The sequence below is a fragment of the Molothrus aeneus genome, chromosome 4 (assembly GCF_037042795.1).
Source record: "Molothrus aeneus isolate 106 chromosome 4, BPBGC_Maene_1.0, whole genome shotgun sequence".
NCBI classification, from domain to species: Eukaryota; Metazoa; Chordata; class Aves; order Passeriformes; family Icteridae; genus Molothrus; species Molothrus aeneus.
This window is the reverse complement of record NC_089649.1, coordinates 30,759,241-30,903,419: the sequence shown is the minus strand read 5'-3', so window position 1 is coordinate 30,903,419 and position 144,179 is coordinate 30,759,241. Positions and strand designations below refer to the sequence as shown.

The 144,179-nt window shown below is 39.4% G+C and overlaps 7 protein-coding genes across 7 annotated transcripts in view; 3 read left to right on the top strand and 4 right to left on the bottom strand.

The window, feature by feature from the left end:
• Nucleotides 1-4,681: 4,681 nt before the first annotated feature.
• On the bottom strand, nt 4,682-24,258 carry RBM46 (RNA binding motif protein 46). Its single transcript, XM_066549038.1, has 6 exons — nt 24,021-24,258; nt 16,301-16,462; nt 12,215-12,682; nt 10,256-11,038; nt 7,587-7,646; nt 4,682-6,251 (listed from the first exon to the last, which is right to left on the bottom strand). The coding sequence occupies exons 2-6, from the start codon at nt 16,449-16,451 to the stop codon at nt 6,226-6,228; spliced, it is 1,488 nt and encodes a 495-aa protein (XP_066405135.1). The 5' UTR covers nt 16,452-16,462; nt 24,021-24,258; the 3' UTR covers nt 4,682-6,225.
• Nucleotides 24,259-32,635: 8,377 nt separating this feature from the next.
• Nucleotides 32,636-34,672, bottom strand: LRAT (lecithin retinol acyltransferase). The gene is made up of 2 exons (XM_066549037.1): nt 34,130-34,672; nt 32,636-33,663 (listed from the first exon to the last, which is right to left on the bottom strand). Exons 1-2 carry the CDS (start codon nt 34,670-34,672, stop codon nt 33,511-33,513), a joined length of 696 nt encoding a protein of 231 aa, XP_066405134.1. The 3' UTR covers nt 32,636-33,510.
• Nucleotides 34,673-38,802: 4,130 nt separating this feature from the next.
• Nucleotides 38,803-96,802, bottom strand: LOC136556084 (uncharacterized). The gene is made up of 20 exons (XM_066549138.1): nt 96,637-96,802; nt 96,307-96,407; nt 95,902-95,971; nt 94,721-94,851; nt 92,967-93,055; nt 91,716-91,815; nt 90,324-90,367; nt 88,560-88,637; nt 79,737-79,933; nt 77,452-77,516; nt 77,072-77,178; nt 73,861-73,972; nt 70,522-70,621; nt 59,685-59,724; nt 58,627-58,678; nt 53,034-53,145; nt 48,237-48,320; nt 46,567-46,690; nt 41,605-41,695; nt 38,803-40,665 (listed from the first exon to the last, which is right to left on the bottom strand). Exons 1-20 carry the CDS (start codon nt 96,800-96,802, stop codon nt 40,591-40,593), a joined length of 1,938 nt encoding a protein of 645 aa, XP_066405235.1. The 3' UTR covers nt 38,803-40,590.
• An 8,808-nt stretch (nt 96,803-105,610) lies between these two features.
• FGG (fibrinogen gamma chain) lies at nt 105,611-110,909 on the top strand. The gene is made up of 10 exons (XM_066549036.1): nt 105,611-105,738; nt 105,835-105,879; nt 106,276-106,459; nt 106,564-106,657; nt 107,614-107,744; nt 108,378-108,511; nt 108,646-108,830; nt 109,487-109,764; nt 110,102-110,271; nt 110,676-110,909. The coding sequence occupies exons 1-10, from the start codon at nt 105,667-105,669 to the stop codon at nt 110,688-110,690; spliced, it is 1,308 nt and encodes a 435-aa protein (XP_066405133.1). The 5' UTR covers nt 105,611-105,666; the 3' UTR covers nt 110,691-110,909.
• Nucleotides 110,910-115,430: 4,521 nt separating this feature from the next.
• Nucleotides 115,431-121,620, top strand: FGA (fibrinogen alpha chain). The gene is made up of 6 exons (XM_066549035.1): nt 115,431-115,481; nt 117,247-117,375; nt 118,219-118,402; nt 118,697-118,842; nt 119,511-120,549; nt 120,911-121,620. The coding sequence occupies exons 1-6, from the start codon at nt 115,431-115,433 to the stop codon at nt 121,618-121,620; spliced, it is 2,259 nt and encodes a 752-aa protein (XP_066405132.1).
• Nucleotides 121,621-123,601: 1,981 nt separating this feature from the next.
• On the bottom strand, nt 123,602-129,965 carry FGB (fibrinogen beta chain). The gene is made up of 8 exons (XM_066549034.1): nt 129,891-129,965; nt 128,150-128,353; nt 127,216-127,399; nt 126,408-126,635; nt 125,713-125,826; nt 125,057-125,179; nt 124,585-124,870; nt 123,602-124,023 (listed from the first exon to the last, which is right to left on the bottom strand). Exons 1-8 carry the CDS (start codon nt 129,963-129,965, stop codon nt 123,795-123,797), a joined length of 1,443 nt encoding a protein of 480 aa, XP_066405131.1. The 3' UTR covers nt 123,602-123,794.
• Nucleotides 129,966-135,507: 5,542 nt separating this feature from the next.
• The window catches only part of PLRG1 (pleiotropic regulator 1), a 15,534-nt gene continuing 6,862 nt past the window's right edge, over nt 135,508-144,179 (top strand). The window contains exons 1-12 of the mRNA XM_066548202.1: nt 135,508-135,603; nt 137,333-137,439; nt 137,667-137,809; nt 138,853-138,906; nt 140,117-140,210; nt 140,616-140,706; nt 140,901-141,002; nt 141,893-141,985; nt 142,334-142,483; nt 142,592-142,693; nt 143,053-143,155; nt 143,732-143,840. Coding sequence (XP_066404299.1) covers nt 135,595-135,603; nt 137,333-137,439; nt 137,667-137,809; nt 138,853-138,906; nt 140,117-140,210; nt 140,616-140,706; nt 140,901-141,002; nt 141,893-141,985; nt 142,334-142,483; nt 142,592-142,693; nt 143,053-143,155; nt 143,732-143,840 — 1,157 coding nt within the window. The 5' untranslated portion in view covers nt 135,508-135,594. The remainder of the gene's footprint in view (nt 135,604-137,332; nt 137,440-137,666; nt 137,810-138,852; nt 138,907-140,116; nt 140,211-140,615; nt 140,707-140,900; nt 141,003-141,892; nt 141,986-142,333; nt 142,484-142,591; nt 142,694-143,052; nt 143,156-143,731; nt 143,841-144,179) is intronic.

Below are 144,179 nucleotides of genomic sequence, written 5' to 3'. Positions count from 1 at the left end.
TTTTTCCTTGATTAGATGCCTCCCCTATCTCTTCTGATTCCTGTTTGACAAACAGTACACTAGGATGTGAACACATAAAAAAGAAATCTTTTCACTCTGACAAAAAAAAAAAGTTTTTAAATTACTGATGGTTAGCTTGTAATAATGAAATAATGAGGCTGTGAAAACCTTGTGGGGTGTCTGATTAGGTTGTCCTCTGTACTGAAGGCTTTCACTATCCAGAACTCTGACATCTCGCTATCTCAGTGGGTTTCTTGAAAACTTAAAGAATAGCTTAGAAAAAATGAAATCATACCTCATACAGGAGAGTGACTTCTTTTCATTACAAAATGGTGGTATATCAAGCAGTTGAAATGGATTTAACAAGCTCAAATTCAGCATGAAATGGAACAACATATTTTCTGGCAAAGAATTCTAGGGTAGGACAGAAAAATTCAGCAGGCTCTCTATTGCAGCAAAAATCTTCTGCTAGCCCTACACCAGCCCTAAAAGCAGCCATGCCTGCTTGATTTTATCAGGGTTTGTAATATGGGTGAAGAAAACTGGAAGCTGCGTTTCGAGAAGACTGCAGCACTAACCCATCAGCCAGCTGTGTACAGAGGCATTTGAGGGTTCACTAAATGCCTGCCCTAACTGGCACAGCATGCGCTGTACCTCCCTTACCCCCTAGCATTAGAAGAGCCTAAATAAGAATTGTTTGCACAAATTACAATATCTGAGCCCTTAAAGAATTCCTCTTCTGCATTAGGATGAAAATATTTAATGTTCTTAAATATTTTAAAACACTAATTTGTCCAGATGGCTTTCTCAGCCAGACAGACATATTGTCCTGTGAATGCCTGGTATCCACATTTATCCTGAACTCTCCAGTGAGAGCACCTGGCTTCACTCCTGCCAGAAACCTGAGACCAGTTTTTCCACCAGCAGCTCAGCCCCTGAGGCCCTGTAAATTGGAGGCCACATCCCTCCTTCAGGTGAGAGAAATCAAAATGAGGGGAGCAAGCTCTGCTAACACCCAGCTCTCACCAGGACCAGTTTATGAACTCTGCTGCACAGGTTCACCAGGGTTAAATAGAGTTGAACTCTGCTCCATGACTTGCTGGAGTCCCCCTGTAGTGCTATTAAGTTACTGACTAGTTACTTATCTAATATTTAAGAGCCACATGTAGTGGTGAAAGGAAAAGCAGGAAAATACAGCTGATAGCTATTACCAGTATGTAGAGCTACTGGTACTAGGAGGTGGTTTAGAAAATTTCTTAAGCTCAAAGCCAGAGTGCGTATCAAGAGCTTAGCAAATACCCTCTGAATGCTGGAGAAATCAAGTACTTTTGCAGTACAGTACAGTGCCTGTTTAAGTTAGGACACCCTGATCCAATTTATATTGGAAGATTCAACTCCTTGCGGACTTTGATGCACTTCTGGAAGCTGTGCTTTCATCAGCTGTTACTGAGCTTGCTCCCAGGCTGTATGGGAAATGGGACGGTGTGTTCAGAGTGCTGGACAAACTGGGTGATGTGACTGTTACCTCTGGCCTTACTCTACTGCTTCCATAGCTTAAATTCTTGACTAGGATGAATGGATAAAATAAATATGATTTCAAGGGAGCTGAAAAATATATGGATTTTTTAAGGAGATACATGGAGTGAAAGTTTCATCAAAATACATGGCTTAAAGAATGTTCAGGTAGCTTTCTCTCATGAATGTTGCTTTACATAGCTGAGGTGAGTTTTGTAGGATGTGGGGGTTGCCTTTTTTACATTTTTGTCTGCTTTAAAGAAAAAAACAAACCCTTTCATCAGTGCTCCTATGATCATTGTTTTCATCCTAAGACTTTGAAAGCTGCTCACCACCCCTCCTTACAAAGCTAATGCTACAAACCAGCTGTTAAACATTTTCTGACCTACCTCTATCTCTGGCATGAAAACAGCACATTAAAAATGAAACATTCTGGATTCTATGGACAATATGACCTTCCATTTTCTTCAAGAGTTTCCTGGAATTTGGCACTTAGACCTTTTTGTATGGTCTTCCAAATCTGCTGTCATCCTGTAGAAATCCTGAGATGGCTTGCTGTTTTTTCCTTGCACCCCAGGTCTTCTTTGCTATCGAAGTTTTTGAAGCATCTCCTCCTCAGTCAGAACTATTTAATTCCTGGAAGATTGATTGTGATATCTTCCTGCCCTCAGCCCAGATACACATTCCCAAGAGATGCTATTCTTCCTTAATTATGCTGAAGTTGCCAATGTTAAATTAGGTACATACAAACAACAGAATGTCTGAATCCACCCTCCTACTCTTGTCTTTCCTAGGAATGTGCTGCAAATAATAATACCTGTGAAAAGGTATTGGGAAATGGGAAGAATTGTTCTTTACCTCCCTTGCTGTCAAAGCTGTAGAGCAGAGACAGAAAGGCCTGGCCACTGCAGGGACCAGTATTTGCATGAATTTTGTTTTCATATACTAGTGAATACTTCCCTCTGCAGGAAGCTTTAAGCTGATAGCAGCCACAGCCTCTGGCAGTGTAGGAAAATATGCTCAAAGCCTGAAGCAGGATCTTATAGAAGATATTTGTGTTCTTATATTCTTGAAATTTCACCCACCTTCAAGCAATACCTAAGATTTTCTCTCCATTCCCATGAGCAGCTACTCGTAATCTAGAATTCTAAAAATTTGACCTTGTATGACAGTTGTTGCATTGTTAAATGCTTCTCCGTGGTAGTTGTGCAGCATCTGTATTTTTGGAAAAGGCTTGTCCCATCTGGGTCATTCCTGATAGCAGGTGCCATCCCAGTGGCTTGAGCACTCCTTTCATGGCAGCATGGGCCTGGCTCCTGAGGTTAAGGGTTACTGATGCAGTCTTTGATTAAGCCATTCCACTCTTTCTTTCTCTTAAATCTGCCACAAACAGCTTGGAATGACTTCTAGCCATGGGAGCTCCTTGTCAGTAAGGTGAACAAGTGGCTGGCAGAGAAAGGAGCTCTCAATGACTGCTTTAAGCCTTCCCTTTCCTGGCTGCTTGGGGCCTGTCCAGGCTCTATATGCAGGAAAGCTGTATTTGAGACTGCTGGATCATTACCCCTTTTCTTTCCTTTCATCCAGGTTGGACACTAAAGAGTGTAAAGAGATGGTAAACTGATCATTCTTTGTTATACATGGCAACTGCTGTCAAGAAATTTGCTGAGAGGACTTAGAACAACTGATTCTTGGGGATTGCTTTTACCTCAAGAGTGTGCATTAACCCAGTATCTTCCAGGTGACTTGCTCTTTAATGCTGTTTCATATTTAACGTTTTTTAATTTCCATTAATTAACTAACTCTTGTTGATTGGTTCCCCTATCCCAAACAAGGTAGTAATAATATTAGAGGGAGGAGGAAAAAAAAGGCAAATAGATGAAAATGGTAACTGTAAGAATAATGTCCTCCTTTTCTTATTTAGGGCAAGTTTTTGATGCAGTAGGTGTAGCTCAAAGTAACAGAAATTTGCTTCACCAAAGTCAGTGACCTCTACTTTCAAAGAGGGGCTTTTAGTTTCTACACCAGTTACAGAACAGGGTCATACACCAATTTACTTTTTACATTATACAAAAGTATGTTAAAGAAAAAAAAAAGGCAACACTGTGTTCTGTCACAACTTTTTTAGAAGAAATACATGGTGGTTTATTTTCCAAAGGTTAATAAGCTCCAGTGAGATTTTTATAAGCATGAAAAATATGTTTGCAATTTTGCACACTGATTAGAGATTTCTAATGATGTGTTCTAGATAAACTTCAAAAAGCCTGAATTATAGCAACTGTGTGCTACTGCTGCTTCAGCTGCTCATTCCTTTCACCACTGTTCTTAGCTGTAGAACAAAGACAAATTCTGCCTGAGGGTTGTTATTTGGCTGGCATCAACTTAGCACTCATTACACTCAAATGCTTGATAATGGTTTAATACTGTCACACATGTTGGCCATATTGAAAATAGTTGCCACAATAAATGCTCGCGTTTGTAATAATGGGATTTGCTAGTTTGTAGCAAAACTGGGGGTTTTTTTGCCTCAGTTGGAAATCTGATCAAGGAGGATGTTACACCCCCTGGCTTTCTACAGTACTGGGCATACCTCCTTTTGTTCACCGAGGAGACTTTAGTTTGCATCTCTTCTTCTGGCATTCACTGGTATTATGCAATCTTTGTGCACCTTGGGCCACAGCTCCCTTAATTAGCTAACAATAACAATTTTACCTTGGTTTGCTGGGTCCAGATTTCCATCAGAAATGCAAAAACCTAAGTCTTCATCAAGACACTTGAAAAATAAAATGAAGCTTATTTCAGCAGTCTGTAGACTAGAACTCTCAGGCTGCGAGGAAAATACTTTTAAATTACCAACCCTGTATCTTACCAGCCTTATACTGTATAATTCTATCTCAAACTGATTTTTTTCTTGGCCTTAGGAACCACTTGGTTTTAAACATAGATTAAACAAGTTCCCTGTTGCCTTTCCTCATGAATTTTTTAGGAAATCCTAACCTTTTAACAACATTCACATGCGATAAAAGCTAATCAACTAACTTGCCTTCCAATAATTACTTTTCTTTTTTAAGTCCTCACTCAGCCCCTTAATCACCCTTCCTTTTGTTCAGGAAAGCACTGGAGCTCTGGCCAAAGGTTTATTACAGAAAGCAAAGTAAGTTTGTGAAAGTACCATGTCTAAAATAATTTATTTTTCTTTTACACACACCAAGTATGAACAGCATAAATTTAATATAAATGTTAATTCGCATACAGAAGTCAAACACATTATTTCAACATTAGAAATTGCAACATGTAAAAGAATTATTAGGTAGCTAATATCAAATGCAAATGAAATGAAATTGCTGTAACTGCACCTAAATTAACAGCAAAAAGGACAATTTAATATGGTGATGAAATACACTGAACCAAAATACATAGTGGACCACAACAGTTGATTGCTTTTAAGAAAAATTATTCAACTTGAAATCTTTCCATTGCATTGTTTTCTGTCTACATAATATTCCTTTCTGACAAAATTTCCAGATACAACAGCTTACAAACAATACTTGCAGAGGTGAGGCCCTTAGACATTTTAACCACCTGGTCCAATCCTTGTCAATGAACTGAAACTAGGTATAAAATTCCAAAAATAAGAATGCCTACAGTATTAGTTTCAGATTTTTAAGAAGGTTAAAAAAAGGTTGTTTTATTTTGTCATTCAATAAATAAAGCACTTGACTGAGAAATGCCAAATAGTCACAATAAAAATAAAGATGGCTCACTCAAAATGAATTACATATATCTGATTTTAAAAATCAACAACTATTTTCAGTTTAATGCTAAACAATGTTTTTTAAGAAGAACACGGCCTGATTAGAAAGTGAGCAAGCTGCTGTTCCACATGGCTACCACAGGCAAGCACAGGTGCTGGTTTCAAGGGACAGCCTGGATTAAAGTAAGGCCTTTATGAATATGAAAGCACACGTTTGTCCCAACAGGGAGGTGCTAACAACAGGAAACACAACCTAGTGAGCTGTACATAAAAGCACATGTAATCTGTATCTGTCAAGATTTTTTTTTTGCCTGTTTTTGTCTCTAAGAATTAACTAAGGTATTGAACCTTAGTGCTACGACTACAGCAATGTAGCCTGATGGTACATTCATGTAAAGTCCTTCAAAATACCAGTTTTCCATCGATGTACTGCTAGATCAGAAGCAAAAATTTTATTAGTCATGTTCTTCCTATCAAATTTTGCATCAAGTTAATGGAAGCAAAATTGCAGATGGTGTGGAAGTCTCATATTATGGAGGTTTATGATTGCTAGAATGGTGTTCATTGTTTTGTTGGTGGGATTTTTTTAACATTTGTTTAAATTTTATTACATACAATAGAAGCTGAAAAATTCTGTGTGAAAATACAAGAATAGGAATTGTGGCAAATTGTTTCAACACTAAATATAAATTACTGCTGTATAGGCTATTACAGGTAATAAAAATCTTTTAAACAAATTATATTTCAAAACCCAAATTTAATCAAACTAACCAAAACAATTTAACATTCAATTTCACTAATCTTTAAATTGAAATACTTAATACACATGCTTTGAAGAATTATTCATCAATAAACATGGAATGTGAATTTCCAGTAATTACGTATCAGTGGGGTGTTCTTTTTCTTTTCATTACAAGATCCAAAGCAATAAATTCCAAACTCCTCTTCTTCAGGGATATTCAAACCAAGTAGGGTGTACAGTTGGCTGTGGAAAGAGAGGGGAGGGGGAGGAAAGCGGCTTTGATTTCAGCAAACATACTGCATTATCAGTTTCAAGATGGACTTAACGATTAAGATAATGGTATAACGAAAGCATTCAGAGTCTTATACCAATGCTGTGCTTTTCCCTCTCCTCTGCAGCACTAATACTAACTCAAAATAATTAAGAAACTTTATAGTCAAATGCTCAAAGGGTTTTTTTTCCTGAGAGCTTTATAGTTTTAAGAGACCCCATTCTTCAGTACTGAATGCATTTTCTCACCATATATACACACACCTTTGTTATATACACAAGCCTTTGTTTCACCTTCACTGAGTGCAAAATATCAATGCAGACAACCCTCAAGTGCATATTAGGTCATTGTTCTGAGCTATCTTAGCTACATACATTATACATACTATAGCAGCAGTCATTCATATTGCATATTTACCACCTTAGAGTCTACGCTCAACTAAGCACCAAGTTCTGCCTCATGTACTCTGCATAGACAAAACCCAAATTCATTGCGATCATCAGTGGAGTAGAAGAAAACATGTCAATTATATCCTGCTTTGAAGTGACTGACTCTACAAAAGGCAGATAAGTTATTCCACAGATAAAGTCAGTCCAACATTGTTGTGTCTGTCTAACTTACTCTTTTCCAAGTTCTCTTACACAGACCAAGATTTCCAAAATCTGTGTTCCCTGTCCATTAGCAGCAGCCGAAAAATAACTGAACCTTTGGGAAATGTTTTGTGTGCCTGGGATTGGAAACTTCCAGCAGTAAAGTTAACACACAGCATGGATTTAATGCCATTTTCAAACTGCCTTATAAGCTTTCAAAAACCATTCTCACAGCACTCCAAAAAAAAAAAAAAAGAGAGAGGTCTCAGAAGTGACAGATATACATACTTAAATTCATCCACAATAGCATATTCAAAAAAAAGTCAGAGGAGACAATAGTCTCTTTTACGTGAAACTGTGTACCACTTTTGTACATAAACTTATGTACCACTTTTGTACATAAATTTGAACCCAAGCTGGAAAGGCAAATAATTAAGACATGACTGAAAAAATAACTCAAGAGTCATTTTAGGAATAAAAGCCATAACCTTCTTTGTGCTGCACAACCAACAAGAACATCAGACTGCGTGATCCATCAGCAGGTATAGGAGAGGTATGGTCTCCTTTGGAAAAAGCAACAGAGAATCTCTACAAGCCACTTTAGAGCTGTGTCTGTGAGGAAAGTACAACTTCTCTAACAGTGCAAACAGTGCAGCTAAGACAATGTCTCTCAGAGGGTAAAAAGCCACAATGAACAATCCTGAGAGGCTTACTCACCTTTACTATCCCACCATGCTGCATTCAGGGACAGCAATGTTATATATGCTTGCTCAGGGGCTGTAAGAAAAACCATTATGTGTAAGTCATCTGATAAATATTTCAGACTTCTAAATTCATACTGTTAAAAAACTTCTTATACTACATTCTGAGCCTTTCTAAAGATCACAAAAAACCTCCAAACCATGAATTACCACTTATCATCTGTATTTGCTAAACAAAGCCAGCAACTTCTGTATTCTTTTCAAACATCCTACCATTTGTGGCTGTTGATTGTTCCCTGTCAGCATAGTTTTCTGCTGTCAGGGAACAATCATGTTTTCTAAAAACCATCTTTTTCAAAATATTCAGGTGACACCAAGTGGTTAGTTGTTATAGTGCTGTCTGCTCAGGTCTGCCGTGCACCAGTACTATATAATACTTGGTAAAAATCAAGTATTCTGTAATGTGTGAAAGGAAATACAGAAATACATACCACAAAAAGAAAAAATTTTAAAAAGCCAGAATGCCTTGAGATTATTAACCAAAGCAGCCCTTTCTCATTTACTTACCTTAGAACATCTATATTCTTTAAAAAGAAAAGTAACAGCAAAACCCAACCTCCTGTACACATTATCAAAAATTAAATGGCCAAAAAATTAGGTTCCTGTAAGAGAAGTTACTTACCAAAAAGAATTAGCCCCTATATCATCTTTGTACACTTATGTTTATAGTGAGTTGCTTCCAAGAAACACACTCAGACTTTTCTCAAATCACTGCTAGTTATCAAAAAAAACCACCCCAGACAAAACCCGCAAACCCCAAAGAAAAACCACAACCCATACATCCATCAGCAACATCAGCATCATTCAACACTTCCATGAGAAGGAAGGACTCTGTCACATCTAGCAAATCATCTTTACCTGTAGATATTTCTTTCAACACAGAATATATATTGAACTGAACAGAGACAACTTCTTTAGATTAGATTGGGAAAGGAAATTGTACTTTTAGACTCCCTAAGGCTATGTTTCAGCATCACAACAATGCCAAATCAAAAAGGGGGTTTTTAATCAACATGAAAGACGTGTATCTTTCAAAAGTCAGCCTTGTACACGTTTGCTTCAAATCAGGGCTCTGCATATTCTTTGCAGGCCCAAATTCTCACAAACCAGAATGCACAGAGGCCATCAAAAGAAAAAATAAGTGTTATTCAAAGACAGCAAGACGGCATTACTAGCACTAGGCCATTAGGCAGACAGCTGTAAAAAGCAAACCTGGTATTTGGGAACTCTGCTAAATACCAATTCACACTAACTGTGATTGTATGGCACATCAAGCAGAAAAAGTTTTAGAATTCTATTAATTTAAATCCACTTTAAAACATTTTCCCTACAGTTATAATTTGTAATTGTAACTCAGGAGATAAAAATCTCAACACATACTTTCTTATTTTTTTTTAAATAGTCTGCATCAGGATTTGCCCACAGCTGTGAATAATCACTCTTAATCTAACTTTAATTGTTCCCTTGATTCTTTCCCAGAGAAGTACAGGAGAGAAAATAGGTAATGAAAGAAGCAAACTGGGCAGGTACATGTGGTCAAACACAAAACCTGCAACTGTCCTTATTCTTCTTTTAAGAAGAGCTTCACAACACTATTTTGAGTTTAGTACCCTTTTTATCTTTGTGTTTAGGATTACATGGGTTATAATGGCATGGCCCTAATTTTCCTAGCTAGAAAAATATGGAAACAGACACTAGTCAAATGCTGTGTGTACAAAACCAGACACAGATATTTAGCCACTTATTATTCAAAATCACTTTGGCCATATGAAAGCATCACCTTCTAGAGGTGTCCCAATAATGTAAACCCAGCACACCACTGCTGAAGTGGACACAATGTATAAGGCTTTGAGCTTCAGAGGTTCTTCTTCCTCTAAGACCTTTTGGCCACACCAAGTCCAAACCCAAGGAGAAGAAAGAACGTAAGCAAGAAGCTTGTTTACATTTTAGTCATGCATTGCAAAAAAAAGGCATCACAGCCGAGCCTGAAATAAGTCTGCTATTATGAACTCATCCAAAGGAGAAACCTCACCACAGCCTACATACATCTCAAGAGACTTGAAGAACAAGTGCTAAGTAGCAGTATTAGGAAGAGAAGAATGGTAACACTATTTTAACAGTGTACTGCAATCACTTTTCCAATTCACCAAAATTAGAACAGGTGAGGGAATAAACCCAACCAAAGAAAAAAATCCCACCCCCCTGCTCAATTTTATAATAGAAAAACTTTCCTCTTCTAGTAGTTGCATTCTGATTTTTAAAAAAAGCAAAATATATAAATGAAGATGCTAGAACACAGACTTTCAAAAAAATTTTCAGCATTGTAATCATCTCACAGATGACCTTAAACCTAAGTTACTTACATGTCATCTAATTCTTCCTTATACATTCCTGTAGATGAATGTAAGCAAAAATTACCCTGGCACTGGACTGTTTAGATACTTAGAGTGCTTTCTTGGTGCTCTCATCTAATGGTCCAGACTCAAATGACACAAGAACCAAGCCTTCTGCAGACTACTTTTTACAAAACATACATGTGCACCAAGATACATATACCAAGAACCATTTAAAAGTAACTTTTCTAGCTCCAGTTCTTCATACATAATCAAAAATGTTTATGCTTACCTAGATGTAAAAGTGTGAACTGTGCTGCCAATTCCTTTGCATCTTCTACTGTTGTACAGAGTTTTTCTGGCATGAAATAACTCTGAGAATCATCGGCAATACTAGAAATAAGCACCTTGTACACCAAGAGTATTTTCCCATCCTGACTTGTGGTTGAATACAAGCAGTATTCTGGTGGTGCCCAGCTATTTTTATGGCAAAAATAATCCAGATGCATTACTGCAGAACTGAAGTGACTGAGCTTTAAAGAATACATGCTAATTGGAGTAAGCTTTATTCCTGGAAAAATGGGATATGTACTTCTTTCAACTTCAGGAGGGCTTGGACTGTGCTGACCATTCAGACGAACTGAAAGACCTGCTGGTTTCCCCAAGGATTTTTGAGTACCATCATCTTTGTTAGGAAACCCTAAGAGGTTTTCAGAACTGGGACTTATCTGACCATTAAAATGCTGCTTCCAAGGACTTTCTTTGTTAACTGGCTTCGCCAGTGTTACCTCAATGCTAGCTCCATCAATGCACTTTCCATTCATTATAGACATAGCAGCAACTGCATCCTCACGGTGGAAAAAATGAACAAAAGCATAGTCCCTCAACTTCTTCACACGTTCAACTACTCCTGGCTTGAACTTGTTGAATTCAGCTTTGATTTTGTCCTCTGTAGTAGATATCATTAGATTTCTCACATACAATACTTTGACTCTCTGCATAGTTTCTTCATCAACTACTTTCTCAGGATCTGCCCAGTCTACTTGAATAGTATGACCCCAGGGCTGGAACGTTCCTACAGCAAAGAAGTATTATATAAATAAGAAACATGCAAAGGAAAGCAGAATCATTCTTATCGCCTATGTCTACAAAAAGAAAACACGATGCATACCACTAGAAACTGGGTTTTGTTGCCTATATCTGCTAAATTTATCTGAAATTGTTAAAGTAAATAAGACTCTGCAAAAATGACAAGTGCTCTGTTACCTTTGGGTTCATTAAGCACCATAAGCTGTCAAAGACTTTGTGACATGCACATAGAGACACACAAAAGAAGACCAAAAGTAATGGATTTAAAAAGCTACTAAACACAGCCTCTTCAATAATACTACCACTTTAGAAAGCATGGGCAACACCTGGAAATAGTTATCTAAATGTACAGCTTCAGCACAACCCTTACTCTATGTCGCAGCAGATGCCAGAACCCAAACTAAAAGAAAAAACCAAAACCAAATCTGCTTTGTTATTCATGTCAACCCATGATTTCGTGTATCATAGTGGTTTATTTCTACATTCAGTGATCTGGAGGTATTTCACCCACCACTTTGCATATATATATTTATATTTTTTTTTTACATATATACACCAATTACATTTTGACTATATTACATATTATTACAATTATTATATTGATACTTATTATATATTTTATATTTTGTACATTGTATATACTTTTGCATATTTATTCTTTTTCTTTCAAAATTATTTTCTAGTAGAATATTAAAGACCTACCTTTTTTTAAAATATGAAACATTCATGTATTTCATAGTAATGAAAATAACATTACTCATGACAACCCACAGAAAATACGAGGCATATTCAAGGCATTATCCTTTCTAAGCTCACTTTTAAGAGAATTTTAGTGCAGAGCCTTGTGCACATAAATGAAAACTGAATGCGTGCCCATGCAAATACATATTGGCATAAACACCTAAATTACATAAAACTGATTTCTATCTTTTAATTGTCAGAACCACCTAAATTACAGCTTCTTAAAAAAAATAAGTTAAAAAAAACCCCACAACTACAAAACATAAAAAATAAAATCATCCTTAGCCAAAAGGCAATACTGCAGTTTTGTAACTCTCAAAACACCTTAAAGCATGGAAAACAGAAATGATCCACCATCTCATCCCCCAAGAATATGGAAATAGATACTCTCCATAAAAACTCCGTTTAATTACAGATTTACCTGGGATTAGTCGTCTTCTAGCCATTGCAGCTGCTCTGTGAGATTCATATTCTACAAAGGCAAAGCCACGATTTTTAGTTTTGTCGGTGGCATTTGGATAAACAATAACATCCACCACTCCTTCTGTAACTTTTTTCATTTCATTCAGTATTTCTTCTTTCTTCTTATCTTTAGGAATCGCTCCAATAAACAGTCTGCAGTTGTCCAAGCTCACGCAGACACCAATAAACTTCCCTGGACGAATTTCATAATTATTAAGAATCTTGATGGCCAGCTGGGCTTCCTCTTTAGTGGTGTACATGACAAAAGCATAGCCTCGGTTCTCACCACTGAATTCCATCATCAGTCTGAGCTCATAGATCTTCCCGGCTCTCTCAAAAACAGGAACCAGTTCATCTTCATACATATCACGAGGAATCTTACCCACAAAAACTTCACAGCCACGAGGTGGTGGAGGACCTTCCCAACCTTAAAATAAATCGTCCAACAGCAATCTTAGTACAAATACTGCACATTTGTACAGTACATTTCCCCCATATCCACTTTGAATGTGGAAGTTATTTATTTTTGGTCTCAGCTGAAAACTAGTACATTCTATTATGTCTTATTTCTTTTATGTTTAAATTTTTAAAAATGCGAGAAACCTAAAGTTTGCATTTCTTTAAATTCCATCTTCTAGGCTTTTTTCCAATGTAATCTGTATGATAACACACTGAACGTGTTTATCAAAAACACCGACAGGTTTACCAAGAGTCTCTATTTCAATAATTTTATGCCCCTTACAATTTTATTTCAGTTATTAATAAAACTGATATACCTAAGAAAGATACCTAGGTAAGGTATCAGTTTTATTTTCTACTACAATGCTTTAAAGTTACAAAATGTTTCTCTGCACTTCTTGCCCCCATATTTTTATAAATTTCACTAAGGTCCCCATCGCATCACTTTTTTTTCTTCCTTGACATCATTCAAAAACTCCAAATATTTTTCTCCCACCTTCATTCATCCAATAAAATGAGACTCCCTAAGAAAAGCAGGATACAGAGCCAAACTTTTTGCAACAGCCAAAAATATGGAACACTTTTACTCTAAAAAACACAGTTTTCACAGGCAGTAGTGGATAATAGGAAAAAAAGAAGCAAAAAAAATTTCCACAGAACAACTCAGTCTTTGGTTGACACCCAAAAGCTGCAGAACATCTATGCTTCTCTCCTTAAGCCAAGGACATTTAAATATTCTTTCATATCTCTGCCGTACATACCGAAAGATATGTTCAGGAGATAATGTAAAGGTGTCTTTATGCATTTAAGATTATGGAGTTACGGTCTTCAAATACAGCACTCCATTTTCCCAAAATAATAATAAAAAAATTTTAAAAGTTTGTTCAGCTTTGTTTCTTTTTTAAAATTAGACAAACAACTCAGGTAGAAGGTTCAAAGGCAGACGGTCAAATCATGATTAAAAGCTTTTTCTAAAAGTTTGATGAGGAAGGTTTTCTACAGGAGAAAAAGCAAGGAGTACAAAGATGGTAGAAAAAACTATACTAGTATGAAATGACAAAGCATAATGAGGCAAGGTGAAAAAATAATTACTCTCGACAAGCTAAGACAAGAAGATAATTAAATAATGTACTTTGGTTTGAAGTTCAGAATAAATGATATTTAGATTATTTTGTAAGTAACACTTTTTCCTTAATGTATTGTCAGAGAGCCTGTAATTTACTTTTGAAAAAAATGAACAGAATTGAAAGATTTTTGCCCTCTCACAGAATCATTTTTTATCCATAAACTGTACAGAAAGAACTACATGGCACACAGGGAAGCTACCAAGGCATCAGAATTGACATGCATTTTTGGAGTCACATTGCCATGACTTATCTAGGAAAAAGCTTGGCTCTGTTCCACACAGCATTTTCACCTTTATAAATATCTCTGACCACCTGAGCTGAGGTCTGACTGGACATGGCAGCTAACACCATTTGCAGGCTAGTACTGCCATCACTCACATCATGCCAGTCCCTTCCCACATAAAAAGAAAACACCAACTGTACACCATTTTAGGAGCTCCAAAGACAATGGCAACTGCACACCTCAGTAGAGCAAAAAAATGTGCAGGAGTAATGAAATTAAATAACAATCTTTATTTATTTATTAACTAGATAAATTTTTACCATCCTTTTCAGCCCAGTAACTGATTGAACAGTGATTCTCAATAAGCAAAAGCCACTTACCACACAAAAATCCCCCTTTAATTTTAAAGCTGCATACTAACCCAGCAGTACAGCACATTACTGCCAACTGGAATTAGCCTCTGACTCCTGACTTAAAAAAAACTGGTCTGTGCCACATTTGCCATGAGGGACATGTACTTAGCAGAGCACACGTGGAAAGTTAGTCAAAAGCATTCCACAAGTAGCTGACAGAGCTTCCTTGACCAGGTACCTGATTCATCACTGGACCACAGAAAATGGGACACCTATTTTTGCAGCAGCTCCATCAACATTAGACATAATCCTCCTACCATTAGTGTCTGTGTCATCTTAAACTTCCATGTAATTCTAATGACTCACATGCCTAGTGACATCACTGGGTCCACTGCTTAGATGGCAGCAGACATAAAACTATGAAAATTCACTTTCAGCTTTTTTCTTAAAACACTGTAGAGATACATTTTTCATAAGTGGCATACACTAAACAAGAACTGTATCAGGTAAAAACCTGTACATTTTTAAGGCAATTTTCAGCCACATCTGCTTAGAACAGAGCTGACAGCGAGACTATCCTTTGACAGCAACACAAGCTTATAGAAATCACATCTTAAACAAGGAAAATACATAGTGAAACCCTTCATTTATAAAGATACTGCCATTTTCTACAAGCCATCTCAAACATTTAAGCCTCACCTGGCCTACAGCCATTTATAGTAACTGAGAGTAATTCCCAACTTAAAAAAAATGCATTTTCAATGTCCTATGAAAAGACATGAAGATTTGAAGAAAAGATATATGCCTATATATGCCTAAAGTCAATGAACAGATTGATGGAAGAGGTACCTTGTCAAACCCATCTAGTTTCAGAATTTATTAATAAAATTAACTTTGCTAAACAAACACACTTAACACCATCTAATGCTCTAATTAAAAGACATTATTAAGTAAAAGATGTATAATAATTTAAGAACAGGCTGAAGTTAGTGATGTCCTGCAATTCTTTTTCCAGTGCCATTTTCAAAAGAGTTTCACAGGGCTTCCTTTTGCTATTTTATATGGGCTTAGTAAAAGTACAGACAAAATGTAAAACAGAAAAACCCAGAGAAATAATTTTGAATTAATTTCAAATGTTAATGCAGCTCTAACTTAAACTCCATACAGCAATGAGTAAATAAAGTCCATGCTTATGAGCATAACTTATAAAGACATGGGATCACAGGCCACAAGTGAGAATGAACTGAAAGAGCAGCACAAAAATTTTCCTTCTTTCTGCTTGTCTAAGTGCATAATCTGATTCAGAAAGAAGAGTTACTGTAGTCCATGCCATACAACCAGGCTTACTAGCAAAATTATTGTACACTGCTGATGTCAGCAACACTGGAAAAATTATTCAAAATAAAAGAAATATTTTATCGTCCACTCTGAAACAAAATGAGTTAATCTTCACTGGTGCTCTCTCAGAGAACAAAAGTTCAAAAAAATATTCTTTGGCCAATGCAAGTGGTGAGGCGTAAGAAAAGACAGTAAGTGGGTTAGGACTCCGTCACCAACGTATTTTTCCCTTCTATGTCCCTAAATGTTTTGAAGCATGTTCTCAGCCATATGGAACACACTTGGCTTTGTGAACTCCACATCTGTTGTGCTACCTGCCAATTTCAGGTAGTTTTAAAGGTGTGATTTTTAAGTCTACCAAAAGCAAATGTTCCACACAGTCTAGCTCAAGAGATCTTAAATTACTGGAAATTGTAAAACACATCAGGACTCTCCCCATATGTGTGATGTTTCTTAGACTGCTTCCTTAAGCTTCTACTACTGGTCACTGTCAAGATACACAACATGAGGCTACACCAATTTTCAGTCTCAAAAGAAGTGCTTACCTGGTGGAGGACCACCAAATTTTCTTTGCCCATTTTGCTGAACCATGCTGTATCCAGTCTTCTCCATCAGGGCAAGTAAAGCTGCCCCATTTTGACCACCGCTTCGGATCTTGCCACATCCATTTGCTGCAGCTTTATTCTCCTCATGCATATCTGCAACAGCTTCAACAGAATACCACAAATATTCCAATTCAGCAAACTCTAAGTTGTTATGTGCATACAGAAGCTACCAAAATACAGAAAACCACTCAGGCTATACTTGCCTATTTACTGCAACTTTGTTTAGCATGAAGCTTCAATCCTATACCCAGCCACTATCAGCTGTGTACTTGCTTTCAGACCATTGTTCTGTAGCTGAGATAATCTGGAACTTTACCCAGCTACAGAAATATGTAACATAATAGATTATTACATGAGCCATACTCAAACTCTCTTAAGTGCTATCACAGCTAGCACAACATAAGTAGCACAACTATTTTTAAGAATGCTGCCCTTCAAGTAGAAGAATGAATTCTTTCATTAACCGTGTCATCACAGTTGTGTAAAGGACCAAAGAGCTACTCGAGGTGACAAGTTCCAATTTCTTATTACTTCATTTTATAAGAACACCAACTATTTCAAATTTGTATTTTAGTACTAAAACACTGGAGGAGCACTGCAAGTCCATGCCCAGTCACTATAAAGAATTCAAAAAACTCATGAACATAAATAATTTTGTTAATACCAACATAAAATAAAATTAGGCAGAACAGTCTGGCAAAACTAAAGATTTGTAATAATCCTGCCTCTGGGATCCCTGCTTTCATGGCTTTATCCATTTTCACAATTTCAAAAACTAAACCTTATCACTATGGTTGCTGCTGCCCTATCTCCTGTTTCTCTGGCATGCCTAGATCTCACCCAACATCTTTAGGTTTCTGTCACCCAGGTGATGAAAAACATCACACCACTTGGCAATTACCGATTTTACTAGCCAAGCCAATAAAAAGATCTCAAGTCAGATGTTTCTTTCATTGCCTCTTTTAACTTCCGTAATTTATTTACTCTTTTCCCAAAATTATCTGCCCTAAGGTCTGCTTAGGCAAGCAATCTTTTTCATCACTTCAATCCTTTGTCCAAATGCCATTTCCAAGTGCTATGCCACTTCTTGAGAAATGATGCCCCAAAAAAATCATCACCAGAAAAATAAAGGTACCACTGTTTGTTCTTCAGTGCCCCTTACATTTTCAGCTTTCTTCATCTTCAGGCTCAGGCTCCAAAAGACAATATCCTGAGACATCAGCAGTTTAGTTTTTATAAGAAAAACATTTAAAACCAGCTTAAAGCTCACACAAACATTTCTTAACAACCCACTACTATTTACTCAACAAAACTGAAGTTTTTAAATATACTGCAGACCAAATTTATGGAGTGATGAAGTGCCTGTTCCCCTACTACACTTATGGATATTATGCAATGATATTACTACTGAGAGGTGGAGCTGCAGCTTATTCTCCCACTCATGCCCCAGCTTTATCATTTCAAATGTGCTTTAAATCAATGTCATTACTAATTCTAAGTGCATTTTTTCACAACAGTCTTCACATGACAGACCCCACATATCCTTCAATTAGAACAGTGTTAACAGTTATTTTTCTCACTCTAGGAAAAAAAGACTTTTGGTGGGGATATATTTTTTGTCTTTTCACCAAGCCCGTATTCACTTTGAGGCAGGAGTCCATGCAAGCAACCATTCTCAAGAAGTTTAAATTGTATCTGTCACAGGGCACTAAAACCCCCAAATTTTAAACAAAACTCCTGGCTTCATCAAAAGGAGATTCAAAAAACCGGCAGAGCAGAAAAAAAAAAAAAAATCCCCCACAGGCACAAGCAAAACCAGCATGGCTCCCACCTGCTAGAAATGGTGTAATAGTGTCCCACCTCCTTTCAGCAAGTGAATTACACTTACTGTGTTTCACAGCCTACAGGCTACACAGTGATTCCGTAATTAGGAAACCTTTCGGCAGCTTCAGGCCTAACAAGGCATGGAGATGACAACGAAGCCGGAGCGAGGGGGAAGCAAACTGATTTACTGATTTTCCCTTTGTCGTCGTTATCTGCAAGGGCAGCACCGCGGGAGCTCAAAGGGGCCAAGTGGCCCTGAGGAGCAGCAAGAGGCCCATGCAGAAGCAAACCAACCTCGGGCACGCCTGGGGCACAAACGCCACGGACGCGAGGAGGCACGGCTGCATGTGGGACAGTAAGGGAAGACAATAAACTCAACACACAAACACACCCCACACACCCCACACTCCTCCCCGGAATCTCTACGCTACTCCCGCCGATTCGCACTTTCTCTACACCGCTTCATCCCTCATCGTGCTACCTCCGCCTTTCCCCACGGCACGGCAAGGACCCGAACCCACCACTATCGCCAGACAGACGAGGCCAGGGCATGACTCCCCGCTGTCCCGTCGGGAGCCGAACGCCACAAAGCGCTGTCCGGCTGCCGGCGCTGTCAGCGCCTCATGCGCCCAGCCCCGCGGGCATGCATGGGGTTTCCCTCGCTCTCAACCCACCCGGCCAATCAGCGGGCGCGGAGGGCGGGCACGGACACAATTGACAGGCGGCGCCAGCCAATAGCAGCGGGGCAAACGTGCCCGGCACGCGAGAGCTCTTTAAAGCGGGCGACGGTTGGGCGAAGGGGGAACGTGTCCGGCGCGCGCGCGCCGCAGCCGCCGCTGGAGCCGTTGGGACGGCGCGCGCCGCTCCCGCCCTCAGGGCGGGCACGCGGTGCCGCCTCACGGCCCGGCGTTCCATTCCCGCTCCGTGGCAAATGGGGGCCGGGTCGTGAGCGCGCCCTTAACGTTTTCAGAACCTGGCTCATGTATCTTTTTTTGCGTCCTGAGGCTTTTATCTCCTCCGAAGCGGCATATTTGGGCCTTTTGGATGTGATCTGGGATGCACTCGTTGTTTAGTGGGAGTGTTTAGTCTTGTTCAGGTCCGTGTTGACAAGTAATACCAAAGTGAAGTATCACTGAATCAAAAACGGAAAAGACCTCTGGAAAAGCCAAATCTAGCCTATGAACCAACACCATCATGTCCACTTGACCATGGCACTAAGTGCTGCATCCCATCTTGCACAGGGATGGTGTTGATGACCTCCCTGGACATTCTATTCCATTCCAATATTTGATCACCCCTTCTGTGAAGAAATCCTTCCTAATGTCCAACCTAAACCTCCCCTGGGTGCAGCTCAAGGCTGCGTTCTCTTGTCCTGTCTCTGGTTGCCTGGGAGAAGACAGGTCTGGTTTCAATCCCTGTTGGCTCAGTTAATGTTTCAGTGTCTTGGAAATGAGCCCCATGAGCCTCACAAAACCTGCAGCCACTCCAAGCCAGTTGGGTTGGAGGCCCTGCAGTTCTGGCCCTGCTCTTGAACTCCCATCACAACTCCTTAGGGCTCACGTAGCAAGGCACACATCAAATGTACCAGGGTTAATATGGTTTGTGGGATTAGCTTGCAAATTCTTCAAGTTGTTATCATAATGTTGTGGCCTGTTTCCCCCATTTAAGAAATTAAAGTCTTTAAAAACAAATATGCTTTCACCAAAAACTTCTCCCCCTCCCTTTTCCTAAGGTTTACATGCTCAACTGCACTTAGTAATAAGGCAGAGAATCCCTGAAGTTTTACCTTCAGGACATGCAAATTCATCTTTATTATGAATATTTTCCAGCGCTTTTAGCAATCTCACTTTAAATCTGTACTTCCACAGAATTGCCACATTGTCATATTTGACATTTAGTCACTTGAGTTTGCTTATTTTTCAAAGAGAATGCATATTGTGCTTTTATTAATAATGGCATGTTACACTCATTGTGTAATTTACAGATGGTATGTCTCCATTTAAAAGTTCTGAATGGCCAACATACCAAAGCTATTGCTTTCAAGATTAAATTTCACCACCTTTTCATTTGAGGTGCCTGTTTGGTTATTTTTTCCCCCTACATCTAAATCAGCCACAAAGCCTCTCTTAGGAATCAGTTTGGGGTATATTAAGTCAAATGTCAAATTTGTGACATTTTGACTGCAGCTGTGTGTCCCTGTTACCTTAGAGACTGCTCAATCCCTGGCTGAAAACTCCATGTGTCTCAGCTGTTATTGGTGGTGGGAAATACTGAAGGAATGCAGGCAATCTCTTTTAAATGGAAAAAAAAAAAAAAAAACCAACCCACCCCAACCCACAATTCCTCAGCATTTTCTTTGTATTTCATATAAGTGACATCTTACAGAATAGGTTGCCATGTACAGCCATTTCTGGAGTACAGCAGAAGGTCTCAAGGAAAACACAAATTTGCAATCAGGTTTTTCACTTTATGGCATTAATAAAAGAGAATGTAAAAATCACTGAAAAGTATTCCATGTTTATAATCTCTTATTAAACATCGAAGGTGAACATAGGAGCTGAAGACCCCTGCCTTTCTGAAAGAAATTTATGATATTTTCTTCCTCTGTTCCCCATGTGCTAGTTGGGTATCAGAGTTCTCAGTGCACCCTTGCCCACAGGTGTGAGCTGCTTTTCTTTGATGATCTGACTGTTCACTATAATTAGGCTTTACTAAGAACAATTGTTTATAACCTGTACTTTTCTTGGATTTTGCTGTGACTCATAATAAAATCTGAGCTGAATATTCGAACTCTTTTTCCTAGTAAGACATAATTTACAGGGGATGTAATATTTTTTATTAAATTAAGAACAATATCGGATAAGTTCAGGTCGTCAGAAGAGATTTTACACATCTGAAAGTTTTATTCACTTGTTTTTCCTGAACTTTTATGAAAGGATGGGAAAAAAGAGCCAGGCCCAAAACATGTTTTGGTATTTATCACAGCATTTTTTTTTATTGCTCTATTGAATCAGTACCTTAGGACATAGCTGTTTAACTTTCAAACCTGAGAAATAGAAACTTATTGTGGGATTATTGTACAAGAATTACAGCATAATTTACCAAAAAGCATTTGGCACCAATTCTGGTTCAAAAATTACCTTAAATTGCAAATAATATACTGTTTGCCCCAAAGCTTTATACAGTTCCTTTTAACACTGAGTTCGTTTCCTCACTAATGTGTAGCTGAAACTCTCACAAATCTGATGGGTGAGGAATAAGGGCAGAGTCTTGCCAAGATTATGACATAGATTCCTTTGGCTAGGTTTGAAAATGTAAAAGAGGTCTTTTTCTTACACATTTTATTTTATAGCACTGCACCAGACAGTGCTTTTCCTTCTAAGTTATTTTAGGTAGCTGTAACACAGAAGTCCTTGATATTTAACTTCTGTTTTATTGGAATGCTAGCAAGTCCCACTGTATATATTCCTGGAGTGGGCTATTACTGCAGTTGTAATATACTTTAATAGAAGCATTAGATTTTTTTTTAGTCAGAGTAAATTTTACTATGGCCTGGAGCAGAAAAAGAGGGTATGTAGTATTTCTCTGCACTCTGACAGGTTTGATATGTAGGTAGGAGAAATACTTTAAAAGGAACCAGACATCCTTTGAAGTTTAGACAAAGGTCTCTGTAGAAAACCTAGACATAATATGATTGTAAATCTAATTATAGTAAGCTGTCTGGAAAGACTTCATTTCAGTCAATCAGTCCATTTTATTTTGGGTTTCACTTTATCAAGCACTGCAGTGCTTGTTTATTAGGATCCTCCTAACAAGGCATCCTAGTGCCTAAAGGGTCTTTTTTTCTTGAAAAGCACGGTTTGTTCTCATTCAGCTTTCTGCCTTAAAAAGTTGGAATAATTTTTAATTAAATAATTTATAAAATTACAAGATCTAATATTGCTGAAATGAGCATTTGAGGGGGAACAGAATATCAATTGTAGAAAAAAAGTAATACAGATTTCCTTTTTTGGTAAACCAGTTCAAGACACATGCCACAAGATTTTAACATGCAATGTTAAAAGATATATAATGAAGATGAAAAAATGGATCCTGGAGCAAGCTCTGTCTTCACTTTGATGAGTACAAATGTCAACAATTGCCCTGATATAAACTGAATTAAATGATCTTTAACCAATATTGCTGAGTGTGGAGTGATGTAAAATGCGCATTAACAAAGTGTATAAAATCTCTTGTCTTGTTTTTCCCCTCATTACATCCAGAACCATTGCCTTCTGTTTTCTCTAAAAACTTGGGCCCTTCACAATAAAAGCCATGCCTTTATCACTGAGCAAAATGGCAGTTTTCTGGCAATACAGCTAAGCCTGAGAGGGAAGGAGCAGAAGGGAACTGCTGAAAAAGTAACACCACAAAGGGTTGGTGGAAAAAGTGGTGAATGTCAGGAAAGTTAAGTGAGGAAAGGACAGGAAGCAGGGAAGGGCCAAGGGAGACACAGAAAATCCTGCCCTACAGCACTGTGGTCTTTTGATGTTCCACCATCATAGAATGCTTTCCAGTCTGCTTTTTAAGCAGATGTTTCAAAAGCATTCTGAAACAGAGATATATAGGCAGATGTTTCAAAAGCACTCTGAAACAAAGATATATCCTCTTCACCTCTGTGGAGGAGGAATTGAAGAGGATTGTCAAGGAAATGGCTACTGCCTCAACAAGCTTGAAACCAGAGTTTTCTTCAGAGAAAGATATGAAACACAAAGAACTACAAAGCAGGCTTCCTTCCTCACACTACTGGTGTCTCAGTCCTCACTGAAGGGATTGGAAAGTTCAGACACAGTCCCTGCTCAGTATTTTATTTCTCTGAAAATATTGCCCAAAAAATACTTGAATTCATGGCAGTTTCTGTGAAAATCTCAGAGCATATCTCAGCACTGAAATTAAATAGGTGTTAAACTGTAAAGTCTTTGGTCATACTGGATCTAACCTAGACATTAGGTGGAAGTCTATCAGGGAGTCTGAAGACTTTTATATCACATTAGCTTTTGAATATTAAATAATTATGGAAATAAATTACATTGAGTGCAACAGTGGACAACAAGATTTCATTGTACTTTTTCTAAATTTAAATATTTAAAATATCTCATGAGTAATTTGAAAAGTGGAAAGAGTTCAGTGTTTCTTTAGGTTGCTCATACTTGGCTTTGAATTCCTGCTTATACTGAGAATCCTAAAAGGCATTGATATATCCAGTTCACATCCTCTAAATTTGCAGTCCAGCTGCTGTGAGCAGCTAACTAGTTTTTAACTCAGGAAACTCTGGACTGTCAATACCAATTGTAGTTGAACAACTTACAGTGCTTCTGTGTAATTTTCTTTATTAGGGATATTGTGGTCTGCTTGGAGACACAATTAAGAAAGCCTGAAGCAAAGTTACCTGTCATTTTGGGTGTTTCTTTCATTTATATATATACACATTTTTATATATTCATCTCTTACACACACACACAGAATACCACAATTTCTCTTTAAGGTTTCTTATGGTATTGAGTACAGCTAACAGAATGATTTTTAAATGCTTTTCTGTATCTAGCTATTGCCTGTCCTATAAAACCTAATGACACAACCAGAACTGCGGTGAAAAACCCTAAGAATCACTAACTACATCGTGGGCTACTATATACTATAGTAATAACTATAGTACTAACTGTAAAATCAGTGTTATGCAGCTTAACTGTTCCTTCCTAATTTCTGGTTAGATGGTACAGCAGTGAAATAGGAATTCAAAACCAACTTTTCTAGACCTACTGCGAAGTTATATCGACTTAGTAAATATCTCACTTACTTGTTCTTTAAATGCGGGTTCCACAGTTTAACGTCTCAATTTGCTGGAGACGATGCATTTTCCTGACCCTTAAGAGAGCCACTAGGTGGGAGTATGTTATCTTAAAAGGCGCTTGGTCAGCCACGGCAGTTGTCCTTTTGGAGAAGCTCCACTCCTCTTTTCCTGGCAGCCGGGAGATGCTGCAACTCTCTTCACACCTCTTCAAGTTGGTGGTGATCACTTTGCCATTTTTCAACGCTCGTCTCCACACTGGACGCTGGCGAGACGCTGCCTGCCTCACTGCACCTCTGGCCCGGCAAAGGCAGGCAAGGCAATGAGCTGGGGAAAGCAAAGGCAAAGACTTTATAGAATCACAGAGAATCCTGAGTAGGAAGGGACCCATGAGGATCATTGATTTCAACTCCTGGCTCTGCACAGGACACCCCAAGAGTCACACCCTGGGCCTGAGAGCATTGTCCAAACGCTTCTTGAATTCTGCCAGGTTTGGTGCTATGACCACTCCTCTGGGGAGCTGTTCCGGTGCCCAAACACCCTCTGGGTGAAGAGCCTTTTCCTAATACCCAACCCAAACCTCCCCTGACACAGCTTCAGGCCATTCCCTCAGAGGTCACCTCACTGGTCACCAGAGAGGAGAGATCAGTGTCTGCCCCACCTTGACCACTCACAATGAAGCTGTAGATCACAATGAGGTCTCCCCTCAGTCTCTTCTCTAGGCCAGCCTAAGTGACCTCAGCCGCTCCTTATATGACTTCCCCTTCAGATCCTTCACCATCTTCCTGGCTCTTCTTTGGACACTCTCTAATAATACTACAAGTGCCATGCTTCAAAAAGTCTGTCTCATAGCCAGACAAAGAACACAAGCTAATTATGTAGAAAACCCCAAGGACACCGGTGAAAATAGATTCAGAGGATCACCTCGCTAACATAAAAGCTAATAGTAACAATTTTTTTAAAAAACTTTTAAAAAATATATTAAAAGCTAGGCATTTGACAGAGATGGAACTGAAAGGTAAAGAAAAGGTCTTTTGAGGAACTAGGCTATGGGAAAAAAAAAGGTTGTAGCAATATTCAACACAAAAGTGATAGAGCAGTTTTCAAAGTAGGCTAGTTCTTTTTTTAAAAGAACAGAGCCTCCCATTAGTTCTAAACTGAGAATACAATAAAAGGTACTTTAGCACAGATGAGTAAATTCCAAGTAATGACTGAAGGATGTGTGTGTTCAACTCTAAAGATCCAGGATGATACTGTTGGACTAAGAAGTGTAATGGGTAGTAAATTTTGGAGGGCAGCCATGGTACTAGAAAGATGGTGCCAAAAGAGCTGTTTCCCAAAGTACAACTTTATGGAAACAGGAAAAACTCTGATTTTCACATCAGGAATATCTGAGCTGTAAGACTGTAAGTGGAAAAAAAGTACTGCAAATGATTATTTATTGTTCCCTGTAGTACAAGAAGAGGAGGGACAACAAATTTTTTTAAAAAGTGCTTTTTCATATATCATAATTTGTCATACCATAGAGCCTTTCAAAGGTCAGGCTGATAAACTAAAAATGAAGTAAGGTACATTCACACAGGGTAAGAGTATTAAACACGATGAAATGAATGCAAGCTCTAAAGCTGGAAGTTTGTGAATTGTACTTCTGAGAAAATATCAAGAATCCATCTGTACCTGTACTCTGTCCTCAAGTGTTCACTGTTACTCATCCGTGGAGAATGATACTTTGCTGAACTGACTTCCACATGTTGCCAAGATCATTCCCAGTTTCCTCTGAGGGTAAAAATCTGACCCTCATCTATAAGCTCAAGGTGCTCAAAGGTAGTAAAGTTGTTAATAGTGTCTGCTTGTCTTGCTGCAGCTCTGGATTGAAAGTCCAGTTTTCCTAAATAATAATGGGAGTAGATTTGCTCACAGAAAAAAAAAAATCTCAGGAGCCACATGAAGGGTGCATTGCCTAGACCAACAGAAAATTTGGTTGAAACAATGGTGACAGTGCAAAATCATCTGTAGACAGCTGCCTGTAAAGATTTGAAAACCTACAAAGAAAAAAAACAAACCTGCAAAGTTTTGATGTGTAGGATTCTTCGAATCATAATTCTATGTAAAGTTCATTATTACTAGGGCTTCATTTCTGACCATCAATATTAAATTTTCACAGATTTTGAAGAAGTCAGGGAATTGGTGGCAATATTTCATATTAAATTTTGCTCTCTATGAAGAGAGTAACAAAGCTCCTATTGGTTTTAGCTGGAGGAAATATAACCCAGTGATGCTGTTGTAGTAAGCCTGTAGTACTACTTAATTATAAATGTAATGCTATAACTTTTAACTGTGCAGTCCTAATTATGCAACTTTTTTTAAAGAAATTTCTCTCATGATTTTTTTAATTAGGGTCAAATATTTTTTGTATAAATAGATATATTGCTCACACCCTATGTTCCCTTCCTGCTCAGTTATATACTGAGCTCACAATTAATGTCACAAATCCACTGTCTTTCCCATAAGAACAGACTGTTGCAAGCACAGATTTATATTTAATTGCAGCATTAAGTACTGTCTGTTAGAGAACTTTCAATGCAAACATTCCACAAAATGAAAAATGCAAACTAGAAAATTACTGAGGGAAAGTAACTTCTATAACTGGTTTGGGTGGATATTTTCAGCTTGCTAGTAAAAATCTCTTTGCAAGTCATAAAAACCTCATTATAATTTTGAAACACATTTCATGACTATGCATCAGTTCTATTGCCTGTGCAGTTCTCAATGCTTTGACAGTATTAGTTACTGGAATTGCTCAAAGACATCAGAAATAGAAATGCTCTGTTCCTTGCTGGAATTTCAGTTTATCAGCCAAGCAGAATTACTGCTTTCTCCAGGCAAATTTTTGAAAAGACATTATACCGTGTCTACACCCTGTCTGTCAATACATGATGAAACTGTCATTCTAAAATAGTTACTTGTACACTGGAGTGGCTCTTTCTTGCATACAGTGCAACCAAACCTACTTGCTGCCAGAAACTGGGAGTAGTAACTAAAAGAACACAAACACCTGTCTTTACCATGCAGTCATCCCTGATAAATGACTGATGTACTGGATGAAGAAATGTTATTTTTACCTATTTGTCAAGGTCATGTCCTAGTTTATTACACATTTGGATTTCCAGAGGAGCTGAGGTTTGTCTGCATCTCAAGGTTGATGAAAAGATGAGTAATGGGATGTAGTAACATGACTATGGGTATCACAGGCTACATCTTCATGTATACTTCAGGCCATTTCAACCTTACATACTTAATAGTCTGAGATGATCTGCAGCCCTAAGTGAGACCTTCAGGCTCCTCTTCCAAAATCTGAAATACTTTGAAAGGGACTCCTGAGATACTGTCAGAGCTGCAACCTGTTTTCATCCAGGAATAAAATGAGGCTTGGGATGGAATTGAAACAGTCTGAAGTGTATCTGCATGATTCAGATCTCTTGCTTCAGGTGAGCAGGTATGACTGCAATACAGGACAGGGTCATGAAACATTATCTGCTCAGGCTCCAAAAGAGACAGAAGGGGAATAGATGGTGCTGTACTGAACAGTTGCCTCCCCCTAGGGCTAAATGCACTGTTCCTTTTTTCACAGCCATGCTGTTTCTGGTTCTGGAGGCAACCAAGTCATCCTTGGCTCCAGGGTATGTACACAGTGCATTATCATTTAGACACTAAATGAAGCAGTTGAAACCAGGTGCCTCCCTTCTCCTTAATATTTACTTGGAGCTACCTACAATCCAGTCTGCAAATATAAATGGCAAGTTACTCTGTTTAATACCTAACCCTAATATTTCCAGCAGGAGTCTGGGAAACTCCTCATTATCTTCACATCCACATTTCTTCACTTTGGGTTAGAACTAATTACTAATTTTTTCCTTCCATGTAGTAGTAGCAGACCCACCCCTCCCTCTGTTTATGTGCAGTACTAAATGGCATCGTGCAGGTACTTTCTGCAAAACTACAAGAAACATGGGTGCAAATCTCAGCCTATGCACAAGCAGAAGGTGGCTTGGCAAGTTAAGCAGAGCATTACCTTTCATTTGAATGTATTCTTAATTCCATACTATAGTATGCCTTCTTAGCCTCACAGAACTCTGGTTTCACAAGCAGAGAAAATGCCTTGTGGGGATGAACCATGTATTTTATTTATTAGGTATGTCCAATGCAAAAAAACCTTCAACTTTATGCAAATATCAACCAGGTCCTGGAAGCAGTCAGACATCAGAGAGATGATTATTTTTGTGGTTATAGAAATAGGAAAGGGTTAAAAAAGAGGCACTGTAGCCAATAGTTTGGGAGATACAGCAGGTTACCTGCTTTAATTAAGAGGATTTGTTACAATGAAAGTAAAGAAGCAGACCTCTGATCTAACATAATAGTCTCTCCCTTATTTTTACCTGAAAATTTTATGAATGACTTCCAGAAATGTCCCAATCTTAGCAGTTTCTGACTGCATCTAGAGATCTGTTTCCCATTCTGAATGTCACGGGGGCCAATAGAGAAGTGACACCCTCCTTTGGAGATCCCAAAGGAGCCTGTTCCAACACAGAGTGGACAAAGAACCATTTTGCCCTTCTAACTCAAAGTCACAGGTGTTGCCTGAGTTGATTAAAAAAAGAAAAAAAAATCAGTAATCACTGTTCTAACAATAAGACCGAAAATTTAAAAAAGTGAAGGGTAGCCACCCCATAGCCGTATCCAAAGTCTTGTGAACTCCTGAAGGATGGACTGAGAAGGTCCTAGGAACAAGTCTCCCAAATCCCCAGAAATGCTGTAACCATCACATTTTTTTCCACTCTTTGTAAATTGGTATTGCTGTTTGCATTCAAAGTGCTGCTCAGTCAGGAAAGGGCTAAAGGTTTAGGGTAGCAAATGGGGATGCCTACCTTAAAATTCTGGCCAGGGTTATCAGCTAAACAAGGTTGCAAAATAGGTTTGCACATTTGTACATGGTCATCCATGTTTGCATGATTCCAGTTGCAGCACTTGGCAGCTGGTGCTTTCTTGGGGCATGCCTTAGGTCAAGGCAGGCCAGGGAGGGCCACTCACAGCCAGTAGAGGTGAAACAGTGGAGTAGTTCAGCTACACACACGAGTCACAGTGCACCACCACATAGTCAGAAGATGGACTACCACCCATTTTATTTACTAGGTTAGATTACAGCCTGTGGCATTGATGGCATACTTCAATTTAAGGGAAGGTAAATTAATCCCTTCAATCTCTGTTCTACCATGCAACCCCCGTGCAAACCTTCTAAACTCCAGCTGAGTACAAGAAGGCAGACACAACACTGTTTCCTGCATCTGAGTCTTCAGGCACACACTTCTGCATTCACCACACTTAATATGGCCTGCCCTTGCAAGTAAAATAAATGTGCATTATCTGCCTGTCACATTCCCACTGCTTTGATCAGACCAAGCACCAAGTTGTAGGTGTTGTGATATAGTTGTAGGGGACTGTGCAGCTGATTTGCTCCGAATCACACTAGCACAGAGCAGTCACCAACAGTTTTGCAGTTTACAGACATACAATACAGAAGAGGCAACTTCTGAAACAAAGCTACACAGCTAAACAAAGTTCTCTTATTTAAAGGGAAAACTTAAAAACTACAGAAAGTCTAACAGAAAGTTTTCTACCCTGTGAGACACAGAAACAGTAACTCCAAATCCCCAGTTTTGTGGCAGACAGAACTGTGGTACTGGAATCAATGTAATTCTGACTTAAGCCTCCTTAGGGTCTCCCAACTTGCCCCCCTTCTCCCACAGTCTCTGAGCTCAAGACCATATCCTAAATGTTTTCTTGACTTCAGAACTGAAGCTAAATCACAGAACACACCAGAATAATTTTTTAAAAGAAATTATGCCTTTAAAAGCTTTCAAATACTTCTAGTGTTCCATTCCTGCAGGAGAGGAGATTGTTTATTCTACCAGCACAATGCTCTGAAAGATTTTTGTAAGGCTGACAAGAAACTGGAATGCACTACAGCAAAGAGCTTCAAAACTTCTAAGCGTTTCTATCTTCACTTCTCATTGGAAAACTCATTCATGACAGTTAAGTACTCAGGTGAATCAAGTCCAAAGCTATTACAAAGCATAATGAGGAAATGCTCCCAGTAATACAGCACCATATAATTTCTAGATCACAGTTCTGATGTTTCTTGTTGCTGCATTTTGCATTCTAAAACCTGTCTGGATGATGTCAGGTCACACACAAGTTTAATTCCCTCTTCCCTACCCCCTCAGCCTTTAACAAGTATTACTATGATTTTGTTTTCATTAAAAGCCTCAACGGTATTTATATGTAGCATTCTCCTTCAGCACAGGAGAATGCAGAGTGAAATCAAGCAGCAGATGACTGTCCACCACAGAATGAGTAATCATTTATGTTCCAAACTAAAATAAATGAAACAGAAAACCAGAAAGCACAATGTTCTAATGTAACTTAGTAACTTACCTTTTCGTTAATTTCTTTTAAACAAGGGTTTTCTAAAAACATTTTGAACCTTACTCATTTTGTTTTCCTTGAAAAGCCTGAAGTGAAACATCTATCCTTTAACCCTGATGTCTTCACTACTTGCCTTTTCCAGTGGCACAGAAATACTCCTTCACTCCTTACACTCCTTCATTACGCATTCTGGTTTAACCACACAGCTTTTCAAAACAGTCTCCACTATAATGAGCTGTGGCTCTGGATTTACACTCCCCATCACCATCACTTACAGTTACCAATGAACAATTTCACTTCTAAGCACACACATTTCCCCAGCAGCTGAACTGCTCCACAGTTTCCTGTGTTTTTCTTATTATAACTAGCTCCTTCATTTCAATGGCATCACAGTTGAGCTCAAGTCTGAAATGCAATGCTCCAGCTAGTGCTTATTTTTACTCAAGTAATTACAGAAAAAAAAGTTGACACTGACATTTACCAAAATATTTCAGAGCACAAACACCACCCGCTGAGCTGAACACAAAAATTCATGCCTGCTAGTCTTGTTTTTCTCCTCAGAGTATGACTGATTTGACTCGTGCCTGACTTTAACAAAATTTCCAGATCTTTTCTAGAACTACAGTTGGTAGGAAAGATGCCTAAACATGCAGCTGAATTTCTGCTCCTATGCCATTATTACTTGTCTTTGATGAAAGGATGCAGCAAGTCATTCTAGACCATTTCATAAGTTTAAAACTTTATATGCTGAAGGAAAATTCTCTACTAATACACTTGAGAGCCTGCAAGGAACTGCTTTCATTTCTTTTGTAGACACCTATGAAAATCCCAATTTAGTCAATCTGGATGCTTTTTGCTCCACAGTGTTAGCAGTGCAGCTGCACAGGTCCTTTGATACCGAAGCTAGAGCAGGAACATTTCTCTGCCTTCCAAGAGTCCCACGGTGTGATTCGGTTACTGGTCATGACCCTGTTGTTTATTGTATATGTGGATCGTAAGAATTACTGGAATTCTTATAAATCCCAATTAAATAAAAGGTAAAAGAAAAGCCCACCTGTAATCAGACACCATGTAACTGCATGTTAATGGCTTGTTGAGTGCCCTACTGGGATACCTTAGAGTAATGCTACAGCATTATACTCAATTTCAAGAGGTCAGTAGACATTTTTAAATGAATAAAATTTATATAATTACAGTTATGACTACAGCTCATGCCTTATTCACAGCAAGTAAAAAAAACACATTGGAGTTTATGTAAATATTACTAATGCATGTGCTATGAAAAAGTAACTCATGTTAATTAAAAAACACCTTAATTTCAAAAGTTTACCAGAAACAGTTACACTGAGCATTGCAATCTTTCAAAGCAGAATAGAAGTTGTTTACAAGGATCCAGCAGTAATTGATATCCAGCTGCTCGGAGCTGGGCTGCCGACTGAACATGCGAAAGCTGGGCTGAAATCCCCTATTTGATGGCAGCAGGAGTCATGCTGCTCTTTCCTATGAGCTGGAATTTCACCCCAGTCTTTACATTCTTCGTGGGTTATGGTGGGGCAGAAGATGACAATTGGAGAGTAGCTAAGTAGACTCAGTTCTAAAAATCCAACCTTCAAGCTTCTGTAAGGTCTAGGGGAAGGAGGAGGGGGTTTATAGGACAGTTAAAAAGAATCTCTCTAAAAATGGGCAAGTGGCCATTTCAGCAACAGAGCTGATGGCAGGACACTGCACACCATTAGTAGAAGTAAATCTGAGGTTGAGTCTTTAGTGAAGACACCATCATATTGGCCTTTAACTAGGAAGGAAGGCAATCACAGCATGTGAACAAGTAAATACACATATGCACACCAGGCATTCCAGGAGCTGAACAATTTCTCCGCATACATAAAAGACCTTACTAAGAAAAAAATAGCAAAAGTTTTTAGCATTTAAATAATTGCCTACATGAACTTGATTTCAAATCAAACTTTACACATTCTTGACAAACTGAAAGGCCTCAGCATTGAAGATAAAATGTTTCTAGCACCAGCTACTGGCTTGAAAGTGAATACTTACAAGAGATGAGTATAGGAAGACATGTTGTCTTTCACTGAGAAAGTGTTTTAAGGCAATATCCAAAATGACAATAGAGCCACCATAGAAACTGCTCCAAATGATCCCTGATACTTTACAGCACCTACATAGGTTCCACTGCTGAGGAATGGTAGGAACTAAATTGGTGCCTGTCCTCCTCCTCTCCACCATGTGCCCTAGAATGCTGGAAATGTCCCAACATCTGTACATCACTAGTTGACATAAAGCAAGCAGATTTCTTCCTATAGCTCCTGTAGCTATTTATATTAGCCACAAGGAAACTGGTGAGGAATTGCCATCTTTCCTTATCACTAACCCAATTAAAGAGTTGCTCAATAAGGTAGCAAGTGTTTACACAATTAATGCAAATGACAGATTTCTGAACATTTCTCAAAAGGGAAACTGGCCAAATGTGCTCCCGCAGCACCCAGCTCAGGGTTGGTTTTTCTTCTTTGCTCTCAGAAAAGAGTCAATTTACTTGCATTTCCACCAAGGAGTATTTTAGGAATGGAGACAGTAATTTCTGTATATACACTATATCTATAAAAGGAAGAGGTAAGCAGTTTGTTCTCCATTTCCATCACTTTGTGGAACTCCATCATCCATTTTTATTAATAGTTATGGCACCCAGCTAAACAACTGAAGAACATGAAGGATGTTATTAGAATAATTTTTGGCTAATGATAAGGAGCAGAACTGCATCGCAACCCTACTTTTTCCATGATTTAAAGATGTGTTAAAATATACCAAGATTTTCAGGAAATCTGTTATTTGGCTTACACAGTAAGCTATGCCTTGTGCACTGTGTTCTAGACAAAGTTGCATTTTAAAATGGTGCACAAAGTTAAGAAACTTTACATGATGCCAGTGAGTAATGTGTGCTTTCATAAATACAGTAGTATACATCCTATATACAGACGCTGGATGGAAGACTCCAGGAAGGCTCTTAGCCAGCCATCCACAGAAAGAAGGGAATGAAGATGGTGGGGAGTGTGGTGGACGGTGCCACACCTAGGCAGACTATTGACGCTAGTCCCACAAGCACCGACGCGAGGACGCTCCTCTGGTCCCGAATAATCATCTTCACAGTCTCACAGAACTGGAAAAAAAAAAATTGCAAAAGATGAGATTTAAAGAGGAAAGCTTTGGCTGCAGAGCTGGCGATGCCCACTCTCTCGGGAGAGAACAGCGGTTGCTGCCTCAGCTCTCACACAGGCTCCCCGGTGGGAGGGGAAGAGCTGGACTGGCACCGCATCACCCCCAGCATCACCCCCGGTACTGCCTGTGGCTCTGGCTAGAGGCTGTAGCTTCAGAGCATTTTAGAAGCGTATTGATTGTTCTACTAATTCAGCTTCACTTTCCTCGCCGCTTGAAGCCAGGCTCGCCGCCGTCCCGAGCAGCTCGGCGCCGGCGGCACTGCCCGCTGCGGGAACAGCGGCATCAGCGGCGGCCGGGCCGGCGGGCGGTACCGGCACCCCCGCCCGGGGCCCGCGGCAGCGGCCGGGCCGGCTGCGGGGAGCCGGGCCGCCGGGGGAAGGGCAGCGCCGCCGCTGGCCGGGCCGTACCTTGTCGGTCTGGAAGCTGACGGGGGCTCCGTATCGACAGTAGGTGACGAAGTGCTCGCAGTTGTTCCAGAGCAGGCTGTAGGCCGTGGCTCCCACCAGCTTCTCCGCCCGGCGGGCCGCCTCCTCGCTGCCCAGCACCTGGTCCTCGAAGAGCCGGTCCATGTGGTTGACCAGGATGCTGCCGCCGTAGGCGAAGTCCTCCACCGTGTCCACCCGGACGCTGGCCGTCCTGGCGATGACGCCCAGGATAAGCCGCTTGTTGGTCACCACCTGCTGGATCTGCCGACGGTCGCCGGTGATGGAGGGCAGGATGTCGGGCATCAAGTGGGCGACGCGGTTCTCGCCCAGGTAAATGCCGAAGTGGATGAAGAGGGTGCGGGGCACCTCCAGCAGGTCTCCTCGCTTGAAGCAGCTGGTGTCGTAGTAGCCGGGTGCAGGCGGTGGCGTTTCCCCGCCGGAGCCCGCGGGCAATGGCCGGATGTGGACGAGGAGCATCAGCTTCTCCAGCAGCAGCGAGGCCGCCTGTGGCACGGGGTTCTTCATGGTCGGCGGGGAAACGCTCGGTGTCTCCGAGCAGCTCCTGGCCCCCGGCCTCGCTTTTCTAGGCTACCGGCGGGGCGGGGCGGGCACCCGGGCCGGCCCACCGGGTGAGGGGCGTGTGGGGAGCGCCCGCCCCGAGGACCGGCCGGGCTTTACTGGGGGGCGCGGCGGGCACCCTCAGCCGGCCCGGCCTCCCTCGGTCCGGCCGCGGCGGCGGCTCGGCCCTGAGGATGGCGCGGTGCCCGCAGCCTGGAGCCACCCGCAGCTCCGCCCCGTCTACGGCCGGCGCTGCCCAGGTAGAAGTGCACGGAAAAGTGCGGTTAAAGCCCTTCTCCCGCCCCGGGGAGAGCAGCGAGGGGCTCCCGGGGCCACAGCCGCTCCGTGCACCTTCCCCCGCCGGCGGGACCTGAGGGGCTCCGGGTGCCCGCCCCGGCCGTCGCGGGGGGCAAGCGGCGACCGGATCGGATCGGGGGGGGGCGTGTGGGCTGCCGCGGTGCTCGCACGGTGGCGGGACAGGGGAGGGAGCGTCTGTCTTCCCTGAAAGGAAACAGGTCTCCGAGGAATAGCGGCAAGTCACATTTATAAATGAACTCGCCCCAAAGGTCCGCCAGCTAAGGAAGAGTGGGAAACGGCGGAGCGGCATTCCCGTGCGTTCAGTTTCATGCTAATCCATTATGCAAATGGCTAAATCCTGGCAACGGAGCGCACAAAGGAGCAGCCCTGTCAGGTCAACAATGCCGCCCGATCGGGGCTCGGAAGTTTCAGTGACCAAGCAGGTTCCCGCCCCTTCGGGGATGGCGGGATGATGGATGGGACAGACATTCATTTTACCTGGAAGATGACAGGCCGCGGAGAGTGGCAGGGGAGGCGGCCGTGGCTGCAGCCTTTCACCGAGTCCCCGCCGCCGCGGCCCGGCCCGCTGCCATGGATCTTTGTTCGTGCCGCTGTCGCTCCGGCTGCAGTGGGGAGCTTTCGCCTCTGAGAAACGCGGAACGGGTGGAGGGAGAGGGAAAGAGGATATGTGTGTAAGAACGCTGGAGAAGTCTGGTGGAGCACCTTCCTTTAAACTCGGGCAAACACTGCAACCTTAGGATGCCAAATACGAAACGGGGAAGCGGGAAGAGGAGCGATGGTGTGTAACAGCTTGGCAGCTCTCCACAGGCAAACCGCGTTGAAACAGTAGGTTATTTTTCTCTCCTCAGTCACTTCAAACTCTGTGGAACACGAATGAGACCTCTAGACCACCCCAGAGCTGTAGAATCCCTTTGGTCACACCAGCAAAAAAGAGAACATGTTCACTATCCCTTTTCTTTCCATTAGCAAACAACTCTGGTATGATTTGGAAGGCAAAGGGGATACAAAGGACCCAGCAGGTGAGAGCCTTCTACCCTCACAGATTCTGAACCCAGGTTCAGGATCTTGTAAACATAAAAGTTTATTGATGAACCAAAAGCAAGTTTTCCCACTTCCTCAGTAAAGAAAATATTTCAGGGGAGGGGGTTACCACACTACTTGTCAACAAAAGACAATGGCTGGTACCCTTCTGTTTCCTCCTGCTTGGAGCAGAGAGCAGCTTCTTGGGAAGCTAAGACTATCCTCACCTTGCTGTATCTGCAAAGAAAGAGCCTCCCCACAAGCTCTTGTTCACTTGCTGATTACAGGCCAGCCACAGCACTACTAACAGAATGATCAGGCCTTTGGGATTTTCTCTGGAGTCTCAGCCAAATTTTTATGCAACAGAGGCTTACCCCTCTCAAGTCCCCTACTTCAAATCACATCACTTACGAAAGAGAAAATACCTTTTAGATGTAGCTTATGATGCTTGTACAGGAACCCTGCAGATTAGCCACCAGACACACAATTATATAATTAACCCAGAGTATTTTCAAATCCAGCTGTTGAAAAACATTATTTTGAAGGTTTGAGGCTTTTGCTCCTAGTAAAGAAAAGTGGGGGGAGGAGAAGGAGGAACTTCTCATTTTTAACTAGTGCATTTTAATGGATGAGGGGAAAAGAAATTTAAACACCTCATTTTCATAAAGAGTCTCACCGATTTGGTGATGGTCACAGCAGGTGGCCCAGAGCTGGAGGTACAGAAGGTTGTCAGACTCCACAAAAAGTCCTGGCACAGAAATGTTGCTGTTTCCCTCCTGTGTGGATAAGCACCATTCCTGCCCTGCACTGCTGTCTCAAGACTCCCCCTCTCCCCTTCCCTTAAGCTGTCTAGGGAGTGTCTGAATGGTCTTTACTGAAATAGGCAGTAGAGATGCTTCAGTCCTACAGCTCAGGTCCTGTCCTCTTCCCTGTCCAAAGGTAGGTAGAGGAATTCAGTGAACTCCCTGGCAGATACAGACACTTCCCAATGGGATCTTTCACACGGAGGCAACCTTTGTTTGTTTTCTTCTTGCCAGTTAGCTTTAATCCCAAAATCACCAGGGTCCATTTCAAGTAAATCCAGAAAGGAAAGCAGGATGAAACCGAAGAAGAGGAATTGCCATGAGAAGGAGACTCAAAGCCTTACTACTGCATGGGAGGGCTTCAAAGTAGTAAGGTGAAAGGTGTGACACTTCTGCTGTGCAATTTCCTCATACCTCAGGGACTGAAGAGCTTCCTCTCTCCCTCCCCCCCAGCCACTCACTCCACTCACTCTGAAGCCCAGAAACCCCAGTGAATAAGCCCAAAAGGCATTACAGAACAGACGGGTCTGTGGAATCCACTCGGGTAATGAATACTTCACCACTACCTCACAACTGTTGTGAGCATTACTGTGTGCAAAGCACTAAGTACAACACATCAAAGTAATTCCTGAATAAAACCATTCAGATTCTTGAAAAGTAACCTGCAACCCAACATTTTCTGCTTTCAAACCCAAGGGGTTGCACTTCTATTACTGTCAAACTTCTACAGTGCAATGTAAGGTATACTTACCATAATTTTGCATCTGAAGGAAGAAAACAAGAAAACATACTTTAATGGAAAAACACCTCTACTAGACATGGCAAAACTAAAAATATACACTGTGCATCAAACACTGGCATATCTTCTTGGGTGACTTTTGTATAATAGCTTTTGTACCTTTAGTACACAAATTTAAGTGGGAAAATCTCTCTGGAATATTAAATATAAACCCAGAAACACTGAGGAAGTATTTGTTTGTTGAATGTCATGGAATAATTTAATGATAAAGCTCATGCTTTATTTTTGAGAGTTAGGCTGAGATGCAGTAAGGGAGCTGTGAGAGGTAAGAATGCAGCCTTTGTTTAGTAGTTCAGATGAGCCAAATTACAAAAACTTAAGTAAGCGGTGTAAGCCAGTTTCCATTACACTGAAACTCCTGTATTAGAAGGAACCTTATTTTATGCACTAGACATTACTATTTCCATCCTGCTCTCACAGCTAACACAGTAGGGAAAAGGCAGGAAAGGCAGGGAGTTGGAAGGGTATGTTCTTGCCTATATGAGGAACAGACCTGGTTTAACGAGCAGGCAAATGAATTTTTTAACTGAATGAAGTTAACCAATGCTGACTGCATACATGCTCACCTTTGTGTGTATTTTACCAAACCTCTGTCAATTAGTCAAGCTTTACTTTCAGATCATCTGGGACTGCTGAAATAAGCACAGTTTCATGAATTCAAAACATGTTAAGATATTCAAGGAGAGTAACTTCTCTGGATAGGGATTTTTGGAGGATATAATTTGCAAGAAAAGTATCTGAAAAGCAAAGCCATTTGGTTTAAGCTGGTGTGCTGAAAGAAATAATGGACAGAAAACATGTTTGTGAAGGATAGTTTAACAGCATCCAAAAGAACTACTCCAGAGATAAAAAAAAATAACACCTTTGTATTCCCATATCCAAATCCATTTGAACACTGTACCATTCCTTTCAGCAAATTACAGCTTCCATTACAGAGCTGTAAGTGACCAGCTCTCCAGCAAACGGTATAATTTACTTTTTTGGTTTTTGTATTTAACAAAGACTAGGGACAGAATAGAAAAAAATCTGAACAAAGAAGGGAACCAGCAAGACAATGCATGAAATTGCAGGCAAGTGAAACAACTCCAAAGAAAGAACCCCTGAACTAAATATTACTCTCTTCCAGAAGAAGAAACCACATAAACAACTAAAACAAATTTATACTTTATAAATGTTGACTTTTATTCAGAAACTTATTGCATACACATTTCCAGAGTCACTTAAGCAGCATATTGAGTGAACTGCAAAAATTTACTGTAGCCTTTTTATCCTTGTAGGTTTGCTACTGAGGTCTATCACTTTTTATTTTTTACTTCTCTCAGTACGCTTCCAAATTATTAAGGAGAGTTTTCTAACAAACAATGACTGTAAACATAATAAAACCTCCGTGCCATTTTCCCTTTGAAGTTATTAACTTGGCTATTTTTCTGCAATGAAGTAATGACTTATTTTTTACAACCTGACAATCATGTACACATGGATAGTACCTATGACTTGCTCAGGCAATAATTCTTTAGATGTATAAAGCATTCATTTATGATGCCTTCAATTCAAATGAACAAAACCACAGAAAACGTGGGAACAATTCACTGCATAGTCCTCATTAGCAAGCAAGAGGCTAGGAAATTAGTAACAGCGATAGACAGCACTGGAAATTTAGGAACTAACAGATAGGTTTGGTGACAATTTAAAAAGTCACCAATAATTTTGTCTGCTATTAGTAATGCCTCGTTTTTTCAGCACTAAACAATTAATAAAATCTCCCCAAAATAAACAAAAAGATTAATTTCTGAATATAAAATGCCTGAACACATGAAGTAATATTTTTACAGCTTCTGCAGAGAAAATACAGTTATCAGAATTTCCACCTTGCTATTGTCCCAGGAAATTTGATACAGATTTTTAAATCTTTTCTTAATGAGATGAAGAAGCTCAGAAGTATCCCAATTTGAAAATGCTAATCATATTGTGCATGAAGGGAGATGGAGAGGTCATAACTGGGAGTCAGAAGAAAGAGTACATTGCATTTAACATGATTTTTTCTTCACGGCAGAAGACACCTTTTTGTGGGAAGGGCAATGCAAATGACAGTCAAATAAACTTAATCCATGCATGACTCTGCTGCACAAATCAAGGATTTAATAGCCGTGGAACAAACCACCCAGCCCTGCTTCACCCCTGCCAGGATTGCACCACCACAAGAAGGAGTGAGCAGGCAGACTCTCCTTTCCTCATCTTCAAATTTATTACCACACTAAGATCTGCAATTTACTACTATTCAGTGCTTTCAACTTAAGGATTAATTAGTAAAAGATATTGGAAAATGCAATAAAAAAGTCTATCATTAACCAGACAAAGTGCTGGAAGTTTGGTGGATCACCACCAAAGGTCAGCATTTATGACCAGTCACTGTATAACAGTACCAATTATTACTTTTCTTTATTGCCCAGCAGGGAGAACTGTTCCCCAGTACCAGACACTGCTGCCTTCCCAGCAGTACAGAGCAGGCTACCCAGCCTCACTCACTGCACAGGACACACACAGCTGACAGGACAGCAGTCCCAGTGGTTTCCAAATAAAGGATGGGAGAAGGAAAAGAGAGACAGATGGAACAGGAAGTAATTTCCATCTTGAAAGAAAGATTATCTTGTCTCATAATTAAATGTTATGTTGCCATTTGATTAATTCTATTTTTCAGGAAATAAATTGATTCTTCATCCACTGTATTATCTAGACAGGAAATGTTATCAGGCACAGACAACGCTATTAGTCTGATATTACTCAAAACATTTGCCAATCTGTGCCATATAGCTAAACCTGTGAGAAATAATTGTCAAATTTCTACTCTTTAACCTTAAAAAAAAAATCTCATTCAAGAAGCCAGTTCTTGTTTATAAACTGTTTTTATACCACTAAGTGTTAAAAGCATATATATTAAACACCTGTTATTCTATCAGTGATTTTAAATCAGGAACATTTTTAATCTGGAAATCCAACAGCATCTGTCCAAGTGCTTTACCCTGGAAGAAAAAGAACCAAAACAACATTTTATTTTACTATCTAAACATACCATCTTTTTAAAGGAAGTTTTTTTTAAATGGCTTCATATGAGTGGTTTTCCTATAATCAGGGTGAGAATTCATTCCAAGCTCCTTGAGTTTTCAAGCATCCAAATCTGAACAGACTGAACAGTTTCTTCCATTTATTTGGTACCTAGTGCTAAAATCAATTAATTTGGGGTTCAATTCTATCTATTCATACATAGCATCACCTCACTCTGTGAGCAGTCTTCTTGACTACACTGAGATTATATACACATGAGCATTTCTGAGCCTATGAGCACAGTTGTGTAAGCCATAGCATGGCTCAGGATCTCCTCTTCAGGTTTAGATATTTTAAGTATTTAATACTCATTGTGCATTTGCAAAAAAATTTCTTACTTCCACATTCACATGAAATCATCAACACAAAAGAACTCATATCCATCTGCTTTTCATGTTTATATACAGTATTTATCAGTTTTTTAACTATAGAAGGCATAGGCTAAACGAGGAGTTGTCCTACAGCATGGTTCCTGTATATACTTGGAAACAATCAGAACTGTCTAGTAAATCTGCATTTTTCAAAATGAGGAAAAAGTTTCTGATATTAATTCTGAAATTAGTTTCTGATAAATTAATTTTGCTGGTGCATCAAAAATCTGGTAGTCTTCAAATCAGTAATGCTCTTTATGATGTGCTATCTTATTAGTGCACATCTTTTTCACCAAATATTCCAAATCCACTTTCGACTTTCCTATGTTGTTTTCAAACCTTACAAAATTAAATAGACAGTATCTATTAACAGGAAATTAAAAGGAAGTGGAGTCAAACCCCAAATCTCACAGTTCCAGCCCAAAAGCTGGTTATAAAGAGACCCATAAAAGATGACTACATTAAAATTATTTCTTTGATACATGCCTGAGGGTCACTTCTTAGGGATGCTATACCACCACCACCAAGGGAATTCTTCAGAACAAAATTTAATCCGTGGATTCCTGGTAACTCGTATCTGTAAAATAAAAACTGCACATTATTTTCCAGCAGATTTTGGAAGAAACACATGTAGAGAACATCAGACAAAAATCAGCATGCAAAATTTTTATGCTTCTGATCACAGCCCACTGCTGAGTCAAGTCCAAAAGGTAACAAGATTAACACAAGGCCTTACTTGCCTTGTTCCTTCCTCTTACTCCAAATTACCAGCCCTTAATAGTTTTAAAGCTGGACCATAAGGTAATCATTCTCCTCTATTCAAAAATCACCAATTTCTAATAGGGCTGTTTCTAGAGTTCTTTCTTTCTGTGAGTTAAAGTTGGTATCTGAAAGCCAGAGGTTGAAGATCCAATATGAACTTGGACAACATGAGGGGCAAAAGAAAATATTTGTATTAGCTCCTAGTTCTGATACTGAAAAGTACAATCACTTAATTCCTGGAACTCACTTTTGCTAACAAATGCTGCCAGCTAATTGGAAAGACACCCTCTTCATTACTGAGAAACCTCTGTGAGTCACTACATCAGCTCTTACGACAAACAGATAACTTCATGGCAAATTCAATTCAGAGCTTTCCTGGAGCCATATACTTTGTTCAGATAAAACTTTATTTTAGTGTGACAGACCTATGTTTCTGTTCCATCGCCACTGTAAGCATTTTTCCATCCTTGCTTTTGACTGGTGCAGTTCCAATTTGGAAACTTCTGTAGCAGTTTGGCAAATGGCTCTGTGGTTTCCTATTGTTTCAAATTCCATAAATAGGTCTACAGTATATTTCCATTTGCCTCCCCTTGCAGTGTTTTGCCATCTTCTTTCTATTGTTGGTTTTCTTTGGTTTTGCTTTCCTTCAATATTTTCTTCATCTAAGTACCTGATAGCTTTACTTTAATTCCATAGGAAAGAATTTAAATCAGAACATCATCAAGCCATGAGGAATTAACAAAGATGATATCCAATTTAAATCCTGCTTCCTCCAAGATCACTTATTTTGCTTTAGTCATCTACCTGATCTTCATTTGTTTGGGACAGATTTTTTATATCTTTCCCCTAAAGAAGTGCAATTTCTTGCAGTGCTCTTACACAGCTGATTTTATCACTTTGAGGTTTATCTCTTTCAGCTCCTTTTGAGCACTCTGAAAACCATGGCTGCTGCTGGTGCTCACAGCCCTGTCTGCCCTTTTATCTTGGGCATATGACCTAAACCTCTTGTAGAAAGAGATGATTCTGCTGAGCAGCCTGGCAATCACTTCAGTTCTTGTTCTAGAAAGCAAGAAGTCATCGGAGTGTCCATGTCTGTCTCCCAGGCAAAAAGTGCCAATGAGTCCCTTCAACTTTTTCATTACCCCACTCTTCTTCAGTGTTAGTATTATTAGTTATAATTAAGAAAAAAATTTGGTGTTGGTGTTCTGTTACCCTTTCTCAAAAACTAGTTGACAGGCACCATTATCATGCTTAAAGACAAATCCACTGGGAAGGCAGGAAAGTAGATTAATCTATCAGTGCTCAATTAGACAACAAGAATATGAAGAATAAAGCAATTCTACAATAAGTTACCTACCTAATTTACTAAATTTAATACCATAATCAACTATATGGCACAACCCCACCAAATTTTCTGAAAAACTAAATAAAAATTTCCAATCACCACATACCACGAAAGCCAGAAATATACCAAAGCAAAGCACTACACTATGAATTTTACTCTGAAAAGCTGGCAAAGATTTCCAGGCAGCAAAGAATTTCACAACAGGAAGAGGTCTTCTCAAGAACTAGACTGATGGAATTTTGATTCCTAATATCTCATCTCTCAAAAGAAGTGTCATGAAAATCAATCAGGAAAAACAAATCAGGAGAGAAACTGAAGAGCATATAAATGCAGAAACATATAAGTGGAAGAATTTCATTTCACTTTCTGCAGTAATTTTGGCAGAGGAAATATGCAATACAAGCAACAAAACTTAATTTGGAACACTATTACATGGCATATTAATTCTATTTACTTTAAGAAAATATTTACAGTGGAGTAATGTAGCTAAAATGAGAATTACAAAATAATATATGATGGCCAACATCTTCACTATTTTAAGGCTTGTCTGTAGCATCTGAGCATCCAAAATATTTCCAGAAAGAATATAAACTTGCACAATAAAAGGAAGAAAAACCACTATAAGAATTATAATAGTCTTAAGCAGCAACAATACATTGAACAAAATGCTGGCAGGCATTTACTCAACATAATTAAACAACTTAAGCTTAATTAACTGAGATCTAAAGGAAAAAATATCTAATTGTACAACTTAATTAAATGTTTTAAGAGCTGCATTTAAAAACACAGAAAACAAATAAACCTTTCAAAGAATACTGTATCTGTGACAAAAACCAGTAACAAGGAGTATTCACTGTTCTAGCTGAATTCCCAAGCTTATGCACAATGGAGTGCCTGCTTAACTACTTTCTTTAAAGTGCTGTCCATAGTATTCAGAGAAGTAAGGTCTTTGGGTCAATCTCCCATTAAAAAGCATGGAAATAATAATGATATAAAATTATTTAATGCATTTAAATCAAGGAAAAGACATGATTCTTTTCATCACCGGAAAGCAGGAGCCAAGTCCATAGGCTTAAACAAGTGTTTGCATATGAGAGATACTGTAGAGAAATACTTATTTTTCCTAACAAATGTATGTAAGAAAAAGCCATCTAGAAGGATCAGCATCCACATTTCTTGTTCTTCAGCTCTTGGTGAAAACATCGCATAGGAAGAAATCAGCTGTCAATTTATAATATTTCTGAGTATTGAAATGTTTTCAAAACATTGCATATACCACATTTCAGAAGATGAAAATAGAAAAATCTTACAGGATAGTTTTACTGTCCTTCTTAAATGACTGACCTAGTACCACTGCATAGAAAGTTTCTTGTTCTGCATCTCAAGATACAAAGTATCTGTTAAGAATGTACTCCAGCACTCTACCGTGGGAAGCAATCACCTGAGGATGGAAAGACCATCTTTTTCTATTATTTTACCTGCAGATCTGGAAATTCATGAGTTTTCAGTGTCCTCTACCAAAATAATCCCATCTTTTCTCTTTTTAGTACACCTATTTAATGCCTCTAGTGAGAAAGCATAAAAGGCAGCTGGTTAACAGACTGTTCTGTAGTGATCAAGAGCCACGGTTGGTATGTTTATAGTAGCAAAACTAATACATAGTTTTTAACTACTCACTATTTAAATAAAGGAAATGAAGGAAAATCAGATAGTAAGACAACTCTTTTTTTAATGACAGTTAAAACTAAAAAATAAACAAGTAATTAAAAAACAAACTACACAATCTGAAGCACATGAGCGTAATCCTTATAATCCTAAATATTTACACAAAAGGTTTTATTCTTTTTCCCCAGTAGCTTTCCAATTTACTCACAGAGCTCCATTATCACATCATTAAAGGAAGCCAAAACCACAAACAGATAATCTAATTAATTTGGCTACATCCAAAGAGAGCGAATTTCTGCTTCTATTTATGAACATAAACAGCATTAAGGAATGACAATGAATCCATTTCTAGAACTATCATTAGGAGGAATGACATTGTTTATTTCTTCTTGTCTCTGCTCTGTTTCCGAGGAAATTCAATTACAATTCTTAGTATCACAATTTATTAGATACATAGATTTGTTAGCACTTATGAAACAGTGGGTGAGATCTGCACTGAGCTGCTTATGAAGACAAAACCAGCACTTACAATTCAAAGATCAGGGGTTAAAATAACTCCAAGCTCTCTCTAAGCTTTGAGCTGTACCTTTCTGACTCAAGCTTTCTGAACAAACAAAAAGACAGCCAACAGTTTATCCACTACCCATGGAAATACATAAAGGATTTTGCTAAAAATCTCCTTATATGCAGCATAACTGACTTTGTATCAAAACATGTTTTAGAAGACTGAATGTTTTGTGGCAGTATTCAGCTTTTACTTGTTTTCAAAGAGATAAAAAGGTTTAGAATCTCTTGACTATTTTACTGGACATCCTTAGGAGAGCAAGCTTCATTACCTCATGCTACAGCAAGAGCAGTGTATGTTTCATTCAGTCCCCAGGAAGGGGCCTGAGCATCAACCATAACACAAAAATAAGAATGTTATCTGCTGGCAGAGAATATTCTTTAGTAGGTGAGTATCACATATGTGTCCTGTTTAGGATGTATTCTCTTTCAGATTTTAAGAGAAATCAGCTATGTTTTTTCTTTAAATTCTGGCTTGGTATAGATGGCACAAAAGTGGGTGAGAGTGAACTACTAGAAGGAATACTTTACCTAAAGTGAGTGAACTTCATCAATATTAAAATGCTTTGCAGAAACAGGGACAGTATGAGGCCCATTTCTGATGGATCATCAGGTAAGTTTGGGCTTCAGACTACAGTAGCTGTGTGAATGTCTTTCAGGTAGTGTTTTACAAATTTCTAACTCTCAGTTCAGCATTGGCTCAGAGGCTTGGGAAGCTTCAGTTACTAAGGCTCCTGCAGTTCCCAAATGGTGCAAAACCAGTGGAAAGATAAATTTCTCAAAGGGCATTGGAAGCTATTTCTAGTTGGTAAAGACATTCTGTACTGGCACAAAACAAAGGAACAGCCCCAACAGTACTATGCTAATTCTGAGAATTTAAATGCCTTCACTAAACAGATTCACGGCCTTTGTCCAGCTTCAAGAGAGGCCCAACTTCATGCTCTCAGTGACTATGCTCATGTTGTTATTTAAAAAGTCAAAGGAAGATACATTAAAAACCCCAAAGAAAATACATATAAACTCACAATATTTATATTAACATATTTTAAGATAACTTCTGATACCATCATGTATCTACCATACAACTGTGGGCTGCACAGCAAGCTACTCACCTTGTTACTAGTTCTTCTTCTGGTTTCTCATGCTCTAAAAGGTGTTGAAAGTAATTCTCCAGGGCTTGAGCAGTTAAAGTTTTCTTTAGGTATGGATAGTAGAGAGGATGCCGTGCTATCACACCTGTTAGGCATTAACTGGCATTAGATGAAATAGGAACTGTTAAAACCAATTTGTATTTATCCTTTCAAAATCAATTTGAGGTCCTCCGCTTAACCGAAACTGTACATATGGATCCCCTTTAATGAGCTCCTGAATAAAAAACACAACAGTATGACAGCTCTCCCTCTGTCAATAGAGATGTAGGGTGGAGCATGACACCAAAGAATGTAAGTCACCACTGAGTGAACACTGAATTTTTTTCTGCTGCAAGTAGTCCCTGCCACTGAAAAGACACCTAAAGAACAACAACATCACAACAAACAACCCACAGGCAATTCTCTTCCCTTAAATGGTTTGCAAGACTTAGATGTTTAAGTAATCACAATTAATCACAACAAGGAATGATCAGTGACCAAAGGTTTGGTCCTTGCCTCCTTGCCCCACCTCTTGCCCGGGATCCTGATGTAAGTATGACAAATTGCAATTACATTTTTACTGCTGTAAACATGCTTTATAAGCTTCAGCTAATTTTATGCTGAAGCTGAGGTTCCAGAGCAGGATCAGGAAAACAGCTTTGTATCACTGGGACCTTTTTATCTGGACTTAAATTAGAGGTTAAGTTTGTTGTTGTTAGTGTTGTTCCTTAGAAAACCTGCAGTGTCCTTGTATCTGAAGCAGTCTATTATATATACATCATTCATGACTTGGCAATGCTACACTGCAACAGTGGTCAATCATGAAGAAAAAAGAAAAAATAGGAAAAAGAAAAAAAAAAATCAACATTGCTTCATTCTTCAACCCAAAAAAACTAGTTTCACAAACAAGGACAAGAAAACTATATTCCTGAATACAAATGAACAAAATTCATCAGTTTTAGCACAACAGCTAATAGCAAATCAAATCCCAAACGCACCTTTAATTCATACTGAGCTTTGAACACCACACGCTCTCATCTTCCAACAAGTAAGAGAGCCAATTGTTGCATGCAGAAGTAAGGAATAGAAGGAATTATTAAACAATGCAAGAAGCAGCACAATCAATGCAAAGAGACTGCACACTGAAATATACCATTTGCATTAGCAATATAATAAAAACATTCTTGTACGTATGAGAACACCTTAGTATTTCCTACTAATGTCAATGTTTTAGCCATAGACATGTTACAAAATTAATATATGAAAATATTATACATGATCAGACAACCAAGAAATTATATTATGTAACATACATACATGAAGGACTAGCAAGTGATGTGTAAAAGAAACCTTAAAAAGGCATTTCTTAACTTCTGGGAGCTCAACTTTCCAACCCAAAACAAAAACCTTTTCTTTTTAGTATGACATGCTAGTATTTTTTCTTAGTACCTCAGATTAGAACAGCGGCTAATCAGAAGACTACAGATATTTCATTAGTAAATCCATATTCAATACATATTCTCATTTGTTTCAGCACAATTATAAAAAAGGTCAGGTGATGTTTAAACAAATTAAGACTAGCATTTGGTAGTCTTTTCACTCTTAATGTGAAAATGTTTCATCACTTCAGAAAGCAAAAGAAAGAAAAATACCTATGTTTGCAGAATTGCCTTTGTCTCCACTTCTAGTATAGGCAAGATCTTCTAAGCGGTAAGTGTGTGGACCACTTGGCAGATCTGTACAACAAAAAAATTAATTCCTTTTAATGGTGCTACAAATAATTGCACATTTTGAAGGAGTAACTGTCAGCTTAGGTGCATGTTTTTTGCATTGTTTGCACTGAAAACATTTCTAGTCCTTCTTCTCACAGGAGCACCTAGAGAAAAAGACTGGGGGGGCCAACATTAGGAAGCTGATCCCTCCTGCTCCATCTCCCAAATCCCTTTTACTTTTTTTACAGCCAAATGCATCCTCTTCTCCATGACCCATCAATATGACTTCCATCTTGGCCTTAGCAATGCAGGACCTATGAAAGAGGGATAAGCAGTCTTTTCTTGGCTAGCCAGTAGCTTTTGTCCCCTTAAGACACAGATCTCTGCCTCCAGTGCAGGTGGAAAATACCTGCAGCTGCTCCTGTCCTGATTGAACAGATGTTACAGAATTATCTGCTAATACCTGTAGAAAAGAGTAAAAATTCCTTTTTAAGACATCTCTCATTTGCATTTGCAATATACAGCTTCTTATCCAGCTGTATAGAAGAAACCTAAGATTTCTTTTTCAAGTTACTACTTTTGTAAATATCTTAGTATTATATAAGAAAATGTATGCTTTCTAGGAAGCCAGTCTCAATTTTCTAACTTGTCAATGTTTGAGTATTGCATGTTCAAGGAACATGGAGGTTGTTGCACTTTCCTGAATGAAGTTGATACAAAATATATTATCCATCTATGTATCAAAAAGTGAACCCAGTCCTGTCCAAATCCAGAATTTAATATTGTGGGATTCTCAAAGTACATACCTGAGGTTTGACGGTTAAGTTACACAGCACAGACCTCCTGCAATTGTTGATTATGAGTAGTAGGCTGTCACCATCTACCTCCTGTTCTCTAAAGTGAGAGATGAAGCACCCACTCTGCTAATGAGTTTGAGCTATTCATTGATCACAGCATAACACCGCAACTTGAAGCACGGGCTGTATCCAAGCTTTAGGCAGCAAGAATCGAGTAATTTTCAGTCAGTTCTGCTTCTGATCCAACCTTCCTATGGCCATATGAACTCTCCTGGACTCCTTGGCTTTTCAACCTCACCATCAAATAACAGACTGACCTCCACTCCTGACTCGCAGTAAACATCTCATCCCTCAGTCCTTCTCTCCTCTGTCCCCTTCCTGTCTTTTTTTCTATCCTTCTGGACACAAGTAGCAGTTCTCCCCCCCTCTCTGCTCCTTGGACACCAGCAGGGGGAATATGCAGGGCAGGGAAGTGACAGCCTTCCTGCTTTGTGGCAGCTTTCGTGCAACTGCTGCTGATGGCAGCCAGAGGCAGCAAGTCACAAACGTCCTGAATTTAAAGGAATTGATACAAGGTCTTGTAAATCAATTATGCTGGACTAACTTCATGTTGCAAGGCACAATGCAATGTGAAAATACATCTGTCTGTCCCTTTTGTACTATATTGCTTCTGCTGAGAATACCAAACTATTTGGGTTGATTTTTTTTTTCCTTTTTAAATTTTGTTTTAATTTTAGGGAGTAGGAGACCCAGTATTAAAGATCTTATGCTCCAAATGCTGGCCTGAGGGATTACTTAGTGCACCTACCATGCAGGCACGAGTAGATATGTATTCTGTGAACTGCATCAGGTGATCAGGTAAACCCCGCCCTAGCCTAATCATCCTAACCTTCAACTCCTTCCCGCTCACAGGAAATTGCTGAGAAAGACTGAACCAGGTGAGCCAGGCTGACCTGGGTAAGAGAGAAACTATGTCCAAATCCTACTGGCTGCAGTTTTCACTGACCCTGTCTGTGGCAGTGGCAGCTGGACAGATCCCCCAAGTCCATTTGGGTATGGGGGTAGGAGATATATTGGATAACAAAAATAGCTCAGTAGGGCATGACACATAATTTGTACAGTGTATCTGTGTTTGGTTGAAGGAGATCAGTCAACACTCACAGGAGGAGTTCTGCTGGCACATGTGAGTGGCAATAACAAGGAAAACATAATGAAGAACTAGGGGCTCACCACAGCAACCTCTTCTACTGGCACACTTGGATCAGAAAATCTTCCCACAATCTGCCCAAACAACTTATCAGCACTGAACTGCTTTAATTAAGATCTAGAGTTTTATAATATATATTGCGTCACTGTGAAAGGTGAGCTGAAAGAGTGATTACAGTTCAGTCTGCACATCAGCTCCTCAGTGGTAGAAACTCACAGTAACATGAAATTTGAAGTTAAAGCATACAGTGAGAAAGAGGAACACAGCAGGTTTGTTTTGAGCTTGAAGCTCACAATCTTTTCCACATTCACTTGCAAGCAAAAATGTACCATGAAATGTGGCAGAAAATATTTAAGGGTGTATTTATTTAATTGGGGAATATTATTTTTGATTAAACATCTCCATTGAGAGTGGATCTGAAAGTTCACCTAAAGCTCATTGCTCATTTTGGACAAGACTACCACATTTCATACACTAGAGAAATCACATTAATTTTAATAATTCCATTCAATATACCATTCAAGACAAAATGTGGTGCTTTATCAAAGGCTGAAATTTGACAATATCTAAATTGCATAAGCTACAGAAATCTTTTCTCCATCAGATGTTTTACACAGTCAGCCTCTGACAATCTCCCTTTAAACAAAACCAGTTTAAGTCCGTGTTTCTGGTATTCTCATTTATTATTACCCTAATTGATTTATCTTTCATGACCTGTTTATCAGGAAATTGTTTTCATTTAATAAACATCTTAAATCTACAAAAGAATTCCCTTCAAAGCTAGGGAAAATGGTAAATACAAATTCCACCCTCCCAGAAGCACATCTAGCACATATTTTAAATCCATTTTCACATATTTCTCTTATCTATTCAACAACAACTAACAGTCCCTCACCCTTGAGATAACCATGAAACTAAGAAAAATACTTTCCTCTCTAAATGCTTACAGAAAATGCTTTAGCAGAGGCTATTCCTTTTACAGTCTAACCCATTTGTCTTTCTCATCCATGCTGTCCTACATTAAGCCACAGAAGTAGGTAAGTATTTAGTCATATGCAGAAAACATTTATATTTACAACCAAGGGCAAAAGTTTAGAGATGCTTCTCAGGGGAAACAACCAGAGAAATTCTGCTGTCTCTCAAAAGTGGGATTTTGCCTGAAAAAAGGCCTGAAGAATTCAGTAGCTAACTGCTGGTGTCAGGCACCTCTGAGAGTTTTCTCAAGTTATAAAAAGGCAGTAGGGAGTCCAGCAGCTTTTGGCTTCTCCCATATTTAGCACTGGAGTCACCTTGAAAAAAAACCCAAACCCAGGACTTTTACTAACCCTTTCATTAAGCCAAACAATTACTTCCTATTCCTTAACTTGCCCAGTCTGATGGTGCAAATACCACTCTGCCCTCCTGAGAACTCCCAGGGAGCTGAGAGATGCTGGTAAGACATTAGATTTCCAACAGACATAAGAGCTGAAACCTACTTAAGACTTTAAATTGTTTCCACACAGCACAAATCATTCTATTGAAGAGATTGTTTGAATAGATGGGGAAAATAAATACACACATGGCAATCAGGCATCCACTATCAGTGGCTTTCAAATGGCAATAAACACAAAGTCACGTATGTATTTCAAAATTTCTCTGTGTGATACAAATATTCCTTACTAACTCATAGTAATTGTTACACTGTTCTACTGCTAGCTTTGAGAAAATACTGCTCACCTTTATCTGGAATCCAGAGTAAACCTTAACATATAAATGCCTTAATAGCATTAATTTTTTAAGTATACAGAGACTTTAATACCTGAATTACTCTTTCACCATCAGTATTATTTTCAGAAATTTTTCCAACTTCTAATTTTTAGGCAGAGTCAGCTGATTGAGATTTTCAAATACCTAGCCACAGCTTTAAACTAATTCTCCCAGTTCTCTGGTAAGCAGAAATAAGATAATGAAGACTGTTTGGGCCAAAAGGGAATGATGGAGCATGCTATACTTTAAGAAATACTGTATATAGTTCAGCCATTAGCAATAACAAACATTTTCAGGTGTCCAGCACTTTCAATAATTGCTTGTATGAGCAACTCTGATGTAACATTTCCTTTTCATTGCAGACATCCTGATCTGCTCCATTCAGCTCACTGGTTAGCAATTCTCAAGGTTTTTTTCCTTCTCAGAGAATTTGGTTAGACAAGTCTAGCAGCAGCACAGCAACTACACAATCACTATAATCACTATAATAATACTGGATTATTACCCCAGTATAGTTTCTTTTAAATTCACCAGTTCCAGGTTGATCCCATTCTTGTTGATTTTGTGAAGGCTGCCATATGGAACAGGAGGGAATTTTAATTATCTAAGTCCTGTGAGTCCATAAATCATTCTGTTTGTCTGTCCTCTATTCTGAACACTATTTTGATGTAAGACAACTCCAACTATTCCCAGGATTCACAAAAGCTAACATTACAGTATACTTTGAAATCACATTTCAATTTCAAGCCAGCTTTACATGATCTTCGGTTATGTTAAAGGCTTAGAGGTTTTTAATAAAAATGTACTTCCATACTTCTTATAGTCTGAAACACTACACGACACTTCCAAGAAAACAGTTTGTGTTTGCAACAGCCATAAAAATGTATCACATAAGGAGGCAAAATGTATTTCAGAGACAAAATCCAACACAATTTACCAGGATGAAGATAGCAGATGATAAATTTACAAGTACAAAGATGAACATACCTTTCAATTCACTGCTAATCTTGGGTAGATCAAATGAAACCACCTCATCTGAAGTAAATGTGAGATCCTCCTCAAATATCTCAACATGCTGCCCATTTAAAAATAGGTTGATCTGTACAAAGAACACAGATTTTCAAACAGTCAAATCAGAAATCCATTACAATGTGAATAAATAAAACACATTCCTAATTAAGTACTGATCTAGTAGACTTCCAGTAAGAGCTTCACATATAAGGCTCTGTTGCTCCCTTTTAAAAGGTCACAATACAATAATAATTCATTATAAACCTAAAAGAAATCTTTGTTTAGGGAAAGAAATGGTATAAAAAACCCCAAAGGAATTCTTTGTCCAGTTTGGTATTTTTTAAAGGAAGACAAATCTCCTTCCATCTCACTCTATATACTGCAACATTGCATGTCACAACTCTTGACAGCTGAATCCCAAAACTTGAACATTTCCACCTTTTCCATGATGCAACCCCCTTTTCTTCTTAATATTGCTGTCTGTATTATAGACAAACTTCTTGCTGCATTCTGTGTTTATCTTCAAATATATTTTGTGAAAGCTGCTAAAAAAATACATCAATACAGGAATTTTGGGCTTGGTTGTTGCTCAGTGGCAACACTTAGTAGACTAAGTCAAGGACTTTTCAGTTTCCCATGCTCTGCCAGCAAGCAGGTGCACAGAGAGCTGGGCGGGAGCATGGCCAGGACAGCTGACCTGAACTGGCCAGAGGGATATTCCACACCAAAGGGCATCATGACCTTTACATAAATGGGGAGAGTGGGGAGTTGGCTGGGAGCTACTGATTACTGCTGGGGGACAGGCTGGGCATTGGTCAGTGGGTGGAGGGACACTCTACAGGTGTGTCCCTTTCTTGGGTTTTGTTCCCCTCTTACTTTTTTGTCATGTCCCTTTTTTAATAATACCAACAACTACTACTTTGTTTTAATTATTAAACTGTTCCTATCCCAACTTGTGTAGCTTAATTTTTACCATTTTTCCAATTCTTCTCCCTATTACACGGGGGAGGGGGGAGGTGAGAGAGTGGCTGAGTGGCACTTAATTGCCAGCTGGAAATAAACCCTGACAGACTTTTTTCATGCCCAGCACGGGAGTTAATGGGCTGAGATAACAACAGATCTGACTAGAATATGTTAGAACAAATTTCTTACAAGCATTTGTTGTATTAGTTTAATAGCCACTGGCCACAATGACTTATTTGCTCACCAAGCTGATGTGTTTGTTCCTTAAGTTCAATTATGTACCGCCTTACTTGCAGTATGTGTTCTCTATTACAATGTTTATCACCCATGGAAACTGGGTTGAGGTTATCAAGCTGTACTTTGTAATGCTGGCTAATGATATGATATAATTGCTGGTTGTGAAACTAATCTGGTATTTGCACTCAGCATTGCTGTCATCCCTGTACTTGGGAGTCATCTATCAGCAACCATTGATAATTACACCTTTTACCTTTTCTCTTTGGAAACTCAGACCATGGAGGGGACACACTTCCCTTCCTCTTCTCCTTATCCTCCAGCCTAATTACAATAGATCTTGAGAATTTTAAATATCCTGGGATGTTCAAAGTAGCATGTCTCATCATTATGTCTCCACAAAATCAATTAGATTGGGAAAGATCTCCGAGATCATCGAGTCCAACCTATGATCCAACACCACCATGTCAACTTGACCTAAGTGCCACATCAAGTCTTTCCTAAACATCTCCAGGTAGGGTGACTCCACCTCCTCTCAGGTAGCTGTAGTGTGTGATAAGGTCTGCCCTGAACCTCCTATTCCCCAGGCTAAACAACCACAGCTCCCTCAGCTGGCTCCTTGTGAGACTTGTGCTCCAGATCCTTCACTAGCTTTGCCAGCTTCTCTGGATGTGCTCCAGCACCTCGAAGTCCCTCCTAAATTGAGGGGCCCATAACTGGACACATGACTCAAGATGTGGCCTCACCAGAGCTGAGTACAGGGGACAACCACTGCCCTGGTCCTGCTGGCCACACTATTGCTGACACAGGCCAGGATGCCATTGGCCTTCCTGGCCACACTGTTGGCTCATGTCTTGTGAGTGTGTTCCAGGTCTTGTTTAAAAGTTTAAACAGCTATTTAAGACTATTTCTCAGAGATCAGCTCTGCAGAGAAAGACTTGGGGGTGATGGCTGATGGAAAACTCAACCCGTCAGTGTACGCTCACAGCCCAGAAAGTCAACCCAATACTGAGCTGCATCAAAAGGAGTGTGGCCAGTCAGCTGCAGGAGGTGATTCTCCCCCTCTACTCTGCTCTTGTGACACCCCACCTGGAGGATTGTGTACAGTGCTGGTGTCCCCAAAATACAAAGGACACAGATCTGCTGGAGCAAGTCCAGAGGAGACCATGAAGGTCATAAAAGGACTGGAGCAGCTTCCCTACAAAGACAGACTGAGGGAGCCTGGAGAAGAGAAGGTTGTGTGGAGACCTCACAGCAGCCTACCAGTATCTGAAGGGGCCTACATGGAAGCTGGAGAACAGCTCTTTGTCAAGAACAGTGGTGACAGGACAAAGGTAATGGGTACAAATTGAAAAAGGGGAAATTTAGTTTAGATATTAGGAGGAAATTTTTCACTGTGAGGGTGGTGAAACATTGGAACAATCTGCCCAGGGAAGTTAGGGATGTTCCATCCCTGAGGTATTCAAAGCCAGGTTGGTTAAGGCCTTGAACAACCTGGTCAAGTGGGAGGTATCCCTGCCCTTGGCAGTGAAGGTTGGGACTAGATGATCTGAAGGAAAGCTATCTCTTCAAGGAAAATGCTGTATGTCACCCAGATAAGAGCACAATGCAGGGAAGCATCCAGTTCTTGAAAGAAGAAGAATTAGCCATGCTAGAAATGGTTTATTGTGACCTAACTAATGTGCAGATTAGTCAGGTCAGATCCAGATGAAGCCCAATTCCCATGACCCACAGGACAGCAATTTGTGTGCAGCACATCATCACTGTATCCCAAGTGACTGGCAGCAATGCCCTGGAGAGACACAGAGGCAGCAGCCAAGGATCAAGTGGCTCAACACCTCCAACAACATGGGGAAAAAAAAGTCTTGCTCCCTGATATATATATGGACCAGTATCTCAGCTTTTAACAGTAACCATCCTTTTGATCAAGAGGAAGAATGTAGAAAGTACACACGCAGCAGGCTACCCTTCAGTTTTACCTGACAGACCACATACAGGACATGAAGAAGTGAGATGGAAATGAATAATGGCATTCATTTCATCTGTATTGGAGGACTCCCAGTATGAAAGATTCAGACACAATCAGGTTAAACTTCCAGAGCAAAACAATATAAATGAACTTAGCTGCAGCAGTTATTAGTGCTCAGTTGATAGAAAATGCAAAATAACTCCACTCAGCACTCTTTCTTAAGATTGTCCTTAGAGAATAACTAATAACAACTTGCCTTCAGTAGGTTTGCTGCAGTTTCTCCCTGTGTAAAAGTTTTAGGTTACCTTCAAAGCACACATGGAAAACAACTACTATTTGAACTGGGTACAAAAATCAGTACAATTGCATAAAAGGAGTGGAAACAACAAACAAGACATTGAATCCAAACTGACACCCAGAAAGCTGTTACCTAACACAAAAGAAAAGAACCCACTGTGGCAATGTTAACATAACTCATAATCTGCTTATGGAATTTTTTTTAGTTTTAGGTCAAATGCTGATCTAAACTAACTAGACTCTTTGTAACTGAACTTCTAATTTAGAAAATCAGTTAAATCATACCATACTCACTCTGTAATCTCTTACTGAACAATATTTTTTAAAATACAGCTAGAATTTTGAATCAAGGACTTGAATCACACCCCGTTTTTACCCTCAATATTACTGCAGGACAACAGTGATAGGACACACTGCATTTTGCTGACAGCATAGCAGTGCCTCTATCAGATTAGTTACACAGAGCAAGGACTTTGATTTTCTGTATTGAGAAGAGTAAATGAGACAAGAGTAAATGAGTAAATGTTAAATTAGGTTACTGTTTAATCTCAACAGCATTTTACCAAGTCTGGAACACAGTGCTAATTAAGTTAGTTAATACTGAATTTGAACAACACATTGGTAGACTAAACTTCCATAAAGATAATAATTTCACACTAAACTTGCCAAAGACAAGCCATTTGTATAAGGCAACATGTAAGTGATGATCAAAGTAAGTAATTCAACTTTACACAACAAGAAAGGTGGGGGTTTCTTTGATGTTATTCCACTGTGAAGACTTTGTAATTAACTTAGATTTAATAACTAAATGGCATCTTCTGTATAAAGCTATGAAATGAAAATATTTTCCTTTAATGAAGAATACAACTTAAAGAATAGGGCTGGTTGTGCTAAGCACTGTATGAATGTTAAAGAATGAAAACAAAACAGTCCCTTTCTGATCATGTTGTTTTGTTTGCTCCCCCTTGCCCACTTTTTCACTTGCTGCCTGTGCTCCCAAAGCTTCCCAGAGCCACCCTAAGCAGAAGCCTGCTGACTGACCTGTGACCTGTTAGGTCACAATACCTGTGGCCTAGCACAGACCAACATTCCAGCCTTGGGCCACTTTCTCGACAGAGGATGGGTGAGAAGGCTTTTACTAGGATGCCTTGGCATGAGAGGGATGCAGTAGGTACAAGCTACTTGAAAAAGAAGGGCATATATTCAGTTTTGTCTGCAGTTTCCAAATGATAAATTCAATACCTGACAGCACTCAGAAGATCAGAGACAATGTTTATAAATCCAAGCACTTTATGGTTTCAGCAAAAGCAATTTCTTCCAGTTTATCTTGAAATTTTTGAACTAGACAGGGGCATCTGCATCACAGAAAAGAAGCAGGCTCTAGATGAACATGTCATCTTACACTGTAATGTCTCACCTAGGCTACCTAGACATCTGAACTGTAAATTCTTGGACTGAAAGAAACTATTGCTAAGAACTAAACAGGGGCACAGAGTCACAGGCTCCTCCATGACATCACAATAGTAGCACTGGCTTTCATAATTTGACAGTTTTTGTAATATAGGCAAGAATAGAAATTACTACTTTTATTTTTATAGACCTGTTATAAACCTGTTCAATCAGAGGAATTGCAATGATTTTAGTATTTATTTCCAGTAGTATACACAAAATACATCACGACCCAAAAACTCCCAAGAAGTATTCAAGTTCACAAGATTAATGTTCCACTCTCTGAACACCCAACTACCTACTCTTTAAAGACACTCCATTAACCACCAAAAAAGTCTACAATTTTCTTAAGCACTCTTTGCAAATGCAGTAAAAATAAGTCAAACCTACAATTCCAGGAACCTGAAAAGAGAAGCTCAGTTTTGATGTAAGCTATTTCAAAATTTGCCAACCTTCCATTTTAATTAGTGCAAGTTCAACTGTTGCAAAACATTCTGTGTGAGTAACATTAGTCTCTCAGGAAATATTTTTTCATCAAAGTCACCAGGCTACTTTGCAGTTTTATTACTGAAAGTCATCAAAAAATGTCAGAATCAGCAGGATTTTTCAAATTACTTCCAAGAAAACAGAACTCAGACTTTAGGCAGTAGGTCTTACCTGAACATTGCTTTTGGGATAATGGAAGAAAAATGGCTTCAAAACTGGAGACCTAGACACACAAAACAACAAGCATAAATGCATTTACCTAGAAATTAATGAAACTTACAGATCATACACCTTTGGACTATTCATACACCAAACACACGGGAAATTAAATCCATTCAACCATGTCTAGTAATGGTTTTTCAACCAACTTTGGAAAGCCTGAGAAGTGTAAAAACTCCTTAAATTCCATTATTAAGAATGTAAGATTTTGTTTAAAAAACTGAAGAAAATTTTACTGAGGGAAAGTAGCCAAAACAGCAAAAATATTTTCTTGACAAAGGATGTACTTCCTGACATTGAAGTCTACTACACTGTCAGTAGCCCCACACTGATACCTAGGCCAGCTACACAGGGCTACTGGAAATACAGCCACAGGTTCTTCTCCCACCTTCCTGTGCAGTATTTGCTAAATGACAGGAAAGTTTTAGATGAATAAGCATCGAAAGGTGAGGCTATAAATCACCACAACGTTTTAGCCGTATCTAGAAAGAAAGTGAATCAAGCCAATTTTTCTAAACATGCTCAATATTGCTATGTTCAGCTCAGTCATGAAATGGTTTCATGCTAAAATTTTGTGGGATGTTCTCGCATTTGACCTTACATTTCTAGGTGAAGTGAACTCATACAAATATGACTTTGGTGGGCCCATATTCCAAACTACCAACTACAAGAGAAAACTGGTCCAGAAATTTGCATGTATTCATGTGGTTGAGCTACTGCCTTGCCACAAAGTCACATTTCAAGCTTTCCATACAGCTCATTAAGCCAAGGCATTGCTATGAGCTGATCAGAAACCTAAATAACTCACATTTAATTCAATAAAGAATTTTATTATTTGCATGCATATCATATAGCACTATTATCCTGTTATCAGTTATTAAGTACAGTGACACAGGAAGATTTAGTTGCTTCTGTGGCTGCTGTCCCAAGCTGGGGAAGCTTGTGATGGTGACTGGTAGGAACATTACAATCACACACTACAACAAGTTAATGGTCAGGAGTTAACTTACACTCTGGGGCGCCCTCCAACAATTGCAGTGAGGCCAGGGGCTGGAAAAGGAAATTAAATGGTTAAAGCCTTCTTCAAAACATCAGAGCTTGCAGCTTACCATAGCTTGAATTGATCCATTTTTAATAAATGCAGGGAAATCTCTAGAAAATTACATTCCCATAAATTGACAAAACTGAACATTTTATACAAGTTAGAAGGCAAAACACATAACTGTGAATTTTAACAAAAAAAATTTAAATGTGCAAAGTGTGAACTAAATCTTTAGAATCTTCTTCCAAATACTTTGTATACGAATGCGAGGGAGGCAACACATCTGATAAAAAAGAACTTCGCCTTAGTTTTTTTGTCATTCTTGTTTTATTTACTTTCAAAGACAGCAGAGAAAAAATTCTGATGAACCATGGTTTCTTTTAGTATTCAATGACTTTGCTTGCGTAGACTGTTAAATTTGAATCACTCTCTCTAGCCTTTAAACTAACTTTGCTTTTTTAAGGTGCTGGGTAGTGCAGATCCCATTCTCTCTCTGTGGTACAGAGGCAATTCAGGAGTTTAAGGCACGAGCCCAGACCTGTGCTAAGTCAGCACTGTATTATCAGGTTGCCAGGCTCTGTCATTAAACCCATCTGCCCAGCTCAGTATTTCTGAAAGAAACAGTTCTGCTCTCCTCATCCTTGAGTACAGCTTCTCACCCTTCTGTCTGGCATGGACAGCAGGAACACATGATGCATCAGAGCTCCAAACAAGAGGGGAAAGGAACAGTAAAATGCATACATTACATGAGCCTAGGAATTAATTAGCAACTATGTTAAGCAGTCCCTTTAAAAGAAGTGCTGTGGAAAGCTGCCCACATGGTATATTTGGCCAAATTAATTCTGGCTAAAAAGGGCTTCAGACTTTCTGCAGGTATGAATGCTCTCAGTTAGTGCTCCAAGCAAGCTAAAAGCCAGGTAACTGTGCTGCTGTTATACTAGAGCTAACAGTGATGAGCTCTACTCCACAGCAGGCTGCTTTAGCTTGGATTCAGTGCCTTGTCAATGTGGACACATACCAGTGGCAGCAGAGATTACACAGCCTTGCCATACTCATGCTCATCAGAAGCGACTTCCCCAAAAAAGTCTATAATGTTTTATAGTACACTGAAAAAAAAACCTTCACAAGAAACAGCATCACAAATAACCACCTCCTGCTCACTATGTACTGCTAAAAAGAAATGTGGTGGTGGACAGAAAACAAAAGAATCCCTTACGCAAGTATTACACAATTTTAAATAATCCAGTGAGGTTTCAGCCCTATATATCTTACCTGTGCAATCATTCAAGGAGAACTGCCACTCAGCAACAAAACCAGCTGCAGAGATTTTATTGAATTATGTGCCTGGTTTGTTTATTTATGTTGCTGGGGAAGGAGGGTGGATGTGGTAAGGTCAAGTTGAAAATACAGGTCCATAAAGCTAGTTAAATTATCTGTGGATGTCATATGGGTCACTTCCTGCTAGGCAGCTGAACTGCTCATTAGGGATACCAGAGTTTGCTCCAACATCAATTTCAACTTCCTGAAAGCTTTTAAAGAAAGTTCTTCATTTGCTTGCTTTCACACAAGGGATCTTGACTCCTACAACAAAGTAGTTCTCAACAAAGACAAGAAAACAGTCCAAGTAAGAGCAACAATTGCTCACACCTTGAGGCTAGGATAACCTTCTTCTGTTGGTCTTTCTGAAGTTCAGGAGCACAAGCTACTGTAACAGCATATCTGTCTTTGGAGCTACTACAGCTATCCCTACAACTGCAGAGCAAAGCTATACCTTTGTGCACAACTATAATAGTGTTGTGCACCAACATCCCAAGTGCAACATTATTAAGTTCTATACTATGATTATTGTTTATGTAAATATAAATATGATGGAAGCAATATAAAGTCAAATTTAATTTTTATCTATCTGAAATTCCTAGTTAGGTCTCAAGCAGAGAAGACAAAGCAAATCTTCAATTACTGTAAACCACAACCAGTTTGTTAATTCTGTAAACAGCACATGAGCACTACACTTCACCTCAACCTAGGTCTCAGATTCCTATTACATTCCTCCAGTAGACCAAAAGAAGGCAATGGAAGGTGTAGTACAACCAAGAAATAGTGAACCTTGTCACTGTGTTTAGACCTACCTTCTGCTAATTAAATTATGATTGCCTTGGATGTCCCAAGCAAACTCATAAAAATATCTCTTCATGCTGTAATTTATGCTTATGTTGCATTGCCTGTTTAAATATCTGTAGAGATGCTCTCCCTCCTTTCTGGACGGCTTATCTTTATCTACAATAACACAAACAATTTGTCCTACTTGTAGAGAATATCAATCAGTCTCAAATGCAGTCTCAAATCCCTAAGATTCTCAGCTAAATTGAAGCTCTTGATCTATTTTCCCAGAAACTTCACATGACCACTTTTTGTCATCAGAGCTCCATTCCTTAGTGCCTCAAGGAAGATAAAAGTATTGTGTCCTCTGCTACCACTGAACCTCTTGAACATGTTGCTTCACTTCAAGCCAATGAACTCACCACCACTGCCAGCTTCTGTGCCTCAGAATGGCATAAAAACTGATGGACCGCAGAATGGAGGGATTACCTCTAGATAGGAGACCTTCCTTCCAATGCATCCATATCCTGTTCATCTGTAGGTACAGTGTTTGTTTGGTGTCAAACTGAGTATCATGACACTTATTTTGATCCAAAAGCCTGGGGACCAAGCCTAAGAACTACAAATTCTCCAGGTGGCTGGGCATTTTAAACCAATGAGTACTGGGAATCACACCACTGGGATTCCACTGTTTTTATTAACTCCCAAATATATTGCATGGTTGGAAAACCTTAAGGCAGTAAGAATGGTAAATCTACTTCTTTCTAGGTGACTAAGCTCTGGTATGGGATTCTTCCTTCAGATTCTGTGTTTAAAGGTTTAAATCTACACTGAATCTATTAAATAAATATATTATTAGTTAGAAAGTGCTTTTCTTTTATTAATCTGCACTTTTTTTATACAGTCTTATCCTGTCTTCTCATTTTATGACTCCTTCCTCTAGTCTGTTTTATGTCTTACTCATTTTCAGCCCAAGTATCTTACAAAAACTAAACCATTATCCTCTGTGTATACACGTCCATATAATTAATTATTTGTCAGGTTTTCTTCCTTTCTCCTTTGTTCATGATTGTTTCAGCACACCTGCAGACTCCCACATTTTGGGCCCAATAGCAAATCTGATCCAAATATGAAGGATGGAGAAGAATCTCAAGAATACCAAAGCACACTAACATCCCATGACTGGCACTCCCCTGTGAGCAGAGATATAGGAACAGATATCCATGTAAATAATACAAGGTGAAGCCCAATCAGGACACAGTCCTTGCTACAAAAGCTTGACAATTTCTGGTTTCCCATGTATGTTTTATCTCTCCAGCTGTCTCTTAATCTTTTTTATTTTCTCACCCTGTAAAACCCTTCTGTGGATGGACTTGCAAATACAAATTCTTCTAAAAATCCCATATGATGTGCTGGAAAAGAAAACATGATAAATTTCATGAGCAGAGGTAGCAAGCAAACTAAAGAGTACTTGGGAAAACCAATGTTGCTCTCAGTTGGGGAAATTCAGGGGCATGGATCCACTGATAATCAGCCCTGACAAAAGATGCATAAAATTAGCCCAAATAAGTACCTATTTCAATATGCAGAACTACCATCTTCTAATACATTATAATCTATATCATATATACCACACCCTGTAAAATGCCCTACAGCAGAAAACACCCTGATTGGAACTTGTAATCAACCTATCAACCTATGAGATGCAAATTTCCAGCAAAACAAGCCTCATTCCTTCCAACTCTCATTTATTCACCACTAGATTTACAAATGGCAAAAAACCCAGATGTTTTGCCTCCTTAGTATTCCCTCTATCCTATTCCAATCCTACTTGAATGGTCACACGTAATTTTGGATAATTACTGCTTATTCTTTAATCTACTTCTGTCAAAAAAAAAAAACCCTTCTGTAGAATTCCATATATTTTTCCACAGAATAAAACATTATGCAATATACAAAGGATGCTAGACTGCATGAAGCATTTTGTAAAATGTTTTGGAGTAAAAAAGCATGAAAATTCTCCAACTACTTGTAATCTAAAAAGCTTTAAGCACTTTAAGTTTAATAAAACTTAAGAGCTTTTTTTTGAAGTTTCACAGAATTTCAAGATACAGCAATGTCTCTTGCTGAACAGCTTTCAGCTTTTGACCCTTACACTTCCAGTGATTGAATCAGCTCAACCAATAGGTTATTAATGTATTTATGACACATTCTAAGGAACAAAATAGGTTTTTATATATAAAGCCAGACAAAGAAGTCCACTTGTCAAGCATTATTTTTTTAAGTGATCACACTGGAGAAATCTGAAGTCTCAGGTTTTATACTCAGCAGTTCTTACAATATGGTTGAGCACCAGTATAAAATGCATACAAACTTTTTTTTACAGGGGTCAATTGTATGTTCTTAATTATTCTATCTATGTCCTCTGAAAACAGCAGATAGTTCATCTTCTGCACTATTATTCTCAAAAAAACCAGGGACTGCAGTAAACTGCTACAACAAGGACATTTCTAAAAGTATCTTCCAACACACTCAGGACATCAGTCAAAATATTTACATATACTCAAGCACTTTAAAATTTCAAGTTGTATTAACCAGCTGTCATCTTAGTGTCAAACTCCGGTCATTTTAATGTGAAATAAGGGTCAGCACATGATTTCAGCTATTAGTAAAACATTTCTTAGCTACTGAACCCCCGTTAAACTATGAACGCCAGATTCCCACAGTAAGGCTCTTCTTGAGCCTCTTCAATACTGCATTTCACTCAGAATAAAGTATCTGAATTAAAGAAGACAACATAAAAACATTGAATCAACAGAAATTATTTAAATTCTAACCATTTGGCTGACTGGACTGTACATAATGGAGAGATTTTCACTGAGTAATACAAACCAGGTCTGTGTTTGCTAGCTCTCATGAAGAGAGGGTGAACTTCTATGGACAATGTTGTAGAACTGCACTGAACTCCCACAGGTTACTACAGATTAAAAATCTGAGTCCATGTGGTCTAGAATTCTCCAGTGCCAAGCACAGGAATCTCACTTAACAGAACACCTGTGAAGACCCCACTATTAGGACAGAACCATACAGACAGATTGAAAGGTATTATTTTTTTTAAGGAGACCAACATGCATAAAGCCAACTAAACCTGCTGCTTGCTGATAAAAAAAAACTGGCCATTATCAACTTTCAGACTATTGAGGACTAAACAAAGAATAATTTTATCAATTAAAAGGTTAAACTCAAGTATTAACTGCAAAAAAATATTGAAAGATGGGATAAGGTGTGTTTAGCCTTTTTTTTAAATAGTATGTATCCCTTTAAGTTCATCAGAGCAGCATAATCCAAATGAAAACTGATTAAGCATTTGAACTTGTGAACTAAATACCACACTCAACAGAAGTTTACAGTAAATGTCTTCCACTCCAAACAGAAAATAAACAACAAATCATTCTCCAACATGACATGTCTATATACAGTAACTTCAAATTCTTCTCTGGGCTTAAGTGTCTCATCTGCAGTTTTAATAATACTTAAAAACAATTTCTGTGGAAGTATGCCAATGTGTCCTGCTGGGCTTTACATCGGGAATTTAAAAAGAATTAGGGAAAAAAAGTCAGAGAATAACTATGAAAATCTCAGTCGTTCATTGTTGACTATAGAAGCTTCTTAAAAAATGCAACATCTCAAAATTCCCTCTTGCAGGTCTCACTCCTTGCATATATTGCAGAGCACAAACACACAGGCTTCAGCCCATTTCAACATATAGACACCATTCCTTCTTTTTATGCAGAGGATGCAATTTCATGAGAAATTGGGAATTTCAGATTGGCATAATGCCTTTAGATGGTTCTACTAGTGTGGAGGGGAGAGGGGAGGAATCACAATTTAAGCACTCTTAAATTGATCAGAAGCTATGCAATGCTCTCCTTTTATGAGATCTGAGTTTTATTATCCCTGACACACACCAATTCCCAAAAATTTTATTATATCCAAAAGTCATAGGCTGCAAAGTAAGTCAGAAGTTATTAAATACTGACATTAAGACTAAATTTACTAAAAAGCACATCTGATACTCAAGACCTAACATGCAGTTTTAAGTCTCTGAAGTGAAGCATTCTGAAGATCACTCAACAAAATTATTATGATGCGATTTTTAATTACAAGAAAGAAAAGAAGTCAAGCAAATAGGTTAAGTGACTCAAGTGATTTAAATTCAGCTGAAGTGAAAAACACCAGAAGTAGGCTTTTAGTACTGATTATTAAAGAAATCAACACCTATTTTACATAAAAATTGTAATTTTCATATTAAGATATTGTCAAAATAAAACTACCAACTAACTCCAGCTGACAGCTCCACAAGTAGTGACTAGCAGGCTTAAACCACCTGATGAAACACCAGAAGCGACAGTGCTTCTGGATTTCACTACAAAAGATGCAGCAGGAGTTCTTGTGACTCTCCACACTTATTCTGAACCATCAAATCTCATTTCTCAATGTCTCTTCTCCTCTACTCCCCATTCTTAAATTTTAGCCAACTTAAATTTTGGTCCCCTTAAATATTGGTGGAGTTGCTTTCCAGCATTTCTTACAGGGAAAGCAGAACCAAGGACTCTTGATTCACATTCTTCCGTGCTTACGCTTTCTTTCACTATCTCAGGAAACCTTCTGTAAAGCAGACAGAATACTTTCCAATGCTACTAAGATGTTAGAAAGCTTAGCTGATCATCTTCACACAGCTTGCTAAAGGTTCTTGGATGAAAGGTGCTATATATGAAGATTATTATCTGTACAACCACCTACGCAGCACTTCAGAGTAATAAGCACCAAACTGCTACTGTTGGGAAAGAAGAATATAGTTAGAAACAGTACTCTTCAACCACTATATACACTCCAAGCAGAAGAGAAAATATTTCCTTTTTTCCCTTTTTTTCCAGTACAGATCTAAAAGTGAGCTTAGTTTTTTAAAGGTCACACTTAAATGTCCAAAAATAACGGAACAAAGTGTTTCAGTTCAGGTGACATCACTTTACAAGTCATCAACTTCTCCTTCCTCCCTGGTGTCCATTATAAAAGATTTGTAATTTGTTTCTGCTTTTCCTCTGTTCTTCATTAAAAGGATATGCACAAAAAGAAAGAAGGATTATTTGCAATGATTCTCATAGTCACTATCTCACCTCCTGGAAGTGAACTAACATGGGAGAGTTGGGAGGGGTATGACAAAGCTGGCCACCTTTGAAACACAGGACTTCACTGTTTAAAGGATTTTCATATGGAAAAGCCACTCATGCTTAAAATCTCACTCGCTGTGTATCCTCAGAGCTGCCACCATTTTGGCAGAACAAAGCCACATGCAGTTACATCACACAGATCCATGTGCAGAGCACAAAGCCACATTTGACAGACATGCTCTATCCATGTAAGAGACAGCAGCCACAGCTATTTTTATTCAATGTCCAGTGAGAAAAAGTGGTGCAGCACTGCACAGAATGGGACCTCAGGTGCTCACTGCCCAGAGTACTTGCACAGGGCATGCAAGGCTCAAGTTCTGGGCTCTCTGCCTGTGGAAAATCTGACCTTCTCATGAAGAAACAGCATCACAGTGACCATACTGCCATGGGGCATGCTCTGCCCCTCCCTGAAGCTGTGCCACTCCAGAGAATTGTAATAATTTCCAAAAATGTCCTAGTCAAATAGAAGGGAGGGAAAAAGCTCAGGGAAAAGGGGAAGGGAAACGAACACCAGGTGCTGTTACTGGAGAATTCACCTAGGACAACAACAATCTCAACAGTCTTAGTTCTGGCTTCTGTTCCCAAGATCACTCACCCATCCCTACAAATCTTGTCTGTGGACCTGCCCATTTTAAGACAATTAAGTATCAAGAGTTCCTTGTTCTGCTCTTCACAGCAAGGTCTGGAATTCCACACTTCTGTCAGAAATTAAGCATCATTAAGCTGATGCAGTTATTAGTACACCACTAATTACTGTTTGGCAGTGTTGCAAAATTCTAAATCTCACTGAAGAAAGAAAATTAAAAACATTCTTCTTAATTACTGCTTTAAACATACTCCACACCAACAAGTAGCTAACTAAGCATTCAGATCCCAAATCTGACCCTTCTCTGCTTACATAAGAGTTTATGGGCACAGGTAATACAGAAATTTACCACACAACAGCAACTGAAACAAGTAACTGTATGAAGCAGTTCCAGTATATCTTCCACAAATGAAAAAAAAAAGAACGACTATGCACTTGGAAGCATATCAGTAAACAGCCCTGGCAGCCTTTGATAGTAGTCATTTTTGTCATGGAGCCCTTTTTGCAGTCCTGTACCTGGCAAGGAAAAGTGCTATTTATCACCAGATGCCTCAGATGATTCCAGAAATAGTCTCTTTCCCATTGCTGTTCATTAGTAGCAGCTCTAAGAATTGAAACAGATTTTTTTTTTTCTGAGAAAAACTTCTACAGGATGTTCTAGAAAGCTTAAACTGTTCCTTTTGGAAACAAACTCAGCACTCCAACCATCATCCACACAGACTGCCTAACCCTATTCCACACAGGAATGCATTTGTTTCATCACTGAAAGCCCTGATAACAAGAACTGAAAGTTTGCCAGTCACCTCAAGGCACAGATGTTCACATGTTACAGTAACTCAGTTTCAATTCTGCATATTTCACCCAACCCACATAGGCAGATTTTTCACTTTTTCATTCTAGAAAGATCAGTGGTAAAAGGAAAAAACTGAACCCTTAATGAAACCAACACTTGCAGACTTCAATCAAGGTTTAAATACACAGCAATTGCTTTATACAAGAAGCACAGATTAAGAATGGAGAGACAAGTACAGGTCCATTAGTTTTGGACCTTACAAATAAGCAATGATTTTAAAATCCACACAGCTTTCTTTAATTCAAAAAGATGTTTTCTAGGGCACTGTCTATGCATGCATAGAATAAATAATAAGAATATATTTTTACTTTCTTGGTCTGCTATGGAGAAATCACTATGAAAAAGGAGAAACTACTTCAGTTATGATTTCCTAACTAGTTACAGAAATGATAGTTTGGTCCAACTGAAAATACTATCCTTCATTCATAAGGAAAACTCCAAGTCTTTATAAGCAACTTACATCTATGGTAAATGCTGACCTTCTGATCAGCCTTCAGAACTGCAACATTTTAAACTATTATTGCAATGAGTATTTACAGTTAATTCTACATGATCATCTCTTTATCGTAGACACAAAAAAAACAAGAAAAAGGACCATGATGTGCTGACCTTGTCTCCATAAATACAGCTTTAAAGAAAACCCCAACCTGCATTAAACTGTTCTCTGCAAATACTATAAAGACTATAAACACAGAATGTTAGAATGTGCACACTTCTGTACAATTTTTAACCAACTGGCAAAAAATTCGTTCCTTAATTGCAAGGCAACACTTAACTATTCCTACATTAATCAGTATTTTAGATTTGCTATGGAACTTCAGAGTTTCAGGTGAAGCCCATGGAATTTAATTTTGAAGATCTATGTAAATCCAAGATATAGTCTTCATTAAGATATGCAGAAGCCACTGCAAAATATCTAAACTCTGGTCCTCAAATTAGGCTGTCAAAACTTAAATTCATTTAGAATGGATAATAGAAGTGGGATGACTACTCATGATTTATGCACAAAACACATGAAAAAGCTTAGAATTCAGATAGTTATAGTGGTGACACCTAAGGACTTGGGAGTAGAAAAGAAAAAAATTTGCTCAAAATAATCACACAGTAGGTCACCCCAGAAAATTTAGAGAAACCAATGACATTTACAAAAAACAAATGTGCCTTCTTTTGGAACAAACATTTGGCAAGTGATAGAAGCACAGATCATTTCACATTACATGACCTTCAAGCAAATACTTAAAAATATACCCTCAAAACTAAGATGGACTTAATCAAATTCTAGTGGTTTGATTTTACCTCACACATCAATTCAAAAATAAATCTTGCAATATATCACAAAATCAAATTCTGAGGACAGAATAATTTGAAGTTAGACTTAATACTGCAGGATGAGAATTTAAGTTGGGTATTTAATACGCAATGGGAATTAAGATGCAGATTGTCAGCACCATCACTGTAGTATTAAATTTTTTAAATTACACCTGAATGTTATTACTTACACAAGCAGCTATACATTAAACAGTTGAAAGTACAGTAGCATCAATAAAAATCCTTTGTAGCAACACCAGATAATGAAGTATGAAGAGAACCTTCAGAACTCTCAAATGGCACATCTCTTCCTAAACTGCAGTGTTATAGCTGGACACTGAGTATATTTTTGCCAGTTGAGTAACACTCAGCAAAGTCTAATACCATTACTAAGTTTTAGGAACATGGTAAAAAAGTAAATCACTATTGCACATCGGCACAGTCACATGTAGGAAAACAGATGGATGAGGAAAAGGAAAAAAATAGGATGGAACAGTAGCAGCATGGGAATAATAAAGAATCTAAAAGGAATACAAAGGTGAACTTCGAGGACTTTATCATTCTGCTAATGTCTGTTGAATTTCTACACCAAGCTTATATACCTTTAAAAATTACTATTTCACTATGAACAACATAAGGAAGCCTAATATGACCAAGTTTTTGGGTGTTAGTCATGCTCAGAGAATAAAAAGTAACTTGAAAATTCTTAGATTATATGAATAATTACCCATGCCAGTTCCAGCTGGTGCAATCTCTTTGGAGAAGATTTCTACAGCTTCTCTTTGTTTATGGTGTACAGCAAGCCAAAGAACAGCTTCCCGAGGTCCCTGCTTCAAAAAGGTTGAAATTAGATTAGCTTAGATGCAGAACATTGGTTAAATTTACAAAACTGAAAAATAACTGTAGCTCAGTATTTGAGTTAAATCATTTGGTGACTTTTTAACCACCATCAGTATCCTTTGCCGCCAGCTTTTCATTATCTTTATTTTGGAATACCATGGAATCAACTGTTGGGTATTTCAAGTCACTAGGGCACTGTGCCTGTTCTCCAGCATTCTCCAAGAATCAAGTACTGTAACTAACAATACCAAATACTTGGCTTCACTGTCAGTGGAACTGGCAAACAAAGTTTGTTCTTATTCTAAGAGCACTGAGAGTACTCTGGGGACAAGTTAGAGAGCCAGGTTCACTTCTCTTAGCATCAAGAAGGAAGCAGATCTGTCCACAGAAAAGAATTCAAACCTAATCCTTGGGAGATAAATGTGAGAACAGAACTTGCAAAAACCACCATGTTTTCAGAGAGAAGAGCAGATGCTCCCTCTAAAGATAAACCAAATGTGCTCCCTACTCTAGTCAAAACACCTGTCCTTGCAGATAAGCACTGTCTCTCATTTCAAATTTTACTTCTCAAAAAAATTCTACTTTCAGCCACTGAAGGATCTACCATTGGAATCAATATACAAAAAATATACAGCCATACAACCCAACAAGCGCAGAATTTTAACATTCAGTGTTCCTAAAGCTATCAAAAGATTTATTAAATTACTACAAATAATAATCAACTGGAAACATTCTTGTAAAAAAACATCCTCACACATTCACATCTGCTTTCTGGTTCTAAACTGTTCCATATAATCAACATTCCATTTAAAGTTCCATTTTACCTCCTTGCCTGTGAAGGCAAGATACAAAGGTCTACAAAAATCAGCTGAATTCTTTTGGAGTGGATGAACCCAGTATTAAAACTGGTATATATATATGAGCTGAAGCAATTAATCTTACAGTATCAGAATTAAAACAAAAAAACAGCAAAACAAAGTCCGAACAATATCTTGGAAATCAATTAATAAAGGGTTAGCAGAAAACTAACAGAGCACATACAGTTTTTATGCCGCAAACTCTAATGCCTGATGCGCTATTAAAAAACAGCTTACATGAAACATATCCCAGATTTCCAAACCACAAACTCACTGTCACAACTCCTTTCTCCTCAACAGAACAGAGGATACTAAAAATCAAACATCACTAAAATTACTCAGTGCTGATTCAGGTCCCTTTCTAGCTTAGGCTGGGCAGGTGCTGACAAAGTGCTATCAAGAGTGACAGGCAGCAAAGTCTGAGACAAAGAAGTGCTTGCCATTCTTTCCTATTTCTCAAGGGTATTTTGTGTTGTCAGGAACAGTCAATCCTCCACACAGCAGCTCAGACTAGAGGCTTACCTAAGGCTGGGAGACACAGTGATTTCACAGCTGCAAAGGCTAACCACCACACCAGTATGACAGATGTGCTTGGGAAGTAGTCTAGCCACACCACATATCAACACTGAGCTCCAAATATTGTTCAGCTTACCCTGTTGTGGTATTCACGTACATATTTGCTTCTTTGCTTCAAATTTAGGTAGCAGAACTTTCAAAGCAAGAACTATTTTCCTTATGTGTGAATATACTGCCTAGCACAGTATGGCTCTGGTTTTGAGTACTGTGATTTGTAACCCAAATAACCAGGTCTAAATTTGCATGGAAAGACACTGTAAGAAAGAGTGTTTAAGTGACTGCATTATCCCTACCTGAAGCCCCAATGAGTAAATGTTCTCCTTGGGATTCTATGACTTTGTATTTTAAATGGAAAAGCAAACTCCACTCCCAAGTCCTTTTTCTCAAACGACCATGGCTGCTTTCCAGATGAAAGCTACCCTGGCTAGTTTCTTCTAAAATGCTGGAGGAGGCAAGAAAGGCAATAGAGTCTGATTTCCTGTATTTCAGCCTTAGCTCTCACATCTTGTTTCAGGCATGGATAGAAGCACATACAATGGTGATAACACTCTGTTTACTTTTAATATAAGACCTGGGAACTGAGGCTGGAAATACAGAAAGTACTACAAATAGTCTTTCATTGAAAAAATTTCTTTAATGTACTATAAGCAAGGCAAACTGAACAATCAGGAGGGAGAAACTGCTCAACTTCAACTCATTATTCACTTTGTACAGAACTTCCTATACAACAATTCAATTAAAGAATACATTACAATGCGTAATGATCAGGAGTTGGTACAAACATCTGGAACATCTGTTCCTCTGTTTCAAAATTTTGATTCCGCACTCTTAGTAAGACACTTAAAATTGCAGGTTTTATGGTCCTCTCTGTGAAAGAGACCACATTATAAAGCTCAGTCTTCAGGAGGCAACTCTTGCTGCTTTGCTGAAGGAAATTGAAACTCAAGCACTGAAATAAATAGCTGCAGATATAACTTGATCAATTTCTAAGAACACTCAATTTCACTAGTAAGAAGTCCACTGTCCTTCGCTACACCACATTCACATTTCCTTTAGATACAAACTGTTGGATAAAATGTCAGCACTAGTAAGAACAAACTCAGAGTTGAGTTTTGCCACGTGTACCTTAAGAGTTTTGCAAGGCTGTCACTGACAAAGAAGAATTAAATGCTACTGTTTTGGAACAAACTAAACTGTCTAAATATTTAAACTGTGTCTAAGTGAGGACATGATTTACAGTCTTCTTTCTTTAGAAAGGACTTTCATTCTCTAGATTAGGAAAACAGACCATGGATATCACAGCTGCAGTGGCTATGGCCATCATTCATATTCTTACATATGCACTCACAGTGCAGAATTACATAGCTGAAGATTATTTCTTCAGTACTATATCTAGTACTCACAGAAAATTTTGAAGTTGTGCAGGCAACATAAATGCTGAGATTTCCTGACTGCAGTATTTATAATGTGGTCTTTTTGCATTACATCTAATGCAATTTAAGTCTATGCCACAGAAGTTATTATAATATGGTATTTCTTTAGGAGACCATCAGAACAAAGTACAACAACATTTTTGTAAGATTTTGTATCAGTGTTTCTGGAACACCCAATACTGCAAAGACCTTGTCACTGTTAATTTTCTACATTACGTAGTGACAGTGAATTCTTTGCAACATGAAGGGGTGAAATTCCCAAGATGATAATGACTTCCTTTAAAGTTGTGGAAAAGATAACAATATGGAAAGATTAAAAGAGGTCAGTAAAAGTTTAAGAACACTCCACTGCATACTTACACCTTCTATACTCTTTCTAGCATGAGGTCCATATGTATCTTCAGACCCTAAAACTTGTATGTTAACTGCACTGTAATCTTCATACCCAAGCTGACTGAAAATAAGACGAGTCCTGCAACAAATGATTTGTTTTATTAGTAAACGGTCTCAAAATAATTATCTGAAGTAGCCCTGTGTGGACCACAGAAGTTAACTCTGTCAAACAGCTGTATAAGAGATTTTATCAGTTGAAATATTGGAATTTTTAAGGATATATACTTTGCTTGGTGAAACAAGTAACATTTTTTGCTTTGGTGGAACATTTTGAACACGCTGCTAATCTATCACTGTTGTCATAAATATAACCACAGCACCTGAAATAGTGAAGCAATATACAGGACATTAATACAAGATACAATTTTTTAATTGCTGTAAAGAGACAGAAATGTGTTCACACAAGAGAAATAAGTCCACCTTTATTTTTGATGAGATAAAAATAAGACAATCTCATTTAAGGCAACTGAATTTGCAACTGTGTCTGTACCAAGTTATTTTAAATTATTTATCTACAAACATTACAGTTACAGATACTACAACTGAAAATACATTCTGTGGGTCATTTTTAGCCCTTTCATGTGTTAATAATACAACAAAGAATCATGAAAATAGAAGGACACCAGAGATATTTCAAAAAGACTTCTTCACACACATATTGCCAAATCCCTTTTGCTTTCAATAATGAATAAACAAGTAAAAAGAGAAGTACACATGAAAGGAGCAAAGGAAGTCACCTTACAAACTGCCAAAGCTGTTCAATGTCTTAGGTTAACAACTAATTTGACCTGTATAAATGAAGCACATTAAATTTGTGCACCTTTTTCTCTACTTGCTGCCACTCAACTACTGCACAGAACTTAACCTAGAACAGACTGGAAGCTGGGTAGTTGAAAGATCACATCCTTAGAACATTCTCTTGAAACAGAGACCCAGATAGGCTCGATCAATGGCCTAAAGACAACTGCATGAAGTTCACTGAAAGTGCTGTGTCATGCACTTGGGTCACAGCAAGCACAGTCAGCACCACAGTCTGGGCCAGGGTGGCCTGAGAGCTGTTTGGCAGAATGAGACTCTCACATGCTGGCTGACAGGCAGCTGAACACAAGCCAGAGTGTGCCCAGGTGGCCAAGAAGGCCAGTGGCATCCTGGTCTGTATCAGCAATAGTGTGGCCAGCAGGACCAGGGCAGCAACTGTCCCTCTGTACTCAGCACTGGTGAGGCCTCACCTCAAATCCTGCATCCAAGTTTCAGGCCCCTCACTTTAGAAAGAACACTGAGGTGCTGGAGCATGGCCATAGAAGGGCAACAAGGGCTGTAAAAGGTCTAGAAAACATGTCTTGCAAGGAATGGCTGAGGGAGCTGCGGGTGTTCAGCCTGGAAAAAGGCTACACATAAAAGGAGGATGTACTGAGGACGAAGCCAGCTCCTTCTACTGTGCTTGTAGTGAGAGGACCAGAGGAAATGGCCTTAAGCTGAGACAGGGGAGATCCAGATTAGGTATCAGAAAAAAAATTTCCACTGTTCAAGTTGTCAGGCACTGGAGTAGGTTCCCCAAGGAGGTGGTGAAGTAACCACTCCTGGAGGTGTTTAAGAGATGTCTGGATCTGGTGCAAGGGTGATGTGATTTAGGGATTATAGTGATGGAGCTGAGTTGATAGTCGGACTTGCTGATCTTAAAGGTCTCTTCCAACCCTGGCAATTCTATGACTTTATGAACAGAAACCATTAAAAAAACCTGATGTTAACATTTCTGAAACAGTTATAGTTGCTGACAGAGCATCCTTTGAGAGGGATCAGAACAGCTTAATTCTTAATCTCTATCTGGGCTGACATACACCAATCTTTTGATGTGTCAAAGAAACCATTCCACATATTAAGCTGTTTAAGACTACATTTGAGATGCAGGAGGTGTATATTGTAATTTTCAAAACAGAGAAGTAGCCCACAAGCATGCCTAATGGGCTAGAGGCCACTTTTCACACCAATTAATCAGCCCTCAAGTGCCTCACTTCAGCTTTCCTCTGATGATTACTAAAGAGAGCACAGTATACAGGCTGAATTAATTTTCTAGATGTCAGAGATGGCAGCAGCAGCACTACAATCTGTTTCATTCAGACAAAGATACACATAGTCCAGTCTGAAATAATGTCCAAAAGCAAATATGAAATAGAAAACACAACATTCTACTTTTCTCCTAAAATAAACATCTAGGTTCCAGAAAGATGGCTTTCCAGAGGTTCTGAGTCTCTTGACTCTTTGTATTTGCCACTTCCTGATGGGTTTTTTTTATAGTTTGATTTTCTCAATAGCTCTTGGACAGGAGCTCTTAGCATTTGCAATTACACAGTCCCTATCAGCCTGCTCTTATCTGCCATATCTCTTGAGGGAAGTCAGACAACTCCTCCTTCACCACAGTGCTGCACACAGGCACATGAATAATCACTCCAAGTTCACAGTAAACCTTGGATTTCTGACTTTCCAAGTGTAGTTTCTGCATAAGTCTACAACAGGATGGGGAGGAAGCTTTATATAAAACATGGCACAAGGAAATAGATTTCTTAACTAGAAAGACTGGAGCTACTGGAATAAGCACTGAGAGATTCCGGATATGGAATTATATTTAAGAGGAATTCCTCCATGCCCAAATATACTGGCATGACAATACAACTGAAAGTTTATCACTCTGTCTTGGAATTGTAACTCTGTCCTAAGAAAAAACCAAAAATCACTGGGTCACATTTTAGAAAGCATGTTTTAAACACAAACTCAGTAAACTTCCTATATTTCATATCAGTAAGGCTTTTCATAAAAAACTTCTGCAAAAGCTGCTGAAAACTAGTTTCACATGGGTTTATCTCTGTATCTAATAAAATTTAATCTCAATCACAGCTTGTTCCTCACTAAATTGGGTTTTTCTCCAGCCACCTATTTTCAAATGTATTTGACACTTTTCTCACTCTGTCCAACCTAACTGAAGTGCAGCTACATATTGAAAACAGGTCTCTTGAAAAGGCTACTTAAGTCTTGAAATGTCATCCCAATAGGAAAACTATCATCTTCTAGGATTCTTACAAGGTTAGTAATGTTGCCATCATGTGTCACTGTTCTATTTTCATCACATCTGGAAAAAAAAAAAGGAGCAAACCAGATCCCCTTCCAAGACTCAAATACCAACCTTTGCAGAATAGCTTCTGCAGTGCGTTTTGCTTTTTGAACTGCCTTTGGGCCTCCCACTGGACAGACAGCAGTAGCTCTGAAGCCATCAAGATAAGTGGCATTTACCTAATGATAAAGGGATTATGAAGTTACATGGAATTCAGCACTGATAGGCTATAAACGCTCTCTGGCAATCATTATCTATACAAATACACACTTTTTAAATAAAGTAACAGCTTTTTGCATATAAAATAAGGCTTGCCTTTTCAAATTTTCCACCTCTTTCTTTTACTCCTGGGGCAGAGAAGATGAGGATAGTGCTAAGTTTTAGCAGTGTCTCCAAAATGTAAGATTTTGTAAATCAAAATATACCTTTCACATCAAAAAATGAGGTAATACCTTATAAAATGTTGAAGGAGGCAATCCTTTTGCTCCACAAACTTTCACTGCTCCACCATCAAAGCCTATAGTGGTTAAAAATCAGTATTTCAGCTTCTTCAATATAACTGCAAAGACATTCTTTTTTGATACTTATTAATCAAATGCACTTAATTAAAAAGCAAATCATTGATAGCTGTACTGCCAGAGAAGAGAGAACCTTTCAGAAAACAGTCCTTGCCTTAGAAAGCACAGCAGCAAACTGGTGACTGAATTTATGTCTGCCATGAGCCTTTTAAAAGGGCGATTGAAATGTTTATTCATGCACTTAAAAAATACTTAACAAAGAAAGCAGCCTTAGGACATTAGACTCAACAGTTACATTCTTCTTAATAGCCAGTTATTGGACACACACACACAGAGCATACAATTTTACTGCAGCTGGCTGGAGCAGACTGCAATCCCTCACTTGGTAAAGACGAGAAACCAGCGAGAGCTATTGGCTGAGAGCTTAGTAAGGGAAGGGTAACTTAATGTTAGCTTTCTTATCAATAACAGAAACAGTCTGAATATATTTTCCAGGGCAACAACCATGTTCAGTATTAGGAATATTAATGCAAAAAAAAAGAAAAGCAGAAAATTGCTGGGACGCCATCAGGTTCAACTTGAGCTGGAGAAAATCAGGAGGTGCTACTCCTTGAAAATCAGCAGTGCAGGATTGGCACCTCATGTTTTAGAGCCAGAATTATCGTGTAGTTCACCTGTTACTAACCTGTGTTTGCAAATATTTAAGCAGCAGTTCAAAGCCTTATATAAATACTCTGAAAAGATCAGATCAGAGCCTATCTAAAAAAGTATATGTCACTAGTACAAATTTTACTCAAATAACATCATCACTGTCTCTCAAGACTGACATGAGGTTAATTTAACTCTCTAAATATATAGCTGCATCCCTCCATTCAGGGTGAAGATCTGGAAGAGTTTTATGTCCCAGGTGAAAGCATAATACAAGAAAACAAATACCACAAAACCACATGCATAGCATCCATTGACAAAAAGAAAAACAAGCACCTCTCAGCTCAAACCCTGCAAGTAATCTAGCAGGACAATAAAACTAGCAATATAAACAGCAAAATTAGATAGCTTGCCTCTTTTTACTGGTGTACGTGTCAAAGCACTTCAAACTAAAATATTTAAGCAATCTGCCCATTTTCCATCTGTTATATTTCTAAGAGGACTAACTGAAAGTTCATGTGAAAGTTCATTTTAAGTTCAAACATGTCATATCAGGTCATTTGCAAGCTAAAAGTTCATAGGAAGGTTAGGGATTCTTTTTATAAAAAGAGAAAGACTAGAGGCTAAGAGCAGCAAGCTGGCCTTATCAGACTGCCGTTTGTTGCATGAGCTGAAGATTGTACCATGTTATGTACTTTTTTACTCAAGCAAAATATTCTTTATATTACCACATTTTCAGTTTTATCCCAGTAAGTTTTGGAGATTTTGATTGTTCTAAGCTTTAGAAAGACACTTGTGGCATTCTGTCACAAGTAAGTTCCATTAAAAGGAAAAAATATAATATAGAGCCAATAAAAGGCAAACTCTAGATGACTGTAGATAAAATTTTTTTCAAGCTGTCTTACTCAAATTACAGCTCTCTGAATCTGTTAAGCCTGGCGTTTTTTTGTTTTCGTTTTGAAGCTAAATTTTGAACATACCTTATATCCATCTTTGGTCTACTGGCTGTTAAGTGTTTTGAGGATTACAAATGGACTTTTTAAAAAAAGATTCTCTGGTGGAAATCCTGTACCTAATCATTCTTCTACCATGATCCACCTAAATGCCTAAGAAAAACACCATTACCAAGTAGTGCTTTGAAAGACACAGCCTTTCATTGCTACCAACACTTCAAATGCCCTAAGTAAAACCATGTACAAAACGTTTTTTTGAGAAAATAAATTGAACTGCAGTTTAAAAAAAAATACTGAAATCATAATGAAGCTATCTTGATGTTGTTCTCACTGAATAAATAGTTTAAGAACTTGACAGGTGCAAGGCAGGCATTAAAAGGTAAAGTAAAAGGAGCAGTGATCAAAAATATAATAGTCAGCCAGCAAGATAAATAAGATTACATTTAAAATTTCTAAAGGAATTTCTAGCAGCCTTGAAAGTATCAGTTTAATACAACATGACTCTAAGGAACTGATTTAACAAGAAATATGTAGAGACTAAATGGAAATAAAAGCAGCTGCTTTTGTTTGATAACACACTCATGTAACAATATCTGTGTCAATGAAAAGAGGACTAACCTGGAATTTCAGTGATGGAAACCTGGGAAAAGTCACATGTAACATCTGGTAAAAGATAGCACCGAGGATTGCCCAATTCATACACCAGCTGCTCAGCTACAGTGCCAAAAGAAATTAGTCCCCCTGTGTCTGGTGGTTTGGAAAGAATAAAGTCTCCTTCAGAGGAACATTCTACAATGGGAAAGCCTATGTTGTGCCTAGAATATGAAAAACATTAAGAAAAAAGCCTTATAAATACAAAGGGAAAGTGAAAAGAAATATGAACAACACACCAAAATTTCATAGTAACGGCCAATCAAGTAAAACCTGTCAAGAGTTACAATTTATCTGGTTGTATCTACAGAAACATAGACTAAAAAACAAGCCCTGAACAAACTGTTCAACTGAAATAATATGAGGATGTAGCCTATTGTCTGGCAAAGAAACATAAATATAACAGGAGAGTCCACCTGCAAACATGGGTGTAAGGAAGGGAATGGAGAAGGACACCAACAGAAACAGTTCAAGTAAAAAGCTGAAAGAATTAGAGGACTCTGATTAAAGATGTAAATTTAGAGTAAAATAAACCATGGTTAATTCTAGCCCCATTTGGCTACAGCAGCACACACAGCATGATGGTAAAGACATCTAAATACACCTTGCACTCTGATTTGTAAAAAGCCAGTCAAAGCAGGAAGAACAAACTGCTGGGAACCTCAGAGATAAAGAGAAGTAGGAAACAGGAATAATTCCACCTACAAAGGATAACTTCACACGTTAATAATAAATTATACACAGGAAAGTAATAATCTAAAAACAGGAAGACATATGAAAGGAAAGATCTTCAGCACATAGAAGACAGAACTAACAGAAAATTACAAGGCACAGCAAAAAGAAAAGCAGTGAAATTACAGACATGTTCATAAATGAAAATATTCTTCTTCCTCACATTCTCACAAGCAAAATATACAAAAAGTGATCAAATAACTCATAATAAGAGGCACATACTGGTCATTACAGTATCAGGGTAGAGTTTTCAGGATTACGTGGACAAGATCCAGACATCTGCTTTCCTAGCTAAAAGGCTTTCATTTTTTACAGAGAATTTGAGCAAAATTAAGAACTTCAAACTTTTCAGAAGTACCTGAGAATTTAAATTAAGAATGCAAAGATTCTTCTGAAAAGTCTACCTGGCTCCCTTCCCTCTCACAGGAAGCCTGAAATTTGTACAAGTGTCCCACAACATAAAATAAATACCAAAAGAGGAGTTAAGGAGATACAGTCCCTTGCAAAAGCTAAACCATTCTAAAAAGGTCCTAATAATGAAAGGTGGTGAACTTTACCATGCTCGTTAAAGCCAATGACCTTCAGGTCTTCCATACAAACTTAAAACCAGTTAATCCCTCAATTGAATTATTTTTGGGTGGTAGTGGTAACAATGTGCTGAACATACAACTGAATTGGTTATCAGCAAAGGTTACATGAACATAGTTTGTATAACATAAATCCACAAAGTCTGAAAGAAAGTAAGCAAAAATACCAGTGAATTCTTAAGGGACATATGTAAAAGTTCATGGGAGGTTGAGCAGATTCCTTATCATCAAGAATATTCAAACATAACTCCATTATTTTAAAGAAAGGATTAAGACAGAAGATCTGTTACTGGAGATCAACAACTTTTAATACATAGCAGACAAAATTGAAAAGTATGGTAGCTGGTGGACACCACATCAAATCAGTTAAGGTAATACTCCATTTGACTGGTCTTTGAAACTATTTACACCACTAAAAAGATATAGGAAACAAAAACAGCCTGCCCTGGTGAATGCAAATAATTGAATGGAATCAACAATTTCATATACAGGCTCTTCTAGTGGAGGGGGGGGGGAGGGGGGAGGTTGAGGGGATAAGGAGAGAGAAAAGATGGTAGTAGAAGTAAGTACTACTCAAAATTTTGAAGTGAGACATAGAAAAAAACAACAGCCAAAAAAACCCCTCAATTCTTGGTCTGGAACATAAACGTATGGGAACAGACTAATGTGTAATTCTCGCCATTTTAGATGCAAGGAGACACACAGAGGAAGCATCATGATTTGGCCAGGGTAACAAAGCAGGATCAGTGACTGAACAAGACTAGAATTAAGAAGCTTTTATCCTCTCAGTTCCACGTTTGTGTGCCTGACCCTGACACCTATCTGTCCTGTCTCAATGCAACAGCACCCAGTGCCCTGCTAGCAGGGTCAATGCAGCTTGATCAGATCAGGTACCCAGAAGAGACACCACTCACATGAAGACAGATCACCCAGAGCAGTCCATGTCCCTGCACTGACAGCCAGTGTCCCTGCTGCAGCCCACTGGAATCTCAGCCATCAGCATATGCAACTCTTACAGTGCTCTCCAGTGATCTTTGTGTAGACACTCAGCTTCCTACTCTGTACCACTGAGTCTACTAACATTGATTCAACTTCATTTTGCCCAACTTGCACTCTCAAAACCCCCAAATCATTAAAAAACAAAACCCAAATGTAACAGTAAGACAAAATGAGAAATTTCATCCCCTAACGTGATGAAAATACAACAGATATTGTTTCCCCCCTGTGGTGTTCAGGGTACACCACCACCCAATGAACTTTTCTGTATGGCCAGTTAGTTGCAGAAGATGTGCTTTTCCCCCAGGTTATGCCAGCCTTGAAAGCTTCCCTCACTTTTTTAACAGCTCACAACATAGAGATGCAATGATCTGGGTGAGAAGCAACTGGATTCTACCTGTATTGTAACTGGATGACTGGGAAAATACAAATATCCAGTATTATCTTGTAGCAGATGGCACTAATAACCCACATTAACATACACACACTTAAGACAAAAATGTATTTTGTAAATTGCTAAAAGACATTACTTAAAATTAATTTTCACCTTGGAAACAAACTGGTCTGTGACTCCTAAGATACAGTCAAATGGCAGCTACTTAAAGGCATAAAAAGCTCTTTAGCAATAGTAGTTGTGTGGCTCAGGTATACCACAGGCAGTATAGTCACACCATCACCCTGAGCATCACTTTAAAACAGCGACTCTTTGCCTGATTAACTTGTAGGCTTTGCTGAATGACTACACACCATATGACATCTGCTCTGTGGGGAACATGCCACCTTTAGGCTGTCCATAACCCATAGCCAAGCTGTCCTTTTGTACAGTGTAGCAGGGGAGTAAGCACAGAACTATGAACTTTATCAGCAACCATGGTCATTGCATCCAAAGGTACCTTGGCAAAGTGGCATCCTTCATCAATAAAAGAACTGCATCAGTTTAGTGACAAAATCTCTATGCAGGATGAAGCAGTAGCAAGCAATGGAAACAATTCCAAAAGGGAACTAACACAATTAATTTTAATTAAATTATACAAATTAATAAAATACAGTACTAGAAATAAATATCAAGTACTACTTTTAAAATATTTAAGCAGTTCTTTCAGCACAGGGTCAATATACACAAGAAATACACATTAGTTTGTGAGGGGAGATGACAACTACCATTCTTTAGTCCAAAAGGTCCATTTCAGGTTGCATGTTTGCCACTTAGCAAATAAATCTATTATAAATGAATGTATATACAATATAGACATTAATAAATCAGAGCACTGAATGAGACCAAGCTAAGATTATACCTCAAAAAACTACTCCAAACTGGGCCTAGATAGGAGTTAACAGTTAAAGCAGGTCTCAGTGAAGACCTACAGAACAGGAATAACCAAGTTACAAAACTGGTTTTGCTGCTGAAGCCTCCATCTCATCAACCTACTCTTATAGCAATCAAGAATCTGAGTTTTCTGTCAAGTTCTCTGCCTGCCAACAACTTACTCTTGGATTAATTTTTTCCATGTAAAATGTTATTTTTTCTTCAGCTTTGGCTCTCAGAAATGTTACAGCTTATGGGCATGTCATAGGTGATAAATCAAGCTGTCTAAGCAAGGATCTCCTCCCTGTCTACTCTGGAACACTACTCAGAAGCCTCTGAGGAGCCATCAAGATAAACTTCCTCCTTGTTTTGCCATACTTCTTACATCATTTGCATTACAAGGAAAGTAAAATCCATGACCAGTACTTTGGCTCAGGGAGAGAGACATTTGAGATGGAACATGTATTTCTCCCATCAAAAGTGTCAAATCCCTCAAGTACCTCATTCTAGCCACTACTGCTCAATGGAGATTACTGGCAACAGAAGATGGGACAGAGAGCGGAGTACATTTACTTGCAGGGGAAGTTGCTGCAAGAATGAAAGCAAAACCCCACAGCAATGCACGGTGGAAGTGAACCAGGATCCAAGTAAGCTGTGGTGTGAACTTTTAGCTCTACAGCTAAAGCAGCTGCCTGGGACGTGACTCAGTGAATGTCACACCAAGGAGAGCTCTGAGCCAAGCTTCTCAACTCCTTAGCTATGCATTTTAACCAGAATGCTACTAGCCAAAAAGCAGAAGCTCCTACCACTTCTAGCAGTGTTTTGACAACAGGTTCCAAACTAGTAATACATCAGGCAAGATCAGCACAAACTTACAAAGTAAAGGTATAAGCATCTCCTCATGTGTAGGTACCAAAATATTTCCTAACATGCAATTCTGCTTGAGGCAGGACTTACTGATTGCATCACCTATCCCCTCTGACTAGGGCATTTCTGTGTCTTGTACCTCCATTTCTAATGGCCAGAAAATTTCAGGCTAAACAGACCAGCTGCCTGGTGTTCTCACCTGCCTGGAATAGATGGTGCTACAGAGAAAAAAAAACATTCCACACTGCTGAATAGGACTTGCATGCTGGATTTTGTTCTAGTCCCAAATTAAGAAATCTGGATCCAGCCCTTAAGAGTCTACAGCTATTGACTTACCCTTTTGGTCATCCCAGGCCAGAGGATTATGCAGTCTCAACCAATGTACACTCTTGGCTTAGGGCAAAATGTCAGTGTTTATCATCTCCTCAAAATGATTATCTACTGATCAGCCTTAGTTTATTCTCTCCTGCATTTCAAAACAAAACAAAACAATGTACTAATCACCCACTGGCACTAAACAATAGCAAGAGACAGCAATGTCTGGGGACAAATGAAATTAAATAGAGATCTGTGAATTATCAGTGTAGTTCTAGCAGTACAGTTCATTTTCACACACGACATGAATTCCCCACTGGAAGCTGCAGACAATGTAATGTAATGTCTGCTAACAGACATTAAATAGGGAGCAGTGATGTATTATGACTTCTGCTGACCCTCTGCTGATGTGTATTACTACACAAATAACAGAAATGGAGCAAGTGCCCTTTTTGTTAACACTAACTTAAAATCAGACTTTAAGAACGCACATTACTCTTTCTATAGACTATGAACTAATGGTTTCTTGCATTTTCTCTGCTAAACATCAGAGAATTCACACAAGAGAAGAGTCAAGCACCCACCCTCCCACTGGAAAAATAAACAGCACGTATCCCCTCTACCTAGCTGTCTTCCTGAAAACTGGACAAAACCTTACAGCTTCAAGATTCCCACCTATAAGTCAAATGCACTAAGGAGATAGACACAGCACAAATCCCAATGCCTAAGGTGAACACAAAGCAAGCAAGCAAGTTCAGCTTCTATCAACTAAAGTAACTTGGAGAGTCACAAGCTGGAACACGCACTTCACTTGTTTTACATTAAAAACTTACTTTAAGGAGACAACAAAGGAAATGAAAGAATAGCTTAGGTTTTAGTAATTAACCATTAAATGCCCACACAACTATTCATGAGATTCAAAGCACCCTTCTGCAGTGGAATTGAGTTCCCAGAAGTATTTGCATCAAACATTTCAAGAAAATTAAAAACAAACAACCCCCCCACCCACATCAAAAATCCACCAACTAAAGTATGTTGGATGGATGAAGTGGATTCATTCCAGTGCCTCAATACTCACCGAGACATTATAGCAAATGCACAGAATGTAAGCTCTGACTTGCCTGGCTTCATTTAGATTAACTAAAGTACTCTTGTTTACAGAGTTAATTATTTCTGCTTATGCATAAACAATAGACAGATAAGCTTTATAAACCTGAAATGCAGCAAATTCTTTGGGTTTTGTTTACACGTTAGAAAAAAACCATACCCATCAGTCCTTGTTAGACAGAACAGCCCTGTGGATTACTGTTCTTGGAGAGAAAAAAACCCCAAGGACAGTCCAAAAAGTGACCCTGGTTGGAGGCTAATGAAGCTCAGCCTCCGCAGTGAGGTGTGAGGAGGAGAGAGGCTGCCCTCCAGTGTTCAGTTTCCACACACCACTAAGTGCAAGGGATGGGTTTTCTGCTCTTGGGCTGCAGAGATACTCTCATGGAGTGGGAAACTCCTATGTGAAAGGACATTAATGATAAGCACAGATTCAACTTGGCTTCCTCCCCCTCCTACTTACTAATTTAATTGGGCTGGTTTGGATTTAACATTAGGTACCACAGACACAATGATTTATTGAGATCTAAATTATTTTCACTTATTTCCAGGAGACTGCTAAAAATGGCATTTTTTCTAAAGGAGGGAGAAATCATTAATGGACACAGTCATGTAACTTCTGCAAACTCTGTCAGAGCTCTGGTGACCTATTTGCAATATAGTTAGTTAGTGGCTGCAGGTATGGCATGTTTTGGTCACTACTGAGACACCATGTCATTATTGTACATTATTACGAATGCATTATCTGAAAACAGATTCAGACTGTCTAAACAACAAAAAACCCAAGCCAGCAAATTTCTTAGAACTCAGGAGAGAACAGGTTACTTCGAAACTACTAAATGGAAAGCACATTTTTCTGCATCCCAAGAGTATTAATAATATCTGCCCTCCATGCTTTTGGGCCTAAATATAGACAACTACTATTCATCAGGAAGCCAAAATTTATCCAAATAATCTTCTCCCTGTCCTCCTTCTCCCCATATTCTAAGTGGATGTGTTGGATCCCAATTCCACTTCAGTTAGTGAAGTGGATCTCCACTCTACATCTGAAAACCTAAAATCAAAGCTCACACATTATTCTGGTTTTGACTGATTTTAGCAGCTTATCATACAGGCTGATGTGTCACCTTATTTTATTTCAAGAATTTAATCAATTACACGTCTAAGACTCAAAAATTGCCAATAAACTGACTAGTTTAAGGCACCATAATCAAACTTTTTAGCAGACTTAAACTGAAGGTAAATAAATAACTGTTATATTAGCACAAATACAACAACTGTTATATTAGCACAAATGTATAGTTTCAGGGTATGTACACATATCGAAGGGGACAAGGTAACAGCAGTATCAGGTGTTAAACCCCTATGTTCTTTAGCAGAGATTCAATTCAGTACCAGTCAGCTATCACAAGTCTACTATGATTTTAGACAAAGTTCTGTGATTTTTGATAGATACAAAACTATTAGCTATGCATATTCATGTACTTTAACTCTTCTGTAAAATGAGCTACTCCCACTCCAATAGCTCACAATAGCTTAATATATTCAAGGTTCCTTTCTTTTTTAAAGCCAGATGGACACTCTTCACAGAAAAATCCTTAAAAATAAAAACCTAGCAAACATTTTAATAAGAAAATTACTATTCTCTTTTTTCACTTTAATTCTTTTATAAAGTAAGGTCTTCTGGAGTCGCAGTTACAAAAGATTTTAAGAAGTTTCAGGATGCAGCACAATTAAATGACTGGGAAAGACATCAGAATAGGAATTATAAATTTCCAAACCAACTTGTTACTATAAACTCTCTCCTTTGATTTCAACAGAATACAACAGCGAAGAGTGAGTGCAGTTTGTTCAGTAGCCTTCCAGTAGGTGAGAAGATTTGCCCAATCCTGTTTGTTTCGATGCCATACATGCATTCACCTTTAATCAGCAGCGCTCAGGAACTCAGAAAAGCAGCACACATATTTTAGGATCACACTCTGAATCAGAAGCAGAGAAGACAAGGAGAAAAAATAAAATCCAGGGAACCCTATGGCCCTTCAGACAGCAGGGCACAGTCACCAAGCTGGACCAGAGTCAGCCTGAGTGCAGGAACACACTGCATTAAAGCACTCTTCTCTCCTGCACCTCCCTGCTGCTCTTCATCCTGCCTTTCTCATGATACAGCACACAACAAGATTCCTCCCTCTCATCCCAATAAATACAGAAGTAACCACAGCCAGAAGCAGCAAATGTGTTCCCCAACTACTTTTAAAAACAGGTTGGTAAAAAGCTGGCTCCCTCAGCAGGCAGAACAACACACATACATGTAACTCTAATTCAATAGCTCTGAACACAAGACACACAGAATTTTCTGGAAGGACTGACCATCCAACACATTTGTGTTCATTGGTTTATTCAGCAGCACTGAACTATGGCATATATTCATACCTACCAAAGCAAATTATGTGAAATTTTTGACTGACCAGCAAGCATCTCTCATTTAACTGAAGACTATTGTAACAGCATCCAAAACATCAATATTGTCTTTTCTGATACAATCATACATGAAAGTCAATAATAAATCTTTTCAAAAAGCAGAGGATACTGAAGGAAACAGAAAAAAAATAGTTTTAAAGAGGAAAAAAATAATCAAAGGGCTAATTTATTTTTCAAAATCTGCTGAAGTTAACAAAAGAAAGACCCTGTCTGACCAAAAAGGAAAACTTAAAAAGGGAAAACAGGACTTGTAGAAAAGTAACACTGAGGTGGCAAAATATCAGGAGGCCCATATTGTGTCCCCAAAAAGAAAACGGTAGAAGCAATTTTCACAACACAGATACAGGCAGAAAACCTCATCTTTGGTCTGCTACAAACATGCATGCCGATATCAAGTTTACCTACCAGTCTGGTACTGTGTGCCAATCAGTGAATATTCCACCTGTACACTGAGCACCACATTCAATGAGATGACCTGCAAGACTGGGAAAATGGCATTAAATAACTAAGTAAAATGCAAAAATCAATTTTTACAAATCCAGCTTTAAAATACGATGGAAATAGAGCTAAATTAAAAGCTATTTTCCTCCACAAGTAACTAACACAATTATGAATTATACATTAAGTATAACAAGGGATACTGAAAGACGAATACAGCATTTAAAGGACAAATTCTTGCAAGAATTTTCCTACAAAAAATTAATACCTAGAAGATTACCTTACACTTAAAACCAAGTTTTCTTAGTCATTTCAAATCTTGATCTAAATTCAGTATCTTAGTAGTCTGCGCTGTGTAACTAAATAGACAAAGATCCCTTTTAAATGAAGAGACAGAAAATCTCACCTCCATGTATTATATATTCACCACAATGTATTATGATTACCTATTACTATTTTCATATTTGATTGTGACAGTCTGTAGCAGACTCCACAGAGCTTGGGAAAGCTCCATGGAGGATTGAGACTTTTACAGTAGGAACTGCTGAGTCATGATGAGACAGTAAAATAAGCTCCTGTCTCCAAACCCCCGCCCCTTAGCCTTATCCTTGTAACCTCACAGGTCATTCTCCCTAACCCTTACTATTGGACAAGTTTGGATCCCCCTACACCCTATAAAAAGGGGCTGTTTTAGCCCATTCGACAGAAGGAGAGCTGTCGCTGGACCCTTCACAGTCTCCCCAATAAACCATCGCTGTGGAACACCAGGACTTCTCCTCTCTCGCATCTGCTTCAGCCTCAGCCAAGGGCACCCTAGCAAGCAAGCAAAGAGCTGAGATCCTAAGAGAGCTGATAATCACTAAAGAGCTGACAATCACCAAGCTTCCAAAAGGGTAGCCTGTGGCGACAGCCACGAGCTAACTGGGCTTTCGGGCACTCTGTCTCCCAGAAGGACTGGGCTCCCAGAACATCCTTGCATCACTCGATAATAAGGCCTAGATCAAGGCTTTATTAATAGTCCATAACTATTTAACAGAATTATGGGGAAAATCTTCATCTCTATCATCCCCAACTCAGTGGAGCCTGAATGAATTTCTCTCCACATTTTTCCTCAAGCAGAAGTTCAAGAACACTAACACTAGAGTGTGCTCAGGCTAAGTAACCACTCTTTAATGAGGACTTCAATTCAGATAAATTATGCACAACATTAAATTAGGAGGCATAATTCTACTCCTTTCTGAATCACATTCCTAACCTTAGGACTACAGCAAGGATTTGTAAGTGGGAGCACTGACACTGAGCTTCAACAAAACCATACCAGGATGCTGCCTTCTGACCAAACCTGCTTTTGTGCATCTTTCAGAACAAGCCCTGTGACCAACCCAATTATCAACAGTGGCAGCCAAACAGAAAAACCTGGGAATCAGTGGCCTGTACTATAAGATTTCATCTCTCAACACAAAATGAACAGCAAGAGAAAGTTAAGCTGTTAAATAAAATCTTTCAACCCTTCCTTTCTTATTTTAAGCTGGTTCCACAATGAAATTTCTGTAATTTCAATTCTAAGTGAGAGCAGTAAGTGAGCCTTTAAAAAACCTCAAAACCTAACAAAAACATGCAAATAAATTAATGCAACGATAATATGAAAAATTAGTATGTGCTGAAAAAGTTGGTATCTTGATATTATGATATGAAATACAGATTTACTCCATTTCTTCTAATATCATTTACCTTCCTGCAGCTAGCAAGTCATAGTCATCCCTATTCCAGCCAAACTAGAAGAAAAAACACAAATACTTTAAATGCACAGAAGTCTCATACAGTACAAAAAACTGCACACAGTAAGTTCATTGCTTTAAATAACAATGCATTGGATATATTTTAAATCTAAATAACAATAACTGGCAGGCACTGTACATGAATTTGAGTTCCTATACAGCAAATCAGCAAAAAAAACCTCTGACACATTTCAGTTTTCCTCCTATTGATACAGCCCAACAAATTTAAACTCTGAAAGTCATACCCTCTTTAAAAAACTGAAAGCGCAACATCCGTATTACTTAAAACTGCACAACTTACAGGTTTACAAGTATAATACCTATCTTGTGTCACCTGGACAAACCACTGTGTGTCTTCAACCTTTGAAAATTATCAGTTCCCAGAGTACTACCAGTCACCCTCAAAAACTGGAAGCATGCTTTCTGTTTAACTAGAAATTTTAACTAGAATCTTTTCCCTGAGCTCTACTTGCAAGCAAGTAGATAAGTGTAATTGATACAGTAATTGTTTCTTATTAAGCACTTTGCAGAAATCTTCCTAAAACCTTTCCTACATAAATTAGATAAGGTCTCTCTGGAGTAGGTAATACACACTGACAGTTGTTATTTTGAGAACGTAAACAATTAGGAATAAAGTAAGAAGTCATAACGGAATTTAGAAGTGGAAAATAATTAGGCAATGTTTGACATGCATGAAGTCAAAAGAGTATGATGTCTTAGAAATTATGTTTTTAACTAGACACATACTCTATGTTTTTAAATATGCACCAAAAGAAAGCTTCTGTATTTGACCATGTATGATCCTTCACACAAGTTCATTAAAATCTATTAAAAATACTCCAGAAAACAACCATGCTTGAATAATTTTTTTGAGTTTCAAGGAATTTCAGAAATGCTACATTGAAACTTGACTACTTTAAACAAAACTGCTTACGCATTTAACAAAAAATCCCAGTGTTTTAAACCACCTCACAAGCTACCTCCCAGTCAGAGTGAGCTCTACTATCAACACTTTGTGGCAAAGAAAAATATACTTGCACACCAAACTTAGCAGAAAGGCAAGGGAAAAAAAATCCAAAACAAATGGTAAGAGTGAAATACTGGTCAAAGAGGCTAAGACTTCCTGAACTTCACGCATGCTTTCTAGCTCAATGGTATGCCAGCTATCAATTTAGGAGAAGTGGAAGCTGACAACCTTTCACGTACCTAAGGAAAAAAAATACAGATGCTCATTATTTTTCATTTAGTATCTACATTTTCATAACGAACAAAAATTGTCTGACAATGACTGCTGAATGTTCACTCCCATATATTCATTAGCATTTGGAAATTAACTTGTACTTACAGAATGAATGAGTGGTCCCAATACGATTCCGCTGTCAACACATCTGCCCGTCACAACAATATCAGCTCCAAGGTCTAGAGCTCTGCTTATTGGTCTTGCTCTAAAAAAGACAACACAGCAGTAAGTACTTTCATCTTTTAAAGCATCATTTAAAAAGCAGTTCCCTGACACACAGAGGCTAAAAAACACTTAAAAATTGCATAAAAAATCAGTAAAATCTACTTCAGCAGCCAACCTGTGGCTAGGTATGTACATCAAGAGTATTTTAAAGAGCAGTCATCAGGGCACTATCAAATTCAGGTACCTAAATAACATAACTGGAACACTTCTCTTAATGTCCATAGAAACTTTCTTGAATAAAGCACAGAGAGGGACATTTCTATCATCAATTACAGAAAAGAGTGTTTTTCAGAGATTCATTAGCCATTTAAGTTTTAGATGAGTGTATAAAGATGAACATTCTTCAGGGACAAAGCCTGGTGACTTAGCCCTCCAATTTTAAACCTTTCAGGTCAATTACCTAAGTAATTTAAGAACTCACAGTACTGTCCAACTTCAAGAGCACTGGGCAAGAATGGGATCACCAGGATCATCAAATGGAAGAGATGCATGACACCATTGTCTCATTTCTTGGTCCTCTCCCTGTACTAGACCTGATTCACATTCATTCATCTGAAGTGGATGGTGACAATGAAAATGTGATTTCACAGAGAGGTAGCTAGAACACCTGCATTCACAGACTTATGGAAACCCCAAGCATGATAAAGGAGAGAAGGGAGATCTTTCAAAACAAGTGACCATCCTGAAAAACTGGTTTCCAAAATTTCAAGGGTACAAAGCCTGACACAGAGTTCAGCACAACATAACAGAACCTCCTACAGCACTGACCACATCCCAGTACTTGAATTCCTTGTTTGCACTTCTCTAGTGACAGCACAGTAAATTACTCCATTCTGCAACAGAATACTCAGCATATGAAAAAGCATTTTTGCAATTGTTGTAATTGAACTAACACTGTTTTGGCTTCAACTAAAATCTGATAATTCACAGATGGTGTATTGCTAAGAAATCATAATTTACAAGGTTATAACTAAAACTTACAAGTTATAATTTTTTTTTCTGGTTGCCTGAATAATTCAAAGGTGAATCTTATCTACTAAGCGGTTCTAACTGCAAAGCAAAACAAATTCCTGTATTCAATGCGTTAAAATTAGTTGTTCATAATAAATACCCCTTGCTAAAATAACTCACCCAAGATACACATTCATGCTGTGAATATTCTCTGGAAATTGTTTGCCACTCTCTAAATCAGTGATACCAGCTCCTTTTAAGTTCTCTTTCTGTTAGAAAGCAAACAGAACACACAAGCTGTGAGTATTTTGAAGTTTGTACTGTTGCCTCTCATTAGTATCAAACAACAGATCCACTTCATAGCAACTCTAAGCCAAGTATAATTATTAAAACTACTAACAATACCAATCAGTTGAATGGCTAAAAGCCTTAGATACGCTTTTAACCACAACTTTTCCAGCACGCAGAAAATTAAGGTAGTCTTTAAAGAATGTAATGTTCATTTACATATGACCAACAACAATGATCTGGTGTATTTCCTAAGCTTTAAATGGCCTTTAATTGCTGTAGGACTAAATAAATCAAACCCTGCAATCAGAAATATATCTGCCACATCTGCAATGGTGTCACAGCCAGAGAACAAGGTTAATCCTGCAGCTTCATATGGTACTTGGAATAAGCTGTGTTTCCAGAAAAGTAGGGGCAAGGGGAGGGTGTTTTGACCATGAATTAGGCATTAGCTAGGCAATCCAGTGGATTGAGGGGACAGTGAATGCATAGACACAACATCCATATAAACTGTAAATACTAATTTACAGGTGGGATCTCTAGTGTGGGGGAAAAAAACCCAAACTTCCACTATGAATTAATTTGCTATTCTAAATGATTGAAATCCTCCAAACCACAAGTAACATTTACCATGTTTCATGTATCAACAGTAGAAGTTGTCTGTAGACCATAAAAGCTGTGTCTTTTTGTTCCTGTAGGTTATGTACTGGCAACAGCACAGAAAACAATGCATTTCAGATCAGACATGCCCATAACAAGCTCAAATAACAACCACTGGTGTACCAGTAATGAAATTCTGGCCCACAGACAGTAATTTCAGCAGGGCAGAAGTTTCTTAAAAGGAAGTCCAAGCACCACACATAACTTGCAAATGAAGGATCTTACTTGATGATCTTCCACATTCAAGAGCATGCAAGAGGTAACAGATCCTATGCAGATAAATAATTTTCCAAGTTACAGGCAGAGATTTAACCACAGTGCAAACCTCTCCTCTCTTAACTACTATTGTGTACAAACTCTTTTCCCAGTAGCTTTTCAGGTATGGCCAACATTTTTTTGCAGATTTCATAGATAAAGTTAATTCTCTAAATAAAACAAAAAATCCCATGTATTTAACCTTTCATTTTTTTTTTTTTATATTTGAACTTCAATCCTCTCACTTAACATTACCTTACTGGCTGTAAACTAATTACTCCAAGTATCTATAAACAAAGTACCATCAGGAAATGCCTGTAAACCACTAAAAAAGCTAGAAGGGATAAACATTTGAATGTGTGGTAGCTACACCACATTCAGAAGAATTAACTGGCATGATTACCTAGTTTAGACAGAAGCAGTTAATAACTGCATGCAATAGCTTCTCCTGAAGAGCAGGCAGACCTTACAGCAGATCCACATTTTGCTTCAAAAAGCTAAACAGAAGATGCAGAACCTTATAAAATTCACCCCCGCTGTATACCAAACAGCAGATGTGCCAAGAATTCTATTTATGCACTAAAAGAACCCAAAAGACTATGAAGAACAATACTCCTGATAGCAGAAGACTAGTGAGTGCATAGAGACACACAAGGTTCCTATGGGACAGTAAATGCCATTTTCATGCTATACAGACTTGAGCTACTAAGGCTTAAAACAAAGTGAAATACCTCACTCATCAGATCATCTCCAGCAACAACAGCTATTTTCATATCAACATCTGCTTTCTTTGCCACCTCCTGAAGGGCAGCTGCACAAGCAAGTGGATTAATTCCACCAGCATTACTGATGACACGAACACCTAACAGAAAAAAAAAAAAAGGCAAATAAAGTTCATCAACATCAATAATCAATCACCTGTACTTTAAAAAGTGTGCTGGAGCACAAGCAAGGCATCATCTTCGCAAGGTAACAGACATTCAGTCAAGCAAAATATGAAAACCACATTAAAATAAAACCACATTTAACCTGCGAAAGGATCAGAATAAGCCAGTACAAAATTGTTCAGAGAAAAATAACTGCTATAGATACTTCTCATCTATCCTTTATGAATGGAAAGTGACCAGAAAGACACACATAATGAGGCAGACACCATCAAACACCTCTGACAGGAACAGTAGTAGACACTGTGAAGTTTTACTAATGTAAACAAACAAACAAACAAAAAAATCAGTGGAAAATCATATTGTAGAACTATGTAATCATATTGTAGAACTATGTGGGAATTTTGAAAAACTTAAATTACCTTGAAAACATCTAGCTCTCACGTTTTAAAAAAGATCTGTAAAGCAATCTACCATTCACAGATTGAAGCTATAGTAAGAAACACATGGAAATATATGTATGTATTTGCAATTGTAACAAATACCTTAAATCAACCCAATTTCACCATCAGACCTGTACCCCACATCAATTACAATAGGATTTTTCATAGAATTCTAGAATAGTTTGAATTAGAAGGACCTTAGAGATCACCTAGGTCCAAGTCCCCTGTTATGGGCAAGGTTATTCAGGGCTCCATCCATCTTGGCCTTAAACACTTCAGGGATGGGGCACTCACAACTTCTCCGGACAACCTGCTCCAGTGCCTCACCATCCTCGCAGTAAAGAACTTCTTCCTAGCATCCAATCTAAATCTACCCCAGCTTATGGCTATTCCCCCTTCTTCTATCACTACATATCCTTGTAAAAAGTCCAACTCTCTTGCAAGCCCCCTTTAGGTACTGCAAGGTGCTGCAAGATCTTCCCAGAGCCTTCTCTTCCCGAGACTGAACAGCCCCAACTCTGTCAGCCTGCTTTCCTAAGCAGGTGTACTGAATTAACACAGAAACTCGTGCAAGGAGTAGCATACCTTTCCTGTGAATATCGTTTATATAGGGAGCCATGGCAGTGGAGACAAAATCCGGAGCGTAACCTAAAACCTGAAATAATTAAGAGCTGTAACCATTTCTTACAGGTAGGTCAACCCAAGCCCTCTCCTTGGTTAACACAGAAAACAGGGAAGAAGCCCTACCTCTCAAATAATACCATCATTTGGGTAACGATGAGAAACGACACAAACACTTCCACCAGATGCAAATAAATACATGCGAATAAAAAGTATACTTAAGAAACCGTGTCCCTGTGACCAGGTATGTCTTAAACAGGTTTCGGGCGCGATTTGCGCTGAAGGAGAGCTCGGGAGGTCGCAAAGTACCGGAGCGCACCCGCCCCGGCCGAGCCCAGCACGCTGGGGCCGGACACCGGCTCTACTTACGGGAGAGCGGGCCTTGGCAGCCGTCAGCAGCGACATGGTGATCTCGGAGAGGTAATCGAAGACGAGGAAATCCAGCTTCCCTCCGTACAGCAGCTGCGGCACTGCCGGGGCAGGCAAGAAGGCACCATCAGCTCGGTACACCCCGGTGCCCGGCCCTAGCCCCGGAGCCGGCCCCGCCCGGGCGTGCGGCGGCGGCCCCGGCCCGGCCGCTTGCGCAACGGGGCTCTCTATGGCGCTAGGGCCGCCGCCCGCCGGGCTGACCCCGGTCCCCGCCGCCCCGCCGGGTCTCCCGGTCGCCCCCCAAGCAGCCGCTGCCGCCCCACCGCCCACCTGCGACCGCCGTGTCCCCCCAAAAGCCCGAGGCGCAGCCGATGCGCACCGCGGCGCCCGCCGGGGGCTCGCAGCCCGCGCTGCGCCGGCGGCTCCAGGGGGGCGGGCGGGCGGCGGCCCCCAGGAGCCGCGGACCCCGCAGCGCCAGCAGCGCAGCGCAGCTCATGGTGAGGGCAGCGGGAACAGCGGGAGCACGGGCACCGCCCCGGCTGAAGCTGCCTAACACAGGCTGGGGAGGAGCTGGGGCCTGCGGAGGCGATCGGGAAAAGGGGCGGGAGAAAGTTTATAAACCCCGGGTGCGCGGGGCAGAGTCCGGGGAGTAGTGCGCTCGCAGTGCGCGGTCCTCATAGCGCCAGTAAACTGTGGGGCAGTGATGGACAGTACTCATACAGTGGTGTACTTATGGCGCCAGTCAGCTGTAGGGCAGTGTCCGAACGGGACCTCTCCGGCTCGGGCTGTGCCCGGCCCCGTGCTGGACAGGGTCGGTGGCGGGGCTGTCGCATCCCCGAGGAGCTGCGGGCCTGGCGAGCGCAGCCGTGTCGCTCCGAAGCGTGTGGCGGAGTGTCGGGGAAAGCCTCGGCAGTGGAAACCCCCTCATGAGGCTCGGGATAACGCCAGAAGCGTGTCAGATAGTCCGGTTATGGAGTCCTTATGAAACCTTTTCCTCCTGGCCTAAATACAAAATATGTTTATTAAAGAATAAGGCTTTCTGTGTGGCTGTGCACGTCTCTGTTCTGACATAGAGCGTTTCTCGGGTGCTGGACTGAATTTCCAGTCTGTGGACGTGAGGAAAGTGTCACCAAGGCAGGAAATTCCCTCGTGTATAAGGAGGAACGAGTTCCTGGTGTCTGAGCTGGAGGCTGTCTCTGGGTGTCTGCATAGAGGGCTAATCGTGTACAGGTGCTCCAGAGCCAATCCTCCGTGTCTGGCATCAACGAGGCTGTGCCTGAACCAGAGTCTTACCTGCTACTCTGGCACAGTAACAGCTTGGCCTTCCTTAACAAGTGCACTTCTATTCCAAGTGGGTTTGAATTATATCTTGCAAATGATACAATACTAAAACTGGGAGTCTTTGCAAGAGTGATGGAAAATAAAACGTTTCGTGTAACACTGACAATGCTAAGTACGTGTTGATGATGAGAGGGGGTTTTACTGATGTAAACAATAGCCATGTTAAAAATAAATAAGTACTTCTGGAAATTGTCTATAAGACTTCCAGTTATACTATTTTCAAATTGTGATTAGAAATAATGCAGTTGAAAGAAGATAGGAAATAATCATGCTGTGATCTCAGAACTTGGTTCCTTATTTAGCGAGGTACAATGTTTTCCTATGGCAAAGAGGGCTGTAAAGCACCATTTTATGTTCTCAGTGCCTGAGTGATGAACAACTCCTGTCCTAATCTATTAAAGAGGCAGACTGAAGGAAGTCATAAAGAAAGAAAATTTGCTTCCCTATACAGATTTTTATTATTACACTATGAAAGTATTTCATTATTATGTTGAAAATTTGCAGGTTTTGAGTCCCTATAAACTAGTAAACATGTAAATAATCACAGTAGGGGAGGAAAACCACCAGGTGGTTTATGCATATTCACCTCCAGGTAATTTATATTCGACTCTAGAGAGCTTTGTCCTAAATATATATTTATTGTAGCTCCTGAAAGTCAACTTTGAAGCGAGAATCAGAAAGAGCACTGTCTGGTACAAAATACATAGCTACCCATAAAGACAGATGCTTTCTGTAAATAAACTTTAAAGTGTCTTCCACGTGTGTTTTGATGCAGAATGCATTGCAGTCACATGCCAACATATTGCAGCATGGCAGGAGACAGGGCTAATCCTCTGCAAGTCATGCAATCCTCTCAAATCCTGGGGTGAAATTCAGGTGTGGTTTGCCTTGGCTGGGACCCTATTACCAACATGCTGCAGTCCTGCCTTCTGTGCTTGAACCCATCCAGAATAAATGCCAGTCCCTGATAAAGAGAATCACTGATAACCCATGGATGTAAGTCAAAGTTCCGCCGTAATTTGTTGGGCCACGTTTTCGTGCTGCAAAGCTGAACTTGCGGGTGTGAGCAGAGCTGGCTGCTGAGGCCAAGGACCCGGAGGCCGGTAGGTGGCTGTGTCTGACCGCTGTCCGCACCCTCCTCGCCTAAAAAACAATCCCTGGCCCCAGAAACAGCCACCTGCTCCCTGCAGCCAGCATCCTCTGTGCCTTTCTGCCTCTCTGGATGAAACAGGCATTTTGTCTACGTTAAGAAATAAATGTTCACATGCATGTGTGTACCTTGGTGAAACCACCTTGGAATCTAGAAGGTGCTTTATTCTTTTATCTTCTCTCAGGTATTGTCAGAGCATGGATTTTGACAGCCACTGCTCACGGTTCAGGGGAAGAACTGGATCTTGCTTTGTCAGAAACCATTTCAAGGTCCTTATGGAACCTTAAATACAATTTTAGCAAATTTGTATATGGATGTTGACGGCTGTGTGAGACAATTAATATCCAACATATATTTAATACTAAGACACCCCCATGAGTTAATATCCCAAAAACACAAGGAAAGTATTTAGGATCGTTTCCATTATTTGCAATGGTTCAGTGAAGTGATAAAGAGATCAAAGCCTGTATTCTCTTGATTCCCCCAGTATGGAGGGGTTTGACAGCTGGCTTGCAAGCAAAGCTGAGTTAAGAGAACAAATAACAATTTATGATTTTTGAATATATATATAGTAAAGAAGAAGACAAGGCTGTTAGCATAGAAACACATTAGAAAAAATACATGAAAAAATACATGAAAATTTTTGTAAACTAAATTATGTGTGTAAGTAAATGTATATACGTGCCTTATTAAATTTCTGTAAAACTTTTGCCAATTATATTAACGCTAATTGCTTTGCACCAATAAATATAAGTTATTATAATAAATGACTTAAAATCACACTTTTGTTAAAAGTATATAAGCTAGAAAACACGCAAAATAAAAACTTTTTTCTTCTTAAACCCTAATCACGTGTGTGTATGTCATGTCCAACCTAATAATAACACCCCAGGGAAAGTGTTTCTTACTCAACTTATACTTGTCCTTAAATAAGTAGACTTCTTAATAAGCTTATTGAGATTCTAGAAAAATCATGCATTTTTCTTAGAGAGTAATTTATTCACTACCTCTATCCCCCCATTTCAGAAATTATTTTCTTAAAATATACTGAATTTTCATTACCATCATCATTTCATCCTGAGCAGTAATGATTAGCTCAGAGCCCGTTATTTTATACCTGAGGTTAGGATTGTTTGAATGAAAACACAGGCAAATTATATAGTGGTTCTTTTCCAGGTAGGCTTGGGAAGCAATGCTCTGTGATGGTCAAGTCTTTATTTTGAGATTTTTTTTGAGATGATTTAAGAGATTTTAGGAACAGTTTATTGCTCTTTGAGGACACCAGATGGCACTGTGTGGTTGTCGGTGAGGCCCCAAAGAAACCACAACGAGTAACAAGCCTGTGTGGAATTCATAGGCAGGAGGTGCTAGTAAAGAGACTGTATTTGTGACCTGTGTAGGGGATTTGGGTCAACAATAAAAGCTGTCACAACTCGCTCACGTGATAGGAACCCATTGCTTAATGTAAAATTTTTAAGAATAAGCCAGAATTCCTCTCATAATTTGTGAGAAGAAAGCAAGAGAAAGAAAAATCTTCTGGCTTTATTTTTTATGCCAGAGAAAGAAAAAGACTACAGATTAAAACAAGAAAAATAAAGAAGACTTTTTTTTTCTGCTTATGATTTACATGTAGAAAAATCTGAGATTTTCTTTCCCTCAGTGACCCTAAATACTTATATTTACATTTAATCTGCTAGTGCTATTAATGTTTCAAATATAAGCCTGTACTTCTCTTCCTGTAAACAGATTGAGGCACCAGCATGGAGCACAGGTAATGTGTAAGAGAACTGTGGAATTCATTCTTCTGCTTCCATCATCCTGAATTAATGGCATTCAAGCCTAATCCTGGAAGTCAGGGAGGACAACACAGAGTGCATTTTTTCAAAACAAATACACTTTCCATTATATTTCTAGGATTTCTCTGACAGTCAGGCTTTCTCTGATTGCTTAAAAAGTACAAGCAAAGTATTTTCCAGAGGTTTATTGTGAAATACTTTGCATTTTTGCTGTATTTTCTTTAATGTTATTTTCAATAAATTCCTGTCCGAGCTAATAATATCAGCCTATATGTTTGATTATTGAAGTAGACTCTGTTTAGTTTATTGAGGCTCTGTTCTCTCAACTAATTACAAAATACTCAGCAAATATTTGAATTTACTACTTATCTTATTCCCTCAAATTAGTGCATCTCTCTGTTTAACAAATAAGTTCACTGTTCTTGCCCTCAAGGTAAAGCATACACTGCAATCTCTCTTCTGCAGACAGTCTGAATACCACCCTTTTCTAAGTGAATCAACAGTGGAAAATGGTTTCTGTAGATCAGTAAAGGCAGAGAATTTACTATATTGCATCAAATACCCCTAAATAAGCTCAAAAATTATGTTTCACTGAGCATGGTTTAGGGCTTTGTAGGAGATTTTTAGAATTTCAAGGTATAACATCATGTACTACAGGACTCAGAAAAACCTCAGTTATGACAAAACAACAGAATGAGTTATCTTCTGAATCATCCTGACTCCATTCCTTTATATCACATTCTTTTTTTCAGACATCGGATCACTCTTAATACCTTAAGATATGAAAGAAGTTTAAATAAAATCTTTAATTTTATTTAAAATTAAATACAATTTAATCAACTTGCATCAAATTAGGCAAGCAGAACTAACTAAACAGAAACACAATAGGATTTTTCAAAAATAAGATACTAGCTCATTCAAACCATCAAATATCTGACTTATAGATATGAGGTGTCTTCAGAACTATTATGATGATTAGGTGTCTTGATTTTTGGCCCTTTAATTTTAACATATTTATTTAAATTTGTTTGTAGTGATATTTAAGTCAAAATAAAAACTATGTATTAAAGCAATAACCCTTGGTTATTCTTTGCAAAAAAACAAAGCATCTTTTATGTTATTAAAAGTGCTGATATGAACAGTCATGAATCACTGTAACTTCCATGTTTTGATTTAAGAAAACACATTAGCCTGTCAGTATTAAAGAATACACTCTAAAGTGCCTATTCCCGGTGTGGAGGCAGCAAAATACCCCATAATTTCTTTCCAAAATGAAAGGTTCTGCCTGACATGAAGTACATACATTTCTTACTGTTCTTCACTCAGTTTTCAAAGAAACAACTATTTCCAGTGAGTATTTGAGCAAAGTACCTGTACTGGTGTCACAAGTGTAAAGAAATTAAAGGCTTTCCCTTGCACAGCAACTGATTTTGTTGACTCATTTTACTTCAGGAAGGGTGAGGAAGAAATGTGCTGCACAGAGTGGACTATGCAATTGGAAAAAAATATTGTTATTTACCTTTCGCCCACATCTTGAAAATTGAAAGAGAAAGATAAGTTACAAAACTTTTTCTTCATTTTCTCTTTAGTGCACTTGGCTTTCTTACCCACCATTGGTATAGATTTGCTACGAGGCAGCTTTTTAGTTGTCTCTAGTTCTCATCCTAATTATCACACTTATTGATTGACCTAGAAAAGGGGATTTTGCCCACTAATCAGTTTAGTAATGCAAGCAGGGTGATACATGTTGGTGATAAATAGCAAAGTGTTGTAGGGATTTTTTTTTTTTTCATAATTTAGTATTTGGTATTTTTCAATATTTATTTATTTTTAAATAGGAAAAATATCTTCTGGAGCATCTAAAAAATGTAAGTTCATTTCAATTCCACTGAACACTTTCAATTAAATAGTAATAAAAGTCCACTGGAAATCTTAAAACTCATCACTAAACATTTCTAAAATGTCGTAGACTGATTTCTCAGGTTAGATGCTCAAGGCAAGTAAGTATAAGCTTAAAAAACAGATGTTTTTCCAAGGCAGCCATAAGGGTATTCTGATATTCAGGAGCTAATTTACAGACTCAAACGTGTTTGTTTTTCTGAGGAAAGGTTTTCTATGAACGATGGGCAGGTGTTGGCTAGTGTCCCAGTGGCTGACAAAAAATACTAATCAGTATTGAGTTGAAGAAAGCTCTTTCAAACAAATAATGATTTTTACTCTCTCCTCAAAAATAAATTGCTGGAAAAGAGTACACTGAGTTTGAGAACTCTTCCTGCGCTACCTGGAATTGTTCCTCATCTGTTACCAAACCAGCAATCAGACTTACTGGAAAGAAAACACTGACCAGAAAATCAACTTGGCTAAATTAGGCTGGACACATCTGAGGGTACAATTAGGTCTCTAGCACACTAGTGGTAAGTGGTTAAGTGGGTCAGCTGTTTTGCAACCAGGACTCACCAAGACAAAATGGTATGTAGGAGAGGAAAAATACCACATAGTCATTCCACTAAGATATGTATTGCTTTCAACTTAATTAAAATTAGGACTAAGATCTTTCTAAGTAATGAAAGGTGTAATAACAGAAGAAAAGAAAAAAGAAGCAAATGTATGAAATGATTAATTATTCATGACCACGTAATCAGTAAAGCAAACAAAAATTTCCTGAGGTTTAAATATTTACATCTTCTGTTGAGAAGTACCACAGTTGTAACCACAAATACAGCTGAGCAACACTTATAATTGCAGTGTGCAAATATTTGGTAATCATTGAGGCAATGTTGAAAATTGACTCCTTCATGAATGTAAATATGATAATTTTGTGTAACATAAGCATCTGACTGAAAATTCAGTTTTCCTATTCCTAACCCATTTGTAAGAATAATGGTCCTTTTGTTTTTCCCACCAATTAGACATTTACCTTGAACATTGAAACTCTATTTATACATTGTTATTATGTCATTATAGCCATTCTCATGCTTTAACTATAAAATCTTGGGGTTTTTAACTCAAGATGAACTAGGCTTTTACTGCCAGAGTTCACTTTTGTCATCTTCTCTGAAATTCTTGCCTAGGAACACAAGACAGTTTTTTTCATTTTCTGTTGCCAAATAGTCTTCTGATAGAGTTTCAAGCCTGTTTGTGCTACTTCTAACGACAAAAGTGAAAGATGTGTTCTTTATTCTGTCAGAGGATGAGGGATACCTGAATTGTGCTACGTGGTTCACCTATTGCATCACGAACAGTACGTGCCCATCTGTACTCTGCAGTGTACATCTGTGTTCAAGCTGTTACTTAACAAAGTTCATACCAGCAGCCCACTCATGTCATATCTAAGGGAGTCCTGCTGGTGCACAGCCTCTGGAATGGTATCTCTAGGACCCTGTGGACCCTTGTGTCATGAGCTGCAAAGATGAAGCAAAGCAAGCTCGGTGTATGAGCAGCAGTGACAAGGAGGTTCAGCCATGGTTTTCTCAGTCCATGTTAACAGCACCAGTGAAGCAACAATAAAAAACACAACAGCAGGTTGACTTCTACCCTATTTACTTTATTTTCACACTTTAGGAAACAGAAGTAACTCTGTAAAAGGTGGAAATGTCCTATTTGTATCAGTAAGGTCAACAAGAGCACATTCTGCACATAGATCTTGAAGGGAATTAATAGCAGATTTGGAAAGACAAACCTTTAGCATCGATCATCCTTTGGAAAAGACTTTTGGCAGCCTGGCAACTAACTCACTGGTCAGCAGTACAGTTACTGGAAAGCTGACACTCTCAGGCACAATGCTTCAGCCTCACTTGTGTCACATCAGATTGATTTTTAGCATCCTAAACACTCACATTTCCTTCTGGCAATATGTGGGTGGATGTCTGAACATGATGGGAGCCTTCTGTTTGATCCAATTTGACCAGATTAAAAGAGGATATATGGGTCAGGAACTCTCCATGTTTCAGGGCATAATCATATCTAATTTTCTAATAATCTGATTCCTATAGAATGCTTTTCCCCCCTTTTTAAAATCCCTATTAAGCCAAGTTGAAGAATTGATCCTGCTGTACAGAGACAAAGTCATTTGCCTGAAATCACAAAGCTGACCCCAGTAACAACAGATCTATCCCTGACCCCCATTCTCACCATTCTTCTCATCATCTGGTCAAATGTGTAACAGAGTCAAAAGCCTCATTCAACACTGCCTTATCACACATTATGCTGTACAGGCACAAAATCAGACTTTCTCTGCAGAAGCCATAGTTCAGACATCAGGTCTAGGGCATGAGTAGAAAGGTGTTAATGCTCCCAATACAGAGAGCATGCAAAAGGACATACTAAAGTAATTTTCTGGAACAAAGCCCATGGCAGAAGACAGGGCTTGTCAGCACTCTTGTAGCATTATTGAAGAAGGCAGATACCAACAACATTAGCTCTCCAGCAAGGAAGCATTGACCAAAGTCATAGGAATGGACTCAGTGTGTTGAAGGATAAGGAACATTCATTGCCTCTGAGAAATACCACAGACTTCTTTTCCGGATATGCCACTGCCCAATGACTTCACACCTTTCTCTGCCTCAGTTTTGTCATCTACAAAACTGGGAAAATGGTGTTGAGTCTCTTTGCAAAACATGTAGAGATCTGTGGTGGGAAAGACCTACTTAATCCCAAAATATCATTTGTTGTTAGGCAATTGATAGTTGATACAGATAATTCAGATTGCTACTGTGCCTTTTACCTGTGCTGTTAGAGTGAAACTTCTGCCAGCCCCTGTTACAAAGTGATGTGTGAGTTTGATGATGTTTGTGATGAGGTGTAGCATCTCCATGCCTTGTCTCACCTTCCTGCCTCCCCTGAGACCTGGCTGGAGCAGAGATCAGGCGACTAAGTGCAAAGCAGGTTCTGAAAATGGGAGGAGTGTATGTGCAAATTCTGGGAATCAACCTCAGATCCCTACCCCACCTCTTCCCACCACCTCCCAGTGCCCGCCCCCAGCTTCAGCCTGCTGCCTTAAACTGCTGCCACCCTGCGCTGGGTTGAACATTCTCGGCTGCTGACTGCACAAGTGCACCTGGTGGGACAGACACGATGGGGCTGAGGTGGTGCAGCTGGGCTCCCCTGGGGTCTCTCCTCGCCCTGCTCGTTTCCACCAGCATGGCGGTAAGTGAAGAGACAGCCTTTAGGAAACTGCGTGCTAGCGCAGAAAGGGGTCTCGGAGAAAATCCACTAAAACCAGCCCTCTTTTCTTCTCTTCAGTACATTGCTACCAGAGAAAACTGCTGCATACTGGATGACAGATTTGTAAGTACCTGAACAATTTTCTTTTATCTTAAGAATGTAACTAAAGCTTTTCTATGCTGATTATTAACCAGTGTTATCACTTGAACCCCATCATTGTTTTCAGTACTTATTAAATGTGCTTTGCTTAAACCTGTCATTTACTGATAGCAGTATATGCTTGGTAAAAGTGGATGAAAGCACATATCCAGCAGATGCTACAATAATGGCATGCACTGTTCTCTTGCTGCATGCATGTAGTGCCTCTGAAAATTCACATACAAAGTCTGCTGCGAATGCCTGCCCTTTTTTATCCTTTATCATTTGTGTCAACAGTGACTGAAAGTTCCTCTGCCCACACATTCTGCTCTGCTTGCTTTGCCCCTGAAGCATTGACAGCTGTCTCTCTTTACTCCTTAGGGTAGCTTCTGCCCAACAACTTGTGGCATTGCAGATTTCTTTGCTAAATACCAATCCACTGTGGATAATGACCTGCTGGAAATGGAGAGACTTTTGCAGCGTATTTCTAATGCCACAGTAACAGCAGACCATCTGATCCAACACATCCAAGGCCTCTATCCTTCAGAAAAGCAGACATTACCAAGTGAGCATATAAAAATAAGTACACAACTGAAAAATATTATTTATGTGGTTTTATTTTTTTAATTTTCCTAACTACAATTATTTTGTACCTTTTCTGTTTTACAGATTCAATTGATGATTTCACTCAAAAGTCCAGGAAAATAATTGAAGAAATTATCAGATATGAAAACACTATATTGTCTCATGAAACTACTATCCAGTAGGTATTTCCCCTTCTTTTATCAGTGACAATACAAATTGTTTTCTTTCTGTTCTTTTGTCAAGTGCCAAAAAGCCTCTCTCAGAAAGGTTTTTTGTGCTCTTGAGGACAGTTCTGCCCACACTGGCATTAGTAGCTACCTAGCAAGACACGGAAGGATCATGAGGATCTGATACTGAATTCTCTGCTCACCTGGACAAACTGTTAATTGTGCAAGAAGTAGAAGATAAGAATTGCCATGAAGCCTGGCAATATTTTTATTTATGTTTCCCCTGCTGTGCCAGCTATCCCTAAATTTTTTTCATGACCTTTGGAGGTCATGAGTTTTTGCTGTAAAGCAGAGCATGTGGAATGTTTGTGCAATCATTTACTCTGGCCAATTTTGTTGCATACATCCATGAAAATTAGCTCAGTTACCTAGTTCTAAATCATAAGTAACCATAAACTTAGTGATAGTCTTTTATAAGTTGACATTGGAAGTAGAATTGAAAACATCATTAATCTTACTAAATCTTAAGGATATGTTTTTTGACAGATCTCTGCTTCTATGACATTATGTCAAAGATTTTTTAGGCATTCTGACACGTGCAGCAGTTTATTTAGAGCACTTAAGTTTTACAAATACATCCATAATTGAAGAGGAGTTTATCCTTTACATCAGGAGAGGAAAGTAAAACTTTCCATAGAGTTATATTAATACATTAATTACTGGTTAGAGTTTTGCTGGTTGGAGTAAAGTTTTGCATATGGTTAAGTTTTGCATGAGGTTAAGCCTGTGCTTTCTCATTTTGCCTGTCCTTAACTCTGAATACCAGTGCTGGGAGAGGCACCCCGTTTTACAGGGATGCATGTAGCAGCACATTAGATCCATGAGGCATGTGTCCAGGGAAATGAATGAGAATTACACATTCCCAAACAGCAGGTACAACAACCCATTTTTGTGTCTCTCTGTCCAGACAGTTGACAGACACACATATAATGAACGGCAACAGGATCACAGAGCTGAAACAGAAGATTGCCCAGCTTGAGTCACTCTGTCAGGAGCCATGCAAGGACCGGGCTGAAATTCACGAGACAACTGGAAGAGGTGTGCAGAATATTTCCTGTATGGTTGAGGGTTAATTCAGCTACAAGTGCTGCTGCTTGGCATCACAGCAATGATTTACTTGCAATCTTATGGGTCATAGACTTCTGCAAAGATACATAAAATTGCACATTATAAAACCAGTCAGTACAAATTAGATGATCTGCAGGCAAGGATTCAAATGGAACTTAGTTCTTGCTTGGCCTTTTTGGCCAAAATACGATTATCCCAAAATGTGTGCTAAACACACGGGACATGACTAGAGTTTCCATGGACCTGGGACTAAGAGAAGATAACTCATCAGATTTCTACTAAGCCATGTGGAAAAAAATTTAATTATTCCATTAGGTCCAGAATCTTTCTTTGTTGCTGTAGTAATCAATGCAATGGCTATGTTTTACAGTGCTTAAACTCTACATGAGACTAAATTCATCTTCACCTTACACAAGTCCTGTGACCCTCAGTAGGGTTTTTTATGGCAATGACATTGAACTATGTGGACTAAGTAGCTTAATTTGCAGCAATGGTATTTAGATAAGTTGCATTTCTTGCACTAAAAAAGTTAAAATATAAAATAAATGTAAGGATAGAGTTGTAGCTAGATTGAAAATGATCTTTGGAATATCTTTACTTCAGATTGTCAAGACATTGCAAATAAGGGTGCAAGGAAAAGTGGACTGTACTTTATCAAGCCTCAGAAAGCCAAGCAGTCATTCCTAGTCTACTGTGAGATTGACTCATATGGCAATGGCTGGACAGTACTACAAAGGGTATGTCACTTATGTATTACTGCTGTAAACAAACTTTTTGCATGAGTACTGTTTTTATTTACCTACATATGATACATATCTTTTTGACTGAGGTTTTTATTTTTGTTTTTGGTATTCTTGGTTTATTTCTCCAGAGACTGGATGGGAGCGAAGACTTCAGTAAAAATTGGGTTCAGTACAAGGAAGGATTTGGACATCTGTCTCCAGATGACACCACTGAGTTCTGGCTGGGCAATGAAAAGATGCATTTAATAACTACACAGTCCACTCTGCCATATACCTTACGAATAGAGCTGGAGGACTGGAGTGGCAAAAAAAGGTATTTGCTTATTATGCTTCTGAGAATGACAGCTTACAACCTCCTGCTCCCACTGCTGCATCAGTTTGTACTGACAAAAGGTTGCTCCTAAAAATTGATGAACTCTTAGACCAGATAACATGTGCATGGAACTGCTTTGGCTCCTGAGCTTACAGCTGTGACAGCAGTCACTGGGTGTTGCAGTCACATGGGCCTGTCAGAAGGCCACATGCTGTCAGCACTCATTTATTAGGCAGAAAGAATCTGTTTCTTCTCTCCAAGTTTCTTTGTCTTACATAACTTATGGACTATGTGATTATTATAGGTCTGGTCTACACTGTTCTTTTATTTTATTTTTTATTTCTTTTTCTATTATGAACCTGGGAGATTATATGTACATTTATATACATGTGTGTGTCTGTGTGTGTGTTGATGATGTAGGTATTTCATACATCACTAAAGGCTAGTAGTCAGAAAATATGTTTGGTACTGGAGCACAAAAGTTGATTGGATGTTTGTCACTGAACTGAGGCCCACAGTCACATGAAAACAATTCATTCTGAAATGCTAGGATGCAATAAATGCCTTTTCTGCAGTTTTAGTGCTGATGCATTTTTCAATTGTGCATGTGCTGGGAGTGCAGCATGCCCATGTTCAGCCCTGCCCTCTGTTCCCAGCACTGCTGACTACGCTGTGTTCAGAGTGGGGAGTGAAGAGGACAAGTACCGACTGACCTACGCCTACTTCATCGGCGGTGACGCCGGGGATGCCTTTGATGGATTCAATTTTGGGGATGACCCAAGTGATAAATCCTACACCTACCACAATGGCATGAGGTTCAGTACGCACGACAATGACAACGATAACTATGAAGGCAACTGTGCTGAGCAGGATGGATCTGGGTGGTGGATGAATAGATGTCATGCTGGCCACCTCAATGGCAAATATTATGTAGGTAAGGTGTCTTCCGAGTGCTTATATCCAGGACACCACGTTTCAGTGATAAAGGAAAATGAGTCATGTTTGTAGAGTACACTTTGCCTTCTGGATTTTCCAAAGCTGGCATAGTCCATTCTTTGCAATAATTGTTAACATCAGTAGTAGGAATTTGTTACTGCTCTCCATTCCGAAGTGGGATAATCAGTCCTGAGAGAAACAAAATAAGGGGAGAAAGAGGGTGAACAGAGTCTGTTAGATCACCCAGGGGTGCCATGGAGTGTCAGGACCAGAAAAATGTATGGGCACTATTTTAGAAAGCTACCAACTGTTTTGCTCCAACTGGTGTTGCCTAGGTGGTGTGTACACATCAGAAGATGCTGGTCCATCTGGATTTGACAATGGCATTATCTGGGCAACCTGGCGCGACCGGTGGTACTCCATGAAGAAATCGGCAATGAAAATCATCCCATTCAACAGACTGTCAGTGGATGGACAGCAGCACAACTTAGGCAATATCAAACAGGTTCGACCACAGGGCCAAGGCGATATTTAAAATTAACACAGAACATTTCAATAATAATTGAAACATTTCAGTAATAATTTCAAATAGTGAGCATGGACAGCTGAAGTTAAGCCCACTGCATCTTAGAGAAGCTGGCTTTTTTTATCATTTTGTCACAGTAGTAGTAGTAGTCACATTAGTACTTTAATTTTAGTGCACCTTCTACATTACTGTTTCTTTTAATGGATAGATAAATGGATAGTCTCATGACCAAGAATAATCCCTTGCCTTTGTGTAATTTAAATGCTGCATTTTTAATTTCCAACTAATATGACTATGTATGGATGCTATCAACATGTCATCATAGCCTTAGGTACTTCTTTCATTAGAAGAACATTAAAATACTCTTTTTTTTTCTGTTTTAGGTTGGAGACGCATAAAGAACAATTTGAAAAAGTCTTAACAGGAAAATTTTCCAGTCTGAACAGGAAAAGCAAATCTTTTCTTAAACACTGAACTTAGCAAAACATTACACAGTTTTGACTATAAAGCAACATTGACTGTAAGATACCCAAACCTCTTCCCTGAGCAGTGCATACCTCTGTTGATGGTTGGTTTTTTTTTTCTGTACACATTCTCAATAAATTTTTGATTATAACAAAAAAGGCCTGAGTTTGTTATCCGTGATCTACAGCTGGCCAAGCAAGGCAAGGAAAACTTTTGATAGGTGGATCAAACCTACTTGATTCAGTCATTCCTGAATTTCACACCAGCAGTTCCTGCTCTTTGTTTAGAGACATGTGTTCAACCTATTTCTCCAGAAATGTGACAAGTATCCATAAGCTTTCAAGTTTTACAATAAAGTTGTTTGGTGACACAGATCAAAGTACGTAGCAAGTTGAAAGTAGCCTATTTTCCTGCTGAAGATTGTTTAACTTCACTTACCACGAAGTAATGAATACATTTTCAGTTGGGATGTGCTAGGTAGTATCAATGACTGAGAACAGGTATTTTACTTCAGACCGTATATATTAACAAGTTTCTCAAATTTTACTCGGAATAAGTTTCATTTACTATATGACACATAGTAGTAAACAAATATTTAAAAATTACTTCAATGTATTCAGTGCCATGCAACCAAGAAATGTTAAAATTTGCAGCAGAAATTGATTGCATTTTACTTGCATTTTCTTTCTCTGGATCTGGTAATAATTTCCCATGTGATCCACATCAGAAAATCCACAGCACAGGTCACAACCAACAAAGAGTTTGCAATGCTGTCTGAATGTACCTCCTCGAAATCTGATGAGTACATTTGAGGGATGTGTTAGCAAACCAAATTAGGTTTGTGGGCAAATTGCTCAACAAAAGATACACCCAGAGCTAGAAACTATAACTATCTCAAGCTGATGCATTAAGTAAAATAGGAAGTGTATCCTGGTCTTAATATTTTTAGCTACTATGAAAAACCAGAAGTTTGCCTGGTACCTCTAAATGGCACATCAAGTGCTTTATTATAGAGACAGGAGGACATTGCGGTGATAAAAGAGACCTTACAGTCAGTTCATGCTGCCTCAGCTGTTTTCCAGTTTTGATGCCCAGATGCCTCCTGAGGCTGGTGCTGAGCATCTTCCCTGGATCTGAGTCTCCACATCACAATAAACTGCCAACTCTCTCTCATTTTTATTAGGATTTTGACATAGTGGAATTTTTACTCTTGGGCCAAAATCTAAGAGGAAAACAGGTTTCTCAGGAGAGAAGAAGGCCTCATTAGCTAGGGTCAAGTGAGGTTAACAATGGCTTGAGAGGAGGGATGACCCCTCCACACCACTGAACTGGTATATTTCAACAATTTTGTTGCACTCCTGCAACCAGCCATGATGCACAGCTCCCTGCCAGCCCTGACACTCAATTCCTCACTAAGCAAAGCAGTTTTCCTGAACATTTTGTGCTGTAAGGCCTCTCCTGTTGCTCCATGGAGCTGAAACAGTATGTGTAGAGAGGCTGGAGAGAAGGATGGAAGAGAAGGGTTGGCAAGCCCAGTCTCCTCCTTGTTCTGCAAACACTACTTGAGTAGCATTGGTTGAGTCCCTTCCACTTTCTGTTTTCAATTTATGCCACCTATGGCATGACTTTAGGTTGATATTATTTATATATTTGCAACATGGATTTAAAAAGTATTCTTTTCACCTCTGTTGCTTTGATATCTGTATTTACACTCTGCTAGATGAGAATTGTTATTTCCTCTCCCGGTATAGATTTTGGCTGCAATTTGATGGCCATCTGCTGTAATTACACACATTTCATGGGTATGAGCTGGTATTTTATGGATTGCTCACCATTACTAAAATCATCTTATTCTTCCAGTTGGTTTGCTGATGGGTGTCTTTAAGTTTTCAAAAATCATTTTCATCTCTGGAGAGGAGCATTTGCTCCAGTGGTCAGAAGGGTCAGAATCAGCAAATCCAAGAAGGCTGATCTTTCAATGAAGTCCTATGCCAGAGTTAATCAGTGAGTCTTCAGGGTCCCAGCCCACAGTTGTGTTCTCTAGGCCCTGGAAGAAATCTAGCAACACTCGTGCCTCTGGAAGCTCCTTGCTACAGCATCCAATACCATATTTATCAGAAAGAGGTTGGAAAAGATCTGTTTTTTCTAACTCTTAAAATAGAATAATGTTCTCAGTATTATTTTTTGCAAGCAAGTACATTGCAATTTAACTTACTGCCCCTATTTTGTATGCTGAGAGCTGAGCATATTTCTCTTTTCTAAATAATTTCTTATCATACATGACCCTCAGACTGTAGCCTACAGTAAAAGTTACCTGTATTTAGAAAAGTCTGTACCTCTCACTTTATAAAAGTTTATTAAAGGATTTGGTGGCCTTTGTTTCACACCTTGAGCTTTCAGTGACTCTTCCAAAGACCACTGGAGCACAAAAAAGAAGAATCTCACTCCAAAGGCAAGGGAAAAAAAAAAAACTGAATGAGGAAGATGTAGAGGAAGAAAGAATCAAATAAAGTGGATTGATTGCAGGACTTCTGGGTTCCTCAGTTCTGGGATATTGCATTGGGAAAATGTGGGACAAAGTGCTGGGACTGACTAGTAATGACTTCAGAAGGGTTAGGTGGTCTGAGGAGCATATGAAAAGAAAGTGAAGATGAGAGCTGAGTCTGAAGGAGAATGAAGTCTAAGGCAAAGCATCCAAAGGCAGGTTATGAATGAGCAAGCAGGAGGAGCAGAAAGCACCACTTGGAAGCTGGTGGCGTGGCAGGAGACACAGAGGGTGCTGGGCAAACAAGGTGAGGCTCACATCTAGGGCACACAAACCACCTCTAAATCCCAGACTCCTCGACTGTTACTGTGGCATTTAGCCAAAAGCAGGGCAGATGAGTAGTGAACTGCACTTCTGTCCTTTGATCCTGAATTAAAGTTAAATCCAAAGTTTATCTAGCTCTTGGCCTGCAGCCTTTCAAACAAACACCGACAGAAGTGACTGAATGATTGCAACATGAAAGCAGAGGTACAGACTGAAGGTCAGGCACACAGGTTCAGCCCCTGTTTGTAAAGCCTGAGAAGCTCCTCTTTCACCCCAGCTTCCCCCAGCAGCTGCCTTCACAGCAAGCAGGAAACCCCTCTTAGCTTACCTAATGTTTATGCCAAATTTTTTCCAGTCCCTCTAGCCTTGGTGGCTGAGTTTTACTTGGACCAGAGTTAGGTTTGCTGTGTTTGAGTGTCACCAGAGAGCTGTGCCATCCCTCAGGGTCAGAAGAGGTCTGGAACATGCTCCTTACCATGTCCCCTCTTACCCTGGTGACCAGTGCCTGGAACATCTCCTAGCAAATCATCACATCCTCTGTCAGCATGGTTGAAAAGGCAGAAATTCTTCTGCTTTATGAGCTCATACTACTATTGATTTTTAAGGCCCATTAAATTACAAATATAATGTTAAGTTATTATTGATGATCACAAAATCAAGCACTGACAAACTGGGAAGAGTTAGAACCCAAGTGACATGTCACATCTGCATTATGAAGGATGCGTTAGTTTTTGCATAGATTCTAACACATATAGTTAGCAGGACAGGGTGGGGCACAGTGGTGCCTTACTTACAGCTGATACCCTGCAGAATTAGGGGCTATTCATGCCCTGATCAGCCAGTTCCTGTGGGACCAGAGGTAAGACACTCATGTGTCTCAGAGCTGGCTGCCAGCTGTTCCCCCTGAGCCCCGTGGTGCTGGCACAGAGAGGCAGCTACCAGCAATGGGATCTGCACATAGGGTGTGCTCTGAAGGCTTCAGGCTATCAAAATGGATCCCAAAAATTAATAGCTACTTTTGGACTTAACCTTCTCACCTGGTTTCTACAACTGTGAAAAGGCCAGGGAATGAATGTAATGTACCATAGGAAAATCCTTGAAGCTTTAAGCAGTCTGCAGAGCATCACCCTACAATGAAAAGAGTGTACAGCTCTGGGCAGATGCTTGCCTGTGGAGCACCATCCCTATACTCAGTGTGAGGCAGAAGGGGTTCAGTGGAAGAAATATCATACGCGATCCTGTGGTAAAGCACAGTCCATGACTGTATGCCCAAGGAGAACCCGCAATGATTGCGCCTGCAATTCCTGTGCTCCTGAGCATGAAGATCACAAGCTTGTGATTTTTCACTAGACTTTTGTGTCTATTTTGGAGTTAAAAATTGAGCTTTTTTGAGTTTGACGAGGACATTCTCCATGGACCTCAGTATATTTTGTTCAACACCAACATGCACGCAAAGCAATCACTTCCTTTTTCAAATATCAGCTCTTTGTTTATGCAGCCAAATGCCCATCACACTGACTGTGTGTTTTCCAGGAGGGAAGCACTGCTGGATCCCACTAGCTCTGACACACATCTTGGTTGATTGTCCAGTTACAAGAAACAGTTTTAGACAGAATTTTTTCCTGGAATTCTTGGTGTTGCCCGCATGTTGGTGTTGAACAAACTTATCTGGAGCAAATAACACCAGAAACTTGTGCAAGAGGCCTTAAGTAATCACTGAAGGGGAAGGGGGCATGTGGTGTGTTTTTTCTACAAACAGAAGGGAGCATAATGATTAATCTCAGCTTCACATTCAGGTTTAAATTGCACCAAAAGACTGGCAAAAAGCATCCTTTCAGTCAGAGTTCTTGCTCTTCTCCTGAAGATGATACCTGTGAGGATCCTCTGTGTGCTCCTGTGCCTCAGCATAGCCTGGGTATGAATTTGCTTACTTGATTCTTTTTGTATCTTTCTGCTTTGAATAGTAAGCATTTATTTAATGTTAATTCATGAGATAGATAAATTCTGTCTATCACCTAGCTTGTAAAATTCAGTGCACACACATATGCAGCAGCTTAGTGTAACACTTCACTGATGAAGTTACTTTTGGAGTATCTAGCCCTCTATAGTTTTGCTTAACTCACTTTTGCTGAATCTGCCAGGCTTCAAGACCAGCAAAGCAAATCCATTTACGTGAATTCAAACATTCATAGGTAATGCTCTAAGTCTTAAACATAACTGGCTGGATGCTAGTAGCTCCAGCCATTCAGGAATTTTCATGTTTATTGGGATGAATTGTGCTTTCCTTTGGACAGTATTTCAGTATAGTAACGTGCCCCTTTCATTTCAGCAGGATCTTCTACCTACAAATGACACACAATTCCTTTATTATGAAAGACATATTTAAAAACAAGGATTCTTGTAGCAGCAACATCAGCTTAAACTACAGCTAAGTAAGAATCAAATCTTTGATAAGGAAGGAGATTAACTTGATTTTCAACTGTGCTAATATAACCTTTTTTTTCTCCATTGAGGGCTCAGTCCATATTCTTATGTTATATTCTTTGCATATTTCTTTGTGACTGTTGGTTTGTTTTTGTTTTTTTGTTTTTTTTTAATAAAGTGCCTGTTTTAACAAATGACAGAAATTATATGAAGCAGTTGGGACAAAACAGAAGCAGTCATATTGGAGTTGTCAATGCCTAAAGGGCATTTTTGGATGTATGTGCTACTTTTAGGAGGCACTTGGGCCAGATCAAATCATTAATTAATCAAACTAATGTATTTGAATCTGCTGATTTTAATAAAAACATTCCAGTTCCTCAGAGTGGTTCTGACCCTGAAGATTAGAATTAGGATCACTTTCTCAGCTTCAGAATTAATCATCAATCATAATAAGTAGTCATTAATATTTTCAAGCATTAATTATAATGTTTGAAAAGCACAAAATGTGCACAGAGGATTCCAGTCAGACCTAATTACATCTTAAACACGGGTTTCTTTAATGAAAAAAAAAAAGGGAAAAAAATGGTCTTTTACTAAGTGATAACACTGCAGGAACCTTTATTGTGTTTTGGCCTGGAATTAACTTGTGTATCACTTTTTCTTCTCAGGTTTGAAGAAAACCTCAGTTTATTTATTTTTCTTCTTTCCATTAAGACAGTGAAACCTGTCCATCACTGAAATTGTTTTTTAAATTGTGTTAGTAGCTTTCTTGCTCTTTCTGTCAGGCAAAACCCTGTTACAAGCTTCCAGTTAGCAAATGTGATTAAAACCAGAAACTCTAGTGGAAAAATCATATATCTGTAAGCTACTTTTGTGTAGACAAAAGGTGGTCAAGTGACAATAAGAATTTTAGAGTATTGCAGATAATGGGAATAGTATTTTTAAAGTATTTATTTTTACTTGTCCAGTTTCAGTCTAATTTCAAGTTAATTTTGTATTTACACACAGGACAAACTATTTCTGTGGAATGATATTATCATAATGTATCCTGAGCATCCTGGGCATCACTAAACAAGCAATATAATATCTTACAAGAAACATTGGAATAAAACCCTTGCACTGTTGGGTGTGATGCTTACCAGATAGCTGTCCTTGCCACCCACCAGCTGTGTGAGGACATCAGCTTTGTGTTTCTGCTTCCTTGACAGCTGTTCACTGAATCTTGCTTTTACTTCTCCCCTTTTTCCTGCTGGCAGGCACAAGATGGGAAGACTGCCTTTGAGCAGGGGGGTGCAGGAGTGCGTGGTCCCAGGATTGTGGAGCACAAGTCCCCATCCAGCTGCCAGTCTGAGAAGAACTGGCCCTTCTGTGCAGATGATGACTGGGTGAGCCATTGACACTGGGGGGAAAGGGGGGCCTCAGCTGGATCAGCAGCTGGATCAGCAGCTGGAGCACTACATCAGGTGCCACAGGCCAGCACGGGTTCAGCGTTAGGGCCGAGGTAACACTTCAGGTTGGGGCAGCCTGCACAGGTCTCCTGTGGGAAACAAAGGAAAAAAGGGAAAAATGAATACAAAATAAACAGGGAGAAGTTTGCAGTGGTGCAGAATGAGAAAAGAAAGTAAGTTTGGAAAAGACAGATTAAGTAAACAAAGCCTCGCTGTAGAGAAACATAAGAATTGTTTCTTTTCAGAATTTTGGTATTGCCACATTTGGAGTTCATAAAATAAAGGCATCAGAAAGAGAATTGTGAGAAAAAGATAAGAAGTAGATAGAAATCACATACAATCACTCACTAGTTAATTTTTTAGGAAGTCAGATTACAAGCTGCTCAGTAAATGTTTCATAATAAGTGACCAGATGTTTTTGTATATAAACTATTAATTTCTCGCTTTCTTGCCTCTTGCATCTCAGTCCTTTTCTATGCTACATTTATTTGATGACTTCTTGGCAAAGAACTTAAGTCTGTCAGAACATAAAAATGCTAGCCTCTAACATCCTCCCTCAAACTGGATGACAGACTTCTTACAGCAGACCTTTAGGAAATATATATGTATCTACAAAAAAATCTCACCCATGAGGAACAGAGGAGAGGGGAAACTAAAGGTTTACTTGTTCCACACCCCACAGTTACAGCCGGTTTCTGAGTATGTGCTTCACAGATTCCATTGTACGAGATGTTTACTCTTGAGGATTTTAGCACAGTTATTTCCTTCTTTCAATTCTAGGGTGCCAAATGTCCATCAGGATGCAGAATGCAAGGACTGATTGAAGAAAAGGACCAGGAGTTCAGTCAAAGAATAGAAAAAATCAAGAAACTGCTCTCAGATAATCAAAACAACTATAAGAAGTCCAATCAGATAATTGTGGAAACTGTAAATGCACTAAAACCAAACCTGGACAGTGCTCAGGGTGAGTATCTTGGGCCCATTTTCATTATCCATTACGGAATTACTACTTTTTTGTGAATAAGCCATATGTAGTGAAAGTACAGGCTGCACTGAATATCATTATCAGGAAACAGAACAATCATATTAACAGACTCTTAACTAGTTAGCAAAAATTAATTTAAACTGCTCAGTACTATGAGAAATATGTTCTCAATTATGTGTTGAATTACATATTTTAAAATATGTAGTATTTTAGGGCATATTTAGGAAAGAAAAGCACATGGGCATAGCTGACTGTGAGGCATTTTTGTTTCAGAGCTTGATGAGACTTACGGTCGCCTGTCAGGAGAACTGAGACGGAGAATTGTGACATTAAAGCAGAGAGTTGTCACTCAAGTGAACAGAATTAAAGCTCTGCAGAGCAGCATCCAGGAACAAGTGGTGGAGATGAAGCGCTTAGAGGTAGGTGTCTGCCGTGCACTTCCCATTCTCTCTGCTTAGCTACAGAAAGGGGATCTGTCCATTATGGTGAGCAGTGCTCCTGCTGGGAGAAAACATGGTGCAACTCTCACAGGACCTGACTTGCTGAGAAAAATCCCCAAATGAGTTGCTACCTATCCATCCTGATTTTCTACTTCTGCTCTGTAGGAACCAGCATGAGTTACGTGAGTTTCTAGTCCCATCTGCTGCTTCTCTCCCAGGCCACAAGGATGCTCCCTCTGCTGATAACTACTTCTGTATGAGGTGTTTCTCCTCCTTTAAGGAGCTGCTGAGTAGTTAGAAAGGCGCTGTGCTCTGTCCCTCCCCAGTGCTGCCACTGCTGCCCACAGCTAGGGTGGGCACAAGAACATGTGTTCCCAGGTTGCAGACAGTTCTGATGGTAATGCAAGGAAAAGTCATGGCACAAACAGTGGTTTTTATCAAAGGCTCATTTTGATTCCTAGAGCAGAAATCCATCATTTGGGTCATTTGAGAAAGCAATGGTAACCCCATGACAGAATCTTCCCCTCTCAGCTGTAGGTGGGAGGTACTAGGGCAGCTCTCATCTTTCCCCTGTTCAATAGAAGATATCCTTGCTTGAGAAAGTTGGGAAAGCTCCCTAACTAAATTACTTCTCTCTGGTTATGTAGGTTGACATTGATATTAAGATACGAGCTTGCAAAGGAACCTGCGCTAGAAGTTTTGATTACAAGGTGGACAAAGAAAGCTACGACAACATCCAGAAGCAGCTTGTCCAAGCCAACTCCATCAACTTGCACCCTGAGCTTCAAACAACCACATTGAGCACACTGAAAATGAGGCCGCTTAAGGACTCTAATGTTCCTGATCATTTTAAGCATAAGCCTCTCCCAGAAATGCAAGCTCTGAACATAATTAATGACATCAAGCAGATGGAAGTGGTATTAGAAAGACCAGAAGCAGACACAAAACCCTCCCGAGGCGACAGCTCGTATGGCACGGCAGAAGCAAGGGGGGATGAATCTTCATACCCCAGCAAATTAGTTATTCCCACTCATGGGAGAGAAACCCTTAGGCTGGAAGACAAAACCTCCTCCGCTGTTCGTAGATGCACCAAAACTACCACCAGAAAAGTCGTTTCTGGGCCTGATGGCCCTAGAGAAGAAGTATTTGAGAAAACAGTCTCTTCTGATGGCTCAGACTGTGCCTATTTACCTGGAAATGTTGGAGGGGAAGGGACCACCTACCATTTTAGTGGTGCAGATGGCTTGCACAAGCTAGAGACTGTATTCCCTGAGCTAGAGTCATTTTTTACCCCTGACTCTCCATCCACTGCTACCAAGCACGTTAGTGGATCTAGCAGCTTCACAACCAGCAGACGCACAGGCAGTAGCCACATAGGTACAGGAGCTTATGGGGGAAAAGACAAATTTGGAGACTTAGGAGAGGAGGAGGAAGATGACTTTGGAAGACTTCAGCCATCTGGATTCCCATCTGGCAGTGCAAGTCACTCCAAGACTGTAGCGACCAGCTCTTCTAGTTTCAAGAAGGGAGGCTCTACTTTTGAAACCAAATCAGTAAAGACCCGTGAAATAAATGAGCAGCTAGGTGGGTTGGAACAGGATCAGAGTGCAGAGGATACCCCAGACTTTCAGGCACGCAGCTTCAGATCGTCAGGAGGGAAGCGAAGGACACCCAGCACTGGGAAAGGTAGTTATTGAGGTAATGGAGCCAAACTCCATCCATAACCAAACTGACACATTGATTTTAGATACTGTAGTACAACAGTGTGATGATTTAATGCAAGCACTGTGTCTGTTTGTTACCACCTCAGAAACAAAACGGAAAATATTTCATTAATACTCGGGTATTACATAGACAATTCACAATTTAAGAAATATGTAAAGTTTTCTTTCCTGAATTCTTTCTAATGTTGCCTGTCACTACACCTAGCATAGTCCAAGATGTGTTTAACAATTTTCCTCTGAGCTATTGGTATTTGGATTCCTCTGAACCTTTTATTAAATTTTGCTGATAACTTCTGTCAAACCAGATCAACTTTTTTTTTTAGACTGTGATGATATCCGCCAGAAACACACTTCTGGTGCCAAAAGTGGCATTTTCAAAATCAAGCCAGCGGGATCCAATAAGGTTTTGTCAGTTTATTGCGACCAAGAGACCACTTTGGGAGGATGGCTATTGGTCCAACAAAGAATGGATGGATCAGTGAATTTTAACCGCACCTGGCAAGACTACAAGAAAGGTTTCGGCAGCGTGGATGGCAGGGGGCGAGGAGAGTTTTGGCTGGGCAATGAAAACCTGCACTTGCTGACTCAGAATGATACTGTGCTGCGGGTAGAGTTAGAGGACTGGGATGGGAATGCTGTGTTTGCAGAGTATCTCGTGCAGGTAGGGTCTGAAGCTGAGGGGTACAGCCTGGCCGTGTCCTCCTACGAGGGCACCGCCGGGGACGCCCTGGTGGCTGGCTGGCTGGAAGAGGGCACCGAGTACACCTCCCATGCCCAGATGAAGTTCAGCACCTTTGACCGGGACCAGGACCACTGGGAGGAGAACTGTGCCGAGATGTATGGGGGGGGCTGGTGGTACAACAGCTGCCAGGCTGCCAACCTCAATGGCATTTACTACCCGGGCGGCCACTACGACCCCAGGTACAATGTCCCCTACGAGATTGAAAATGGTGTAGTCTGGCTGCCATTTAAAGCCTCTGATTATTCCCTAAAAACTGTTAGAATGAAAATCAGGCCCATAGAAACCCTGTAAAAAGACAGACCTTTAATGCATTTTATGACTACAAGTTGAAAAGATTTTTTTATATGTGTATGTGTGATGAACCTTTACCCTGTGAATTTGAAGGCAACTAAGCACATTTGGAGATTAAAAAATAAAAAAAAATGATTAATTATCAACAAGACTTTTTTGATTTTATTTTTAACTGACAAGGAAATATTGATTTAAAAACCCTTTTGATATGAACTTTGTCCATGTCTTTGGCAGCTCACACATTGACTTGAGTTAAAAATTTTTGAGTTATTTACTTTGGTTTAGGGGTATTAAAGAAGTAAAAATATTTAGAAGTATGTTCACAATCCTGCCTCCTGACATGGACTGTGAAAGTCTAAGCAAGTTCAACATTCACACTCTCATTTCGTTTCAAGGGGGGTACAACAGCAGTGGGAGCCAGCTCTCAGACAGAACCAAGGATGGTGTGGGTTCTCAGTTTTGTCACACACCCAACATGGAGTACACTTTGATAAAGAATGCATGCATTTTAGGACTGACTTGTAAGAATCTCCTAAGCTTTGATTTTATAAATATGGACATAGATCATCCATCCCATTGATGAATCCTAGACAGCTTATCATGCATACTAGTAGCTTCAAAATAAGACAATTCCATGATAACTCATCAAAATGCAACTCCCAAAGCAGGCTATAATTTTCTAGCAACCACTAAAAGGTTATGACTAACCAGACCAAGCAAGATGAGGAACTACCTGAATATTTCTCAGCACATATGCCAAACAAGAATTCTTCTAAGGGTAAGGGGTTTAAATCAGCTTGCTGACAGTGTGTGCTAAGGATCTTCTAGAAAAAAACTGGCTGCATGGAATATCAGTTATATTGGTCACACAATTACAGAAGACCACATTGTTTACCTTTATACTTTATGGCATAAATTACACAAGTATTTACACTGAGTAATATTTCTGTGCTTCTAGAAAGAGGCATGAGCAAACTTCCTTACCTCTAATCTCACTGACGTGTTGCATACCATTTAAGAAGATCATCAAATACTGGTAAAGCAGCTCACTTTTAGCCTTTTTTTCAGCACTTCTCAAATACAGCCACTGTCTGCTCTTTTCAGAAAGATTGCTGAAGAGCAAAGACATCTTTTTACACTCATGTGTGAGGAGGGGGGTCTGTGCTTTCAGAAAACAGGTTTCCACTTGCACATTAAGTTTTTGTTCCTTAGCTTCAGTGGAAGCCTGCCTGTGTGGATGCTGAACATCCATGTGCTCCTCTAGTAAGAAGCTGCCATTATGTCTCTTTCTTGTCCTCCTGGGCTTCACAGATTAAATAAACACTAAAGGTTTCAGGTGGGATCCATCCACCCCTACTGATCTGGGTCCCTTCCTTTGTGGAGGAAGGCAGACCCCTTTGAGATGTCCATCCTGTCTGCCAGGGTTGGGCAGTCTTTTCTTTGACTGCTCAAGGGAGCAGAGACTACTAGGTTTGATGGAATACTCAACCTCCACTACTCTGTGACTGGAGACATTAATTACTCCAGTCCCATCATAGGGATTGTATGAAAGCACATATGTGTGAAAGCAAGTACATGACCAGGTCCCAGAAAAGGACATATTTTATCCAGCAACAGGATTTGAGCCAAGGGACCAGTCACCTACTGGTTTGTTCAATACTCTTTCCACTTTTATTCCTTCTCAACTTGTTACACAGGTAGCTACTATTACTTTTATAATACAAAAGAATAAAACTACCTCTTATTTAGTGAAATGCATTTCCTTCTCCCCAGATCATGCATGAATACTTGAGAATAATATGAAGAATACTTTAGTTTTAAGATTTCATTAGTTTATAGAAAACACTTAGAAATAATCCTCCCCCTCTTTAAAAAAGATACAAAAGACCTTTGTAAAAGAGTGAAACAAGTTGATTTTATTTTATCAGTGTTATTCTATAATAGTTAATTCTGTCTTATGCACAAATGAAAAATGGGAAAAATACACTGGTGAGTTATTTTCATTGGACAAATTTAGATTTATATTTGACACAGCTTTTCACTTTAGGTCACAATATGGTTGTACATAGAGACTGGGTTCTCATATGTAAAAATAAGACTGAGCACCATGCTAAAAAGACAACCATGTACAAATACTAAAAGCAAACTCCTGATTCTGTACATTTTGATAATGGTTAATGTGGAAAGTATGGCCGGATTTTCATGCTCATCTTCTTCATCGAATACCACGACCCTTTCCAGTTCATCCATACAACACCATCATCTGTCCCGTGTTTTGCCATGTCCCAGCTGTAGGTCCCTCCCCAGTAGTATCTGCCATTGGGGTTGGCTGAGTGGCAGCGGTTGTACCACCATCCACCACCATCTTGTTTGGAGCACTGTTTCCTTGGATCTTGAGTCAACCTGATGAGGGGAAAAAAATAAAAAGGCATTGAGAGTGACATCTGTAATACAGGATAGCAGATCAACAGAGTACATATACCTGCCTGTGTACTGAAATTTTCAAACCATAATAAACAATTTTAGTCCTCTCTGAACTTTCTATAAAGGATTGACCATCACAAGCACTACACAGTGCACTCAGAAGATAAAGCAGCTAAGAAAAATCAAATTTTAATTGCACTTCTTGGGGAATATCATTTTAGTTTACTGATTGATAACTGTGGTTATTTGCAGTTCATAATGATAAGTACAATATCAATGAAATTTAAAGATATAAAGCAATGAGAAATGCATGTCTTCCCCAACCGAAACAATTCCTTTATTCATGAATATGTAATCAGGTTTTAAGCACAGGTTAGAGATACAGTGCTCTATTATATACTGAGCAAGTTTAGCTGGTCACTTGCAGGGACATAACATATCTTGACATGCTACAAAATGCTGTGAAAACTAATGGCAAATTACAGAAATATTATATATCCAGCTCTATTTTTATTTTAAATGTCTAGTGCAACTACATACCATCCATCATTGTCTCTGTCATAAGTACTGAAGTACATGCCATTGTGAATGGTCATTGTCCTGTTTTCTCCATGCAGTTGGGAAGCTCCGTCCATCAGTGCATTGCCTGCAGTGCCTTTGTAGTTACTAACTGAAAGCTGATACTTGTTTCCTTCATTCTGTATGGTGAAACCTCCATAATGAGCTGATACTTTATCACCATTCCAGTCCTCCATTTCAATTAGAACTTCAGTGGGCCCTATTTTGGTAAGCTGGCTGATCTTGTCATTTCCAAGCCAATATTCACCTGAGAAGCAACAAGTGAGAGCTCTGTGAAACAGACTTTGCAATATACTTCAAGGCAACTTTATTATTTGCCTATAGGTCTGCTGGAGCAGATTAGTTAATTTTAAAAATATCTAAGAGCTTCAAAAAATAGAAGAAAATGGTTTCAGTAAGAACAGCTCTTTGCATTTTGTGCTCGGTGCTTTACCTGGTGTATCACAGTAGTTCTTCCCTCCACTCTTTGCAACATTTCCAAATCCTTTTTTATATTGATCCCATACTCTTCCGAAATTAACACTGCCGTCCTGGCGGTTCTGAATCAGAGTCCAGCCTGCAGAAGCAAGAGTATTTAGATTAAATTACCAGTACAAAAGGAGCATCTGACACTAAGATACAGCCCTTTTAACTTCACCTCAGGACCAGAGGAGCATATGGCTTCCTTGCAGCCGGTCCTTTCACTGCTTTTGAGCTCAGCTTTGCCCCTTTTGCTCACACTTAAGTAGAACCTTGCTTCATAAGGAAAGGTGGAAAAAGCAGAACTTGAAGGACAGCCCTGGTCTTTTGTCAAGTGACAGGATAAGAAATGAGCCAGGCTGTCCTTCTCTGCCCACCTACGCACCATCCATGATGGTCATAGTAAGATACATACACAATTTATTTCCAGTTTCACTATTGAAGTAGCCTATTCTGCATCAGCAGATGACCTCAACAAGACTTCTCTGAACAAGTCAATCAGATTTAATTATCAAGTAATTACAAAAGATAAAATTTCATATTTCTTTGTATAAAATACAAATTACTAATTTTATTTTTTGGTAGCATTGGTAAATCAATATTATAACAACATAGTTATTTCACACTAACCTCCATTGTCTGTTTCCATGTCACAGTACACTCTGTATGGCTTGACAAAAGGATCTGGCTGGATGAGGTACATTTCGGATGTCTCGCCTCCCTTTCTGATGATATCCTCACATTCTGCAAGAATAAAACAGAGACAAGTACTGAAAGATCTGTGAACTTGAACAGTTTTCTTATCTTTTGGTTTGCTGTTATATGGGAACATTTTTAATTGTCTATAGATAATATTTTACTTTCATTTTGATTTCTGTAATACATCAAGTGAAAGAATCATGGAAGAAAGAATACTGCCCGATGCAGCTTTTCCAAAGAGGAATTTCTGAAACTTCAAACTAAGTGATGCAACACTGTATACCTTACAATGACTTCTTGAACTAGACAAGCTTTTGAAAGAAGAACCTTTCTTGACTGAAAGAAATCAAGAGTACAGCTATGATAGTCACAAAAGTATCACTTCCACCTTACAAAGGCCCTGAAGCACATATTTCTTTAAAATCCAACTGGTCACTTACGAAGACTGATATTGGGTAAGAGGATCTTTGGTCTGACCAGCATAATCCAGAAAAGATTTTTTTTTTTTTCATCTAGGATTTCCATCTTTCCTAATACCCTAATCAATTGTGCGGCTTCAGATGCATCTATCAATTTGCACAGTGACATAAATTGGAGAAAAGGTGTCATTAGAGTTGAATAAGTACCTTTGCCTGAAACCACAGGAATATTACAGGAAACAGTACATGGGGAACGGCAGTAGTCCACCTGGGTTGCAATGGCATTTTCCAGTTTCTGTATCTTTTTATGTAAAGAATCCACAACTGCACGAAGGACCCTGAGGCTAGATGGGATGTTATTGTCCAGATTATCCTTTATATAACTATACTGCAATTCCACTTCTGTGTTGTACTCAGCAAGTAAATCATCATTGTCTAGAAGAGCAAAGAGATGAAAAGCAGATTAGTTTTCAACATATTTCCCTGTTAGGAAACGATGAAGAGCAGTTTATAAGTACAATTTGAGATGCCACTAGGAAGGAAGTCAGGAAGTGCATTTCTTTTGCTTACTTTTCCACAGTGTGCAAAAACTATGCAGATACTCTCAGGGAAGTGGTCCATGTGTACTGTTGTTTCTTTGCTAGCTAATAGGATTATCACTGGTGCTTTACACTGCCAAAGAGCAGTAATTCCCTTCTTTCTGGAGAGCCTTGGTGCCAGTCCAGAGGTTGGTCATAAATGGATTGGATGGACATAGGAAAACAGGTAAGGGGAACACGTGAATGATGTATATTTAAAGGCCTCATAAGAATCTTGCCTTAGCATGAAATCCATTCCTTCGCCTCTCTCAAAGGATGTTTTTTAAGATTTAAAAGGTCATGGTCACAGAATCCTGCTTTGCTAGATAGTCCATGGTATTTTTAATTTTTTTAAGAAGTCCTACTAAAAAGTAATTGTAGGAATGCCAATAAAACTTCAATACCATTTACACTAGTAGTTCACAGAAGTAGCATACCTTTTCTTTGTTTTTGCCTCTTTACCAATTTATCTTCTAGAACAGTCACATATTCAAAGAAAGTTGAGGAGCTCTCCGAAAGAGAGTTCACTTTAACTTTTAGATCATTAATAACTGGTTTCACTGATTTTTCCTGTTTTAGCAGTAGAGTTCGCAGCTCACATCCAGTCGGACACAGCACTCCCTTAAAAGAAGGAAAAAGGGCTGTGAATATAAGTAAAGAAGTTCTAGTCCCATCAGTGACCAGCCATACCTCTGAACACAACAAAGAGTTTGTAATGAGAGAACAGGTATTTAAGCATCTAGATAAACTTTAACAAACTTCATTTTTTGTTGAGAACCTCCACATTCAAACTTGTGCTCAGTCACTAAGATGCCTCTCAGCATTGCTACAGCTTGCATTTTCCAGCAGGGATCATGGCAAGGCAGCAAGGGTTGTGCTGGGTGTCAAGCATGCTCATATGCAGTATGCAGTAAGAGCTGCAGCAGTGACTGAGGGTAGAGTAGAATTACATTTTGAAATGAATTTTAAGAAAGACATGGGTGGATGGGGTTTCTTTGGTCCCTAGGGTTCCTTAAGATTGTCTGAAACGGAATCCAGCGCTTCTGCAGAGGTTTTTCCTGTCCTGAATAGTTACCTATGCAAAACCAGGCAGAAGGCACAAGCTAACCCAGAGATACTTCCTTTCCTGGTTTACAGTTCAACTCTCATCCCCCCATCTTGTCATTAGTAGGCTGACTCCGCCGCTAATCCCATGGACTCTGACACATCACCCTTCTGAATGCAGTCCCAGCAAACCTAAGCAGAGTGAAGAAAAGCTGGACTGCTTTAAATGAATGGCCGTCCTTTATTTGGCAAGGGAAACTCCCGTGTCGGGTGCACTAGAAGGAAAGGGCAACATGTCACCAGCTGCCTCAGCAGCCAGACACCCACCAGCTCGTCCAGCGCACGCTGGCAGCCTCCGGCATCAGGATAGACGGTCCGCTCCTTCTTCTCCTCCGTCTTCCCCCGCTTCGGGGGCCGGGGCCGGTACCCGGTCCCGCTGATGGGAGGTGCCACAGGCCGGAGCGCCGGCGCCATCTCAACCCTTTTGTCCAGGGGTCGGTGGCCCCGAACGTCAACCACGGGGCTCTCATCCTGCACAGCCAAGGAGAGACAAACTCTCTGAATCTGGGATTGCTACTGCAAAACGGGCTGCACAGGGTGAAGGCATCCATTCAGCACTCTTTAGTATTTTAAACAGCAAGGAAAACCAGGGAATGGAATGAAAAAGCCATAATGGAAATGTTATATGACATTATGTAAAAGTCATTGCCATCCCCTCCCTTGTAAGACTAGTCACGCTCTTCATACCTAGACATAGATAAACTAAAAAGTCTTCAAACCAAAGTAAACTAATATTTCAATAGCCAATTTTGACCAAGGAATAAATCTTACATAGTTCAGAGCTACTAAGCGCCATGAAACTTGAAGTAGTAGGCTACAAAAAAAAGTAATTAGACATCCGTGGGGCTAAGAAGTGCATTCAGCAGGACATTTTCGGTGTCCCAGTTTTTTACTGGGCTACAGGAATATTTGTAAGGTCTCAGAAAATTATGCTACAAATACATCATCAGGTCTCAAGCCACATACCAGCTGTTAACTGGTGAAATTAGGAAAACCATTTAATAACATTTCTCAGAGTAGGTTTGTAGAGCTCTATGATGCATAAATTCCCCATATCTGGCAGAAACAGCAAAGTCTAGGAGGATGAGCAAGGAAAACAGGCCTGGTCCCTAAGCATTTTTTCACACAAAACCATTCAAATTAATAGTTGTTTGAGCTACTGAATCAAAACCTACAGCCATTTCCAATCCCACTGAGACTTAGCTCCAAATAACAAACATTTGAAAGGATCCAGCATCAGAGGCTTCAAGGAGTTTCAAAAATAAGCAGCATACAATACACAGAATTGCTGAAAATTATTTAACACATTAGTGTTATAGTAGTCAATGTGCAGACACAAGTGGTCAGATTTTCAGAAAGTCTGACCAATTCAATTTTTACAGGGATTTTCAAATAATAAAAAAGTGCACCAAAATTCTAAATTGTGTTTCCCACTGAAATATTTTACTTAAATAAAAATATATATTAAACTATTATTTTATATTGATTCTCATTGCTTTTCCTTCTGTTTTGCAATTGTTACCTCTTAATTTCCAGTGTTAAGCTGTATAAATTGGTAGCTTGTTTAGTTTCAGTTTTTTAATGTCTACTGACTCTTCAGAAAAGATTTTACTGTCTTTGAGACAGGACGTGATTTATTACACACTTCTACTCCTTTATACCAAATACTACTTGTCTGTAACATCATATGTCAACATTGCCAACATTGCTAAATTAGTATCCTTAAATGAATTCAGCTAAATAACTAATCTTACCATCCAACATTCTTCATTCCCTACAGAAAAAGAAATAGGAAGAAAATATTTCCAAACTCAGAAAATAGCTATTGTGGGGTTACATATAAAAAGTTAATTTTTTGAACAATTCAATCACAAAAGGAATATGCACTGGATTATCTTTTCCCACAACTTCTAATTTAGCTAACTCACATAAGATGAGGAAGTCATGCATGCAATTAAATTAAATTAATTATTAATAACTAATTATTAATTAATATCAATATTACAACCTCTTCGTCATAGTCAAGAGAGTCCTGGGACTGAACGGAGGACACACAGAGCAGGAACAGCAGGAGCAGTTTCATGGTGCTGGCTTGCTTGAGCAGCTCAGTGATCTTCTCTTTTCATCAGCTCTGACAGGGAGAGGTCACCTCTGTTCTTTTATATATATGCAGCAGCACTAATTTCCAGCTTCACAGTGATAGGGCCAACCCTTCTGAGCAATCAGAGTCTCTGTTAATATTCAACTCTTCACTCTGTGCCTGAATACAGCAGTTGTTGAGCAATTCCTCTGGAAAACTCTTATCTATATGTCCCAGAGACCTCTGTTGATGCTGGCATCAAATACATGTTCAGATCCCTAAAAGCACCTCCTGCTCAGATTACACAAGGTTATCATTTTCTCAAAAATCACAAGTGTTTTAAAGCAGCTGGAAAAGGGAATGGCCAAAGGAAAAAAAATTATTAGATGTCATGCTGTGATGGCTCCTTTTTCTTTACCTGCTGAATGTTTCAGAAATATGCTATTAAATGTGAAGACAACTCACATCATACAGATTTCTGCCTTTTTCTAAATAGTTTCATGGTGCCTGATAGATATGCAAATCTTTGGGTCTTTTAACACAAAAGTGAAAAGAAAAGGTATATTATATTCATTACATTAATAATTTTGCATAAAAGCAATGTTTTGATTTATTACAGATCAGATGAATAATGTAAGCATAAGCCAATATTATATATATTCCATTAATACAGCCTTGTGATATTGTAAATGAACTAAAATAATTCAATTTTACGTATTAATTTGCTACTTTTCTTTTTTAATACAAAAATTACGTCTTTCAAATATTATTTGAATGTTTTAAATAATCTTTTAAGGGAATACAGCATGAAGTTACTTGAAATCATAGCGAAATACTCAAACATACTTTCTAATGTTTTATAGGAAGTTGCATATCACTGCTCTCATAGTAGCAGAGTTTTAACACTTCAGTGTGTTTATATCCTGTGATTTTTCTCGGGCATTATAAATGACCATAATGTACTGAATTAAATTAAATTAAAGTGGGAGCCAGCACACTTTTCTGAAGTCATTCATATCAATGTCTGAACCAATGAAGGGATGCAAACTGTGGTCTGAGCTTCCATTTCAAAGACTGACTTGATGGAGAGGAGGATTTTACGGTAAGCAAAGCTAAGAACAGCTAAAATTTATTGGTTTAGGCTTTTTCCTGTATTCGTGCTGTTGTCAGAATTCTAGTAAACTATGGAGATTCACAAAATATGAAAACTGTTTAACCTGACTGGTTTAATTATTAAACAGTTTGGCCCTAAATCAGCCATGGCTCAAGGAGCTGAAACTCCACTGAATTGGATCTGCTACATGAGGACATCACCAACACTATTAGATTTGGAAGAACACAAACTTCTCCCTACAGACATTAAGAAATCTGTCTAAGGCCAAAACTGACATAATTAACAAATTATTACCACTTATGGATGCTAGCCAAGATGTTATCATTGATTTTGGGAATATCCTAACTTTAACTACAGTTTTCCCTCCATTTACCTCTGAGGGAAGTTCAGCCACCCTCATCTTACAGATGGAAGGGATCTAGTCCTTGAACCTTTGCCCAGGGCTTACAAGAACCCTGTGGTACAGTGGAAGTAAAACTAGGTCTCACTATTCCTGAGCTGGAAACACAAATTATCCCAGTTCAGTTCACAAAAATCTTAATTAAATATTAATAAGATCAAGTGATATTTGTGGTAAATCTGATTTGAAATGATCAGCATGTTCTGCAGTAATTTATGGTGTCCTCCTGCAGGCATTAAGCTCTCTTTAGCTCCTGATGGAGAGCCCTGGTTGTGTTTGTGCAGAGGCTGTCGGAGACTGGATGATGAGGGTTGGTGCAGGAGCTGCCAAGCCAACTGCAGAGCCTCATCGTGGGAAACCCCCAGGCTTGTTCTGCCTTCAGATGGGATTTCCCCTTTGAAACTCAGCCTTTGACCCTCTCAGCTCCAGTACCTTTCATTGTCTTCCCCTGGAGAGCTGGGTGGTGGTGTCTCCATGAGCATTCTCCATGAGCAACACATGCATGTCATACCCCAGCAGGCTGGTGGCTTCACGCTAAATGACCAGACGCCTCAGGGCAGGGATCGTGGGACTGTCCATCGGGTGAGCAAGGGCCTTGTCTGCACTGCAGAGGCTGTGCCTGGAGACTTTTATCAGCAAAAACGGTCCAAATTTGGACTGGCATACAGAGGAGTCTATCCTGGCAAACATACACACATGCAGGAAAGCATTTTGGCAGCAGAAGTCAATCTCCATTAGCATCTTGGTTATGAGATGTGATTTTACTCTCATGCTTGCAACCATTACAGTCAGACTGACACTTTATAAGGATTGAATAAAGCCTTATGAAGAAGCAAAACTATAGCTTAAATTTCTTCTAAAAATGGTATCAAAGAAGCGCTCTCTTCAAAAACAGAACAACCTCTCTTCCTTCATACTCCCTCCTCCAATTCACGTGGTTAATGAGAAGAGCTAATGTGGCGGTGATACCACAGCATGTCTGCTGGAAACTGCAATAATGTGTTCCCAGAGCTGCTGTGGTGGTGATACACAGCATGTCTGCTGGAAACTGCAATAATACTCCATGGACCCGTTGGTGTTCCAGGACACCCTTGTGTAAAGCATTTTTTACTAAAAAGGCACTTACTGGCAGAGGTGTGTGTGTGTTTTGAGGAACTGTTTGCTCGGTGCCCTGTGTTTGTAGTCCTGGCCAGTGATGCAACCCTCTTTACACAAACCCCCAGCCCAGGACAGCCACGATCACCAGATCACGGCTCTTCAGAGCTGGATGGATCCCCAGAAGAGGTCTTGGGGAACAGAACCTTCTTGGCTTACATTGGGCTATAGTGCTTCAATTTAAAAATAGCTGTTGGTTTGGAAATGTCCTTTTAAACCACTAGTGTTGTAACAGTGTCATCTTATGAAAAGAATATTGTGAATTTAAATGTTCACCTCAGCTGAGATGAACATCCTTTTTTCTTATTTGCTTTTACTGGTAGCAAATATTACTTCAAAGGTTTCTTGTAAATGATAATGAATGCTATCTCCATGTTCTGGGAGCAACATTAATGACTGGGCTATTCCCTTTGGCTTTGCTATAACACTAGAAGTTCATCCAATTTGCTAGTCACCTTCTATGAAATAGTGCTTATAAAAAATGCATAGCTAGCTATTTCCAGAATTGCAGCTGTAGCTGACATGCAAGAACACATCAAGAAGCCATATGTAACAAAGAAAATTAATGAAGTGCATATTCTTATTAATATTACTGACATGATTTATTGATGCTCCAGGACTAAATTTCACCCTAGACTAAACCTTCTAGGAAAAAAAAAATTGTCCTCTAACTGCATTCTGAAATATCTGAAAAGATTAATTTGTCCTTTGAGTTTCTGAAGCATTACAAGGATAATAGGAAACAAGTTCAGATTATAAATTTCTGAGGGGAATGTTTATGTGTAAAAAAAATTAGAAAACTACATCAACTCCAGGGCCATGTGCATGTGAATACTAATATTAATAGTAACAACAAGCACAGACAAGTTTTCTTGCTAAATATATTTTTTTCTTTATTTTTTTACCGTATTTCAAATTTGGTTTCCCTTTAAAAGGCAGTGGAAATAATTGATTTATTTCAACAGAAAATAGGAAGGAAGCAACTCTACAGACAGCCAGAGACTAGCCTTTAAACCATTTCCACACATCAAATCCTGCTTGATCAAGCAGGGACATGCTACTCTGTATGCAACCTTAAAAAAGAAAGATAAACCTGTTTGAAATTCCTAGCTTTTCCCAAGTTTCCTTTCAAATATTGTGTATCTTCAGTCTAACCTCATCAGCCCAAGAGGATGATAGAGACTTGCCCCATTTTGACACACTGCCCTGTGGAGTTTGCACTCTAGGTTGCACTTTAAGCAAGGACAGACAATGCCCCCCCTCCACGAGATGCTGTGCTGATCTTTATGAGAAGTGCTGAAATCCAACAGAGATTGCCAGCCTCACCAGAGGGACTACCAAAATAGGCTGACATGTTACACATGAACCCTGCCTGCCTTGGCTTGAAGCTGAGCGGGCAATAGCTCTCCACCGCTACTGACACCATGTAATTGGCGTATCTTCCCTACCTCTAACCTAGAAGGGGAGCTGGGGCTCAAAGCCACTTCAAGCATGTTTCCATCACTGTATTCTAAATTACTAAGTACAAACCACCAGTGCAGCCAGCAGAAGTGACCTATCAACTGCAGAAAAGACACCATATTTATGTCAAGCAGGCAAGCTCTGTGCCAGAAATAATCCCAGGCTAATGCTGTCCTGTAGCTAGTAAAGACAGTAGGTTTGAACCAACTATGTTGCAGTGAACTACTTCTAGCTCAGATTGTTTTGTAAACTGTTCACAGCTCAGGCAGGCAGGCAGGCAGATAGAGCGAGGGGTAAAGAAGAGCAGCATGAAGGAGTGGCTGCAAAAGATGAGCTGGCCAAATCCCAGCTACTGCTCAGGAGGACAAGACTTCCTGGAATTAAAAGCAGATAAGTATATGTGGAGAAAGTAGGTGCCTATTTGAAATTTGCACAGATGCATTTGGTTATCCTGCTCACAAATGGAAGTGAAATGTCAGGTGGAGTACCAGAGTACATTTGGAAGAGATTTACAGCCTCTGCCCTTTCACAGCCAACACTTTGCCACGAAGTGCGGGGGTTGCCAGCTCGTTCACACGCTTCACTCTCCATGGAAATGAGGTCCCGTGGAGCCAAACTAAAGACACTCTTCCCAAAAGATTAGCTGTAATGGCTAACGCCCAATATCACCACGCTTCAACAGTGTATGGCTTTACCCTTGACAACTCACGAGGAAAGCAATACATGAAACCTGTAGCTCCACAGCCCTAAGCATTTGCAAAGTCCCATAGTTTCAGACCCAGCCGGGACTGCCCAGCTCAGGCCCGCGCCCTCACCCTGAGGGGGCAGCGCTCGGGCCCCGCTGCAGGCCGGGAGCGGAGCAGCGCGGGCGCCTCTCCCGCAGCGCCACACCGCCCTCTGCCGGCCGCTGTCCGCATCGCGCCGCGCCCTCCGCCGCGGCCGTCGGGGACGCCGCACCCGCGGGATGGCTCCGGCTGGAGGGAGCGCAGTGAGTGGGGTCAGGACAGCAGTGAGTGGGGTCATCGGGTCACACCTGCCGGATCAGGCAGGGCCATCCCAGAGCATGCGGCACAGGGCTGTGTCCACAGATTATCTCCAGTGAGGGAGATTCCGCAACCTGTCTGTGCCGCTGCACCATCATCTGCACAGTAAAAGAAATTTTTCCTCATGTTCAGGTGGAACTTCCTGTGCATCAGATTCTGCCCACTGCGTCTTGTCCTGTTGTTTGGCAGCACCGAGCAGAGCCTGGCTCCATTCTCCTGTCACCACCACTTTATATATTTGTACACATTGATGAAGTGACTCGCACTCTCTGCTCCGGCAGCGCCAGCGGGGCTCGAACCCGCGACTCCCGTACGCCGAGCGGAGGGGTTGCCATAAGCCCCGCCCCTCCGCTTTGGCACTCCGTTCATTTCCCTCTTTACCCGTCTCTTCCGGTCCGGCGCGGGAAGGCGCCGGAAGTGGCTCCATAGCGGCCGCGGCCGGGGGACTTCGGCGGCGCAATGGCGGAGGTGAGGGACGAGGGAGGGCCCCGGGAGGGCCCCGCGCGTCCACTCTGTCGCTCCCTTGAGGCGCTCTGGGCGAGACCAGGGAGCGGGAGCGGGTCGGGGCCGGGCGGGAGAAGCGCCGCCCCGCACCCGCCACCGTCGCTGTCCCCCGGCTGGGAAAGGCCGCTGTGGGGATGGTCCGTGGCGGCTCCTCGATCTGCGGCCCCCGCCCAGCTCGGCCCGGGAACAGCGAGGTGCCTGCAGAACGCAGCGGGTGCGGGCCATTGGAGTGTGCGTGTCTGGGGCGGGAGTGAGCTGCGGGTTTGCTTTGCCAGGCTTGTGCCGAATGTGGAATTGGTGCTGCGGGGCATCAGGCACAGCATCGCCAGCCCGTCAGGAGAGGGGATTGTCCGCTCCGATCTGCTCTGGGGCGGCCTCACCTCCAGTGCTGGGTATTGGTTTGGGTACCACAGTATCAGAAAAAGGTGTAAAGGATATGGAGATGAATGGTCTAGAGGGAAAACCTTATGAGGAGTGAATGAGGTCACTTGCCATCTTCAGACTGGAGAAGAGGGTGAAGGGAAACCTCATTTCAGTTTACAGCTTCCTCATGAGAGGGAAGCAGAGGAGCAGGCTCTAATCTGATCTCTGTGGTGACCAGTGACAGAATTCAAGGGAATGGCCTGAAGTTATGTCAGGGGAGGTTTAGGTGGGATATTAGGAAAAGGTTCTTCAACCAGAGGGTGTTTGGGTGCTAGAACAGCTCCCCAGGGCAGTGGTCACAGCAACAAGGCTGACAGAGTTCAATGAACATTTGGACAATGCTCTTGGGCACAGGGTGTGACTCTTGGGGTGTCCTGTGCAGGGCCAGGACTCGATGATCCTTGTGAGCCACTTCCAGCTCAGCACATTCTGTGATTGTGGGGAACTGATGCTGGGGCGTTTTTTCCACCAGAGAGCTACTGACTCTGTTAGCCCATAAGGGAAACCACAAAAAGGGTCTTTTTGTGAGGGTTTGGGAGCACAGCTATGGAGAAAGCCACTGGTTTTATAGGTTGTAGAATCTTTACTGTGGGGTGAATTTCATGCACTTCTGAAGGCACGTGGGGCTATTAGGGTTATAGAAGGAGGTGCAACGACTGCTGCCAGATGCAACACTGCGAGCTGGTGTTTTACAGAAAAGCATCTGTCAAAAATTACTTGCAGAAATTTCTTCCCTGTTGGGGAGACATTGTGGTACCTACTCCTCTGTTTGTGGTGTCAGCAGCTGCTGTTGTTAGGTAGTAATTAGCCGTGTTAACATGAAGTGGTACTGTGCACAGAAATTCATTATTGCTCATGTTCTTTTTACAGTGGTAGCGAGGGAAAATTTACAGGTTTGTTGTTTTTATTTTTTCAGAAAGAATTGATTAATTATTGCCTACATATAAAAACAGAATTGGGAAGGACGTGGGATAGAAATTTTATACTCCTGGATTTGTCATATAGATACCAGTGCAGAAAGTTTGATAAAAGTTTTCAGCTTGCTTTTCAAAGTCTTGTAAGTTTTCAAGGAATAGAATATAGTTTTGAATAAACAACTGACACAATGAATTAATTTTTTAGTTTCCAAGAAGATTAGTGTCTTCTGTGAACCAAATGGTTGCATGTCATAGAACTGAGAAATTGCTACTCAGTTCAATTTATGTTTCAGTGTTCAGTTTTTCATTTACATCTGTTCAAAATTATTTAAATGCTCTTTTCTTTATTTTAGGAAGTCCAAAAGCATTCTGTGCACACACTTGTGTTCAGATCTTTGAAGAGAACCCATGACATGTTTGTAGCTGATAATGCCAAGCCTATCCCACTGGATGAAGAAAGGTAAGTGCTGCTGCACTCAGTGAAGTTTTAAACTCTGTCAGTGATTGTCAATTTCTGACTCAAGTCAGAAATTCAGATGTTTCTGTACTGTCAACAGTGTAATCTTGAGGGGAGAGAAATATCAGAGTTGTAGAGTAAGTTTTACGACATCCCTGTACAATATTTCAGACCTTGTTAGCGGTTCAGAGTCTGGGGTTCAGTGAGGGTTTTGCTTTCCTCTTGCACAGCCACAAGGTGAAGATGGCCGTGAAGCTGCGCACGGAGTACGGCTCAGTGCTGCACATGCCCACGCTCAAGGAGAACCTGAGGGAGAAGGGAGGCCCCAACACTGGGGATCCCTATGGACACAAGCAGTACTCTGGAAATCAAGGTTAGTGTGCCCTCACTGCTGAATTTGTCCTTCCTTTTGTCACAGTCTCACTGATGTAAAATCTGCAGAATGCAGTCCAGTGTTAATGTACTGGAGATAAATACAGATATAAAAAAACCCTTTTTTGATTGGTATTGTTCTTGCTAGCGTCCACAGGAGGTAAGTGATTTAGAAAAAGGGGAAAGCTGCTTTTAACAAAGGAGTTATTGGGTGCTGTGGATTTTTTATTGTGATTAGTCGGTGAAAAGAGTAATTTTTGGTAATATTAGTGTGTAATGTACTTAAGTGTTAGAGTTGAATAATGTATTTCTTATGTTTGCAAGTTCATGATTAAGGACATGCTCTTTTTTTAACTTTTGTTTGTTTTGGCATTTTTGTGTGGTGTTTTTTGTTTGGGGTGGGTTTTTTTGTTATTTTAGTTTTGTTTCATAGTATATTTATATATACTATACATTTACTATATGTGTAGTAACCAGAAAACACTTTATTTCAAATCTGTAGAGTTTTTTTCAGTGTATGTTTTGTGATGTGTAAAACGTGTATGTATTAGTTAGATCTCATATGAAAATTTTTTCCTAAAAATGCTGCCTCGTTTTAGTTGAGGTAGTTGATACTCAGTTGATATTCAGAGTCTGCCCAAGGTGCTCTATTTGTAAGTATTGTGAAAGTGAAGCACGTTGAGAGAGAATGAAAAATCTTTTAAGGACAATCTGACAGCACAGACAACCAACTGACTAGCTTACATTTCAGACACACGTGCTCCTTGTAGACATGATATGTCCTTCAAAGGCAGTATGAAGATTTTTTTCTTGAGTCCTCTTGATAACAGGTAGCTTCACCATTCAAATTATTTTTTACAGTTGAGTTTTCTAAAATAAAGATAACCAGAACAGATTAAATTAATGAAAATGAGAAATGTCTACGTACATTGAAAGTGATTGCTGCTTTCTTCTGCCGTGTATGATCTGCTCTCTTTTCCTCTATTTGTTGTTTGAGTACATTATAAAATGTAACTATTAATATAACATTCTCTTGCTCTCTAGGGCAAGATGTTGAATATATGGTAACTGGTACTCACCCATACCCATCTGGGCCTGGTAAGTAAAATTTTGCAAGTGTACGTATGGATTTTTTGTGTTCCTGTGTGAACAAGATATCCTTCATCCTAGCAGGAGCAGGCTTCCTCTTGATGTGAATCCCTACTTAATAGTAGTGGAATGTTGCCTGCTTTTCATCTCCAGAGCAGAAAGGTGCAGGTTTCACCACCTTGCTCTGGGGAAGAGACTTGAGGGTGTAATAATTTTAGTGTCTTTTGCTTGTGCTTGTAAGGGTTATGTTTCTGTGTTGTTACATTGGCCATTGCTCATGGCCAGTGTTACTGATGGATCCTTCTGTGTTCTTGGAAGAGCTTAGTTTTAGTTGTTGGTCTTTTATTGTGCTTAAGTTTATTATGAGTATAGTGGAAAATCTGTTGTCTTGTTTTATAACTTAACAGATTTGAGTGTTCAGTGGACCTTCAGCCATTAAAAAGCCAGGCAGAGTTGCTTCTAACTATGGGGACAAGAACTGCTCACAGTGGTTTCCATAAGTTCAGTGTTCTTTTAATAGAATCATTTATATCAGGGTGAAAATCAGATTTTCTTTGCTATTTCCTGTTTTAACCTGAATATTTTGCCCAAATACTGAGTTTGTTGTTAACTGACAGAAGTTTGGTTAGGAAAAGAAATAAAGCAATGAGTTAAATTCACCAGTCTGCACCAAAACTTTACAAAGAGTTTTAAATTTTTGTTTTAGACAATGTCAGCTGTTCTTGAGATAAGGTTAAAAATTCTGCATATGTAGCCTGAAATTCTCACTTGAGTAGGACTAAACCTTTTGTAGTTCTGGCACGACTGTGTGATGCCAGACACCGCATAGGGATGGATTATAAATTGTACTAAAGGGCCTAAGTTAGCAAATGCTTCACAAGATCATGTTTATTTCTGTGGTGTTTGGATTTCCATAGCAGTTAAAGCTGGATATAAAGATGGATGCTGCTCCTAATTAGACTTTTTTTTTGTTTCCACTGGCATACTGTTTTATATTCTAGAAATTTTGTACTCACACATGTAGTAGATCAAGATGGAAAGGAAATAAAGATTTCAGTAGATTTGAATTGGATGTGAAAATGTTACTGAAGGATGAGAGTTTATATTACAGGTGTGTCAGGCCCTTGTTTGCAGGTGTATATGTGTTTGTATAATACACTTTTGAGTTCCTGTTTAAAGGAGTTGTCTTTGTTTCTGACATGTTGTTTTTTTTTTCAAGGTGTGGCTTTGACAGCAGATACTAAAGTCCAGAGGATGCCAAGTGAATCTGCAGCACAGTCCTTAGCTGTAGCACTTCCTGCTTCCCAGTCCAGGTAGTGCTGTGTTACCTCATTGACACTGTTGTCTGTGGGAATTGCAAGGCAAATCAGAAGCTGGGATAAGAGCTACTTGGAGTAATTAGAATATTCCTAAAGGAACTGCTTTTAGTGTGGACAGGCATTGTTTTTCTGTATGCTTTTTATTTTGTATTATCATGAGAGGCAGTGGGTGGAAGTTGGGACAAGAGAAATTTTGTTTAGTTAGAAGAGAAGAGTGCGAAGCTTTGTGGTATCTGTACCTTGGGGTGGTCAGGTCCTGGACAGGGTGCCAGGAGAGGTTGTGGACTTTCCATCCTGAAAGGTGTACAGCGCTCAGCTGGGTACAGCCCTGTGATGATGCCTTATCACTTGGCAGGAGAAAGTCAATTGCAACTCATGAATCATTTTCACTCCCCCCAGGCTGGATGCAAACCGGACAGCTGCTGGTGTGGGTGACATTTACAGGCATGCTGGAATGTCTGAGCGTTCCCAACCTCCTGGCATGGCTGTGGTGAGTCTGTTGCACATCTAACTTGAACAGTATGTGATGTTGACCAGATTGCTTCTAGATCTGTGTGTGTGTTGTCTGGAGATCTCCTGACTGACTAAATTTAATCAGTATTGAGAAGGCAGAATGAGAAAGTTTTAGGCTTTGGACAGAGATAAGCTACAAACCAGAAGAGTAACCCTTCTTTTAACTTACAGGCTATGGTGGAAGCTGGTGGAAACAAAAATTCTGCATTAATGCCAAAGAAGGCTCCAACCATGCCCAAACCTCAGTGGCATCCACCTTGGAAGCTGTACAGAGTAAGTTAGAAATTACATGACACGAACATGCATGTAAAAGTAAACATACTCTATGTAAGACCTCAAATCATAATTTTTGTTCTCATTCACAAAAATATAATCAAGTATGATTTAAAAATGTAATCAGAAAGTGATCACAACTAAGTTATGTATCCACACAGTCTCTCTTTGAACCTCTCTTTTACTCTCATAGCTGTGTTATGATAAATTTGGTGGACGGTTTGCTGTATTTCTGCCTAAGAAGCTTCATTGTGTTTTAAATCTTTTGAAATGAGCTGTATGACAATACCTGAAACATGACATCCAGTGAAACTAGTTATGAGGTTTGATTTTAGCTGTCTGACTTTGGAAAAATTAGAGAAACGGGCTGCTGAAAGCAAAGCATGTGTTGACAGAGTATTTCTTATGAGATCAGGCTCCATTATTTTATTATTGGAAAGTGTCCAACTCTCATATTACTCCTCTTTTGGGGAAAAGAAGGTGATGGTGTACTTTAAGAGGTTATTATATAGAAATATGATTTAATAGCCAATGTTTTTATAATTGTTCTTTGTATAAGCACTATACAGCAGCAGAAGGAATCTGTGCTCAAATACAGTCTTTCTCTGCAAAGCTTCAAGTGTTCAGCCACAGTGTTATGGACTCTCAAAGGATGTGAAAAAGTTGCTTACACAAAAAAGGTCTTTACATATTGCAGCTTCCCCGAGTCTGGTGTATGTAAATTTCTAGTTTTCTCTAACTGAAGTAGAAATCAGGCTGTCTTCAGATCTGATTTCACATTTGACTTTTCTTGGTAAATACTAGCAAATTTCAGTGTTGGAGAAGGAAAATTGCATCAAAAGTTATTGTATTATTTCTGATATAATTTTTTTGTTTTGTTTTTTCTGAAGGTTATCAGTGGTCATCTGGGCTGGGTGAGATGCATTGCAGTAGAACCAGGAAATCAGTGGTTTGTTACTGGCTCTGCTGATAGAACCATAAAGGTAAGAGGTTGGAAGAAATGACTGACAAAGTTTGCAGGGGGTGGGGTTTTTTGGTGCCCTTTTTATTTAAAAATGTTTCCAGCCCTTGGAAACAATTTCTTGTTTACTGTTTGCAGAATGATGAACTGCAGAACATTTTTTTTGTTACCTTGTCATAAAGGATTTGTGGAGTAGCTCTAGTTCTTTTCTTGAGATTTCATTTATTATGTGGTAGTATCTGGGGAGCAAGCATTTATGTGACTGTACTTTTAACCTACATGTCAGCAGGGTCAGTTACATCTGGGCTGTTTACCCAGCTTCACTGTGTAGCTTTTTCCTGTCTACCTTAAAATACCTATTTTGGTGCAGATTTGGGACCTTGCTAGTGGCAAATTGAAATTGTCTTTGACGGGACACATCAGTACCGTACGTGGGGTGATAGTAAGTGCAAGAAGTCCATACCTCTTTTCTTGTGGAGAAGACAAACAAGTGAAATGCTGGGATCTTGAATACAATAAGGTAAGCTGCAGTTTCTTTAATTGAAGAATTAGCGGTTGCAAATACGAAAATCAAAGTATTTAGAATATTCTTTTCAATTATTGGTTTGTGTGGTTTTTATTCATCTAGGTTATCAGACATTACCATGGTCATCTAAGTGCTGTTTATGGCTTAGACTTGCATCCAACAATAGATGTGCTGGTGACATGCAGCAGGGATTCAACAGCACGAGTAAGTATAGCATTGTTGTCTTTGAACATCTTGATGTGTGTATTTCAATATCGTCATTTGTCATTTAACAAAAGTTATCATCATTTTACATGAAATGCTAAGGTGATTTGTGTTAGCTTTGTCTTATATTGCTTGAATTATCCATATGCCTGGAAGGTCACTGGCAGGTTCCTGCTCCCCTTGAAATTTGCCGGCTGAGGCAGTTCTGTAATATATAGTTGGGTGAAAAATACCACCTAAATTCCATTTTTTAATCTGTAGGACTATGGCAAGGAAATTATGTAATCAATGACAGTGCCTGAAATACATTGAATATGCACCTGTTACTGACCTCTGACATATTTCCTGTAATTTCATAGATTTGGGATGTAAGGACAAAAGCCAGTGTGCACACACTGTCAGGACACACAAATGCAGTAGCAACTGTGAAGTGCCAAGCTGCAGAACCACAAATTATTACAGGTATAGTAGGTGTAGTTTTGTGAGTAACATGATTGAAAAACCTAATGGTGAATGTGTTTGTTCAGTAATTGTGTGATGTTCATAATGTTATCTTGATTAATTTACTCAAGTCTTGTACTAGTTTCTGTTGAAAATGGGCCATGCAATGGTTATTACATACTGTTAATGGTATGTTTAAGCAGATATGGCTCTGCATTGTTTGAATGCTTTTCTGCGCTTCCTTTTTTTCTGGTGTTTTCATTTGTGTTATAACATGTATTGAGACTTGCATTTTCTGTAATATTTCAGTTAAGGAGTCTCCAGTACTGTGGTTAAGTGTTCATCTTCATTCCCATTATGTCAAAATCCAGCTTTGCAGTGTAACTTCTTAGTTCTTGGATTTAAGACTGAGTAAAAATCCAAATCTTTTCTAAACTGCAGATCTTTTGCAATCTGGCGTCATCTTCATCTGAGGTGGCATTAGTACAATATTTATGTCTCTCTCACATCATTCTGGCTGCCTTAGCAAAGTAATGATTATGATAAAATCAAGTTGATGGTTTCTACTGTTTTTTTTAAATTTTCTCCTCATTGTAGGCAGTCATGATACTACCATACGGCTCTGGGACTTGGTGGCAGGAAAAACTCGTGTTACTTTAACAAATCACAAGAAATCTGTAAGAGCAGTAGTGCTACATCCAAGACAGTAAGTTTTCGTTATTCTGATACACTTTCACAGTTTATTGACAATTGAAGAGAGCCAATGTGAATGATGATCTAGAATGGTAGAGCATAATAATGTGAGAAACTAAGGCACTTAGGATGATGCAAAAATGTCCATATCAATTATCAGATACATTTTACTGCACTGATTGTGCTTCCCTAGTATTGGCATTGGTGTACATTAGCAATCCTGAGAATGCCTTATATCCCACGGAGTTGCTTATGTGTGTGCCTTTCATTCAGTCCTTAAAATTCGGTGATACAGTGTTCGTAAGGCTAATAATAAATATGTAACTGAATGGTTGTGAGCAGGAATTGCAGT

Coding starts and splice junctions, on each gene's coding strand:
- RBM46 (XM_066549038.1), bottom strand. CDS start 16,451: ATGCATGAGGAGAATAAAGCTGCAGCAAATGGATGTGGCAAGATCCGA. Junction 12,683..16,300: donor ATTTGGTGGTCCTCCACCAG/GTAAGCACTTCT, acceptor ATTTATTTTAAG/GTTGGGAAGGTCCTCCACCA. Junction 7,647..10,255: donor GTTCACACTTTTACATCTAG/GTAAGCATAAAC, acceptor TTTTTCTTACAG/CCCCTGAGCAAGCATATATA.
- LRAT (XM_066549037.1), bottom strand. CDS start 34,672: ATGAAGAACCCCGTGCCACAGGCGGCCTCGCTGCTGCTGGAGAAGCTG. Junction 33,664..34,129: donor TCAGCTTCCAGACCGACAAG/GTACGGCCCGGC, acceptor TTTTTTTTCCAG/TTCTGTGAGACTGTGAAGAT.
- LOC136556084 (XM_066549138.1), bottom strand. CDS start 96,802: ATGAGCTGCGCTGCGCTGCTGGCGCTGCGGGGTCCGCGGCTCCTGGGG. Junction 95,972..96,306: donor CTGCCAAGGCCCGCTCTCCC/GTAAGTAGAGCC, acceptor TAATTATTTCAG/GTTTTAGGTTACGCTCCGGA. Junction 41,696..46,566: donor GAAGAAGAACTAGTAACAAG/GTGAGTAGCTTG, acceptor TTTATTTTACAG/ATACGAGTTACCAGGAATCC.
- FGG (XM_066549036.1), top strand. CDS start 105,667: ATGGGGCTGAGGTGGTGCAGCTGGGCTCCCCTGGGGTCTCTCCTCGCC. Junction 105,880..106,275: donor GCATACTGGATGACAGATTT/GTAAGTACCTGA, acceptor TTTACTCCTTAG/GGTAGCTTCTGCCCAACAAC. Junction 108,831..109,486: donor GACTGGAGTGGCAAAAAAAG/GTATTTGCTTAT, acceptor CTCTGTTCCCAG/CACTGCTGACTACGCTGTGT.
- FGA (XM_066549035.1), top strand. CDS start 115,431: ATGATACCTGTGAGGATCCTCTGTGTGCTCCTGTGCCTCAGCATAGCC. Junction 115,482..117,246: donor TGTGCCTCAGCATAGCCTGG/GTATGAATTTGC, acceptor TCCTGCTGGCAG/GCACAAGATGGGAAGACTGC. Junction 120,550..120,910: donor GACACCCAGCACTGGGAAAG/GTAGTTATTGAG, acceptor TTTTTTTTTTAG/ACTGTGATGATATCCGCCAG.
- FGB (XM_066549034.1), bottom strand. CDS start 129,965: ATGAAACTGCTCCTGCTGTTCCTGCTCTGTGTGTCCTCCGTTCAGTCC. Junction 127,400..128,149: donor AGCGTGCGCTGGACGAGCTG/GTGGGTGTCTGG, acceptor CCTTCTTTTAAG/GGAGTGCTGTGTCCGACTGG. Junction 124,871..125,056: donor GAACTACTGTGATACACCAG/GTAAAGCACCGA, acceptor GTTGCTTCTCAG/GTGAATATTGGCTTGGAAAT.